The 125,789-nt window shown below is 28.7% G+C and overlaps 2 protein-coding genes across 3 annotated transcripts; one reads left to right on the top strand and one right to left on the bottom strand.

Annotated features, from left to right (window-relative positions):
• The first annotated feature begins 3,794 nt into the window (after positions 1 to 3,794).
• LOC107452138 (uncharacterized) lies at positions 3,795 to 114,121 on the top strand. 2 transcript variants are annotated; one of them, XM_087161462.1, is made up of 4 exons: positions 3,795 to 3,958; positions 37,090 to 37,210; positions 39,245 to 40,042; positions 113,081 to 114,121. In XM_087161462.1, the coding sequence occupies exons 1-4, from the start codon at positions 3,894 to 3,896 to the stop codon at positions 114,071 to 114,073; spliced, it is 1,977 nt and encodes a 658-aa protein (XP_087017588.1). In that variant the 5' UTR covers positions 3,795 to 3,893; the 3' UTR covers positions 114,074 to 114,121. The 2 variants fall into 2 exon arrangements, with proteins under 2 accessions (XP_087017588.1, XP_087017589.1); XM_087161463.1 differs by lacking the exon at positions 3,795 to 3,958 and adding an exon at positions 32,298 to 32,423.
• A 981-nt stretch (positions 114,122 to 115,102) lies between these two features.
• LOC107446346 (dnaJ protein homolog 1) lies at positions 115,103 to 121,374 on the bottom strand. Its single transcript, XM_087162225.1, has 3 exons — positions 120,754 to 121,374; positions 117,826 to 118,134; positions 115,103 to 115,566 (listed from the first exon to the last, which is right to left on the bottom strand). The coding sequence occupies exons 2-3, from the start codon at positions 118,115 to 118,117 to the stop codon at positions 115,103 to 115,105; spliced, it is 756 nt and encodes a 251-aa protein (XP_087018351.1). The 5' UTR covers positions 118,118 to 118,134; positions 120,754 to 121,374.
• Positions 121,375 to 125,789: the final 4,415 nt, after the last annotated feature.

Genomic DNA, 125,789 nt, shown 5'->3' on the forward strand with positions numbered 1-125,789 from the left:
TACTTTTGAACATGAATTCAAATAACTCCATACGTTTTGCTATCTTATTTTATATTATTGCAGTATTTGGAGCAGACAGTTGCTTGTGGCTGTGGATGATATAAGTAAAAGAAGCATACAAAAAGAAAAAAAAAGAAAAATCAGTTAATGCCCTCAATATTATATTTTTAAACTTCTCGCAAAAATGTAGTAAAAAAATAACTGTCGCAAACAAATTAATATTAAGTAAGAACGAAACAAAATTGATATAAAAATATGCTGAATCACTAGTGAGACTGGCGGGATGAAACACATCGAAACCAATTTGATTGAATAGTAAAACTAGATGGTGTTTCTAAAATCCGGAAATCAATCAGGCTTCAATATTTTTTTGTCACAAAATTTATCAGGGGCTAGTCGCTTGATTTCAATATGGGCTATGTTTTTTTTTTTTTGATTAAATATTAAACATTAACAAATACTTTTCTTTTAAAACCTTTCAATTTATAATAAAAATAATTATTCTATAATTGCAATTCTCAAACTAATTGCTAATTGATATAAAGCTTTAGTGTGTTCCATTGATATATTAAATGTCTTCTATCGGTGGAACCCCGGCATTAAAGTTTATTAAGGTAATTACGAACATTATTATCTGAACACAGACTATTTTTAAAATATTTAATTAGAGGAATGTAGATTTTTCATCGTTTTATTATTATCAATTTTAAATAAGGTTTTATATCCGACAGTTAAATTTGCAGTCCTTGTGTTATATCTAGTCTAGTTTTGAATTTTTTTTTGGTGCACATACATAAGCTGAAAATGAATAAGATAAACTGAATTATAGTTTACTTCTAAATGAACTGAAGATACTTGTTATAAACGTTAAAAATGGTAATTTGGAAAGTATTTTTCCAGAATGTCAAGTATCCAAATGACTTAATTTAATAAATTAAAAAAGAATTAAAAAATATCCGCAAGGCAGGTATGTATATTTGGGGCTGATGATTATGAAATCTAACACAAAACTGTGAGATCGTGGCTTCTATTCCAGCTGATGACAGTTTTTAATTATTATTTCTTAATACTGAAAAATGTTTTTCTTATTTTTTTTTTAAGTATGCATGTTAAAAACTGATAATTTAACAATTATTTAAAAAACTAGAAGGCTCCGCTCCCTGTTCATTTTGCTCACTAACCTTCGTGGTTGCTTCTGCATTCATTGCAGGTTAAGAGGAAAAACGGTATATTTCCATTTTTTTTCTACAAAAATTACGATTGAATTACCATTTACATTTTGAAGATGACTAAATTTAGGCAAATCAATAAAATTGGTACCAATGAATAAAATTGGAAAATTGGTACCTGCCGCAGAGTTATTACTCAATAAAGAAGGACTCAAGGGATAGAGCATTCTCTTCCGAATGAGGTGCACCGAGTTCGAATCCCAGCGATGGCTGGTCGATATGAATTCCACACCCGGCTTTTACCGACCACAGTGCTGACATGAAATATCCTCAGTGACAGGCGGATGATGGGTTGAAGTCCCTTTGCCGTCAGGAGGTTCTCGTGTTCATCCTCTCTATGTAACGCAAATGTGGGTTAGTTTCATCAAACGTTTTCTATGAATGCAAAAATTTCTTCTAATACTTGATCCTGGAGTTCTCTTGTATGATGGATTGGTTCAAAATTATAAGGCTACGGAGTTGAACATTAGTAGTCGTAAACTCGAAATTGGGTGGGCTGTTCAATGATTGTTATAAAATAAGCTAATAAATTGGCCACGATAGCTTTGTTGGTAGGGCTATGGACTCCTCTTCGTGAGAATGGGAGTTCGAATTCAGCCGGCCGAATAATACCCATGTATGAAATGGTGACTAGTGTTAAATCTGTCGGGGTCATAAACTGCTCCAAGTTCTCACAACAATTCATTACCTCTGGGGTCTGATCCAGGAGTTTCCTTGTCTTTTGGATTGGTTTTAAAATTTCAAGGCTACGTAGTTAAACATTGGCTGAAAATTGAGCGAGTTTTTCAACGGCGATTATATATAAAAAAAAATAATAATAATCAAACTGTATTTTCTTGTATTCTTTCTAACTCCTTGCATATTTTCTACACACTTTCATAATTTGATGTTTCTAAGTCTAACAGATTTTGAGCTGCAAAGCGAACAGAAAATTGATTTTGATGATGTGATAGAAGATTCGCCTCTCAAAAAGTGCGCAAAGTATTGTTACCTCAATTTTTCGATAAAAATAATGTATTTATAAGCTTTTATAATTAATTTATGTTTTTTACTCATAAAATAATTTTTACAAATTAGTCAAAATTAAATTTTTTTCACTAAATTTACTCAAAAAGGGCCCCCAGATAATGACTGGCCCAGGGTCCCTATAAACATAAAAACGGCTCTGTAAAGAACAGAAAAGAGAGGGGAAAAAATTCCCGCCCCATCTCGATATATGAACAAAAAAAGGAATTCAACTTAAAGGTGCTCTATCAACGCCTTCGATAACTTAAAGCCTCCACACGGTTTTTTGTAGGTAGTCTGATCAGACCACTATAAAGGCAAACCAAGTTTGAACTTCAGAAAGAACCATTTAATATGAAATCTATTAAAAATTAGAAAGTGGTAGCAAATATATGTCTAAAAATTTTTTTAATTTATGAATACAATTGGTTTGTTTTATTTACTTGTCAACCACTATAGATTCATTTCTAAAATATATATGATAAATTTCTCTCAAGTATTTTTAAAATAGAATTTGAGTTTATGCGCACAAGTGGTTGGCTTTTTAAGTACTCTGCGCAGACTTCCGTGTGGAGGCTCTATTTAGTGTTATAGTGCTTTCTTCTATGTAACGGCGCTTTCTACATTGTAATGGCGTTTTATAAATGGAGTTAATATAATTGAACTTTGAAATATAATGGTGCATAAAGAAATAATTCATGCTCGTAATTCATAATTTAATTACTATAATAACGAAATATAAACATTTATAGACTTAAAATAACGTTACACAAATCTCAACTTTTTCTAAAGGTGTAACTTTGGTTTAAATTTTACATCTATTTTAATGCAATAAATCTTCCTCGGATAATTCAGGGCAAAAAATATCATTAAACTTTTCATTGACAAGTATTACCAGGTCTTAATTATAATTTTATTCTATATAGGTATGTTTTTCTCATGTGCGACTTAAGGAGAACTTTCAGAAGACCTTAGAAGTTATCAAGGAAAACAACAGAGCCCAAAAATTCTGCAGTGTTCTCATAAACGCTAAAGAAGTCACTCAAGAATCTGACTGTATCTCTCTTCACCCTCCCGTAGAAATTACCCTGAACAAAGATGAGTTAAAAGCTCGTTCAATTATCTGTGAGCTAAAAGAAATCATTCATAAAGATAAGCCTGAATATATTCTAATTGATACGATCTTAAAAGCACTTAATAATAGTTCTAATGAAGCACGTCAGCAGCTTATTTCACTTCTTTTTAGTATTGATACGGTTAATTTCTTGAATCCCAAGAGCCAGAGTTCAAAAGAATACTTAAAATATTTTATAAGTGATGTTGAATGCTTTTTTAGAAATGCAAATGAGATAGATCCTAATAGGATTTTAGATACCCAAGGAGCTTTAAAAATGGTTGAAAATAGCTTATTTAATGATACACAACAAGATATGTCAAATGTTGTATATCCGTCTTCAATCTCTTATCTGTATTCAATAGTGCACAACGTAATATTTGACGAAGGTAATCACTCTGATGATCATAATAGAGAAATCGAAGTTTTAATGTCTGATGCCGTTTCACTAATTTCAACTAGGTTGTTACTACTGCACAGTGCCTCAAAATCTATTATAGAGAAATGTTTATTGGCACGAAGATCTTCACTAGCTATTGACAGAGATGATTCTAAATGCGAAGAGATTTATTTGCAGCAGTTTAGAGATTGTTACTATATTTTGGACGAGGTAAATATGAACTTTTTTGTAATATTTCTTTAAAAAGTGACAATGTTCTTGAACACTGATATTTCATGTACCGTTTACAGGGGTAGGGTTAGTCAAGCTTTACCTTCTGTGAAGCCCCTCGGTACATATTTCGCCTCTCTATACGGCATTTTTGTCTTGATAGTTCGTTCACCAGAAGTTGGCACTTGGTTTCGCCTTCATCACGTGGTACGCGAGGATACTATTTCGCTATTTTTGAGAGAAGGATGTGAACAATCCTGAAAAAAGTTTTTTTTTTTTTTTTTTTTTGTCGATTGTATGACAAAAATATTTATTTCGCAATCTTTATGTGCATTTTTTTAACATTAAATATTTCATAAATCTAATGATATTTCCCTCTTTTGAGTGAATAGTTTGTCCTTTTTAAAACATTTTGCTGGGCACACAGCCGTTTTTAAATTAAAAATATATTTAATTAGATAGAGTAACGAAAGGTATAATAGCAGATGATAAAGCAAAGTAAGTGACTTAATAAGAATTTACTGTTAGTGTTTGGCGTGCATTAACGGTTGTTTCAATTTAAAGCGCGGGTATGTTATGCGGGGGTTCCATTTTAAGCGCGGGTATTTCTGCGTCCGAGGAGATGATGGAGAAAGTGTCAACTCCTGGTGAACAAACTACACTTTATCTAACAATACTAATATAAAATTAATGATCGGTTTTTCCCCTAGACAAATCTTAAGACATTTGATTTGCGGACTTTAGTAAACCAAATAATTCACACAGAGTAGGTGGCCCTTAAGCCTGCCAGCGAAAACATAGTGCCACGTAATTATAATCAGTTTTGTAACTTAGTCCCAGATTGAAAAATAATTATTACAGCAATTTTTTCAATTAAGCTAACCAAGGCTGGGATAGCCTGGTCGGTAGGGCGCTTGGGCCATGTCCGGTCGTGGGTTCGACCCTCGCCGGCTGAAGACTCTCCGTGTTGTAAGTGGTGACTGATGCACGTTAAATCTGTCGAGTCTCAAAGTCCTCCATGTTCCCATAACAAATCAATACCTCTGGGCGTACTGATCCAGGAGTTTCCTTGTCTTCTGGGTTGGTTCAAAATTAAAAGGCCACGGAGTTGAACATCAGTAGTCGTAAACCCATGAAATTAGGTCGTCTGTTCAGCGACGGTTATAAAATAAAATAAAATTTAGCTAACCATTAGTTGTCAATAAGTAAAAGGTTTGGTTGATAAACTATTATCGAAAAATTACTATTCAACTAATCATTTATCTTGGGGATAATTTACAATTTAATTGAGTTTTAATCAATGAAAATTTTATCTTTAAACATTATTTTTTTAAAAGTAAAATATTGAATTTATAGGCCGAGACGAAACAATAACTTTGTATTATGTAAAGTACAATTACTATTGCATTACCCTTTTTTTTTCCATTTACAAAATTAATTCTATTGATATACAGTTATTTTAAAGATGGCTACGACAGCTGAAAAGTTTTCTCCGACAGTTTTGGTTCTTCCTTTTAAATAAAAAGAAATTAAATCTGTAAAGCACAGGTATTACTTTTTAGTACTTAAGTATTAAAGAGCATATTTTTTCTCCACTAGAATCTGTTATCAATTTTTAAACTTCCGTTAAAATAAAGCAAAGCGGAGTTCCATGTTATCGTTTATTCAAAACCAAGAAGCGGAAGCTACAGAAAATGAGATTGTTGCGCTGATTGGATAATAAATTGAAATATGAATGTGAACCTCTAATTGGATGAAAACAAACTGAAATAGGGAAAATAAGTTGAGTCAATGAACTGTTTGCTCTCTTAGCAACAAATGAATCTTAAGGCAAATGAATCTATTCTTTTGAACTGTATCCTATCTCTTAACATTAATATTGGCTTAAAGAGTTGATTTATGTGTCGATTTTTTATACTTTAACATTACAGTATTTAAATGATTCTTTGAGCTGGTTGTTCGGCTCATTTGAGCGATTTTATATCTTTTAACATTAAGAGAACTGTTTTGTGACACGAGTCGATTCTTTTCAGTATTTATCTTATCCTCTAACATTAATGGGTACTTACAGAGTGATGGGGGTTGAGAAGAGGGGCAAGTAACCTAAGTCATATTTAGAAAAAGAGGACTTTTGAAAGGAAAAAAAATTTTTTGAATATTCAATTCACATCTTAATGTTTTAAATTATAAATGTAAGTGTATAACCAGTAATTATGTTACACGGAAAATATATATTTTTAAAAAAATTTTTAAGGGGTGGGATGAGGCAATTTTTAAAATCTCTTTATGGAGGAGATCAGTTATATGTCATATCACTCCATATAATTGTTTTTCCGTACTGTAGTTTCTCATTTGAAAATTGAGTTCAAATTGACAAATGATGAAATATTAAAGTTTCATAGCTTCGTAAATTAGTGAAAAAAATTTATTTTAATAAAAAGAAATGTGTAGGTATATGTTTTTATCAATGCATTTTTGTTGTCTTCTTAAAGCGAAAATTTAATTGGGTAGTGGAGGTACGGAATTTCCCCACCAGCCTTGGAGAAATGGGTGCCCCGGGCTAATATGGATCGATTTAAAAGAATTGGTTGATCGGATTTTGAATCTATTTCTTTTTAATTAAGCTTATTTTGATTATTAAAAAGGTTTTTTTATCAAATTGGAAATGTAATTTAAATTATTTATTAATTTATTTCGCGTCATGCATTTTGAATTTTTTACATTATTATTCGTGAATTTACCGTTTAAGTTTTTACTAATATCTTTATTATTAATTATTGATAGTAATATTTTTAAAATAAAGATGTATTTTTAATATAAAGATCAATTTTATAACAAAAAAATATTTTTAATAAAATTGTATTTTTATACAAATATAATAACAATAAAAAGGTATTAAAACTAAAAAAATTATTAGTATTACCTAGGACAGGGATGGCGAACCAATGGCACGCGTGCCATTTATGGCACACGACACATTATTCTGGGCACGCCACTGATCACAAAGTTCACTACGAAGCATAATAACAATTAAATTAAAATTCACAAAAACAAGCAAAAAAAATTAAAAATTATTAACAAAAAAATTTATAATTAATGCCAAAAAAAATTAGTAACCATAAAAACAAGCTAACAATAAATAACCAGCATAAAGAGATTTGACAGTCCTGCTTAAACTAACATCTTACAACCTCCAATAAGTTATTTGTCATCTAATCTGCAACAACAGACTTCACACTGATGTTACTTTAAGTTGAATTACGCTTATAACCGAGACACTGCAAAATGTTTTTTTTTTTTCTATATAGTAAATAAAGAGTTTTGATATTATTTAGTATTATTATTTTCCCAATAATCACGAAGTCAAAATTATTTGACGGCACATCTATGACCTCATTAAACAATTTTTTGAAAAAAATGGTACGTTGGTGCATAAAGGTTCGCCACCCCTGACCTAGGACAATAGATTTCAAACGTTGGATTAAAAAGGTTTTTTTCTCAAATTGAAAAAGTAATTTAAATTATTTATTAATTTATTTTGTGTCATGCATTCTGAATTTTTTACGTTATTATTTGTGAATTTACCTACATTTGTGAATTTTTACTAATATCCAGAATATCCTTAGTATTAATTTATCGATATTATTTTTAATAAAATTGTGTCTTTATACAAATATAATAAAAATAAAAAGGCATTAAAACTATAAAAAATTATTAGTATTACCTAGGACAGCAGATTTCAAACGGTGTTCCGCAGAACCCTAGGGTTCCATAAAGAATTGCTGGAATTTCGCTAGTGAGTACTTCTTACAGCCACAGACGACTAACCACCTAACTGTAACACTCAGCTTCAGCACCCTAGAGTCCAAGGTCTAAGACAGAGGTTCCTAAATAGTGTTCCACGGAACCCTAATATTCCGTAAAGATTTACAGGAGTTCTGATAGTGAGTACTTTTTACAGCCACAGACGGCTGACCACCCAACTGTAACAATCAGCTTCTGCATCCTAGAGTCAAAGATCTAAGACAGAGGTTCCAAAATGGTGTTCCACGGATCCTTATGGTACCGCGGAAAAGCTACAGGGGTTCCGCGAGTTAGTACTTTTTTTATAGCTAATAATAAGTTTTGAAATCTCAGATTATATTTAGGTACAATCTATAATTTATTTAATCTTTCGGTTACTTTTAAAAATTATTTCTAATAAAATGCCATTAAAAATAAATGGCATTTTTAAAATTTATAAATAATATTTCACGCGCTTCCGATTAAAATAATTATGTACTTTAATAAAGTAATATGTTTCTTTAATAACCCTTTTCAACATTTATTACAGTTTTTCTAAATTTTCATTTCGAAATAATCCATAATTCAGCTTATTTGAACTTATTTATATTATTTATTTCAATGTATATATTTTTAACTTATGTACAGTCCGCAAAATATATATATATATATATATGTATATATATATATATATATATATATATATATATATATATATATATATATATATATATATATATATATATATATATATATATATATATATATATATATATATATATATATATATATATATATATATATATATATATATATATATATATATATATATATATATATATATATGTATATATATATATATATATATATATTATAACGAATCACCCTGCATAACTTTCGTTCTAATGATCGGATTTTCTCGAACTAAGTGTCAATCTTAATGGTTCTTGGGTGTGACCTCAAATATCCTAATTAATTAAGTTACGAAATCAGACGCAAAAACGTATTTTCTCTGAATAAACATATATTTTTTTTAATATATATTTGGATTCCTAATCTTCAAAATATAGGGGGTAGCTGCAATTTAGGAAATATGGTTCCCATAGTTTGGTCAGGAGAGCGATTATTGGACCCCTTAATGTTAATTTCGCTTTTTGCGTTTTCAGTCATATTTTAAAAAAACTGATGAAGCAATTAAAAAAAAATTGCACCCACTCATAAAGCTTATTTACCCAAAGATAATTTTATAAAAAAAATAATTTTTAATAATTTATTATTTTTTATTATTTAATTAAATTGAAGATGAAAAAATTTTGAATTATAAGGTATTGATTTTTTTTATACCATATTAATCTACATATTTTTCAATTGAAAAATTTCAACTGTTGTTTATTAGAAGATGAGAAAAATTAAAATTAATTATTTAAAAAAAAATTATTTGGCGACAATGAAGAAATAATAAAATGAGGCGATTAATATTGAAATATGATAATCTTACGCAGAACTTGACTTAGCGCGCGTAGCGTAAAATTTCACTCCTATTTTTTTCGCTAATAATCGTTTGCTAATTTTTTTATTTTTTCAAAACTATAAAATATGATGTTTCTTTTTTATTCATCTAAAAATCTATTTGCAATTTAGTAAAGAAATTTGAATAAAACATTTTATTGAATTAAAAACATTTTATTCAACGAATGTCTAGTTTTATAAAAACATGCTTCTGATAGAATATGATTATATACCAGATAGTGCTTATTTAATGTGATTATTTAAGTTTTTCTTCCTCAATAACTGATACAATTTCAATAATATACATACGTATGAATAGATTTGAAATAAAATATTTATCAATTTCTTGAATATATATTTTATAAATATTAATAAGTGAAGCCATAATAACCAGTGAAGGAACACTTAAGCTTAGCTTGCCTTTAAAAAAATCATAAAAATTTCAACATTTGTAATTTTAGTTAAATGATGGTGTCGACATATTTGTTATTAAATGCAAATTACGTGAATTTTTTTTCAGATAACTTACATAATATTGTTTTAAACTTTTGGTGGTTTAAATAATAAGCAGTAAGATAACCAAGTGAAAGAACAGTTCTTACCAGTAGACAGGGTTCGTGATTTTTTTGATTTTTTTTAAAAAAATCGAAAAAAATCAGATTTTTTTTATTTAAATCGGATTTTTTTGATTTAAATCAGATTTTTTTTATTTTTATTCGAATACACTGTAAGAACTTTAATTTATGATTAAAAAAACTTTATAAATGCTTAATCAAAATTAAATTAATATTAAAACTATATTATAACAAAATTTAGAACAATATGTTAACTTACTAAAATAATTTTTCATTATAATACATAGCTTTGAATGCATAGCAACCATTTTGAAACAAATGCATGAATTGAAATTTAAGAACTAGTTCAAATAGAAAATTTAAAGAATACTTTATGGGTCTGTCTAGGTTTTTCTGAGAGATAACTATTTTGTGAAAATGTAGACATAATTTTTGAAAAATAAAAATTTGGATTTATCGTTTCCTACCAGACACAAAAATAAAATTTTGAGGAAAAAGTTTTTTGTGGAATAGTTCTACGGTTTTTCCTAAAGTTAAATTTGTGTAGGTACCGGTAAGCGGTAGTAAATTTCACTTGGACAGACCCCTGTACTTTAACTATTAAAACAAAGTTTCAATTAGCAAACCATAATTTTAATTTAAAATTTCTTTTTTTTTCCGCTTGATTTTTAAAATGACAAAATAAATGTAACAGATTGTGTTTATAAATGTAGTCATTCATCAAAAAATAAATATTTAATCTATATATTTTTATATTACAATATTCACTCTTAATTCTATATCAAAATAGATAAGTTAAGCTAAAAATATTTTTTTTTAAAAGATCTATGTACTCATAGGAATTTTTTTCACAAAATTTCTTTATAGAAAATCAGATTTCAAAGATACTGTAAACATATTATCAGAAAAAATATCAGTTAATAACCCTACTGTTTCAAATAGACTTTGAAAGAGTTTGAAAGGGAAGAATGACACTATATCAGGAAAAAAATATCTGAATTTATTGGCCTTTTTTTTTCTTTCTATTTTTGGCAAATTAGGTATTTTCTTTTTAATATTCTTTAAAAAAAGCTTCAGAAATATACATTTTCCACCAATAAAATATAATGTAGATTTTAATTCCATGCTTTTTCTTTCAAAGGGTAGAATTTTAATTAACAATATTTACATTATTTTTTGAAAAAATTCATGTTTAGTAATTACTTTCTATAGCTATGCAAGTCTATATTAAGACAGCATTAAATGTTTACTTTAATCTGTGCTTTCAATCTCAAGCATCAGAAGATTTTTAAAAATGTAATTTTCAATGTGCTGGAATTTAACACACACCAAGAAAGAAAGTAATTTCGTTAACTAAAATTAATTAATGCAACAATTTATTTAAAATAAATTTTGAAACTAAGAAAAGAAAATAATAAAAGTATCAATAATTTAAAACACTGTTTTTTAACTTTTATAATCAATATATATAAACTGCTGTTTGTAGAAAATGCAACACCATGAAGGAATCATCAGAATCAAATGAAATTCGCAGCAAATGTCAATTATAGGATATTATGCAAATTAATAAAGTTTCAGAGCCATCGCGCGTGCGTGGCGCGCGCAGCGCCCTCTGAATTGATGCTGAAAGCGTATAAATAAAGTGCTGTAGCGGGACGTTGAAAATAGTCTATGATTATTTGTTAGTGGCAAACGTTTAGTGAGACCTGAGTATGCCTCCACGACGGAAGAATAAGAAATTCAAGCAACTTACGGAGTTTGAACGAGGGAGGATAATCGGCCTTCGAGAAGGAGGATTTTCCTATCGCGCAATAGCAGCTCGTATGCAGCGGAACAGTTCCACAGTGATGCGAGTTTGGAAGCAGTGGACCGACGAGCACCGAACAACTCGAAAAACAGGCACTGGACGACAGAAGGTGACGTCAGAGCGCGATGATCGACACCTGCTCCGCATGGCGGTGAATGATCGCACAGCTTCCTCCAGGCAGCTGGCAGCACATTGGTCTACTGCTACAGGTGTACAATTGTCGGCTTCGTCAATTCGTCGTCGTCTGCTGCGCCGTGGATTGCGTGCAAGGGTGCCATTATACAGGATTCCCCTCACGGCGGATCATCGACGGCTGCGTCGGCAGTGGGCTCTTGAGCACAGAGACTGGAGAGCTGATTGGCACCAAGTTGTCTTTTCAGATGAATCACGCTTCAATTTGTGGACCCATGATGGCCGTGTTCGTGTTAGACGTTATGCCGGTCAACGCTGCCTTCCTGAGTGTATTATTGAACGACATAGTGGTCGAACACCCGGAGTTATGGTCTGGGGTGTGATTTCGTATCATGGACGATCCAATTTGATACGAATTGAGGGTAATCTCAATAGCAACAGATACGTCCGTGAAGTGCTACAGCCCGAAGTCGTTCCTTTCCTTCAAGGCATCCCTGGAGCTATCTTTCAGCAGGATAATGCACGCCCACATGTTGCGCGGACTGTTAGAGACTTCTGTTCAGCACAACGCATGCAACTTCTTCCTTGGCCTGCTTATTCGCCGGATATGTCGCCTATTGAGCATGTGTGGGATATGGTTGGTCGGCGTCTCACTCGTGATCCGCGTCCTGCAGTTTCCAAAGACGAACTTTGGTTGCGCATACAAGCGATATGGAATTCTCTTCCTCAAGCAGATATTCAACATCTGTTTGACTCCATGCCACGTCGTATAGCAGCACTTATTGCAGCGCGTGGTGGCTGCACCAAATACTGATTTCGGACGCTTAATTTGTTTCTTTTGTTTTGAAAATTTCATCATTTATTTGTATCAGTACAAGTCGTTTCTGCATTAAATTTCATTTGATTCTGATGATTCTTTCATGGTGTTGCATTTTCTACAAACAGCAGTTTATATATAAAAAATTAGTTGATTTAAATCAATGATTATTTTAAGAAAATTATTTGATTTAAATCAACAAACCCTGCCAGTGGATAAACACTAAATTTTCCAGTGAATGAACACTTAATTTTGAGAATTTTTGAAGCTCTTTAGGAATTCATAGGCCATACATATGTCTGAAAACAAGTTTTTTCTTGGAATTGAACCACATTCAACCATAGTTAACGGGGCTGTGCTCTGTCCATTCTAGGATTTTCCTACCTGAAGGTGTGGTAGAGGGTCATAACAATAGATCTGATCCATCAATGTGTCAAAGTGGAAAATGTGTATTATGAATAGATCTTTGAAGTGGTGACACTTGAATTTTAACAAATGCCCATCGCCAAACATTTGAAGAATGAAACATCTCTTTAGCAACCCCTAAAGATTATACCACCACGGGTTGTCAATATAGTATTTTTAGCAATCAAGATGGATATATTTTTTCATAATTCAAAATTTGGAGAAAAAAAAATCCTGAAACATGAAAAGTAGTTCTATTATTTTCATGGGGAATTGAAGAACAAGACAGCTTGGTCTTATATCAGAAAAGAAAACGGGTGCTGAGCATAAAACAGCAATTTTTTGTTAATTACTTGATGGTTCATTACACTATCACTTCGTTGAAGAAAATTTTTAATTGCCGAAATAATTTTTACATTGCAGTTCTAAATTTTAAAAAAACACACACACGCATTAAGAAATATTTTTTATGTACGGATATTTTGACTGGTACTTGTTTTTATTCGGCATCGCCATTTTTTTCGCATGTTCTTAACTGCAACATTTTTGTAACTACAAATCATTGAAGACGACTGTTTTACAAGTTATTCATAAGAAGGCGGCTATCAGTTTCATCCATCTAGATTTGGCTTTATTTCGCTATTCTGGCGCACACGCTTAAAATTTTTATGCGGCAGTCGATCTTGAACTGATAGGAGGGAAGTTAATCGAAGACAGGTGGTGTGAGATAATTATGGGGTTAAAACCAGGTAGGAACTTCCGAGGATGGATAGAGCTGTACCCGAAAATCGCATTTCGTATTAACATTAACGAGATTTAAAAATAATCCATCGCGTTTCGTATTTACGGGATTTAAAATCGCATATCGCGATTCGTGTTCTGGCGTTTAAAATATCATCCGTTGGTACTTTTCTCGCAATTCATATGCACGCGTTTTAAAAACCATATATCGCGATTCATAATCATGCATTTTAAAAATCAAGTGTTGTGAGTAGTCCTTTCGCAATGAAAAAGCCACACGATTCGTATTCACGCGATTTGAAAAACAAGCATCGAGTTTTTTATTTACGCAATTTAAAAATCACACATGGCAATTCGCATTCAAGCAATTAAAAAATAACACATCGCTATTTGTATTTCCGCGATTTAAAAACACAGAAAGGAAGAACACCATATAGGACAAATTCCAAAACTGATTATGTTATTTGCTCTAAGTTTAATACTACCCACAACAACAGCTTCTGTTGAAAGACTATTTTCCAGAATGAATTTGGCCTGTTCAAAATTACAGAGTACTCTTTAAATACAATCATTGCATTTTCATTTAATGGCTCAAATATCATATGATCAAGTAGATAAAATTATCACAATATTCAAAAATTTTGCAAATTACAGTATAACCATTAAGAAATTTTTTAAACCATTTTCTACCTTGGAGCATTTTATATCATTTATGATTATATGCTGGGAAATGATTTGTATATCATTAAATTTTAACTGTATAAAAAATTTAATCAAGATAAGTTTCGTAAAATAATGTAAATTTTATTGATTGTTAATTGATTGTGTATTAATTGTAAATAGTAAGTGTCATGTTAAAAATATATTCGTCATAAAAAGTTGTAAACAAGTATCTTAGTAGTTTTTTATTATTATGGAATATAGTTCCTTAAAATTTAATGAGTTTTCTTTCTTTCTTTTTCTTCTCTCTCTCAGCCTCTTATTATTAATTTAAAATAAAAATGTCTGAAAGTTAAAGTACATTCCCTAAGAAATGCTAAATCTTAGTTTTGTTTTAGTTTTAATCATTTTTAACCCTATAAACTTTCTTTAAATCAAAGTATTTAACTTGAATTTATATTAATAACTGGAATATTTATTTATTTGAAATTTAATTCTATGAAAAAAAAATTTAACGTTAAAATTTATGTTTAAATGGACTTTTGTATTTTGTAATGTGATAAAAAAAATTTCAATTTTTCCATAGTTTTTTAATTATTTCAATTTATTTAAATTTTTTCTGATAAATTGATTCGGATTTTAGAATTCTGTTTTCCTTCTTAAGTAATCAGTTTTGCATTTTCTAATTTTAAACGTTTTAAAATATTGTATTTTCTGCAAAGAGATTACAAGGTTAACCGACAAAAAGAATTTAGCGTTATATAAACAATGATGTTTATATAACAATCACCACCAACAATTGCTTTAAATAAGTCGGTCTAAACAGTTTGGCATGCGGCCTTTCATTGGTCAATCTGCTGTGCATGTGGCCCTTCACTGAAAAATGTTGTGCACCACTACCCTGCGACGTTTATTATTTCTTCATTAATATACTGATTAATTATTTTAGAACTTTAATTTAGGTTTTCTTTAACGTAAAGTTCCTTTTAAATTATAGTCTAGTTTTTTTTTTAAAGAATTGTTCTCTACTAGTTAAGAATATAAAACCTTGTTAAGAAATTAAAAACATTCCGCTGTTAAAAATTATTTAATGCAAAACAGCTGCTTATTTACTAAGCATTCTGTTATTATTATATTATTATTTTTTTTTCGGAAAAAGAATAGAAATTATTGATTGTTTTCTTTCCTTTTTTTTTATTTTGTGACTTCAACATAGATTATCTAAAATAGTGTTGATGTTTTATAAGTCACTACATAGAGTATAAAGATACCGAACATAAAAAGCTGTCGAATACGTAGCCAAAATTTTTAAGCATCTTAAAATATCTCAGTACCTTAAATGTCCTAACATCTTAGTTGTGAAATTAAATTTTTAATTAAAAAACCACGTGTGATTCACTAATTATTTCATATCTTACTCTTTCTTTAAGTAGATTTTTTTCCGGATAATATATGATACTAAACTATTTTATTTAATTTTTTACTTTAACACGATTCCTAAGATATTATTATAGTATAATTTGTTATCAGGAAAATGCCTTATTTTGTTAAGTGGGAAATACTAAAAATTGAAATTTGTAAGAAGATTCCGAAACCGCGACAATTTTAGAATAATGTGATTTACTAAAAAAATGCAGTAAAAAATACGCAATTTCCGAACGTATTTTGATAAAAAAAAAAAAGTGGCAAGAGGGCTAACATACTTTCTACTGTGACGCCAATTGAAACTGTAAAAACCAATTTTTCCTGTACTTTGTCAAAAGAGGATAAGAATAATTTTGCACCAAGGGACCTACTCAATAATTTCGTTATTTCCAGAATGAAATCTGTTTGATCGAAACATATATTTGATCGAGTAAAAAATTAACTTTTATTACTGATCTAAGCTTATTCCATTTATTTAATGATAGCGGTATCATTGTTAAGGATATGCGATGGAAGCCCCGTTTACTATTTATACTATAAAAGCATTAAGTCATATAGCTTAAATAATTTATTTTAAGCAAATTATTTAATAATTTTAAGCAAACAAAGGTGTTAAAATAAACTCGATCGAAATACTCCGAAAGTATACCCTAAAATATATGTGGAATAAACTTTGGAATCGATATATAAAAAATACCTTTTCAAACAATTTCGAGTAGGTCGGAAACGCTAACTTGTTTGAAATAGTTGTCCTTGTAACTATTTAATTTCGATTCCTGGTGCTAGGGGACATTCCATTTTCACATTCGACTGTTGAAATTTCAGTTGTAAGAGGGATTTTTTTAAGTCCTTAAATTAAAATGTTAAGGCTTTCAAAAAAAATAAATTACTGCATTGATTTTTTTTTTTTTGAAAAATAGTGAATTATTATTTTTTTCAATCTAAGAACCTGTGCCTATAACTTTTGTAAAACTTATTTTAATATCGATGGAAATAATTTTATATGTTGTGTAACTAGATGGATAATCCCAAGAAACTGAGTCGAAAATATAAAAGCTTCCTTGATTTTAAAAATAATAGACGATAATAAAAATCGACATCTTTTGAGCATCCAATAATGAAAGTCACAAGTTATTCAAGCCTGACAAGTCTTGAGAATGGCGATTATATTTGAACGCTCTAAACATGTCGACTTTTACTTCCCTCTTCATGTTTCTTGAAACCAGTTGAGTTTTTATCATCAATTATAAATTATACTGTTTTACATTTGGGTCTTGATCATTAATTTGATAAGGATTTCACACTCGTTAAAGTGAACATATGCATTTTAATATTTTAACAGAATTCATGTGGTCTTTAAAAACATAAGAGCATCAATATTGTAAAATTTATATGTAACTTTAAAATTAAAATTTTGAGACCAGATATTTGAGTTAATGAAATTAAATATTTTATATTTTAAGTTTTTGTGCCCCCATTTCAGAATCTTATGTACCTTACCAGGGGTCTGTTTAGAAGAAATTTGGGTCCGTTAACGGACCCTTCACAAAATATTTTAACTTAAAAACGGACCCTTCACAAAATGATTTTTCTTTTAATCGGACCCTTCACAAATTTGTTTATCTTCATTATTATTTTGTTAATCGAATAAACCCTTTCCAGGGCAGAAAACAAGAAAGATTGATGTAAACGAATTAAGTTTTGTCTTCGGCAGACGATTCTTCCATTATTCGTCCGAAATGAATATTCTGCGTTCAGCGTATAGGCTAAATACCAAATTTTTGTATGTTGCATCTCTAGATTCGAAGCAGCAATTGCTTTTTATTTTTAAAACTTTAATTTTTTTAATTATAATTTTACAGTGTTGAGCATAATCTTGTATGTCTTTACAATTTAAAGACTCCTTAAAATTTTTTTTTTTTTTTTTTTTTTTTTTTTTTTTGCAATAACGGACCCTATTTGCACAAATTCATAAAAACGGACCCTGGTTGAAAGAATGTGAGTAATTTTCAAAAAACGGACCCTTCACAAAACGTCTGGACAGACCCCTGCTTACGAACTCTGTTTAAAAAGAGAGTATCGGATATATTAGAAAAAAATAATCATATTTGCATTATTTGGTGGTAAATGTAGCTTATCGTAATTGAAGAATATGCTGCGTGATAGACGTTTTATGGTGATTTTGCGAACGTAAGTTTTATAATGTGTCGAAACATGAAGATAAAATTTGCTAATCATCTTTATCCAAAGAAAACCATGTAACCTAAATATCTAGCTGAACGAAGCGATTTTTTAAACAATGAATTATATAATATGCAACAACATATTATTTCAATATCTTATTCTTGAACATAACATATTCCAATGTTTTTAAAATGCCAGTAAACATTCAGCAATTCTTTCAGTTATAGAAAAAAAGTAATATCGTAAATTATAGAAAATCTTGTGAATGTGTATTAGAATTACTATACAATCAACATTTTATTTTTCTAGCTCTTTTTTTTCTTCAAACTTTCTTGCCTAGAAGATTCGATTAAAGCTAAAAAAATATTATCCATAAAATTTTGTATACAGCTATAAAATGTTATGTTAATTTGTTTTTAGTATGAAATCCTCGAATAAATGTAGCAAAAACAACATAATCAAAATAATGTCAGATAAAAAGTTCATGTATTTAAATTCTAAAAACTTAGAAAATCATAAATAATTTACAAATCTATTCAAATTTTCTTTTCAAAGGAGATTAAAATAAAAAGAAATTTGCTTTTTGGACAGAAATCAGTTTAAAAATTGTCTATTGCCTAGAAACTTTGAGATATTTTCTATTAACTATTAATTAAATCTCTCCGAGCAATCACAGAACATTATTTCAATTTTTTTAGTCAGAGCTTGGATGTTTAACAACCTAGTAAAAGTAAGTATTCCTCTTTTGAATTAGTCAATGGGTTATCTTAAAATATTCATTTGCGCAGGCGACTTTTTTTGGCGGTTTTCTAGACTATCGCCAAATAAATAAACCTTTATTACAATCCAAATAACGACCCAATTTTTTTAAAAATTTTACTACCCCCTTAATTAAAGTGTCTAGATTCCAAATATGTAAAGAAAATATGTGTTTATTCAGAGAAAGTACGTTTTTGTGTCTGATTTCATAACTTAATTAATAGTTATCGCTAATTAGTTGGAATATTTGAGGTCACCCCCAAGAACCATTAAGATTGACACTTAGTTCGTGAAAATCCGATCATTGGAACAAAAGTTATTCAGAGTGATTCGTTTTTTTTTTTTCTTTCTCGACTGTACATAAGTTAAAAATAAATAAATTGAAATAAATAATATAAATAAGTTCAAATAAGCTGAATTATGGATTACTTCGAAATGAAAATTTAGAGAAACTGCAATAAACGTTGAAAATGGTTATTAAGGCGACAAGGGGCTTTCAATTTTTTTTTTTTTGAAATTATAAAGGGATTTGCTTGAAATTTTCAGGATACATTTATATTGCTAAAAACAACTTTTATACAAAATTTCAAAAAATTCTTCAAAATTTAAGAAATTAAAAAATTTAAATTTTTCAATTTTTTATGTTTTTTTTATATTACTCCTCGCGTCTGAAATTTTGTCAAAATGACAAAATTCTTTTAAAATATTACATATTAGGTAATATTGAAAAAATTGTTGGAAGTACTTTTTTTATTTTTTATTATAGAAACAAATAACATTAAAAAAACAGTAAAAAACCTACATTTTTAGGAAAAAATCATGATACCTCTATAAAATATCATGTATAAAAAAAATACTATTCACTTAATTCAAAAAACTTTTCCAACAAAATGTTTATAATATTCATAAATATATAGCATTAAATTCTCAGGTCAATAGAATGAAAAATCATTACGCTGGAACAGTTTGAAAATTGTAAATTTCTCAAAAAAGACATTTCGTGCAGTTTTGGTAAACTACACGTTAATATAAATACCTATAAATATTGTTCAATGAACTAGTTTAATAATTACATACTTTAAATTTTTTTTAAAAAATTAACAAAATATTCAACTAATTTTAAATTAATTTTAAACTAAACTAATTTTAACAGTTACCTGCAGACAAAAAAAGGTAAAAAAAGGGGCGTGGTCAAAAGTGAAATGGCCATAACTTCATCAATTTTGCTCTTATTCCAGAAAATTTTTTTTTTAAATGTTCAATTAAATGTCTAAATTTCAAAAATATAAAATATCGATTTTTTGAAAAATTTTTGCTTCTTTGAAAGTCCCTTGTCACCTTTTAAAGAAGCATATTTCTTTATAAAGAATATAATTAAAGTGAAACTTCTTAAGCGACTTCCAACAAGGTTGCGTTAAACGTTTAACGCTACCGTTTGTCATGGAAACTAGATTTCTCTTTACGCTCGTTGAGCGTACGAGGTAAGGGGCAATTCCAAGGAAGTGTCAACTTTTAAGTGAATTTTTTTTTTTTATGAATTGCATATTTTAATTTTAAAAATAGGTTCAAAAATAGCCAAAGTCTACATATTGCCGTTTCATTTTTGATAATTTTAAATTTTTTGAATCTGGCAGCATTCTAAAGTAATCACATGGCGGACAAGTGAATTGTGCACATTTGTGCTCAAATTGTTTTCTTGAAAAATACTTATAAAATAAAAGAAATGTATCTTTCTTTCGCAATATTTTGATAAAAACATGCATATAGTACAAAATTTAACATTTGAAACATTATCATTTTAAGTTTAATATATAAAATAAAAGTAATTTCTTTTACGTCATTGTGTCACATGTCTTAATAATGCATAAATTTCCTGAGAACGAAGATAAGATGCGACATTGGCAAGTTAGATATAAAACCTCTTCAGAGACAACCTAATTTTCAAACTATTCGCGATCGCAACGAACTATAGGGGGCGTTGTTGTATGAGACTAATACCTGCGATCAGTGTTGCCAGATTGGGCTACAAGTAGCGGATTGGGCTACTTTTAAAAGTCCCCGCTACTGAAAATTGAATTTTCGCTACTTGCTACTTTTTGGGCTACTTATTATTTTTCGAACGCTACAAATCTTAAATATTCGCTACTTTTTTTCCTTACTGAAATACATATATATATATTAATTTTTTCCCTTCCCATTATAAAATGATTCTGAAAGTTTGCAGCTTCTTTACCATTTTTAAAAAGGACATTTTTGTTGTTGTTACTGAAAACGTTCTCGCTTCAGTTTTGGATTCTTGATATGTTTTACTGATGGAGTCTATAATCTTTCCATGTTTATGTTTCAAATCGTAGACTCAAGAAATCGCAAAGATATATATGGAAAAATGCACGGAGAGTATGATGGAGAAAATGTTTTTTAACTCCAACTATTATTAATCGTTTATCTTCTGGAGAAAAAAAATCACGTTACTCGCTTTGAAACTCAGAAAAATTAAATCCAGAGTCATTCGCGATCGCAACACTCGAATACGCCATCTGGGGAGAGACCGGTTTCATGCCTTTAGCCCTTCTCCCTTCCCTCTCCTCCTCTTTTCAGTTGTATAGGAATGTACTACGATATTTTCCCTTTTCTTAATATTCTTCCTTTTTATTTAATAAGAATATTTTTTAAAATTTCCATAATACTTTTCTTTAGAACTATGTTTAATGTAGTTTTCAGTTCCATATAGTTTTTCAAGTTAAAAGATTTCAATCTATATGAAAATCAAGAGAGAAACTAACGTACTTCCTTCCTCTATGACTTTCCACACGCTAATGGGGAAAGCATGTGAAGTGTTGCCATAGGAAAAGAGTTCTGCTCTACGCCACCTGCAGCCCATTTCGATCGCCAATTTTACCTGATGAATGAAAATAGTTGTTGTGAATGACAATGAGTTTCCAAAAAATATCGTACTGTTAAATGCTTTTTAATGAATTCATTTCACTTTTGTAAATCACGATCTATTCACAGTTGCACGAAAAATAGGAAAATTTTTATATTTCTCTAGAGCAGGGATGGGCAAACTACGGCCCGCGGGCCAACTGTAGCCCGCCGGAAGGTTTTATCCGGCCCGCGGATATAATTTTAATTTGCCGATCAGTGGCAATATACATAAACAAACATCCATTTTCTTGTCAACTATTTAAAATTATTTCTGTTTTTCCTTTTTTAACAAAGTACTGATGACCTTTTTACTTTCTCTATTTTTGTTCTACAAAACATAAATTGATGGAAATAGTTAGCACAGACAGCTTCAATTGGTAAAATGTTGAAAGCAGAAGTTCTTCATAGAATAGTCTTAGATTGGCTCTAACTAGCGTTTGTCTTTCTCGAGGAATCTAATATAGGTAAATTGTACTTCACATTTGGCAGACTACGCATTTTAAGATCCAACGAGCGGACAATCTAACAATCATCTGAAGCAGTTGTTTCTAAATATGCCAAAGTTTTACAAATCATTAGCAAAAGCTAGTTTCCGAAATTTAATATTTCATGCCCAGAAAATCAGCTCTATGTTTGCTTAATCTTATATATGTGAACAAGAGTTTTCAACTTTGAACCTTAGAAAGAATCATTTCAGAAGTGGACTAACAGAAAAGCATTTAGCCATGTTCCGTAAAATAGGCACATCTCGCTTCGAACCTTAATATAAGGAACTTTTAAAAACGAAATCGCAATTTCATTCATCTCACTAAATATTTAAATTAAAACTTGTATATCGCTTTTTTTTTTAAATTTTAAAAGTTTTATTTGTCCCACCAAACATTTTTTTTCTCGATTTTTGGCCCTCGACCAAAAAAGTTTGTCCGTCCCTGCTCTAGAGCTTAGATTTGCCCGTTGTAAATGATGAAATTATTTTTTTTTAAAGGAAGCTATAATATGTATTGCTATGGTTACAGTTATTATTTTTCACCGCATTTTGCCAAATATGCAATAAATAAATGAAACAAATAAAAATTAAGTTTTGGATAGTTATCATATTAAAATAAAATTCGTATTACCAAACGCAAATGATAATCAGAATTGGCATCAAGGAGAACGACATGAAGAAATATTTCATAGAAGGCCAAGGCCCACCCAATGATGACGATGAAACGCAAAAGATGGATTTTGTTTTTAAAACAAAAATATATACTATGAAATTTCAAATAATAATTAACTATAACAATGAAATTATGAATAAAAATGACTAAGTTAATTGAAACATAATGCACTTAGGGGTCAGGAAAACTGAATAACGACAATTTTTTTAATTCGAAAATGTCAACATTTTAAACCTTTCGAAACATTTATAGTAACTGCAAAATAACTAGGAAATATAATTACTTTAAATGATAAACAAGGTAATGTATATGCTGCGTGTTATAAAAGAAGTTTAGAAAATTATTAAAGCTACTACAGTGAAACTATCGTAAAGTGAACAGAAGTGGAACTACAATTTGATGGTTTTATAAGATAAGTCATCTTATAAAAATGATAATAAATTGTTTTTACCAGTTTTGCACTTGATCATCAAAATCTTAGATAAGTGATTAACTTATAGAGATGGTCAACTTAACAGGTTTCACTGTGCAAGTAAAGTAAGCACAGCAACTAAGGCGAGCTGCGAGGAAAGAAAATATTTACGAGAATTTTGTGCAAATCTATGTTTTTATCATAGTTTTTTTTTGACTTTACAACAGATGTTACGGCTACTATAAATGAAAAAAAAAATTAGTTAAAAATATTTGTTGCTTCGTAGACGCTTTAAAATACTGTTTCATACGTGGTCCAAATCAAAATATTCATTTGTTCACTAAATTACTATCAAAACTATTCTCAATCGAGTTTGAAACAATTATTGATGCTGTTACAAAGAAAAGCAAAGTCATATTTCTCATCTGCGAGCTGAATGTTTGTACTTTCTACTATTTCGAACTTCAGAGCAGAAATGATTAAATAAATTATTTTGCTTATCAAAAAAAGATTTTTTGCCTTTTATTTTTAAATACACACAGATGTAGGCCCATGAAGTTGAACTTATCTGAATTTCTTGTTGGAGATTGGATCCTAGTTAGGTCTTATTTTTAATTTCCTCGAAACGCGAGATAATTTTTATTAAAAAAAAAATTAGCTAGTGAGAACATTTTTATGTGCGAGTAATTAAGGTTCTTGAGGTTGGGGAACGAAGCGAGCTGAGGTCGAAATCTCTTAGTATTCTTATGCAGCTCAAAGACCGCACCAACATTAAAATATCGAAGACAGTTCCGACTGATTTTTACATATAAAAAAGCTGGAAAAAAAACGAGCTAGCCAATGTTAGTGTTTTCTCGCAAACGGCGCTGTTTTACAGAAATATAGCCAAATAAATTAGCGCAGTAAATAAATATATATATATATATATATATATATATATATATATATATATATATATATATATATATATATATATATATATATATATATATATATATATATATATATATATATATATATATATATATATATATATATATTACTTACGGTTTTTGTCGATTAGATTTGCAGTTTTCTTTTTTGACAAACTTTTTGCCACCATGAACACAGGTATACTTCAATGAGTAATAGACTAGTTTTTCATTGGCGACGCAATGGACAATTGCAGTCAATTTTTTTTATGTTCTTAATGAATTCAGAATGATGGAAAAGTCCTGAAAAACATCTTTTTACCTCCCAAAAAATGCTACTTTTTTAATTAAGAGCAATTAAAAATCGTGTACTTTCGTTTTCAGTTTAAAAAGGAAGTCACGTGACTTTTAAGAAAGTGACGCCATTCGAGCCTGACTCGCGTTTGTTTACACTTTTTCTCCTTGGTGATTTAACGCTTGTTTACGTGCCTAGTTGAACGTCGTTTGTTTTTTTAAAAATATATTTTAAAATCGAAGTGTATTGCTTCTAAAATAGAAGGACACTTTGGGGGAAGATCTTTGATATCTTTTTTACCTAAACTAGAAGCATGAATAAATTTTTGGGATGAACCAACTGATGAAAGTTTAGATTTTTTCCAATAGCATTCTATTTCTGTTGGAGATGGTAGCGAACATTTTCGGTGAACCCAGAAAAGAAATGCTATCATGTGCTTGCATCCTCCTGCGCTGGCCGCACAGTTATCGCACACTAATGAGTTTATGACCCCAGAAGATTCATCACATGTCAAAGTTATTGCATATGCTTTGGTTTTTATTTTATGCTCAGGAGTCATTTTCCCTTTAACAATGCAGATATCACTTTCTCGCTTAACTTGCACATAGCCTATAGCATTATCCCCATATGTTTGTCTTGCTGATCTGAAGTTAAAATATATATATATATATATATATATGTGTGTGTGTGTGTGTGTGAAAAAGATGATTTAAAAACTGAAAAACAGAATCTTATTAGACTAAACAACCAATTGAGACAGACCTGGCCTCCCCAAGGCCATAGTGTCGATAAAGAAGAAGAAGTTTTTTATAGCTTTCCTATGTCCATGTAATATTAGTTTGTGTTAATCGCTATTTCATATCTTTCTTTTCCGTAAAAATTCCAAAAGTTTCTGCAAACCTTAAATTATGAAATAGTTATTTAATATAAAATTTAGTATACATAAATTTTTTCTTTTTTTTACAGAATAGGGATAAAAACTATAATATTTTTTTAAATCCTTCAATATGCACACTATCTGCATAACTAGACGCTTTAAAATATAATGTAATAAAAATCTTTTTGATTTTTAATACATCATTCATAAAATGTACCAGTATCTTTCAAAATGGTTCATGTTATTATTTACACCTTGGATTTAACACTTTAAAAAATATTATGAAGCAAAACTTATTTTTAAATTTAATAAAAAAATTCGATAAAAAAACATTAGCAGGTGTAGTTAAAGTAAAATATACTAAAATTGAAGATGTGTATTTATGTTTGACAGTAGAAAGGGTAAAAATATTCTATAACTAGCTTGCCTCTGACTATTTCTTTAATTTGTTTTATAAATTAGAATCTAATTTTCTTTAATTTTATTTTATTAAATATTAATTTTTGATAAAACAATAATTTTTAATAAAAATAATAGCTTATTTATTTTTATAAAATCGTTTATAAATTATTTTTAATAAAATTGACTTCAATTAATTTTTAACTAAATTAATTTTAATAAAATTGATTGTAATTATTACAAAGTTGTTTATAATTGGTCTTTAATAAAATAATAACTTTAATTCAAATTAATTTTTAATAAAATAATACATTTTATTAAAATTAATTTTTAATAAAATAATTTTAATAAAAGAGTAAGTATAACGTTTATAATAATAATTTTGTGAGTAAGTATAATTATTTGTTTTTGTGAGTAATAATAATTTAGTGTGTAAGAATAGCGTTTAGTTTTATACTTTTATGAAAGTGGAAAGATGTTTTTAGTATACTTAAATCCTTGCTATATTTTAACGTGTACCTATATGTGTTATAACAAATCGCCGTTCCATTTTCATACACAAAATTATTTACAGCCAGGGGCGCCGGTAGAATAAAATATAGGGGGGTGCAACCCTCTAACAAACTACCATCCCCACAAAAAAAAAGATTAAAACTATTCTGTATGATTGCAATTCTTGTTTGATTAATCAATTTTTTACATAAAATTTTATAACTAAATTGCTTTTCTATTTATTTTTAATTGCTTAAAGAAAATCCAGGGTAGTGCAAGTGCACCTCCTTGCCGACGCCCTTATTTACAGCTACAGTTTATAAATAAACAAATTTATACCTTTGAGCCTTTATGCCTTTGATTTCAGGCGAAATGAAATCTTGGTTCGTTCGAAAAAAATCCATAATCATCTCTTCAGTAACTTGCGGAAAATTGTCCGTTTGAGCTTTTTGAAACCCCTCTTCCATTTTGATTCTATATATGCAATAGATTTCAAAATATTTGCTGCTAAATACGCATTTAAATACACGCGGGAAAATTTGGAAAAAATAAGTTAAAGAAGAGCTAGTTAAAACCGCAAGAAAGAAAATACATAATAACAACGGGAAGGTCGTGAGGAGTAAGGCTCTAATGACGTCACACCAATCAGCGGTCGTTTTCGAGTGAGGGCGTTTTCGCTCAAATTAAAATATTAATAATTAAATAAATATTTATTTGTCAGAGTTAAAAATTATATTTTCGTAATCAGGAAATCAATCTTAAGAAGTAATGACTATAATTTGGAAAATTTAAGAGATGCTGCAATTGTCCATTGTTTCTTTTACTTTTTTCAAGTTTTACTCCATTACGTATCCAGTAATGAACCTTATTAATCTGACAATAGTTGTCTAGAGTTGTCTAGCCCAAAAATAAATCATATATATATATATATATATATATATATATATATATATATATATATATATATATATATATATATATATATATATATATATATATAATTTATATATATATATATATATAATTTATATATATATATATATATATATATATATATATATATATATATATATATATATATATATATATATATATATATATATATATATATATATATATATATATATATATATATATATATGATTTATTTTTGGGCTACAAAGGTTGCGTTCCAATATTCGCACCGGTGACACTGGTTACACGAAAGCGAACTAGTCACGTGATCTCAGTTCACACCGTAATTTAGGAACGATCGGTGCGGTTAGGTCAGTTCTGGTTGCCATTAGCAACCAGAAGCAGACGCTCTCCTCTTTCGGAATCTTTGAGAAAAATATATTAGTGATAACAAATTCATTTTTTGTTCTATTGTATTTATTTCTTGACCATTCTATTTTTGCATTACTTGTTAAAGAATATATATTTCTAGACTTGTAAAGCTGTTTCATATAATAAAGCAAAATATCATGATTAGTTTCAGTTTATCTTATTTATTTTTTAAGTTTAGTTGATAGAAAGTAAAACTTCTGTTTCTTATTGCATATTTTTCCTATTTAAATGTTTATTTTAAAATGCATCCATCATCTCAGTAAGTTTTACATTTGAATATTTAACAAAATTAAAGAGAAAAATAAAAATCTGCTTAGTACAATTTTCATTGTTTTTCTTTGAAATATTTTGGAAATCATATTTTCGAAAAATTAATCGTTATACACTATTCTTTTCCTCCTTGCCCAGAGTGAGTTTTGATTTTTTAAATTTAAAAAAAAAAAATATTTAGCTTGCTTTAAGCTTAATTTTTCATGTAAATAGCGTAATTAATTGATTTTAAATATATAATAAACTTACTTTCATAATGAATTTTCTCAAGAGAGAAACTTTATCTTAATATAATAAGATCTTTTAAAATGTAAATTTGATAGCATTTCAAATACATGAGATGGCATCTTTGAAATGTTTCTCATTGTAAGCTTAAATGTCAATGACAAACAGTCAAAATAAGTTTAAAATTTGATTGCCAGAATTCAGAAAAATTATCACAGCTTCTATTTTGATAGAGATGGTATGTGGTGCAATGCTTATGAGCAAATTGACTTCAACTGTGTAATGAATATATTTTCATAGTGAAATTTTTCACGAAAGCTAATTTGTTTACATGAAGAAATTTTAAAGTGAAACTTCCTCAGTTCCTCTAACAGAAATTAAAAATAACCATATGTTAGATAAGACTAAAAAGATCAAAATCCAGTTGTAAGATTTCTTTCTTAGCTGCAGTTTTTAAAAAAAAAAAAAAAAAAAAAAAGAAGTTAGGTAATTTTTATTAGTGAACATATTGTAAGATATTTTTATACTAGCCACCTTTGGCGAGAAGCTATGTCACCTTTCAAAATTATCTTGTACAATATTTAAACTTTAACGGTAATCAAGTCGAATGCAGAGCACATCAGTATTTAAATATTTTAATACTTCAAACCCACCTCCAATCCTAACAGCATAATTAGTTTTAAAAAATATATTAACCAAATTTTTTTCACTTTTTAGCTGTTGCCCCAGTTGAAAGTACTTTGATCACAATTTTAGCAAAATAGTTAACACAGAGGAAAAAATTAGATTACTGTATGGTAAAAAAAATCCCTCCTAATACTGGATAATAAAACCAAAATATATAGTATTTATATATTTCACTTCAATTTTCCCATTCACAAGATAAAGATTTTCTGAAAATTCTGGTTTTCAAAATTACCCACACACAAATTATAAAAAATACTTAACTGAAAAGCGGGTTTAAGTGAATAAATTAATTTTAGGCCATGCTCTAAGGTATCATGAAAAAATTATTAAACTTTACTGAACCTAATTACATATTATAAAACCATATTTTATTTATGGTGTTTATTTCTATAAAATTACAAGATGACTCTAAATAAATACTTAATGCATAACTAACTGTAAAGCTTAGTGCCAAATATTTTTATTAATTTACAAATATAACAGTGTGATCATCTTTGTCGGTGATTACATTGTCTCTGACAATCTTAAAATAAGATGGAAGTGTTTAAATTGTAAATGACACGTGATTTTAAAAAATGTAGTAAGAGCTAATCATTAAAGTAAGCTATGCAATTAATAAACAAATTAACAAAGGATAACTAAAAAAACAAACATATAAAAAAAAATTAACAAAGGATTACCAACAAATATTAAGCTAACAATTAGCAAAAAAACTAGTTCACAAGAAATCACAAAAAAATAACAGTTAATAACTATAGAAAACAAGCAAACAATTAATAACTAGCAAAAAAATAAAAATCTGTTACTAAATAATAAAAAATTGGTCGAAAGAAATAATTAATCCCTTAATGAATGTGATTTTGTAGCACATAATATTTTATTTCACATTCAAAATTATTATCACAAACTATTTAACACAGAGTAAAATAGGTAATTAAACAACTTTTAATCTAACTTTTTTCATTGTGAGCCGTCAAATTTCGAAATCGTTATAAGTGTGCCGCAACAAAAAAAAGGTTGAGAATCACTAGCCTGGTATGTGGAGGTGCTGTGGTAGCTTGGCGATGTAGGCACTGCAAGTTTTTATATAGTTAACATTTCGGTATGAAAAGCTACTTGTTGAATTCTTTTTTTCAAAATTTTTTTTTTATTTTACCAGTTATTTGAAATTCGTATTAGCAATAGAAAGAAAATAGTTGTCAAGTCACTTTTCTTGAATTCTACTGTGAAGCACTTATGCTGTTTAAAATTTACTTTGAAACACTAAACAGTGTTGCTAATATATAGAGAAATACCATGGTGCCACATGGGAGAAATATTTATAAATAGATAACATACTTACCTGAAATAAGTTTGTGTTAAAAAGAGAGAAAGATATTATTATAATTTTGCTACAAGTGGGAGCTTTAGTATTCCATCACAACTATACAATTATAGTATTTAATTAAAAAAAATGTTTTAACACAACAATATCATTTTATTGTAAAATATATATATAAAACTTAAATTATTTAAAAAAATTAAGAAACAAAAATGTTGCAACAAAACAAGAAATGAACTAGTAATGATAAAGTTTAAAGCGTTTTTTTTTTTTTGTTTACATTCAAAAATAAGAAATTCACTAATATTGTAATCTGCAGATATTGTTGTAATAAAAAATTTTCCATGTTGGACAGAAATATTTAAATTTGTAGTAATATAATTACACATAGTGACAGCAACCTTTGCCATCAAGTTTAAAATCGTTTCAGATAAACTTAACTATTGTTTGCAACTAGTGTAAAACAATGATGTATACAAAGATGTTTCACATAAAGTTAAATCTCCCTGTCATAACTATTAAGTTGTATTTGTCAGAAATGTTTTAAATCAAACTTTTAAACTAAGTTCAAATATTATCCCGAAAGTTTAAGATGACACAAGCTAGTCAATAATTCACTTATTTCAGTCTTTTTTTAAAAAAATTTTGCCAAAAGTTAGATTTAGTAGTATAATTCAAAAAAAAAAAGTATACAAAACAACAGTTATTAATAAGTGTTTCAGAAATTTTCAAGTTAGTGTTATAAAAAATAAATATTTATATTACGTATAGATCAATAATCACGTAATAAATAGCTTGAATTAAAAAATAATTATCATTAAGAAATAGAAATCTTGAAACAAAAAGCAATGAACTAATAAGAAATTTAAATAGAAGTCGATTTTTTTAAAATTTTAAACAGAATCAAAGCTTAAATTAAAAATTTACCAATAACATATAAAATCTTCATATTGTTCAAAATTATAATGTCATAATATAATACTAAAATGTTTATTATATTGTGATTTTCAGAATTTATTTTAGTTAACAATTATGAAAGAAATATAAATGTTAAAAACCTTTGGCATTAAAAGTCTAGTTCTAATAACACAGGCCAATGAACGACCTTTGTCGTTGGGCTCTATTTAAGATCCTTTTGCAAAAACTAAACTTTTATATAATATCATCTGTTATTAATCTAAGACATTGATTTGCATGTGTGCTGAAGGAGGTACAGATCAGGATAGATTTCCATATCATTACTACTATGTTGTGGTTATCAGAAATGATTCAATATTAAAAAAAGAAATAGAAATACATACAATACTAATTATAAGCATAATAGATTGAAGGCCTAGTTTAACAACTTAGGTCAGTCCCTTTAATGACACTCATATGATGTATAATACAGTAAAAACTAAAAGCAAAATTTGTTATTAAGCTAGGATAATATTCATCGTTCCAGGTCTGTTATGGAATATAGAAAGGATATAAGAAAAATTTATAACACAAAAGAAATGTATTTAACAATCAAATATTGATTGGATTTGTTTATTTTAAAAACAATATACATTGGATGAAAATGTTTATGAATGCATATGAAGCAATACATTTCTTACTGATTTTAAAGTTCTATCGTTATTACAAATTTAACATTGCTTTGGATAGTTGTTTGATTTACAAAACGATATGTTTATTGAAAATCACAAGTCAAAATTCTTTCGATGTGAATCTATCAAGTAAATCTAATCACCACACGTATCAAAATTCAGATGAATTCTTAGTCTTGAAAACAAAAACATACTAATATCAGAAATAAAACGTTTATGAATGATATCCATTGCTATAAACAACATCAAGACGATTCATCTACAGAATACATTTCCAATAATAATTATTATATTTCAACTTATTACAAGAAAATTTATTTTCAATGATAAAAAAGTTTTTATAACAAATTTATATTAAAATCCATTCAAAAATACAGCAAAATTATGACGATCTCAACAGCAGTACAATAAAGTTTGTAAACAAATAAGGGTAATGACGTCATGCGAACTGACCAAACCGACCAGAAACCTGGTGCACTTCGTGCGTAACTGGTGACACTGGTTTGAATATTGGAACGATCGGTGCAGTGCACTGGTGTAACTGGTTTTAATATTGGAACGGTCGGTGCGGCAAACCAGTGCAACCGGTTACACCGGTGCGAATATTGGAACGTGCCCAAAATGTTCGAATCCGCTACTTTTGGAGCTCCCATTCGCTACTTTTTAATCTTAATTTCTGGCAACACTGCGGAGGTATACATAGTTTGTTGCTTACAGGCGTAATCAAGGGTATCTTCTATTGCTATTCTAAGCTCTTCATTTTTGATTCAGTAAATAAAGTAAGTTAATTGTTTTAAATAATTTTTTTCTGTTTATAATATTGCATCAATGTATTTTTAAACGTTTACGACATTCTATAATTTTAATTATCTGTGATAAAGTAGTTAAAGATTTCCACGTTACTGAGTTAGGCTTAGTTACATATTTGTTTTCCTATTTTATCTTTGATATAATAAATGTCTGTTAATAAAAGAGTATTATTTTAAAGATTTGATAGTTTATTCTTTTGCATATATAAACAATAATCAATAAAAATTTCAGAATTGTTCTTCTAATTCTATTATGTGTGTAGAAAATATAAAAGGTAATTATATGGTATTAAAAGGTGTCAATTAAAAGGTTATTAATTTTAAATGGTGGTACATTGACATTATAATTACTTTTCTTTAAGATTATATAACCGTATGTAGACTCTTAAATTATGATGCTTATTAAGATGAATTTATTAAAATTTTTAGACGTATTGTGTTTATAATCCCAATTGTTTTTTTATGATTAAAAAAATTGACTACTGTGATTGAGCTTACGCAGTAATGTGGTAACTGTAGACTTGTATATCACATCGAATTAAATTTAACTAAGTTAATATAAAAGAGCACCGTATTAAATCTTTCAAATGTTATCTGTAAAAGAGCACCGTATTATATCTTTCAAATGTTATCTGTAAAAGAGCACCGTATTAAGTCTTTCAAATGTTATCTGATACATTCATTGTTTTATAATTGGTGTAGTTTTTACTAATTGATTTATTTAGCAACATATTTTTAACTGAATTTACTTATGCAAAATTCCAGTAAAGTTAAGATTATTTTATGATTATATATATTTCCCATCAATAATTGATGAAATACCAGAATGTATGTAAGTACTGTAAAATTTCTTAAGCAGAGGTTGTGCAAGCATTACCTTTAACTGTGGAGAGGTGTGCAGTTTAAGGATAATCTAAATCTATGATGCACGATGGCTCAGTGGGGCTTTAGTGAGGGAACTTGTTTATTATTTTGATATCAAGTCTTTCTTTCTATTGCCCCTTTTAAGCCGCATCTTTTGATTTCCACAAACAACTTTCTTGATGTGGAGTTTTTTCGGAATCTGATAATATAGGTGTATTAGTAAGTATAATGGTGAGTATTTTACCCTATATGTATATGGTTTTTGTTTACATCCTCATAAAAGGAGATATATATTGTATTATTAAGTTGTGTGTGGAATTCCATGTGGATTAGCATATACTGCATTATATATGTTTTTTTAGCAGCTAATAGAAATAGTTCATTTAACCTATGGATTTTGGATACCTAGATGTTTAACAATTTTGTATGGTGCGTATTAAGTGTTGCATTATCTTACTAAATATAAGAGCCAAAGTAGGACAGTTAGTGAGGTACTATTCATTGGTGCCCATTGTGTTTTAATTACCATGTCCAATCATGAGCAAAACATTTATGAATGCTAAAGGGGAGAGATCAGCTTATCCGGTTCACTAGCTTTGAAAATTAGGATATTACCAAAAGTGCCTCTCCTTTAGTGGCGGAATAATGACAGTTGGTAAAAATTGTGAAACTTGCATACAAAACGTGAAATAGATGAAATTTGAATGCCTGTATATAAAGATTTAAAAGAAAAATAATGACAATTTCAATGGAATACTTTTATTATTTAATCTTCTAATCATCAATCATTATGTTCGTGCTTATACGTACTGTGTAACTGTTATTGCAAGAGGGTGCATTTTTATTTACAAGAGTAGCATGCCTAATTTTTTTATTATTTACAGCTTGTACAAGGTTTTCACATGAATTCCCAAATGATAAGTATACTGTTCAGTTTTTACTAGTACACAGGCTTATATGCAGTTTTAGTTAGGTCAATTTGTTAGTTGAAGTTTGTTTTATGATTTTAATATTTTGTAGTGTGTTAAATGGTTTTTAAGATAAAATATGCTTCTCTTGGTGTTACTTATTTGATAAATATTTATTACTTCAGTAAGTATAAGGCATAATAACAGTATAGACTAAAGCACGATATGGCAAGATAACTTATATTTTAAGAAAGGATATACCTATTATTTTTTAAATTTTCTAATCATTCTGAAGTGACATCAAAAGTAACCACTTAAAAAAATTTTTTATTATTAATTATATTATTATATGATTGTTAGTTATTAAAAATTGGTAATCCATTGTATATTTTAGATAAACTTGTAAGAAAAATAAATCATTTTACTGTACTCAGAATGCTAAGGGTTATTAAGTGGCTGAATTTCCATGAAACATTATTTATTGGCAATAGTACTATTTGTACTTAACTGCTCAAAACCTCATAATTAACAAATAAATGTATAATTTCAGGAAAATATCATTATATGCTTGTCTATTTTTGTTTCTTCAATTCTAAGAATCTTTTTAATTCTTCTGTGTTACAAATACATATTTTAAGGTAAATTATGCTGTGCCTAATCAGGTGAGAAATAATAATTAAAGCAGTAAGATTGTCATAATCATATTGAAATTATATTATTTAATCATATTAATTGCAATATTTAATCATGTAAAATTAATTTACATATTATGACACACAACTATAATTTTACCTATTTGTATGAAGTAGGCTTTAAATGGGTGTTCTGAATAGGATCAAATTAATTTTATCCATGTTTTGTATCAATCTTTAATATTTACAAAGAATGAAATGCTAAGATAGTGAAATTGAATTACCAAATACTCTGTTTTTGTAATTGTATACAATGTCTTAATGAGAAAAATATGTACTATCACTTAAATAATAGATTTTGTTAATATATAGCTATTTATCTAACTATTCACATGAATTTGGAATGCATATATATACATACATACATATGTTTGAAAAATTCTTGGAAATAAAAAATTATCATGAGTTTGCATACTTTTAAAGATATATAATAGTATCTTTGGCTATAGCCATATGATTAATTATATAATAGTATATTAGTAGTATAAGTTAATTACTGTAGCTATCAGCACACTTATTTTTTCTTTTCACGAATATTATAAGACAATTTTAAAAAATCATGTATATTCTAAAAATTCATTAAAAACTTATCATTATTAAATGAAAATTTATTCCTCTTATCACCATCTGTTCGTTGAAATTTAGCGCCATCTGGCAATGATTTGATAAACTTTCCAACCAAAGCCGAAAATCTCGCAGCCAGTTGTAAAGGGATAGGTTTGCAATATTTGGCACTTTTTCGCTGTTTACAACTGGCTGAGGCGTCAGAAATTTCGCCCTGCGCATGCGCAGTTGCTCAGCCGGTTGTACCCACAGACACAAGTGAGCTCCCATTCGCTACTTTTTAATCATAAGTTCTGGCAACACTGACGTGAATACGCTGTTGGTTGTGAGCGGTGGATCCAGTGGCGATTTCAGAGCCCGCCAAAATGTAAAATACTTTAATAAATTTTTTTAAAAATTCTTCCTTAATAATTGCCTACGTAATTCAAAATTTTAATGAAGAATAATGTTTTTTTTCGAAATTTGATCTAACTAGTAATGGAAAACGCGATAATTAGTAATTAGTTGTTTTCCCTCCACGTGCACATATTTTGTCCACTCCAGGTATTATTAAATTATTTTTGCCTTATATATCTTTTGCATCATCATGCGTATCTTTATAATTTATCTACTGATTTTAGTTTGAAAATAGTAAATGATTTATGTAACGACTATTGTCAAATAAAGAAGTAGTGTCTAATCATTGTTCTCGGGGTATATTTTAATTGTAGCATTGATGATTTTATATCGATTGTTAAAATGATTTAGGATTACTAATTTCATTTTTCTTAACAGGCTCCGAATCTGGTTCTAAAATGATATTTTATTCAAATAAACTTTAGTAAATTAACTTTTAAAAGATAATTAATTGTTAATTGCATAATAATTTAATTTAGCAAAAATGTATTTTTCTCAAGAGCTTAAAATAAAATTTATTTTTACACAACGCAATTTAAATAAGATATAATAATTAACATAATTTAAGATTTAATAATGCATTTTAATGATACTGTTAGATTTAATAATGTTGAACAGCCGACTGAATTTTGTGTTTACGTGTGTTGTGATTACTAATGTTCAACTCCGTAGCCTTTGTAATTTTGAACCAATCCAGAAGACAAGGAAACTCCTGGATCAGTACCCCCAGAGGTTTAATTTGTTTTGGAAGCATGGAGGACTTTGTGATTCGACAGATTTAACGTACATCAGTCACCATTTACTACACGGGGAGTCTTCGGCCGACAGGATTCGAACACACGAACTCTTGGACATAGGTCCAGTGCCCTACCATCCAGGCTAACCCTGCCTTCCCTACACTTTTATAAACACGTTACTCTTGATTAATTGGAACGGATAAAAAATACTTTGTCTAAAATGCATTTAAAGATTATTAGTTAAATTGTTTCTGCACCAATTCATCAAGTGTAATTTGTCATAATGTAATTCAAAGTAGGCGTAAATTGTAGTTGCGGCAATTTTACTCATAAAAAAATCTTCTTTTTTTTTTTGAGATCATTCGGGATAATCTGGTTGATCGAGAGTTTACTTTACAAATGAATAAGGGATGGCTATAAAGTCTCGTAATTTCTACATAGTGTTTGCTTACTAATAAATCTTTTTTCTATTTAGAAAACTAGTGTATACTTGGTTTAGTGAAGAAGTTGTGTGGAAAATTTATCTGAAGTTATACACGATGTATCGTCAGGCCATTCTGCAAATTCTCCCTAAATGGCATTTTTGGAACAACAGAGTAAGTAGATTTCTACTGTTAGGTAATTAAGGATCTGTGTACTGGTAAACCTAGTAACGATAATGAATCTGCTCAAGATGAACCTAGCCTAAAGCACCAGAGCCGTTTTTAAGGATGGATAAAACTTTATAAGGATAAAACTTCTTTGAAAAAAACGCGCAAAAAAGCAGCAGAAATTTCAGAAAAAAGTTTCAATAAAGGAAATAAAAATATGACCACCGAAGCCAACGTCTTCAGGGGGTACCGACCTCGGTAGCCATAAGAACAAAACCATTTCTAATTGAGGCAGAAGCAAATGCTTAAATTAACTCCCTCAGTACCCTGATGGTTTTGTATAGAAGTCCAGGATAAACAATATACATTGAAATACGAATAACAAATTAAGAAAGGAAACTCAAACCATCAGAAAAATAAAAACTCACTTAGTCACAGGTCAAACATTAATTTCAAAAGCAAGCCGAAGAAAAGAAAACACTAAAAACTAAAAAAACAACGCCCTCTATTACAATGCGCCGATAGAGAATAAAATAAAATGCAAAAAGTCAGGAGAAAGAAATACGTAACAAATTAATAGAATGCTTAACTGGGGCTGCTCAGTTAAGACTAGAATTGTGCCCTGTTAAGAGAAAAAATTATATAAAAACCTAGAATACATCAATCATATTTTTAATTAAATTAACATTACAAAAATTAAAAGGAAAATCATTATTACTCAAATTATTTAAAATCCCCAGATCCCACTTTTTTATTCTTTTTTTTAAAGTTTTATTCAGAGTTGGGGCCCTCTGAAGCCTATAATATATAAATATATTCTTGTTGGATGCTTTTCAAAATCTAATCAAAGTGTTTACATATATTAAATAATTGTTATTCTTCACTTTTCTAACGAAAACCACTGATGAAAATATCCCTGATTTTTCCTCTCATGAAAATATCCCCACTTTCGTAGCTACCACCCGCAGAGTTGTCCGTAGCTACCCCCCTCATCACTTTACACTGTGAGAAAATGTGTTTAGCTTCTTTATATTGCCTTGGGCTCTTTTTTTCCTAAAACTTCAGAAATATCAGATATCTACAGAAACCCCCTTTTGTCTCATTTCTGGTCATAAATTTCTAGGAAAAAAACATTTCTAGGGCTGTAAGTAGGGTCTTGTTAGAATTTCTTTGAATCTTGAGATTTCCATTAGTGCCTCTAAATTAGCCTTCGTTCAATTCTAAATTTTCTTTCTTACAAAGTTGAGATATTTTTTCTAATTAATTATAAAAGCTTTTTTCCCCCTTTAATTACCCTAAATGTTTGAACTAGCCTAATTGTTTAATTTACTTAATTATTGTAGTTGATTTTATTTTGTTATTTTTCAAATTAATCGTAAGAGAATCTGTGAACTAGGAATTTCTATATAAAATTTTCGTAGGATATTAAGAAAACACAAATCTTTCACGTTGGAGGTAAGCAAATGTTTTTATTAAATCAATTTTGGTTTTGGTTAGGGAAAACATAAAAGTTTTTTATGTATGCATTGTGATTTTTTTTGTTTATCTATTTAAATGGCGGGCCTCTATTCAATTCCCTCTTTGACTGACCTGTCTGCCAAAACGCTCAAGTATTTTTAAAATAGAATTTGGGTTCATGCGCACAAGTGGTCGGCTTTTTAAGTACTCTGCGCAGACTTCTTGTAAGAAACCGTGTGGAGGCCCTATTCAGTGATATAGTGTTTTCTTCAATGTAACGGCGCTTTCTACATTGTAATGGCGTTTTATAAATGGAGTTAATACAATTGAACTTTGAAGTATAATGGCGCATAAAGAAATAATTCATGCTCGTAATTCATAATTTAATTTCTATAATAACGAAATATAAACATTTATAGACTTAAAATAATGTTACACAAATCTCAACTTTTTCTGAAGGTGTAACTTTGGTTTAAATTTTAATGCAATAAATCTTCCTCGGATAATTCAGGGCAAAAAATATAATTAAACTTTTCATTGACAAGTATTACTAGGTCTTAATTATAATTTTATTATATATAGGTATGTTTTTCTCATGTGCGACTTAAGGAGAACTTTCAGAAAACCTTAGAAGTTATCAAGGAAAACAACAGAGCCCAAAAATTCTGCGGTGTTCTCATAAACGCTAAAGAAGTCACTCAAGAATCTGACTGTATCTCTCTTCACCCTCTCGTAGAAATTACCCTGAACAAAGATGAGTTAAAAGCTCGTTCAATTATCTGTGAGCTAAAAGAAATCATTCATAAAGATAAGCCTGAATATATTCTAATTGATACGATCTTAAAAGCGCTTATAAATAGCTCTAATGAAACACGTCAGCAGCTTATTTCACTTCTCTTTAGTATTGATACGGTTAATTTCTTGAATCCCAAGAGCCAGAGTTCAAAAGAATACTTAAAATATTTCATAAGTGATGTTGAATGCTTTTTTAGAAATGCAGATGAGATAGATCCTAATAGGATTTTAGATACCCAAAGAGCTTTAAAAATGGTTGAAAATAGATTATTTAATGATACATACCAAGATATGTCAAATGTTGTATATCCGTCTTCAATCTCTTATTTGTATTCAATAGTGCACAGCGTAATATTTGACGAAGGTAATCACTCTGATGATCATAATAGAGAAATCGAAGCTTTAATGTCTGATGCTGTTTCACTAATTTCAACTAGGTTATTTCTACTACACAGTGCCTCAAAATCTATTATAGAGAAATGTTTATTGGCACGAAGATCTTCACTTGCTATTGACAGAGATGATTCTAAATGCGAAGAGATTTATTTGCAGCAGTTTAGAGATTGTTACTATATTTTGGACGAGGTAAATACGAACTTTTTTGTAATATTTCTTTAAAAAGTGACAATGTTCTTGAACACTGATATTTCATGTACCGTTTACAGGGGTAGGGTTAGTCAAGCTTTGCCTTCTGTGAAGCCCCTCGGTACATATTTCGCCTCTCTATACAGCATTTTTGTCTTGATAGTTCCAGGGGTCGCATTCACCCTAAAATTCATAAAATTCCTAAAACTATGTGCAATCCCTAAAATTCCTAAAAATCTGATAAATTTTGTTGGTGTCCTAAAAAATTAGAGTTATAGGCTAAATATAAATAGAAAAGCAATAATCTAAAATATAAGAATTTAACTGCATTAATTAAAACTGTTTTAATTTTGCCACATGGGAATTCTGATCCTTAGAGAGGTTTTTCGATAAATAAAGCAATGCTAAATGTGAGTCACCATGAGAATACTATTATGTCTCTTAGACTAATCAAAGATACCATTTGAAATTATGGAGGAGTGTTGAGATCACCACAACACTATTGAGGGCAGTAAAAGAATCTCACAAATCATATCAAGAATATGTTAGAAAAATGATCATGATTAATTTGTTTTTCTCTAACTTCTAATATAAATTGCTGATTTGAAATCTAATATTATCACACAATAGTTTTTCTTAATAAAGTAAGGTAAAGGGTAATAATAAAGTTTTGATTAAGAAGGTAAAAATCAAGTAAAAATCCAAGTTGGTGTTAATTTATTTTTTCTCTTGATTTATTCTCACTTTTGCCTGTTCCTGAATTATGCACTTAATTTCTGATAGGTAATATGTAAAGTTGAAATTTCATTTTTACACTTTAGAGATTTCATTCTTGACTTAATAAATTTCAGAGCTCTATTTTATGGCTTGCAATTATATATGATATGTGTGGATGAATTGTAATAATCTTCTGTTATGGAATAAACTACCGTGTGATCTGTTTTTAACCTAGCAAAATCATATATTACCCCTAAAATTTACCTAAAATGTTTTGAAAAAAGTTCCTAAAATTACCCTAAAATTTAAAAAAACTTTGCTGCTTCCCCTGAGTTCGTTCACCAGAAGTTGGCACTTGGTTTCGCCTTCATCACGTGGTACGCGAGGATACTATTTCGCTATTTTTGAGAGAAGGATGTGAACAATCCTGAAAGAAGTTTGTTTTTTTTGTCGATTGTATGACAAAAATATTTATTTCGCAATCTTTATGTACATTTTTTTAACATTAAATATTTCATAAATCTAATGATATTTCTCTCTTTTGAGTGAATAGTTTGTCCTTTTTAAAACATTTTGCTGGGCACACAGCCGTTTTTAAATTAAAAATATATTTAATTAGATAGAGTAACGAAAGGTATAATAGCAGATGATAAAGCGAAGTAAGTGACTTAATAAGAATTTACTGTTAGTGTTTGGCGTGCATTAACGGTTGTTTTAACTTAAAGCGCGGGTATGTTATGCGGGGGTTCCATTTTAAACGCGGGTATTTCATGCTCTGAAATGAACTCTTCGTCCGATTAGATGATGGAGCAAGTGTCAATTCCTGGTGAACAAACTACACTTTATCTAACAATACTAATATAAAATTAATGATCGGTTTCCCCCCTAGACAAATCTTAAGACATTTGATTTGCAGACTTTAGTAAACCAAATAATTCACACAGAGTAGGTGGCCCTTAAGCCTGCCAGCAAAAACATAGTGCCACGTAATTATAATCAGTTTTGCAACTTAGGCCCAGATTGAAAAATAATTATTACAGCAATTTTTTCAATTAAGCTAACCAAGGCTGGGATAGCCTGGTCGGTAGGGCGTTTGGGCCATGTCCAAGAGGTCGTGGGTTTCGACCCTCGCCGGCTGAAGACTCTCCGTGTTGTAAGTGGTGACTGATGCACGTTAAATCTGTTGAGTCTCAAAGTCCTCCATGTTCCCATAACAAATCAATACATCTGGGCGTACTGATCCAGGAGGGTTCAGTCTTCTGGATTGGTTCAAAATTTTAAAAGGCTACGGAGTTGAACATCAGTAGTCGTAAACCCATGAAATTGGGTCGTCTGGTCAGCGACGGCTATAAAATAAAATTAAGCTAAGCATTAGTTGTCAATAAGTAAAAGGTTTGGTTGATAAACTATTATAGAAAAATTACTATTAAATTAATCATTTATCTTGGGGATAATTAACAATTTAATTGAGTTAAGTGATGTAACGAATAGTGATGGAGCCGAATACCGAATATTTGGCCAAATTTTAGGCCGAATACTTTTTTTTAAAAAAATTCTCTTTTGATTGTAATTAAAGTAATTTTCAAATTTTAAATTAAAAATGAAATAAATATAAACAAAATTGCTTTTTTAATCTTTGTATATTTAAAAAATTTTTGAAAACTTGATTTATTTTTTGTAATAATTTAAATATCTTGATGCCAATAACAAGGCAATATGGCTTTTATAAATCTAAATAATTAATAAAAGCATATTTTAGTTATAGTTACAGAGATGCCAACTGCTCCGGACACGCCAAAATCATTAAAAAAGTGGTAAAGAACTACAAAGTAAATTTTGCAAATATTTGACTATTTTTGCTTGTTTTTTAAATGGTACAGCATAGACAGGAACGCGACTTTACACATTGTCGACACCTCCACTCGCCGCGGTTTTATTTGTCAACTGTTTCACCGCCTTATCTAGTAACCCTCACTCAGAGGCAACCGTACGCTCGCCTCAATACAGCACTCGCAAAAGTCATAAATGAATCTTCGCGCTCATGGATATTTTTAAAAGTTGCTTGTTGAATTAAGTTAAAATTTTATCCTCGTTTAAGACTAGAAAAATTCAAATAACGAGAACAAAATACTTCGTCCTTCTTTAAAGAAAGAGGAAGAAAAATTTACATACACAATTATTTCAGTTAATTACATACATATTTCGATTAAAAAAAATTTCAAATAAAAACTATTCTTGTAAATTAAATAAAAATCTGGAGTAATAAAATAGTCAATTATTCAGAATAATCAATTTCTTTTGAATATCTTAATAAACAAAGTTTAAAAAAATAATTCCCTATATAAATCATCACATTATTAAGTGTACATATTTTTAGAGATAAAAGTATTAAAAAAAATTTTACTCAGTTTGAAAAATAATTATTTTCATTTCCTTCATTTTTACCAGGTTTTATCAATTATTTCTATTTTGGAAAAAAGATGTATTCTTAAAAATGCTTACAATATCTTAAAAAAATTGCATATATTTTATATTGAACAACTTTTGATTGACAGTATTTTCTTCATAAGAGAGTCTTTAAAAAAATTTGAAAATATTTTCATTAAATTTGTTCAAATATTTTCTGTAAAATGCGTGCTATTAGGAAAACAAGGAGAAAAAATATTTTTACTGAAGCAGCGACATAAAGAAACAAATCTATGACATATTCACTACTATTTTCGTATAGTTAATTTATTTTTTATAACATCAAATCATATTTATTGAAACTTAAAGTTGTGGCTGCTTAACTTTTTTTAATGTTTCTTAAATTCGTCAGGGAAAATTCCGATATTTTCCATTTTTCTTGCTTCTATCGCTATTATTTGTATATATCTGAAATTACTCACCATCGTTTTAATTGTTTCCTAATTAATTTTATCATATATTTTGCTATATATATTTATCCTTTTATTCTATGCTTCATTAATTTCATAACATATCCATCTTGTAACTTTTTATTCATAATTTTATAACAACTTCAGCTTATTAGATTCTATAACTCAACAATTGGTCTATATATTTTATAATTTTTTTTATTCAATTTTTGGGCTCTAAATAAGATATGGAAAAAATACTATGAAAATTATTACATTTATTATCAATCTAAATGCGAAAACACATTTACTAACTTAAGGTAACGTAATTTAACACGATTCATCTATTTTAATAAGAAAGATTCAGAGAAAAGCAGGATCAGAAAAAGTGAGATGTGTATTTTAATTTAAATTCTGCTTCAAAAAAGAGACACGGAAAACTTTTCTGTTATTATTTAATCGTCTTCATTAGTCTTTAAAATTCCAAAAGAATTTTTCAGTTGCTGGAATCATATAAGTCTCATTTGTAACAACTTGTTTTTTAATTTTTTTTTACACAATAGCTTTTATTGTATGCAATTTGCTTTAAAAGTTCAAATATTTATTCTTGGATTGTCATGCAGTCTGTGTGTCTGAAAACTGAATGACCTATTTTATTTTATTTGTTCCTTGCAGAATGGTAATAATTTTTTCTTATTTGATAATAGAAATCTTACTTTTGCTGAGATAACTGATCGCAGGAGTTTTGTTTTATTATCATAACATCGATTAATTTTTTTGAGAAAAGTGTAAGTCCTCAGCCTTTCAACCCAATTGCTTTAAAACTACTTTCTTTATTTAAAGAAAATTATTAAATTTTAAAATTGTTAAGATTCTCTTATTTGACTCAATATCTTGTCTTTAATGAATCAGAAATAAATAAACAGATTGTCCTTATATTGTTATACAGTTACAGTGTTTTCATTTCAGAAAAAAAATGGGTGAGAATTTCTCACCCTTTCTCAAAAACAGGGTGAGATTTTAAAAAGTTAAGTGAGATTTCAAAAATTAAAAAAAAAAAAAAAACACTAAGAGACTTGAAAAAAAATTTTCTTTCATTATAATGCATTTTTAACATCTTCTAATTTTTAATGCATTGAATATTTTTGCTGCATCATCATATGGAAAATGTTCTACATCTACTTTTTCATCAGCTATTCTCATTAGGTTGCTCAAATGCGTATTTGTTTCGTTTTGATCGTTTCTACCCACATTTGTTTCATTTTCATTCGTCCGTTAAGGAGTAGAAGATATTGGCTTTACAAGGTATTTGTCCATCTTACATTAACGAGCAAAAAATTTGAACGTCTTACATGAAGAAACCTTACCTACGGTAAACACGTGGTTGCAGAGAAATGCGTTCTGAAAGAGGTTCCGTGGTTCGGAAGGATGGTGTTCTGTTGTTCTTAAAGGTTCTGAACAATACTGGTAAATAGGGAAGCTAGATAATGGGGCAGATGTTGAAAATAATAAAAGATCCAGGAAGAAGAGTGAAACGGATTTTATTCTAAATGGCGCAAATGAGAATTTTTTTTCAAAATGCGAGAAATTCGCGAATTTTAAAATTGGTTTATAGACTGCGCGAATTTCTCGCGGTAATCATTTTTTAATGCGAGAAAATAAAAAAAATATGCGAGATTCTCGCGTTCTCGCGCTGTAGTGAAAACACTGAGTTATGATATGAGAATGTCAAAGTTGATGCTTACTGTTTACATTATATTTTTATTTTACAAATCATAAAATGTTTTCTTTAATCAAAATTGTGTTCACCTCATAAATATACTTTAACTGCTACAAATTTTTCAGTCTTTGCTACCAAAGCTGTGGAGTTGGCTAATACGTATGAAAGAAATTTATCGTTTGGGACATAACATTTACAAAAAAGTGTCAAATCTAAGTACAATTGTTTGGACGCAAATATTGTTGGCACTGCAAATGGGAATCATTACATCAAATTTAATCATAGATATCAATGTCAGAAAAGTAAAAAAGAATAAATTCATGTATAAAGCTGACAGCAACAATCTCCTCATCATTACACGTATATAAAAAGAAAATGCTTAAAACTCATAAATTGTGTAGTTACTTAAATTAAAGGTTCTAAAAACTAAACAATAAGGTACAAAACCCTGCTGCATTATAGAATATTGTGTCCACATACTTGGTAAAGACACCATAAATTATTTGCAATAATTTTATAAAAATAATTAAAAAGCTATACCCTACTCATATATCCTGCACCCACAACAAAACTATCCTAAAAAGGAAATAAAAAAGTAAGAAATAAATATGTGTTTCAGGAAATCCGAATAAAAAGAGAATGATAATACACAAAATTTTTTAAAGCAGCTAAATTTATTCACACCTCATGTTCACTCATGCGTTTTTTAAATCGTATGTAAGATTGGCGAATTTCAAAATACGGTGCCAAAGAAGTGCCCGGGAGTCGACAATGTGTAAAGTCGCGACAGGGACAGTGATGACGTATTATATATAGTCAAACCCCGCCTCCTTCCAAACAATAGACAGGGTTAGTCCTACGTCATCAACGACGTCACTATAGTCCATTCCACCTTAAGTTGGCACTGGAGAGAAAGGTAAGAAATGTAATACTCCGCCTTCGAAAAGTAGTTCTTCGCTATTTTGGAATTAATTGCAGTTTAAATGCGCGTACAAATATAAATAAATGTTGCATAGTAAGAAAAGTATGTCTTGAAACATTCATTAGAAGTTTTTCATGTTTAAATGTATTTAACTTATAAATACCTTCTCAGTAAAGCGAATGTACAAAGAAGAAGGAGGTGTTTTAGTTTGGCGCTGAATTAGTTTTCAAGGACAAGGAATTGGCTCATTGGCTATGTTTCTACACTGGTCAGTCAGTTTTTCCATTCGCCTTGGCTTTGCTTAAGTGTACTTTCTCTTGTGCAGTTCTTATTTCGTTTTTTTTTTTTTTTTTTGTATTTGATTATTTAATTTTCTAACTATTAACCTCATCTGTACAATATGTAATGAAAATTTTTTTCCCCTCAGAATAAATGAAAAAAAAAACATCCCAATAGACAGGTGAATATTATTAAACTGATGACAGTTGAGCATATTTGCTGTGTAGCTAATTCAGCATGTGATTTTATTATTATTTTTTTACGACAAAAGAAGAAAAAAATTCGCTTTATTCGATCTCTGTAAAGATTCAAATTTTGCGTCTTTTGCGCCATGTTTAGTTCTGAAGTACAATTCGGTTTTTATAGGAACTTAAATAATGTAAAAATTTAAGATTTTTAGTTTGCTCAATTAAAGGGACTTTTAAATATTATCTGAAGTACAATTTCCATAATAGAAGTGTTAATTCGTTAGTTATAAACTAATAAAATGTATAGGAATTGAAATAATTTCAAAAAAGACACAAAATTTGAATCATTAATTTTTTTTAAACATCGAAAGGTTAATTTAAAACAATCAATATTTTAATAATTATTTTTGAAATACAAAGCCCAAAAAGCTGAGAAATCCTTTCTCTTATGTAGAAAATATTAAGATATTTCAGTATCTGACAAAATATTTCGAGACTAACTAATTCTACTGTACTTAAATAACAAATTATTACGGATTTTTCTCTTAAGCCTCCTTTCACCTCCAAAGGTCCTGAAAAGTAAAGGAAAGTTCTTATATTTCAAAATATGTATTTTCTTTTGAAGAAATGCGCCTACTCATCCAAGTAAAATTTCGCCTGATGAGAAATTGTGGATTGAATTCAATTCAGGGCTACCCCACAAAGAGTTTGCAGAAGGAACTGTCAACTGTTAAAATATTAAATGAATAACATGATAACCACCAGGATAGGTGGTTATCATGTTATTCAAAGAGTTCGTTTTGAGTCTAAGAGGGTGGGATATGGCAGCTGAAAACATGGGGGGGGGGGAACAAACAGTACGCGCCCCCCCATATGGATAATACTAATTATTTTTTTCAGGTAAGTTCTTTTGTCTCTTAGAAGTAAATATATTTCAGGAAAAAAAATTTTATAGTAAAAAAAAAAACACTTTTCTGAAATTTTTTTTAAAATTTTTTATTTATAAAAAAAAGAACAGTAAATATTAAAAAAACATAGGTATGATATTTTTCATGATCAATGATTTCCTGCCTATGTTGACCTTTTCTTCCCCAACAAAACACCAATGAGGGATAAATTAATGTACATTAATCTACAAAAAATAAGCATATAAAAATAAAATAACACAAAGTATTTATGCGCATCTATGCATTTCGTTTTTTTTACTTAGATTTCAGCAAAAAAGAATCTTTTTAAATAATTTTTTTTTTGTTTAAAATTAGTTTCGCTTAATTAAAAAATTATAATAAGAAAAAAAAACAGTAAGTATTATAAAACATAAGTATGATCTTTTACATGATCAATAATTTCCAGCCTATGCTGACTTTTCCTTCCCCAACAAATCACCAATGTGGGATAAATTAATGTACATTAATCTACACAAAATAAGAATATAAAAATAAATATTTAAAACAAAGTATTTTTGCGCATCTATGCATTTCTTTTTTTTTTTTTTTTTTTTTGCTTATATTTCAGCAAAAAGGAATATTTTTAAATATATATATTTTTTTCTGTTTAAAATTAGCTTCGTTTAGATAAAAAATCATAATAAGAAAATCTGCTTTTTAAATACTAATTAAGAAATCAGCTTACAACTAGTATCTTAAAATAATGATTATGAGATATGCTCTAAAAAATCGTGCTCTTTTCCGTATTCTGTACAAAATTTTAGTACGATTCTTGGTTTTAAAAAAAAAATCGGCGTTTTGCTTTCTTAAACGCCAATACTGGCCACTTTCTCTCCCTTTGTTGCTACCTCATCCCCGTACTGACTTAAAGAGTAACCCAGTTTCCATGTAATCCGGTCTACCTACCTTTCTCTCCAGTGCCAACTTAAGGTGGAATGTGTTAAATTATATCTAAAATTTATGTTTAAAATTAATATCAATAGATGGCGCTGTGCCAATTATTTACTTTCTCATATTTGTTATATTTTTATTCCCTCTTGTGCTGTCCATATGAAATAAACGTTGTGTTCGTTTCTCCTGAGTCATGTTTATTTGGGTATCCAAGTATCTTTAGAGTACAGATTTAATATGGTGCCGAAATCCCTGGAATAGGGGACTTTTTATGGAATTGAAAATTTTTGGAAGAATACTTGGATAAATTAATTTAGAACGATGGCTACGAAAGAAGTGATAGGGAACCAAAAAATGAAACGAACTGTGGTAAGACAGCTAACTACTAAATTGATATCGAAAATTGAAGCGAGTTTTGCAGATGAATCGCAGAATGCTGAAAAAACAGAACTTTTATTGGATTTAAGTGAGCAACTAAATGCAAAAATGATGGAATTAAAACAATTGGATGAAAAACTGGAATACACTGTTGCTGAACAGGAGTTCGAAAACGAAATAACCACCTGCCAAGAATATCAAGAAAAAATAGTGACATGGAAAGGTAGGATTCAGAGATTTTTAAATCGATGTTCTTCTAATTCTAAAATTAATATCGAAAGCGATAGAAAAACTGAATCGAAAATAATGAATGTTGTTGTTAAAACTGAATCGAAAATAATGAATCTACCTCGTCTGCAAATAGGAACATTTTACGGAGATTCTACCAAGTGGTTGGATTTTTATAATCAATTTGAAACAGCTATTCATAACAACAACGAATTACGAAAGACTGAAAAATTTGCATATTTGAAATCCTTGCTTGGAGGAAGCGCTCTCGCATCGATATCTGGATTTGCCATTAGTGATCAGAATTATGATTCCTCTATCGAGATTCTGAAAGAGCGTTTTGGAAGAACGGACATTGTGATAAGCTCTCATATGACGAAACTTCTTGCTATTGAACCTATTCGAACTGTTTCCAACTTAAAAGCACTAAGAAGGCTATATGATGAATGTGAAATACAAATAAGAAGCCTGTCATCATTGAATGTAACTGCAGGAAGTTATGGAAATTTACTATGCCCAATTATTCAGCAGAAACTTCCAGAAGAATTAAATTTTGAATTCAATCGATGTCGAAAATCAGAAAAAGAATTTGATATACAAGAACTTTTAAGTTTTTTGAAAAAGGAAATTAACTGTCGTGAAGCAGCAAGCTTAGTTAGTCACACGAAAAATAATTATAGCCAAGACTTATCCAGATTTGAGCAGAAGGGAAAATCTAACTTTTATCGGAATAAACCTGGAACTGCATCCGCCTTGTCAACAATAAATTATAGATGCATTTTTTGTGATTGTGAAAATCATTCAAAGTATAACTGTAAATGTTTTTGATATTGAAAAGAAGCTAGAATTCCTAAGAAGAAAAGGATGGTGTTTTTTATGTTTCGGAAGAAATCATATGAGCACTCAATGCAGAAACAAATTTTCGTGTAAAAAATGCAGAGGAAAACATCATGAATCAATTTGTTTAAAATCGGACTTGAATGACAAAGAAGAAGGGAAGGAGCCAAAACCATTAGAAGTAAGTCAAAATTCTTCATCTAAATTTGGATCTAATATAGTTTTACAAACTGTAAATGCTATAGCAGAAGGACCTCAAAATCATTGTTTTGTAAGATGTTTAATTGACGGAGGTTCTCAAATTTCGGTTATTACTAAAGAATTATCCAGAAAATTAAATGCAAATTCATACGTTTGGTGAAAATCACCCGAAAAAATATAAAAACAAAATTGTAGAATTAACTTTAAGAAATATTAATGACCCTGAGAAAAGTATCACTTTTGATTTCATCGAAGTTTCAGTGATTACATCAGCGAACATAAAAATGCCAAGTAATCAAATAAAAAATAAACTGAAGAGCCTTGGAATAACGTTATTAGAGCCTAAGTGGAGTGATTCTAGATTTATGGGTGAAAATGTTTCGATTTTGTTTGGCGCCGACATATTGTGGTCTATTAGTAATGAACGAATCAAAAGAATAAATTATTCTGCGGTTGCACTTGAAACTATATTTGGATGGTGTGTGCAAGGGAAATTTCCCTCCTCAGACTGTAATGAATTGACGAATGTTATGACTAATCTGACCCTGGAAGAAAATATGAGTATAAACGAGTCCTTGAAAATGTTTTGGGAAACCGAATCAATTGGAATAAAAAATATCTGCGAAGAAACAGAAAAAGCTTTGGAATTATTTTCTTCATCAATCACTCAGAAGGAGAAGAGATATGAAATTAAATTACCGTGGAAGGAAGAAAAAATAAAACTTAAAGATAACTATAAAAATGCAAAATTTCGTTTTTTCAAATTGTTGCAAACATTTAAAAAGAACTTAGAATTATTTGAAGAATATAAAGAAGTTATTCAAAGGCAATTAAAGGAAAAAATAATTGAAAAAATTGGTGATGATTCAAAATGCGGTGACATAATATACTATATTCCTCATCACGCAGTGATAAGGCCTGAACACGCAACTACAAAATTAAGGATTGTGTATGATGCTTCATCAAAAGAAAAAAAGGAACTTTCTCTCAATGACTGCCTTTTAGATGGACCGAACTTTTTACCGGATTTACTAAAAATTCTCCTGAACTTTAGAAAATATCGAATAATTATGACATCGGATATAGAAAAGGCTTTTCATCAAATTTCTATTTCTCCAGAGGACAGAGATGCCCTTCGTTTTCTTTGGCTTGATGATGAGTCGGATTTACAAAATCCTAAAATTGCAGTGTACCGATTTTGTAGACTAATTTTTGGAGCCAAGCCAAGTCCATTTTTGCTTGCTGCCTGTATTAAGCATCATCTGAAGAAATTTCAAGATATTTATCCTAAGACAGTTCAACTACTAGACAATTCCTTATATGTCGATGATTTCATCACTGGAGTAGACTCAGAAGACGAGGCTCGTCAAGTCTATCATGAAGCTAAAGCAATTATGAATGAAGCTTCTATGAATTTAACCAAATGGAACTCTAATTCGGAAGAATTAAAGAAAGAATTTCTCCCAGAACGTAAAACTTTAAAATTAAATATGCCTGAAGCTACATCAAAGGTGCTTGGACTGAAATACTCTTCAACAGATGATTGTTTTACATTCTCACCAGATGATGTTGTGCATACTCCTTCAGAAAAGAAACTGACCAAAAGAACTATTCTTCAGATTTCATCGAGACTGTTCGACCCCTTGGGCTACCTGTCGCCATTTTCCATTCAAGCAAAAATTATGTTTCAAAAACTCTGGCTAGATGGCATTGATTGGGATCAACCGGTGCCAGAAGAAATAAAAGTCAATTGGAACTGCTGGTACAACCAACTACAAGGATTATGTGAAGTCAATATACCACGTTGGTATTTTCGATCGAGAGAGACTCCACAGAGTTTAGAAATACATGTATTTTGTGATTCTTCGCAAACTGCATATGGAACTGTTATCTATTTGAGATTCACCGTTTCTAGAGAAATTCGAACAGCGTTTGTTATAGCCAAAGGAAAGGTAGCTCCTTTAAAGAAAATGACTTTGCCTCGGTTGGAGCTCATGGCTGCAGTTATTGGAGTGCGATTGTTGAAAGTTGTGCAGGAGCAATTTCCTGATGCAAAAGCTCGTCTATGGACTGACAGCTCAATTGTGCTCAACTGGATTAGAGGATCAGCATATCGTTGGAAAACTTTTGTGAAAAATCGTGTCAGTGAAATAAAAGAAAGTACATCTCCAAGAATGTGGTATCACTGTCCAGGCAGTGATAATCCGGCTGACAAGATAACCCGTGGTGTAAAAATCAAAGATTTAGTGTGTGACAGTGTGTGGGCCTATGGTCCTTCTTGGTTATCCGAATCAGAAGAAAACTGGCCTGATAAAAATTCTTCTGAAATCGCATTACTTTCTTCTTGCGATGAAGAAAGATGTGATATGACGCCACCTGTTGTTAAAAATTGTGAAATTCAACCTATTTTGTGCATTTCAAAGTTCAGTAAAATTCGAAAATCGAAAATTAGTGCGTGTGACATCCTACGTTTTCAGATTTATTAATATTCTGAAGACAAAACAAAAGTGCACAGGTCCGATTTCTGTACTGGAAACTGAAAAATCTTGGGAATACTGGATTAAAATGTCCCAAGCACAGAGTTTTTATTCAGAAATCCAAAATCTTAAACAAAATAAAAGAGTAGATAAAAATTGTAAATTAGCTACTGTTAATCTCATGCTAGATGATAAAGGTATTCTAAGAGTGAAAACTAGATTAATTAATTCATCTTTAGATGTGTATGAAAAATGTCCAATTGTTCTTTCTAATGATTATTTTGCAAAATTAATTGTTTATGACTGTCATGAAAAAGTATTACATAATGGTGTTAATGAAACTTTAATTCAGGTAAGAAGTAAGTTTTGGATTTTAAAAGGCAGACAGTTTGTTAAATCTATTTTGTATAATTGTAGAATTTGTAAAAAATTTACTGCTAAAGGGGGTAAAGAAATTATTTCACCTTTACCTATTGATAGAGTAGAGAAATCTCAACCATTTGAGATTACAGGTATTGATTTTGCAGGACCATTGTATTTAAAAGATAATACTAAAGTGTATATAAGTTTATTTACATGTGCTGTTACTCGTAATATTCATTTAGAATTAATATCTAATTTAAGCACTGAATGTTTTTTGCTATCATTAAGACGATTTTTTGCTCGGAGGGGTATTAGTAAAGTTATATACTCTGATAATGCTAAAACTTTTAAGTCTGCCGATAAAGAACTTAAATATCTGTATAAAATGTGTAAAAATGAAGAAGTGAGTAACTTCTTAGAGAAACATCAATTAGAATGGAAATTCATTGTAGAAGGTGCCCCATGGTGGGGAAGCTTTTGGGAAAGGCTTGTTCGATCTGTTAAAAATTGCTTAAAAAAAGTTTTGGGTAAAACTTCTCTTTGTTATGAAGAATTAATTACTGTATTAACTGAGGTAGAATCGGTTATTAACTCCAGACCATTAACTTATGTTTATAATGATTTACATGAGCCTGACCCCTTAACTCCTTCACATTTTACTGTTGGGTCACGTTTAACTACTTTACCTTCTCCAAATAATCTGAATTTAATGTCAAATAAAGTGGAATTAACTAAAAAGTGGAAATATAGATTACTATTGTTGGATCATTTTTGGAAAAGATTTTTTAAGGAATATTTATTAGAGTTAAGATCTGTTATGTTTTCCAAACAATCAAAAAATTTGAATACTTATAAAGTTGATGATGTTGTTCTCGTGGGAGAAGATAATGTTAAGCGCCATAATTGGAAATTAGGAAGGATTAAAAGTTTGTTTACAGGTAGAGATGGAAAAGTTAGATCATGTGAGATTCAATTGGAAAACAATGTTGTTAAAAGACCTATTGAAAGACTGTATAATCTAGAAGTGCAATGAATATTTAATGCATCCAATAAATGGATGCATGGTGGGGAGTGTTAAATTATATCTAAAATTTATGTTTAAAATTAATATCAATAGATGGCGCTGTGCCAATTATTTACTGTCTCATATTTGTTATATTTTTATTCCCTCTTGTGCTGTCCATATGAAATAAACGTTGTGTTCGTTTCTCCTGAGTCATGTTTATTTGGGTATCCAAGTATCTTTAGAGTACAGATTTAATAGAATGGACTATAGCTCTCCTCGTTCCAAACAAAGTTCTGAACGGAGCAAACAATATGGCGTTTCTCATGTAGTTAAAAGTGGGTGAACTAAATCTTTGAATATATTAATATAGAGTCGAATTTAACCGCTGACATGGCAAGAAAAAGAGTTGCATATATTAATATTACGTTAATCTCTTTTTATGATATTAATTGGAATAGCTTATTAATTGCAAATGATTATGAAAACTTTTTGTATATATGATTGAGAGAATTTGTATTTAATATTTACCATATAAATTGTATTTATAATCTGGAAATCTGAAATTTGTGAATTTTATTATTTAATTTATGTTTAATTTTTCTTAAAATATGTATATTATATTAAATCAATTATTTTTATAATATTGAGACAACTTATTAATTGTAAATAATTATGAGAATTTTAAAACAAATTAAAAAGTTATGTAAGAAGCATGAATAAAGTCAGATAAATTAGTGAAAATTATAAAGCATTTTAGATACACGTTTTTAAAATAGCTCAAATTAATTGGTAAATTTACTAAAATGATAGGAAGTAAAAAAAAAAAAAAAATTATATAAACAAACGAGTTGACAGGTCTTAAAACATATTTACAACCAAATTATGAAATAAATATGGATGACTTGAATGTTACGTTCACTGCAACAAATAGAATATTACTATGAAGGTAATTTAAAAAATTTTGATTTATACTGTCAAATGCAAATTTTATTCTATAAAAAGTGATAACAGTAACATTTGCCAAAATAAAAGCTGTATAACTAAATATGCATACATACATTAAAGAATTAAGTTTCTAAATTAAAAAATTTATTAAAAATTTGAATTATATTTATTTGAAATGCATGCGAAATTAATATTATTAAATAAGTAAAATTTAAACACCTATGTGAATACATAGATTAATAAATATGAATGTTAAATAAAAGTTTATGTAAAGAATTCTAAAAAAATTCATGTTGCACTTTCTTATTGAATAAAATAGGAATCTGAGATTTTAAGATAAATTCATATATAACACCTAAAAAAAATTGTTCCTCTCACATTTTAAAATGAAAATTAGAAATTTAAAATTCTAAAATAATTTAGCTATTCTATATATTAAAATTCTGGAAACTATACATAGTATTGACCCTTTTAACATAACACTACACTTTAACATAGCACTACACTAGTTACGTTAAGAAATAATCTAATATTAATTATTTAATAATAAGGTATCTTAATTTTTTCAAAAAATTAATGCATAAAACTACTGTTAAAAACTGATAAATACAAACAAGAAAAAATCTCAAGTCAAAATAAATCTGAGTTTAAACTAAAACTCTGTGCAGATTTAACTATATGTATACCCATACCCTCCAACTGCTACGGAATTTCCGTAGTTTCAGAAATCTTCTTTTCAGACGGTAGCAAAATTAATGTCTTAATATTTAAAAAAAATTAATTTTAGCGTAACTTGTCCACTATTACTTATAAAAGTGCAGGCCATATGGCTAGATTCTAAAGTTCTGATAAAAGTTTTATGAGAGATCCATTTGCTTTAAAAATTTCTACTTTGGTCTGCTACCACTAGAAAGAATTATTTTCAAAATCCTCATAAGTTGGAGGGTATGTGTATACCTATTAAATAAGTTAGTTACATAATTTATTCCTATTTAATAGTTAAAAACTAAAGCTTATGAGAATTAGCAGCAATAATCAGAAAATCTTAAGCAAACAAAGTTTACAAGAACTACAAATTTAATCATCAGGTATAATTTAATAAACAGACATTAGTATTGATAATTACAATCTAATTATAGATTAAAAATTCATTTCTGAACGTTTTAAAACAATGCATGCCTTTCCATAACTAAAGAAAAAAATTAGATGTAGGTTAAGAATATGTAACAAATTCTAAATAAAATAAGGCATTATTATAAACATGAAACAAGAGTTAAAAATAGTACTGACGCTTAAATTTTTATACATCAAAATTAAAGATAACCATTTTGAAACTTTTTTAAAGCTTTAATGCACTTAACTCGTAAAATCTACTGAATACCCCGTATAATGAAAACTACATAAATTTGGAATATGTCCCTTAGAAGCGCTATATAAATTTATTTATTTCGATAATTAACTAAAAATCTTGCCGTCTTAAATTCACATAGGAAATGCCATTGAAATGGTTCCTTCGAAAAAATGTTTGGAAGGAGGCGGGGTGAAATACGTCATCACTGTCCCTGTCTATTTTTCGAACGAACCATTTCAATGGCATTTCCTATGTGAATTTAAGACGGCAAGATTTTTAGTTTTTATTGAAATAAATAAATTTATGTAGCGCTTCTAAGGGACTTATTCCTAATTTAAGTAGTTTTCTTTATACGGAGTATCAGTAGATTTTACGAGATGCTATAAAAAAAAGTTTCAAAATGGTCAAGTTGTCTTTAATTTTGATGTATAAAAATCTAAGCGTCAATATTTTGAACTCTTGTTTCATGTTTGATGCTAATTCTCATAAGCTTTAGTTTTTAACTACTAAATAGGAATAAATTATGTAACTAACTTATTTAATTTTAAATCAGCACAGAGTTTTAGTTTAAACTCAGATTTATTTTGACTTGAGATTTTATCTTGTTTATATTTGTCAACATCATTAATTAGTTTTTAACTATAGTTTTATGCATTAATTATTTGAGAAAATTAAGTTACCTTATTATTAGATAATAAGGTGGTGGTAATAAGGATACAGTGTTGTGGTATGTTAAAAGGGTCAATATTATGTTTTCCAGAATTTTAATATATAGAATAGCTAAATTATTTTAGAATTTTAAATTTCTAATTTTCATTTTAAAATGTGAGAGGAACAATTTTTTTTAGGTGTTATATATGAATTTATCTTAAAATCTCAGATTCCTATTTTATTCGATAAGAAAGAGCAACATGAATTTTTTTAGAATTCTTTAAAACATACTTATCCCATACATAAACTTTTATTTAACATTCATATTTATTAATCTATGTATTCACATAGATGTTTAAATTTTACTTATTTAATAATATTAATTTCGCATGCATTTCAAATAAATATAATTCAAATTTTTTAATTTAGAAACTTAATTCTTTAATGTATGTATGCATATTTAGTTATACAGCTTTTATTTTGGCAAATGTTACTGTTATCACTTTTTATCAGGGTTCGTGATTTTTTTGATTTAAATCGGATTTTTTTGATTTAAATCAGATTTTTTTGATTTTTATTCAAACACACTATAAGATCTTTAATTTATGATTAAAAAAACTTTATAAATGTTTAATCAAAATTAAATTAATATTAAAACTATATTATAACAATATTTTAGAAGCTCTAACTTATTAAAATAATTTTTCATTATAATGCATAGCGACCATTTTAATACAAAGGCATGATTGAAATTAAAAGACAAGATAAAAAAGATAATTTCAAGAATACTACTTTAACTAGTAACACAAAGTTTCAATTAGCACACCATAATTTTAATTTTAAATTGTGATCTCTTTTTTTTTTTCTCTTGATTTATAAAATGGCAAAATAACTGCAACAGATTGTGTTTATAAATGTTGTCATTCATCAAAAAATAAATATTCAATCTATATATTTTTATGTTAAAATATTCATTTTTAATCCTATATCAAAATACATAAGTTAAGCTAAATAACATTTTTAAAAAATCTATGTACTCATTGGAAATTTTTTTCACAAAAGAAAATCTGATAATTTCAAAGATACCGTGAACATATTTTGAGAAAAAAAAATACCACTGAATAACCCTTCTGCTTCAAATAGACTTTGAAAGGGAAGAATGACACTATATCAGGAAAAAAATATCTGAACTCAGCTTTTTTTTTTTCTTTCTATTTTTGGCATATTAAGGTAATTTCTTTTTAATATCCTCAAGCTTTAGAAATATAGAAATTTCCATCAATAAACTACAATGTAGATTAGAATTCCATGCTTTTTTAATCAAAAGGTTAACATTTGCTTTTTTTCTTTTTGAAAAAAAATCATGTTTATTTACTTTCTATAGCTATGCAAGTCTATATTAAGACAGCATTAAATATTTACTTTAATCTGTACTTTCAATGTTAAGAATCAAAATATTTTTGAACATGTAATTTCAAATGTGTTTAACACACACCAAGAAAGAAAGTAATTTCGTTAACTAAAATTAATTAATGCAGCAATTTATTTAAAGTAAATTTTAAAACTAAGAAAAGAAAATAATAAAAGTATCAATAATTCAAAGCACTGTTTTTTAACTTTTAATATCAAAATAATATATATATAAAAATCAATTGATTTAAATCAATGATTTTTTTAAAAAAATCATTTAATTTTAATCATGATTTAAATCAACGAACCCTGCTTTTTATAGAATAAAATTTGCATTTGACAGTCTAAATCAAAAATTTTTCAATTACCTTCATAGTAATATTCTATTTGTTGCAGTGAACGTAACATTCAAGTCATCCATATTTATTTCATAATTTGGTTGTAAATATGTTTTAAGACCTGTCAACTCTTTTGTTTGTATAATTTTTTTTTTTTTTTTACTTCCTATCATTTTAATAAATTTACCAATTAATTTGAGCTATTTTAAAAACGTGTATCTAAAATGCTTTATAATTTTCACTAATTTATCTGACTTTATTCATGCTTCTTACATAACTTTTTAATTTGTTTTAAAATACTCATAATTATTTACAATTAATAAGTTGTCTCAATATTATAAAAAAAATTGATTTAATATAATATACATATTTTAGGAAAAATTAAACATAAATTAGAAATAACTTTTTCCAAATAATAAAATTCACAAATTTCCGATTTCCAGATTATAAATACAAATTCTCTCAATCATATATACAAAAAGTTTTCATAATCATTTGCAATTAATAAGCTATTCCAATTAATATCATAAAAAGAGATTAACGTAATATTAATATATGCAACACTTTTTCTTGCCCTGTCAGTGGTTAAATTCGACTCTATATTAATATGTTCAAAGATTTAGTTGACCCACTTTTAACTACATGAGAAACGCCATATTGTTTGCTCCGTTCAAAACTTTGTTTGGAACGAGGAGAGCTAGTGACGTCGTTGATGACGTAGGACTAACCCTGTCTATTACATTACTACTAAAAAGTGGTGAATTGTATAAGCTTACGAATTATTTAGAAATAGTGGTGGATGAAAATTTACTAAATTGAATTTATTGAACCAAGAATCACAATTGATAAACTACCAGTTTAAAATATATATTTGCTGTCCGGAGCAAGTTGGCATCTCTGTAGTTATACTTGTAATTTATATGCTACTTTATTTAAGATAAGAACTCATTACTTACTACTGTTAAATGTATTCTTAAATTTCTTTTTTGTCAGAAAAATTATTAAAACTCAGAAAATTAAGAACTTTTTAAAAAAATTCGCTTTTGAAATTTTAATTTTGTAATTAAATAATTTTCAAATTTTAAATTAAAAATGAAATAAATATTAACAAATTTTCTTTTTTAAACTTTATATTTTAAAAAAAATTTAACAACTTGATGTATTTTTTGTAGTATTTTAATTATCTTGATGCCAACAATAAGGCTTTCACAAATCTAAATAATTAATAATAGCAGCATAATTAATAATAACATATATACTTCATTATTCGGCCGAATAACTTCAGTATTCGACTAGGCCGAATGTTCGGCAAAAGGGCCGAATACCGAATAGTGGCCGAATATTCGTTACATCCCATATTGAGTTTTAATCAATGAAAATTATATCTTTAAACATAATTTTTTTAAAAGTAAAATATTGAATTAATAGGCAGAGACGAAACAATAACTTTGTATTATGGAAAGTACAATTACTATTGCATTATCCTTTTTTTTTCCATTTCCAAAATTAATTCTATTGATATACAGTTATTTTAAAGATGGCTACGACAGCTGAAAAGTTTTCTTCGGTAGTTTTGGTTCTTCCTTTTAAATAAAAAGAAATTAAATCAGTAAAGCGCAGGTATTACTATAACCAGTAATTATGTTACACGGAAAATAAATATTTTTAAAAAAATTTTTAAGGGTAAAGGTTTTAAAATCTCTTTATGGAGATCATTTATATGTCATATCACACCATATAATTGTTTTTCCGTACTGTAGTTTGTCATTTGAAAATAGAGTTCAAATTGACAAATGATGAAATATTAAAGTTTCATAGCTTCATAAATTAGTGAAGAAATTTAGTTTTAATAAATTGAAATGTGTAGGTGTATGTTTTTATCAATGCATTTTTGTTGTCTTAAAGCGAAAATTTAATTGGGTAGTGGAGGTACGGAATTTCCCCACCAGCCTTGGAGAAATGGGTGCCCCGGGCTAATATGGATCGATTTAAAAGAATTTGTTGATCGGATTTTGAATCTATTTCTTTTTAATTAAGCTTATTTTGATTATTAAAAAGGTTTTTTTTATCAAATTGGAAATGTAATTTAAATTATTTATTAATTTATTTCGGGTCAGGCATTTTGAATTTTTTACGTTCTTATTCGTGAATTTACCGTTTAAGTTTTTACTAATATCTTTATTATTAATTATTGATAGTAATATTTTTAATATAAAGATCAATTTTATAACAAAAAAAATATTTTTAATAAAATTGTATTTTTATACAAATATAATAACAATAAAAAGGCATTAAAACTAAAAAAAATTATTAGTATTACCCAGGGTGTAAATGATTTTAATCAAATGATTAAAATCATGATTTAAATCAAATGATTTTTTTAAAAAAATCACTGATTTTAATCAAATAGTTTGATGCAATACAGTTGTTATGTACTGCAAAAGGAACAACTGCAGGGATAGAGAGGATGTTTTCCAATTTTGGACTTGTACATACTAAACTACGGAATCAATTGGGTGTAGAAAAGGCAGCTAAATTAGTCCTTATGTTTAAATCTTTAAATAAAACTAATTAAATGATTGTTTAAATAATTTGATATTGTAGATGTAGAATTAATAATTATCACATATTGTTTGATAAACAATTTCTTTCTTGATTTGTAGTTTGAAATCACTTTGTTATTGTTTATTTCTTATTTCACCTTTTGCTTTTAAATTATTAAAAAAATATTTTGTTGATAATGGTTAGTAATGTTCATTTCCAATGTAAACCATAAGTAACAATAGTAATACAATACAACTTTAAATCTATGGTACACAAAATTGATTATATTCCATAGAATTGAAATTATAAAAAAAATCATGATTAAAATCCGATTAAAATCAAAAAAATCCGATTTTTTTGATTTTTTAAAAAAAATCATGATTTTTATACACCCTGGTATTATCTAGGACCAGGGTTGGCAGGTTTTTGACATGTGACAGTTTTTGACAGTTTAAACCAGGGTTTAAACCGTCACGTCAAAAAACTCACTGTCAAAAATGTCGAAAATGTCAAAAACCTATATTCATATGTGAAATTTAATTAATACATAAAATTTATATATTTTTTAAAGGATAGTGTTTCTAGATATGTTCTAGAAAAAATAAATTTAAAATTTTGAAGAAACACTTATATTTTGAATAGTAACCAAAATCTTGTAATTTTGAAAACTCACATCTTTTGTAATATTATGTATTCATTTTCATGTGTTATTGAAAATCTGCAGTGATATTATTAAGAAATTTATTTATAACCAAATTTAGTGTATAGTATAGATTATACTAAAAATTAGACATTTTTAAAGATAAACATTAGCAGTTTTGTACATTAGACATCTTCTTTTAAAGAAAAATCTTTTTAATATTCTTTTAAATCTTCTTAATAATCTTTTTAACATAAGACAATACAAATTTAAGTGCTTTCTGTTAAATACACAGAGTAGTTAGTGTCGATTTACAGTATATTCAGCCTATTCATTTACTATGCTGAAAATTTAGTTTATCCAAATACTTGTGAATTTCATTTTGCTGAATACGATATAGTTTTGTTGAATATCTAAATATTCAGCTGTTGAACAATTACTTCTTGCTTTCAAGATATGCATTATTTGTATTCTTAATACAAGTGGCGAAAAAAAAATTAAGAGATAAAAATTGTTTTAAAATGATAAGTGTAATAATTATAAATAAATATAACAAACAATATGAATTATATTTATCATTATTCATAAATATAACTACTTTTAAATTCAAATTAACATATTGGATAATAAAGATATTCGGTATAACATTAAAAAAAAAAATTTATACACTTGTATCTTGTATCAAGTTTGTATTTATACAACATAACTTGTAAGTTCCTTATAAATATTAGTTATATGCTCCTTATATGTCAAAAATGCATAGTAATAAACTTTTAATTTTCTTAAGTATCAAAGAAAAAAAAAATTTTAAATATAAATATTTAAACAATTTTTGTGCAAAATTTTTCTGCACATGCATTTGAATATAAATTTCTGAGATTTTAAATCTGTTATTTTACCTTAATTTTAATTAAAAAATATTTTAAAACTTGCTGATTACCTATAGTATAATTAAATTTCAATATAATGCATGGCAACTGTTGGTAGTTTTGAAGTTTATATATTTTCTTGGCAAACTTCAGTTTTTGACATTTTTGACAGGTTTTTGACGGTTTAAACCAGTATTATACCCTTGTCATGTCAAAAACCACTTTTTGACGTCAAAAGCCCAACCCTGTCTAGGACAATAGATTTCAAACGTTGGGTTAAAAAGGTTTTTTTTTTTTTTTTTTTTTCAAATTGAAAAAGTAATTTAAATTATTTATTAATTTATTTTGTGTCATGCATTTTGAATTTTTTACGTTATTATTTGTGAATTTACCTCATCATCATATCTGGCTAGACAGCCCAGGGTCGGCCAGTACCTTCCTTTGAATTCGAATCCACTTCTCTCTACTTTTGACACTTCTCTATTTGTGAATTTACCTACATTTGTGAATTTTTTCTAATATCCAGAATATCCTTAGTATTAATTTATCGATATTATTTTTAATAAAATTGTGTCTTTATACAAATATAATAAAAATAAAAAGGCATTAAAACTATAAAAAATTATTAGTATTACCTAGGAATGTAGATTTCAAACGGTGTTCCGCGGAACCCTAGGGTTCCATAAAGAATTGCAAGAATTCCGCTAGTGAGTACTTCTTACAGCCACAGACGACTAACCACCTAACTGTAACACTCAGCTTCAGCACCCTAGAGTCCAAGGTCTAAGACAGAGGTTCCCAAATAGTGTTCCACGGAACCCTAATATTCCGTAAAGATTTACAGGAGTTCTAATAGTGAGTACATTTTACAGCCACAGACGGCTGACCACCCAACTGTAATTAGCTTCTGCATCCTAGAGTCCCCAGCTACAGGGGTTCCGCGAGTTAGTACTTTTTTTATAGCTAATGATGAGTTTTGAAACCTCAGATTATATTGAGATACAATCTATAATTTATTTAATCTTTCGGTTACTTTTAAAAATTATTTCTAATATAGTAAATTTCACTTGGACAGACCCCTGTACTTTAACTATTAAAACAAAGTTTCAATTAGCAAACCATAATTTTAATTTAAAATTTCTTTTTTTTTCCCGCTTGATTTTTAAAATGACAAAATAAATGTAACAGATTGTGTTTATAAATGTAGTCATTCATCAAAAAATAAATATTTAATCTCTATATTTTTATATTAAAATATTCACTTTTAATTCTATATCAAAATAGATAAGTTAAGCTAAAAATATTTTTTTAAAAAAAATCTATGTGCTCATAGGAATTTTTTTTCACAAAATTTCTTTGTAGAAAATCAAATTTCAAAGATACTATAAACATATTATGAGAAAAAATACCAGTTAATAACCCTACTGTTTCAAATAGACTTTGAAAGAGTTTGAAAGGGAAGAATGACACTATATCAGGAAAAAAATATCTGAATTTATTGACCTTTTTTTTTCTTTCTATTTTTGGCAAATTAGGTATTTTCTTTTTAATATGCTTTAAAAAAAGTTTCATAAATATACATTTTCCACCAATAAAATATAATGTAGATTTTAATTCCATGCTTTTTCTTTCAACGGGTAGAATTTTAATTTACAATATTTACATTATTTTTTGAAAAAATTCATGTTTAGTAATTACTTTCTATAGCTATGCAAGTCTATATTAAGACAGCATTAAATGTTTACTTTAATCTGTGCTTTCAATCTCAAGCATCGAAAGATTTTTGAAAATGTAATTTTCAATGTGCTGGAATTTAACACACACCAAGAAAGAAAGTAATTTCGTTAACTAAAATTAATTAATGCAAAAATTTATTTAAACTAAATTTTGAAACTAAGAAAAGAAAATAATAAAAGTATCAATAATTTACACTGTTTTTTAACTTTTATAATCAATAGATAAAAAAAAATTAGTTGATTTAAATCAATGATTTTTTTTAAAAAATAATTTGATTTAAATCAACCAACCCTGTCAGTGGATAAACACTAAATTTTTCAGTGAATGAACACTTAATTTTGAGAATTTTTGAAGCTCTTAAGGAATTCATAGGCCATACATATGTCTGAAAACAAGTTTTTTCTTGGAATTTAACCACATTCAACCATAGTTAACGTGGAAAATGTTAATTTTTTTTTCAGTCATGGAATGGAAAGTAAAATATGGTTGAATGCAGAATTAAAAAAAAAAAAATTTCATTTTTTTCTCAGAGTTTAATAGTCCGTTCTAAATCATGAATATTTATTATTGTGTAATCAGATGATGTTTTTATTATTATTATAATTAGATCACTTTTTTGTTTACTCTTTTCCCCATATTTTTTAAGCTATTTTTTAATCTTAAGTATTTTTTTTCTCGTCACATTTTTTGCTTTAACTTTTTTTTCAGCTCTTCAAATTTCTTTAAATTTTCGTTCTTTTTCTGAAGTTAATGCAAAAAAGTAATTTATTTCTTTTGATTTAACCTTCCTCTTTTTTCCAAATTTTTGACTAATGTAAATGCATCTTCGAAATTTCTTTTAATTTTCCAGTACCATTTCTAGAATTCCTCACTGGATAATAAATGAGAAAAAGATGTTTCGAAGTTTGAGTAAAATCCATCTATCCTTGACTTATATCTACTCCTAGTGGGTCTTCAGCAGTACTTACCATTTACTTATGGTGGCAATTGTTTTTGCAACTAACAATGCCTCAGGAGGGTTTATCTCAAAATCAGTTTTCAAGATACTTTCAATATCACTATTAGTTGTATCAGCTTCAGTGCCAAAATTTGATTAACCAAATGTTCTTTTTGCAATAAATTCTTCCATATTGAGAAAAATCACAGGATATTGGATAATTGGGAGGTTAATCTTTTCTGTCAACGTTCCTTTAAAAATTTGCAATATAACTTGTGAGATTTCCTTCTCAAGCTTCTGAAGGAATAGTGCACGTTACTCTCGGAGCATGTGTTTTGTTGATAAGTTGCCATGCATTTGTTACAGTCAACGTTTTCTACATCGAATAGAAAAATATCACATTTCATAAAAGCATTTTAACTTCATCAGTTGATGCCTCATATCTTATTTAAAAATGGATGTTAAACTTTCTAGACATATTGTTTTACAATTCTTTGGTTTTCCAGATCTAACGGAAGATTTCCATGAATTATGTGGAAAGCTAAACCAGAGAATTTATTTTGGTGAACAAAACTTGCTCAGTTTCAAATTGATATGAGATTTATACCTATCTAGAAGAAGCAAAATATGGAATTTGATTGCATTTTTAATTATCCCTGGGTAGAAACATTTGCAATACATTTGTAAAATGTTGCTGTGCGGTCATCGTTTCATTTCATGAATAGCTTTTTCCAATGAAATATGTAGCAGGGACTGACTCTGTAATATCTCAACAAATTCTTCTGTAAGGAAAAACTACCAATGGAGGCACTTTTTCTTTCCTAGGTACTTTAGAATATAAATCCTTATAATTTTTAAGGCCGAAGATTTTTCCCGTTTAAGGGCAGTAATCAACTCTTGTTTTATTCGCATTGTAAATGCAATCACTTTATAAAAGGATGCCAGGGCTACGGTGGATGTCGCCTTAAAAAACTGCACCCATTTTTCACCTAGATAATTGTCTTTAAATGGATTTTTCCTACCAGTTCCCATTAGGACATTAAAGACGGCAATAAGATAATAATTTAGCTAATTATTGGCACAAAATCCTGCAGAGAAATTTTCCATTCAAGATTTTATTATTATATTTAGTTGTTATATTTAGTTAATAAACATAGTTTATTAAAGTGTCTAAATTAATCACTACATTTATAAAGATAAATAATTAATTATTATTATAATTCTTTAAATAAATTTAGCAATTAAATTTGCATATTTAAATGAAATTGTTATAGGAACTATTCATACAACATTTAACTGAATTTTAGGAGTCCTCTATGTCGCTGAACTACTAATTATCCATGTAAAATCATATTTCACACATACTATTCATTTACTGGGAAATCTATTCTCAGTGAAGGGACATGCCTGTTCCTTCACTTGTTAGAAGTTTTTTTTTTTTTTTTAACATAATTTTGATTTATAATATGACAAAAGGTACAAGAAAATAAAAAATTTTCTTTTATTTTCATTAACTTGAAAAAATTCCAGTAAAGGAACACTTGTTTATTCATTGGCTTTTCATCGTTCGGTAATCCAGTTAATAAACACCCCCTAATCTCAGTACTTGCTTATGTTATGATGCTTAAAATAAATAAAACGTAACCTCAATGACCATATTTTGAATTCTTTTTTTCACAATGAAAAAAAAAAAGCATTATTATTTGCAATTAATTGTAGTATAAACGGATAACAACAAACACTGACCTTATAATTTTGTCAAAGAAACAAGGCGTTGAACAGATACTAACAAATTCAAAACTTTTTCCAGAGAAGACTCAAAGACCAGGTAACTAAATGCATTGTTAGATGACTTCCTATTGTTATGTAGTAAGCTACTGTTACCAATCAATCTAAATTAAAACGTTTAAAATCTTATTTCTAAGAAATATCTATGAAATGCTCCTTCATTTGTTGGTTTACCTTATATCATCCTAATCTTAAAAGAAATTTCCGGAAGTGTATCGCAGAACTATTTTACCAACTATTTAATTAAATTTTAAAATTTTAAAAATCTTATTCTTTACCATTTTACGTTTATTATTTCTTCATTAATATACTAATAAATTTTTTTAGAACTTTAATTTAGATTTTCTTTAATTTAGGTTTCCTTTTTAAATTATAGTCAATTTTTTTTAAAAAGAATTATTATCTGCTAGCTAAGAATAAAACCTTGTTAAGAAATAAAAAACATTCATCTGTTTAAAATTATTTAATGCAAAACAGCTGATTATTTACTTAGCATACTATTTTTTTTGAAAAAAGAATATAAATTATTGATTGTCTTTTTTTTTTGTTTCTTGTAACTTCAACTTAGATTATCTAAAATAGTGTTGATGTTTTATAAGTCACTACAAAGAGGATAAAGATACCGAACATAAAAAGCTGTGGAATACGTAGCCAATTTTTTTTAGTGTCTTAAAATATCTCAGTATCTTAAATGTCGTCCTACTATCTTAGTTGTGAAATTAAATTTTTAATTATCTGACCACGTGTGATTCACGAATTATTTCATGAATCACACTATTCGCATCACATTATTATTTTATTCATAATAATCAATCAAAAATATTCTATGCCTTTAATGTGTTTAATGTAAAACAATTTAAAGTTTTGAATTAATAATAAACTTAATTTATAATTAAACCGTTATATAAAATTGTATCAGTTATTGAAAAACAAAATAAAAAAAATAAAAAATAATCACATTAAATAAGCACAATCTGGTGTATTCTATCAGAAGCGCGCTTTTTTAAAACTAGACATTTGTTGAATAAAGTGTTTTTTATTCAAAACTCTTTACTAAATCGGAAATAAATTATTAAATGACTAAAAAATAAACATCGTATTTTATAGTGTGAAAGAAATAAAAATAAAAAGATTAGCAAACGATTATTAGCGAAAAAAATATGAATGAAATTTTACGCTAAGCGCGCGAAGTCAAGTTCCTCCCAAGTTTATCACATTTTAATATTAATCGCCCCAATCAGTTATTTCTTTATTGTCGCCAAATTATTTTTTTAAAAATAATCATTTCTAATTTTTCTCAGCTTCTAATAAATAAAAACAGTTGAAACTTAAGATTTTTCAATTGAAAAATATGTAGATTAATATGGTATAAAAAAAATTCATACCTTATAATTCAATATTTTTTCATCCTCACTTTAATTAAATAATAAAAAATAATAAATAATTATTAAAAATTATTTTTTGCATGAAATTAGCTTTGGGTAAATGAGTTTTTGAGTGGGTGCAATTTTTTTTAAAATTGCTTCATTAGTTTTGAAAATATGACTGAAAACGCAAAAAGCGAGATTAACATTAAGGGGTACGAACTTTGAATCGCTCTCCTGACCAAACTATGGGGACCACATTTACCAGATTGCGGCTACCCCCTATATTTTGAAGATAAGAAATCCAAATATGTAAAAAAAAAATATATGTTTATTCAGAGAAAGTACGTTTTTGTGTCTGATTTCGTAACTTAATTAATAGTTAGCACTAATTAATTAGCATATTTGAGGTCACCCCCAGAAACCATTAAGATTGACACTTAGTTCGTGAAAATCCGATCATTAGAACGAAAGTTATTCAGGGTGATTCGTTTTTTTTTTTTGCGGACTGTACACCATTAATTTTTCCACTCACGTAACTTTTTTATATCAACTTTCATAGACTGTAATTGGTCTAATATTGTTGTTGCTATTGCTTTTCCGGTTAAGTCATGCACCGGAATGAATTGCAAAAACAGTTCGGTGATGTTAAAATTTTCTTTATCGACATATTGAACGCATAGCGGTAATTTCTCTATACCTGCAATATCAGTTGTTTCATCTGCAAGAATGGAAAAGCAAGTTGCATCATTAATCTTGCTGACTAGTTTTTGAAGGATTAAAATATTGCAAACCTCAATAGCTTCGTTCTGAAATCGAGGGCTGATATACTGAGCATTTTTTCTGCTTGACTCTAAAATGTTCTTAAGAGTCGAATCGTTCTTACTCCGAAAACGAAGCAATGTCCGAAAATTTCCGTCGTTCTCTTCACCTGGTTGTTCAGCAATTATTCCCGAATCCTTATGTCCTCTTAGAGCGAGACCTTGATTTCCACAAAATAGGATGGTTTCAATGATTGGAGTAATGTTTTTTCTATTTTCTAATTTTCTTCTGCTTGCTGCACTGTCAACTTGTTCATCCACAGGTTTCATCTTTCCAAATAAAATATCGTTTAATGTCCCAGCAGTTTCGATCGATTTTTTGTGATAAAGACATTTCTCGTGTTCAGAAAATCGCTCTACAGCATTTTTCCAGTTGTCAAATTTTACATTGCACAGTTGGCCTAAAGGTTGCACCACTTGGTGCGAAAAGTACACAAAATTTGCAAAAAGCACCACCCTTAACCTCTGAATATGCAAGCCATTTCCAGCGATAAAGCCATTTGTACTGAAATTTCAATTTTCTTTTTCCTTTTTCAGGAAAAACAATTGCTGGATTGGGTTCCCAAACATTTTTAAGTATATCCAGTTTTTTATCCTCGCATGTATTATGTTCTGAAAAAAGTCCAATGGTGGGAAGTAAAGCGAAAGGGAAGAAAGCGGCCCTTTGAGGGCCGCTTTCACATTCATCAGATTCTGTTACGCTAGAAACGTTTTCTTCAACGGAAGTATCACATTTCTGTTCAACAGAAAAACTTACATTGGTACTAGATGCTGTCACCTCACTAATTTCAGGTCGTGATTTTTTCTCAAAGTAATTAAAAATTGTTAAATTCTTGCGTTTAGACATCCTAAAGATATATACATATATATTGGCACAGAAATATCCACTAAGCTACGATCTCAAAGTTTCGATGAATAACTTCAACGAGCATAGAGTCTCCGAAACAAAACAGATTTAGAAACAAACTCCGAAGGACAAGCGGCAGAGATAACTCTTAGTCTGACTAAAATCGAAAATAAATGTAACCCCCTTTCATATAATTTTTTTTAATCGCATCTACAAAATTCTCGAATTGTCTCAAAGACGACAGAACGTCTAGGATTCCAGACCTCGCGAATGCCTGCCAGTCTCGAAAACTATCGCGACAGGCAGGTCAGAAAGGAGCCAGTGATCGGGGCTCGCCCGTAACAGTATCACGTGAATTTGGTTTCAAAAATACAGCCCTATTATAGTAAATGTTTTATCAGTCTTCTGAGAAATACCGTGAGAAAAAAAAAGTAGGCATAAGGCAAATAAAAATATATAGTCTGAAAAAATAATAACCCGCATAATTTCTACTAAAATTTTTATTTTTGTCTGTATTATTTTGTAAATTCACTTTGTCTGAGCTCAAGGGGGGGGGGGTTAAACCCTTAAACTCCCCCTTGCGTAAGCCCCTGAATGTTATAATGTGTAGTTTATTGCAACAGTTTAGTAACTTGAAAGAAAAAGTGATAATCACAATAATATTTTTTCATTTAATAATTATCTTTATTTTAAGAATATATTAAAAAAAAAACAATGAGCATCAAATATATTGAAAAACTAAGAGCCTGTTTAGTTATGAAGGCTAAGCATTCTTATAATGTATTTTCATAAAGATGCAAAAAGTCATCTTCTGGAATATTTCAATGATTTATATTTTTCTTTTTCCATAAAAACAACTTAATTTACACAATTATAAACGACCTTTATAATTGCGCAGAAATTTTTTTTTATTTTGCTTGAAAATCTCTAGGTACTTCTCAGATTGCGATTACCCCCTAAATTTTGGGATTCAGAAATCCAAATCCGTCGAAGGAATGGCATGTATAAACAGAAACTTCAGAGGAAGTACGTTTTAGTATCTGATTTCGTAACCTAAAATATCATACCTGCACCTATTAATTATCATATTTTAAGTCACCACTTGAACCATTGAGATAAGAAGAAAGTGAAGATCTGATCATTAGATCAAAAGTAATCAGGATGGTCCGTTTATTTTTTTTGCGCACTGAATGTCTAAAAATTTATAATTCAAATTTGTTTAATATTTTGCTTTATTTTTAATTTATTCCATTGTGATGCGAAGAGAATTTTTCATTATTTGTTTTTTTTTAATTAAATATGCTAGAATGTATTCTGATCTATTTCTTTACTTTTTACCTTTTTTTTACTGTTAGCAAAAGAATTATTTCTAGATATTCTTAAAACTAATCGTCAACTTTCCCTAATTTATTTCTCAATAAAGAATGTATTATTGTCGCTATTAAGTCTTGTTTTGTATGTAATTGTGTGTATATTTTTCTTATTATCTGTTATATAATGATTGTAAAACGTAATTATATTAAGAGCATCGGTTTTTTTATTTTATCAGGGCTGATTGTGCTCCGGAAAAAATCCGGATTTCCGGAATTTTCTCTAACAGTGATCCGGAAGTTTCCGGAGTTCGAAGATCCAGACGTTTCAAAAAATCATTGATCACAGAAGTTTCCGGAAATCAAATTTTCAAAGGTGGAACTTAAAAACACAGTTTATTTAATTTGTATGTAAGAGAGAGCCAGAGAGATATTTTATAAGCTTATATTCATGATTAATATTCATTTTTTATTTGTAAATAGTTGTTATAATCATAAACTCAAGAAAGAAAGACATATTAGTAAATTTTAATTACTTCTCCAGGTCATCATAGGTTAGTGTAAAATTTTAAATATATTTTAAGTAAACTAAGAAATATTGAGAAAAAGGAAAAAAACCTTGTTTAAATTTTTTTCTAAAGAAATTTTCCGGAATTTTGACTTGGGCTCACAATCACCCCTGTTTTATTGAACTGTAAATAAACTAATCAAAATATATCGTTTGGTTGTAGCTATTTTATTCGTAATTATCATAACAAATCGTAATTATTTACACCGTACTCTTTAATGAATTTATTATATCGCGATGATTTTATTGTTTTGATGTTAGCAAAGCGTGATTATTTAAAAAAAAAATCAATTTCCTTCAGTTTTAATTTTGAAAATGTTGGGTAATCATCTGGTTATGTTATAGTTCTTCTGTAACTCAGAGCTACATTTGTTGTGTGTACGTAATTTTGTTACCAAATTATAAAATATAATTGTACTTAATTAAACAACTTAGAATTTTTATTGACAATTGAAAAAACGCAATAGAATCTTCTATAAATATGATAAAAAAGGTATTTTAATTTCTTACCGATGAGTATTTTGAATACACGTGAATGCATAACAATTAAAAAGAGATAATTTTATTGCTATATTTAATATTTATTTATTTATCAATTAGTTTTTTTTTTTTTAAATTCACTTCAATCTTTTTGTGATATTGTCAAAAGAGTTAAATACTTCAAACAATGCTTTTATTTTGTATTGGATAAAAAAAAAAGAATATTAATATTTAAGGAAGGGCGCCAGTAAGAGATTTGCCATAGGAGCTTCTTTCCATAGATAAGCCTCTGCAGCAGATCACAAGGATGTTGAAGAAGCATTACTGAAGTGATTCACCAATCGAAGAAGCCGCAATCTTCCAGTATCTGGACAAATGTCGATGAATTTGCTAAGCGATTTTATGAGACTACTTTTATGTGCTCGAATTGCAGGTTGGACAGCAGGGTTGGCAGGTTTTTGACATGTGACAGTTTTTGACAGTTTAAACCATGGTTTAATCCGTCACGTCAAAAACCTCACTGTCGAAAATGTCAAAAACCTATATTCATATGTGAAATTTAATTAATGCATAAAATTTATATATTTTTTTATAAAGGATAGTGTTTCTAAATATGTTCTAGAAAAAATAAATTAAAAATTTTGAAGAAACACTTATATTTTGAATAGTAACCAAAATCTTGTACTTTTGAAAGCTCGCATCTTTTGTAATATTATGTATTCATTTTCATGTGTTATTGAAAATCTGCAGTGATATTATTAAGAAACTTATTTATAACCAAATTTAGTGTATAGTATAGATTATACTAAAAATTAGACATTTTTAAAGATAAACATTAGCAGTTTTGTACATTAGACATCTTTTAAAGAAAAATCTTTTTAATATTCTTTTAAATCTTCTTAATAATCTTTTTAACATAAGACATTACAAATTTAAGTGCTTTCTGTTAAATACACAGAGTAGTTAGTGTCGATTTACAGTATATTCAGCCTATTCATTTACTATGCTGAAAATTTAGTTTATCCAAATACTTGTGAATTTCATTTTGCTGAATACTATATAGTTTTGTTGAATATCTAAATATTCAGCTGTTGAATAATTACTTCTTGCTTTCAAGATATGCATTATTTGTATTCTTAATACAAGTGGAGAAAAAAAAAATTAAAGAGGTAAAAATTGTTTTTAAATGATAATTGTAATAATTATAAATAAATATAATAAACAATATGAATTATATTTATCATTTTTCACAAATATAACTACTTTTAAATTCAAATTAACATACTGGATAATAAAGATATTCGGTATAACATTAAACATTTTTTTATATGTTCCTTATATGTCAAAAATGCATATTTAATAAACTTTTAATCTTCTTAAGTATCAAAAAAAAATTTTTTTTCAAAATATAAATATTTAAAAAAATTTTGTGCAAAATTTTTCTGCACATGCATTTGAATATAAATTTTTGAGATTTTAAATCTGTTATTTTACCTTAATTTTAATTAAAAAAATATTTTAAAACCTGCTGATTACCTATTGTATAATTAAATTTCAATATAATGCATGGCAACTGTTGGTAGTTTTGAAGTTTATATATTTTCTTGGCAAACTTCAGTTTTTGACATTTTTGACGGTTTAAACCAGTATTATACCCTTGTCATGTCAAAAACCACTTTTTGACGTCAAAAACCCAACCCTGTTGGACAGGTTTAAAAAGCTGAATAACAGAAATTCATAAAAAATTATCTGCGAGTCGGGAAGTGTTTCCATAACTGATGTTGAGGATTGCTCATCAGTTAAAGATTACTAATTTTTTTTTTGTACGCAAGACGAAAATTAATTAAAAATAGCACATTTTATGCTAATGCATAATATTTTTCAGTCATTTATTTGAATAATGTGCAATAAAAGGGGGAGTTTGGGAACCAATAGTTAAATTGCCTGCGTAACGGATATAGTGAACTCCCGGTTATAGTGAACAGAAATTTCGGTCCCTTGAAAGTTCACTATAGCGGGGTTTGACTGTACAAATAAATTGGAAAATAAATAAAATACTTATTGTTGGAATTTGAATTGAAATGTGCAACCAGACATTAATGCTTTAGTCCAAAGTTGGTAAATAGTTCATAGCTCAGTAATTTCCATAAGCAAATCGTTTATTCATTTTTGAACTTAAATTCCAGCATGCTGATAGGAAAATGATCCAACACAAATTGAAAAGTAATGGTACTGAACACACTCAAAATATTTAGAAAATAGAAATAAAATACTTGAATTTCCTAACACACAATTGTGACAAATTAAATAACCAATTAAGATCTCTGCACAAAGGTTACTTTAAAGGAAAAATATCCAAACTAAAATTTAAAAAAAAAAAAATTAATAATTATGTCCAAAGAGAAAGATATAAATATAGAAAAAGAAATAAAAAGTAATTTGCAACATAACCAAACTCGCACTTCAGATTAAAAATAAGGAAAATAGCTAGATCAGTCAAAAATTAAAAACTGATTTACCTTAATACCATATTAAATTTGAAAGCTTGTTTTGGATTTCAATTAATCTGAGAAGACTGATCACCTTTTCAGATTATAAAAGCAATTTGTCTTTACATATTTCCTGAAATCCGGGTTAATAATTGCAATAAAAATACCAAGAAAGGAAATAAAAGTATACAAAAATAGAGAAAGTGGAAAGTAAAGAAAAATGAAAGAAAGAAACGAAACAGAAAGGAAAAAATGTTGCAGAAGGCAAATTTTGGACATAAGGAAGGGAAAAAAAATTCCGGATATTTTGCTATTGAAGTGATAAATATAAAAGGTAAATAATAGATAAAGTGAAATAAAGACTTCAGAATAACAACCACTGTGTCATTTTTTTTTTCAAACAAAGTAAACAATACTCAAGTCTTTTCCTGTAAGACTGTTTTTGGTATTTTGTGTCTTACATTTTAACTTACACATTTAAAAAAATGTTTATTATTTTTTGTCATGATTGAAGAGTTAACTTAAATTGTGTTATTATGAAGAATACTTCTTATAGTGAAAAAACTGTAATGTGATCTTTAAACAAAATACTTTTAAAACTGTTTTAAGTAAAAAAAAACTTGAAAATGAAAATTTTAAATTTGCTGATAATGCTACTACAGATTTTTGATTGTGTTAAAATTTTTACAATTAAAACATATGTAAATGTTTTATAATTCATATTACTTTATATATTGTTAAAATTACTAATTTTATTGTTTTCATTTTAATTATACCATAGGGAAGATTTTGCAAATGGATAATTTTTAAAATTTTTGGATTGTAATTTAGCACTTTTGGCGAGGGGGGATGTAACATAAAAAGCTTCATTTAATCTTTTTACGTTATCCTAATTAATTATTCTAATCGAAATACTTTCTCACACTTTTAAAAGCCACATCATGTTCTTGAATCTATTTTTGGCTCAAGTATGCATTTAATTAAGAGCAGGACATTCTTCCCTTTGCTCTGTGTGGGAAACGTTCGATCTATTTCATAAACCAATAACAACTACTAAGATTTCCCTAAATTAAGACATTTTACTGTGCAAGATTTTCCCTAGCATGTAACCAAGGAGCACAACTTTTCGTGTTCACCTTTTACACTTTCTCATGACTGCACTATCTAATAATTAATAAATAAATTTTGTACCCTCCTTCCCGACTTAAGACCTGTTTTAATCCTTCCACTCGGCAACGACGTTGTATATATATATATATATAAAAATATATATATATGTATATATATATATATATATATATATATATATATATATATATATATATAAAAAAAAGAGGAAATCCAAGAATATATATATTCTTGCAGGGGGCGGAGCCCTCCAGTGTAAATATATATATATATCAATTAAGCATCTACAAAAAAAATTTGTAGTTACCCCCATAGACAGAGCTAACAATAATTATGCAATCTTCTGTAAAAAATTCTATGTCGAACATTTAACTTCGTAACTTAAATAATATTGTCATTAAAAATTTTTAGCTTTATATAAGAGGTTAAAAATTAAAATTAGCAATATACACTTTCCTTACTTAATTATCAGTGGGTCTAATACTTGCCTAATTAAACTTGGCACCTTTTTCTCTAACTACTTAAATAAAATTATTAACAATATTATTAAAGAAGGTTTTTCTTGGATTATCACTAATAATCAACCGATTTTGGAATTTATTAAACACAATAAAATTAACTCTATGGCCACTTTTGATTTCCAAGACCTGTGAAGGCTCAGGTTTTGCATCCAAGGAAATATTTATTCAAATACAAAAATAATCGTGTATGTAGCTCTTTTTTGTTTCATTTTTTTGTATTTTGTGAATATAATGTAGCGTGTGCGTATCAGAAATTTTCTCGAAGAAATTCTCAGATTTAACTTCTTGAAACCTTTAATTTTGGACAAAAATATCTATTCTCTGGTGGTTGCAGCAGACAAACCTCAATTTTGTCATTGAACATTTTGTGTGCTACTGTAAGACTGTAAGTTTTAATACCGACCTTATTAAAGTTTTATATCTTAACAATTAGATATTTGTTGCACATTGTTTAATACATGGATGCACATTAAAGTTATTGTAGCCCGAATTTTTTAATATGCAATTAATTATTTTTAAAAATCTACTTCTTATTTTAATTTGTAATTCAATACTTTTGTTTTGTACAGCTTGGTAAAAATCTGTCAGTAATATTTAATGTTCCTTCAAACATAAAAGAGTCCTACATAAAATTTTGATAAAGTTTCGATCCGCCATTTGATTTGTGTTTTTAATTGTGGCCCCTGGCCTCATGTAAGTTGGAAATCCCTGGTCTATACGATAAAAGAAATTATTTTTATTTTAATATAAATAAAGTAACTACTTGAAATTATAATGTTTTTAAAAACTGTATGTTATTGTTAATATATTTATTAAAAAACTTCTTCGTTAATTTATATAATTTTTACCATGTGCAAATCCATTTCGGGCAAATACGTGGCTAAAATTATGTGCATAAGGAGCAATTCATATTTCCTTCTCTCTCTCTCCTTTCTGTTTTTTTTTCTTAAATGAAAGTTAATTTCTAAAATTATTAATTAAAATTATTTTTATTACGGTATTGCTTAGTATCATGAGTTTTCACACTAAAATTTTACTTTCACAGTGTCAATGATTCGTATTATAATTTTCCCTCTAGCAAATGCTCTTTATTTCTCAACAACACACGTTGTTGCTCAGCATTTATTTCATTTTATATAGTATTGCTGGATTTAAACATGAATATTATATTTTAACATTTCTTAAATTTTTATTGGCTGATGAATGCCTATTTGCTTTATATATTCTTGCCTAACTTTATATTTCAGTTCTTTATTTTAGTATTATTTTCTTCTTTTACTTTGTTTTTTGTCTGCATTATTCGCAATTATTGAATCAGAATTATTATTCTCTAAAATAAGTAGTTATAGCAATTAGGCAGACTTGCAATTAAAAGTCGTTACTTGATATGTATTCAAATAATCATCGCTAAAACTACATTTTAAATAAATCAATTTTTAATTTATGTCACCGTTTAATTTATTTTAATCCATTAACACATACAATAAGTTTAATAACATACAACGTATACAGATTAATTTAATCATGAGACGATTGGGGAGTATGTTGGTGATATTAGCGAGTTGTATTAAAATTTTTAGAAAAAAATATAATACCAATTTTTAGTATTTTATTACAAAATGGGTTTTATCTTTAAAAATAACCGCCTACCTTTTGTTGAGAAACTTTTTTTTTTAATATCTTCCAGGAAATTTCGATGGATATTTAAAAATGACGGGAAAATGTTTACTTTAAAGAAAATAAATGTTCACTAAACAACTTTTAACTACTATAAAATGCCCATAATTACCATTGTATTATTTACTAAGCCAATTTAACCCTTAATTAACCTTTTGATATTACATTCTTTTTTTCCATAAGTGATAAAATAAGAGTTTTGCTCTTGTTTTTAGCCCTTATTTTGTTACCATATGTAAACATAATAAATATATTGCAATTGTACATTTCTTGTGACTCAAGTTATATTGTTTGTAATTCACATATACATGTAAACTATTTATATTTGCTTTATTTTGTATTTTTGTTATTTATATTTTTTATTTTCTCCTTTTTATGTTTTTATCTTGATTATACAGAAGTAAAAGATCAGTATCGTATCAGATAGATCAGATCCTTATAAATAAAGGTTTTATGCTTTTAATTAGAGCCCCCTTTTTTTTTAAATTGCATGCTTTGTCCACAAAAATGGAATTTTTTTATAATATTACTGTCATTTTCTCTATTTTTGATTTAATATTTATTTTTGTGTGTGCGAAATTCAGACATATGTCTACAAACTTATCTGCATTATAAATAAGTTTACGTAATATTATGTAAATAAGAAATATCTGAAAAAAGTAGTTCGAGAACATTTTTTTCACTAAATTTCGACCCCCAAAATGACACACTAGTGGCCATTTTTTGTTTGAAATATAGTGTCTCTTAGCTTTTATATGTATCTGTATGAAAAGGTGTGTGTTCATACATGCATAATTAAAATGAAAGTAGAGAATTCAAGATGTGATCAGAACGAAATTTTAAAACTATAGACATAGTAGAATAAAAAAATACAAAAAGACACAAAAAAGGGGAAAAAATAATTAAAAAAAATAAAAAAGGAGTTAGTTCGCTGATTGGCAAACTGCACTCTAACAGATGTTCAATCTGAATTCCATCTTTCTAAAGCTGAAGTAATGTGGAAACTTGTGGTGAAAATTCACTTTAAAAGAAGAGAGTAAATAAAAAAATTCAAAATAAAAAATAATATTTTTAAAAACCACGTTTTTGTAGTGGAGAATAATAATTAAAAAAAAATTTGAAAAACGAAAAACGTGGGGCGCATGAAATACATAACAGTAATGTTATATTAATGTGTGTATGTGTGCTCTTGAGAATATGTGTATGGTATATTTGTAATTGTAGTCGTATGTGGATGTGGAATATGTTTGTGTATGTGCATATGCATGTGGATGTATATGTGGCTGTGCATGTGTATGAGTAAGAAAATGTGTATATGTATGTGTATATATACAGTTATGTATTTCATGCACCCCACGTTTTTCGTTTTTCAATTTTTTTTTAATTATTATTCTCCACTACAAAAACGTGGTTTTTAAAAATATTATTTTTTATTTTGAATTTTTTTACTTTAAAATATAATTTTTGAATGAGGAAAAACTGAATCCTACCACGTGATTTTTCAGCCAATAAAAATAATCCGACAGTAAAAATCTTTTCACCTGACATGTAATACTAATTTGAAATAATGGAATCGACAACAGAAGACAATCTCGAAAATAACTTTTTTCTTAAATTTTATTTTACTTTGTATGTCTTTTTTCTCTTCATTTTCATGCATTGTCATCCAATTCTGAACTATGTGCCAAATTTGAAGTTTGTAGCTAGTCGGGAAGTTAGTTTAAAATCGATTTCAAAATTCCACCCGGACAGACATACACGAAGGCAAGTTTATATAAACGTGGTAATAAAAATAAATAATACCCAAATACAAAAATAAATAAAACTCAAACAGAAAATTTAATAATTGAAATAGAGATTAAAATGCTTGAAACAGAAAAAAATAAAAAATTATTGAAACACTTTTCAAAAATTATTAAACTTTTTCCTTTGCTTTAACACACCCATATTCTCATGTACGTATGTGTCTTAAACTATTAAAAATGAAAGGAGAAAAATTCTCAGACAAATACAAAGCATAAACTTCAGCAAAATTACAAAGCAATCCAAATAAATTATAAAATTTATCGAGAAATTATTATCCTTACTGAAAAAGATACATGAAAACAAAAATTTTCTTTGATACAATCTAAAAAGCGTTAGATTTTTCTTTTATCATTTTTTATAATTAATTATTATTTTTTATATTTATGACTTTTTATTATATTAGTATAAGTTTTAATCATTTTATTAATTCGGTATTATGACTTGATAAATTGCCTACTTTTTTAGAAATTATATTTTTCTCAGAATTTTTATAATTATATTTCTTTATATATTTACAGCTCAATATGCTTAGCAGTTCCAGTGCCGATTATTAAAACTAAGTTAATTTAATTAATTATATTAATTCCACACACATAAATAAAAATTTATATTCTTGGTGTTCTAAATTAAAACGAATTTATTGTAAGATATAAGTTAATCCCCATTATCTTGTAAACACCTATTAATTATTTACATTTTTAGTTAATCCAAATAAATAGTTAGAATGTTTATTCTGGATATTTCACAATGAAACTACGAATAGGTTTAAAAATAAAAGACCGGGAACCCAGAATCACTTTTCGAAACTAATGCTTACATTGTTCAGCTTTCCTTAGGGAAGGCTGGGATAGTTTAACTGACGCTCTATTATGTGTCACTGTACCAATGGACAATTACAGTCAAATTTTCTTTTAATTTTAATGAATTCAGAATCCCTCAAAACTCCCAGAAAACATTTTATTACTTTTCTAAGAAGACTATTTATTTAGTTACTTTCAATCAAAAAACGCTTACTTTCGTTTTCTCCTGAAACGGGGAGTCACGTGATTATGCACGAACTGACGTCACACGTGTCCATCTGCCGTTCACTTACAATAGCTGTGCTGTGAAAACCAATACGTTCTTGCTTTCGTTTGAATTTTCCAATTAAATTCAACTATTTTAGATGGTCTAAAGCTATCTGTATAAAAAATTGCACCTTAATATCGCTTAATAAAAATTTGGATTTGATATAACGTATTTTTATAATGTTAAATTTCAATGGTACCCACTAAAACATTGTTAATACTTCACGAAATTTTCTAGCACGGAATATTTAAGATTTTTTAGTTCAATAAAAAAAGTGCATGGTATTGCTTATAAATGATGCGTTATAAATACAAAATAACTTCGTTTTTTCATTTTTTAACTATAATCTTAATTTTAATGTATACTTCAAGTTCATTTGGAACATTTATTTTCATCTTAAGTGAAAGAAATGTTGGATCAATTTCTTATGTAGAATAAATAGTTTTAGATTTTAAAATGTAGGACAGCTTAAGTTATTGATAATTTTTATCTATTTATTCTAGCGTGAATTCAAAGCATGTAATTGTCTTCATAGCAGTAGCCTCTTAAAAAACTTATATATATATATATATATATATATATATATATATATATATATATATATATATATATATTCCTGCAAATTTCATTAACTTTACTTTAATTGCCTTAATCTATGTTATAAGAAAGAGTATTAGAAATCAAGCATATGCATTTATTTAGTTCTTTATTGCAGAAATAGGAATAAAATTTTATAAATGCATATAAAAATAATTTTTTGCCATAGCAAAGTTCCTATTTACTCAAAGAATAAAAATATTGAGAAAAAATATCAACATTACTGTTTATTTTTTAATTATTTACTAAATAATAAAGAATGTGCATTAGAATTTCTTTCCATTTTGTATTAGTTAATTTTTTATTTTTGTTCTCTAGCTTTAGTGAAACAAAAACTTCCAGCTTAATGATATTCGCTGAAATTTTGTGGATAAATGAGTTAATTAGATATGGATAAGTGAGAAATAAAGTGAAATTTTAAGTATAACTAGATTATGGTGATGATGATGGTCAGATATATTTCAATGGACTAGATTCTTGAAAGTGTTGATACGGTTTCGGCTATACCGTATGCATAACCTGAGAGGCTATACCGTATGCATAACCTGAGAGGCTATACCGTATGCATAACCTGAGATTTTTTAAAAACTATTTTAATAAATTTTTTTTAATTAAAAATGTATAATGTATTAATTTTACCATTTTAGAATTCTTCATTTCAAGCACTGACAAATAGCTTGCAGAAATAAGGAGAGAGATTAACTTTATAAATAACCATACTTTATTAATACTATATTGCAGAAAAAGAAATTAAAATTTATCAATTTAAAAATAAAAATAATTTCGAAATGTAACGGAATTTCTTATTTAAGCTAGGAATAATGACAGGGTTGGCAGGTTTTTGACATGTGACAGTTTAAACCGTCACGTCAAAAACCTATATTCATATGTGAAATTTAATTAATACATAAAATTTATATATTTTTTATAAAGGATAGTGCTTCTAAATGTTCTAGAAAAAATAAATTTAAAATTTTGAAGAAACACTTATATTTTGAATAGTAACCAAAATCTTGTACTTTTGGAAACTTACATCTTTTGTAATATTACGTATTCATTTTCATGTGTTATTGAAAATTTGCAGTGATATTATTAAGAAATTTATTTATAACCAAATTTAGTGTATAGTATAGATTATACTAAAAATTAGACAGTTTTAAAGATAAACATTAGCAGTTTTGTACATTAGACATCTTCTTTTAAAGAAAAATCTTTTTAATATTCTTTTAAATCTTCTTAATAATCTTTTTAACATAAGACAATACAAATTTAAGTGCTTTCTGTTAAATACACAGAGTAGTTAGTGTCGATTTACAGTATATTCAGCCTATTCATTTACTATGCTGAAAATTTAGTTTATCCAAATACTTGTGAATTTCATTTTGCTGAATACGATATAGTTTTGTTGAATATCTAAATATTCAGCTGTTGAATAATTACTTCTTGCTTTCAAGATATGCATTATTTGTATTCTTAATACAAGTGGAGAGAAAAAAATTAAGAGAGAAAAATTGTTTTAAAATGACAAGTGTAATAATTATAAATAAATATAATAAACAATATGAATTATATTTATCATCTATACATCTATACATAATAATAAATGCGGCTGTGTGTGTGTCTGTCTGTCTGTAATCACAATATATCGCCCCAGAAGCTTCGCCCAGGCACGAAACTCGGCACATAATTGTGTTTTGACATAATGAAGAAGTACTTTTTTTCTTTTTCAAAAATTTTGATTAGTTATTTAGTTATCAGTCATTTTGTAAGTCTATGCTTTTCGTCTTCAAAGAGCCATATTCAAAAAACTATTAAAAATGCATATACTTTTCCCCACTCTTATAAATGTATGCTAATGCGAACCTCACAATTGAAATATTAATTTTCGACAACTTAAACCAATAATATACGAAGGAATTAATAATTTAATTGTAAAGTTCGCATTAGTTTACATTTATTAAAGTGGAGAAAAGTTTAACTTCTGTATTAAAAATGTGGCAACATATTCGATACGTAAATAGAACGCTTCGCTTTGATATATTTGTCGCTGCTCATAATTGTTATAATAAGTTTTTCTTCTTCTTTCCACGCTCTATTTTTTTTTTCTTAAGCGAAGACGATAATTTTTATAGCGATATTGTAGTACTTTGTACAACTAAAAATTCTTTTCACAACACTTTAAAAATATTTACTTTATTTTCTTTATATATACAGAGAACAGTCGGCAAAGAATTCGATTAGGTTGAAAAACATTTCGCTAAAAAGGAACGAATTCCAAAAGAAAAAATAAACAACTTAAAGAATAAAAATGCTGATGCCAGCCAATTTTTTGAAAGTTAACTTAGAAATAACAAACCAAACGATGTTAAATAACAAACCAAACGATGTTAACAAAATGACGTAGAAAGCGCAACTAGATCAAAATTATACAAGCACAACTAGATCAAATTATAATACCTGAGTGCTTGACGTAACAGATATAGAAATAGAATTTGATACTATAAAAAATTATATAGAAATAGAAATTGATACCATAAAAAATTTATTCGTTTTCGTGTTCTTTTCATGTATTTAGCATTTTAGTTTTTTTTTCTTAAGCGTTGTAGCTATATAATTTCAAACATCCTCAAGAGCTATAACACATCTGCAGCAGAACTGGATATGAAGACAAAATTGCTGGACAGGAACACTTTAATTGTCCACTAATCTTCAGATTTCCGGCTATGTTTTAAAAAACTTTATTTGTGAAAACCTTTAGCTTGGCGAACAGCTGGGCGCCTTTGGCGGCTAGTTATTCATAAATATAACTACTTTTAAATTCAAATTAACATACTGGATAATAAAGATATTCGGTAAAATATTAAAAAAAAAATTTATACACTTGTATCAAGTTTGTATTTATACAACATAACTTGTAAGTTCCTTATAAATATTAGTTATATGTTCCTTATATGTCAAAAATGCATAGTAATAAACTTTTAATTTTCTTAAGTATCAAAAAAAAAAAAAAAAATTTTTTTTAAATATAAATATTTCAACAATTTTTGTGCAATATTTTGTGCACATGCATTTGAATATAAATTTCTGAGATTTTAAATCTGTTTATCCGTTTCTTGGCAAACTTCAGTTTTTGACATTTTTGACGGTTTAAACCAGTATTATACCCTTGTCATGTCAAAAACCACTTTTTGACGTCAAAAACCCAACCCTGAATAATGAATATAAGCGTTAATGTGTATTTAAATACTTAATACATAGTGAAACAAGAAAAAAAGATGACATAAACTGCATTAGTAAATATTTACGTAAAAAGAAAATCCTTCAACTCTATTAATAAATTAAGGAAGCAACATTAAATTACATTATTTGAATTTTTGATCATTAACACATAGATTGTAACGATGATGGACTGATATTTTTCAATAGACTAGATTTATGAAAATACTGATTTGTTTTAATGCAATAACGAATTATAAAATCATCCATCCTATATCAAAATGTATAAAATTTCTATCCAATCTGCGACTTATTTTAATTAAGTAATTAGGTTGTAATGAAGCATTATTTTAATTTAAAAGTAAGTGGAATAAAATAGTATTTTCTATGAACTTTACCACCACTGATTTCAGGCGAAAAGAAATGTTGATTCGCTGTAAAGAGCTACATAATCATTTCTTCAGATATTTTAATGATAAATAACAACGTTTGAAGTTTTAAAATCTTTCTTTCATTTTGAACACATTCTCAGAACCGTAAATTTAATTCATAAAATTTTTACTGATAATTTACAAAGGATGTTCATACGATATACGTGATATCAAAACTAAAAGAGCATTGAAATAGCCTTAGCGTTTCCCTTCGGCACATTTGACGTCATAACCAATCAGGGATCGTTTTTGATTGCATCACTTACGGAGGCCTTTTGGGGCAATTTAAATGTATTTTAAATGCAGTAATAGATGTCGTTTTCCTACCAATTTCCGTCATGACGTTAAAGGTAGCAATAGGATAATAATTTAGCTAATTATTGGCACAAAAGCCAGCGAAGACATTTTCTATTTAAGCTTTTATTATTATATTTAGTTAGTTTTCGATCAGTAAACATAGTTTATTAAAGTGTTTAAGGTTTGGTGTTGAGGCCTGTTTACACGGTCCAAGTTCTCGAATCCGAGAAATTGGACGGATTTCTCTGTCCACGTAATTGGATGATTTGTTGAAAGAAAAACTTGTGCATGCGCATTGTTCATATTCAACATTATGAAATAGTACTTACATAAGTTTAAAATTATTACATAAATTTATATAAAATCATAGTAACACAAGTAAATCGCAACAGAACAAAATGACATAATTTGCTGCCCGCTTGTTGACGTCACAAAACCTAAGACGCTGATTGGTTAAAGGAGAAAAAACTTGGATGGAAAGTAAAACATGCTCTACTATCTTCTAAGAAGTTGGACCAAGTTCTTGGATGCTTGTTTACATGATGCAAGCCCAAAGCAAAACAAGTTTCCATCAATATCAATCAATCTACGCGCACCCCCAGGGCTACGGGAACAGTTTAGCAGGGGTACTAGTTCTTATGTGAAATATCTTGCAACAAACGGAAATTTCAAAATATTTTATTTAAAAACAAAGCTAGCCATTATAATTTACGACTACATAATTTTCTATTGGCTATTTTTTGCAGAGTTAACAGTTAATAATTAGTGGTGTAAACAGCCAGTTGTGATGTTTAACTTCAATTTTTTTTATAGTTAAAAATACATTCATTTTTTAATTTTTCCTGCACAGCATTACGAAAAATTTAGAAAGGGTACACAAAAGTCATAAGTTTGGGAAACACTGATGTAACTAATCACTACTTTTATCAAGATAAATAATAAATAAATTATTATTATTATAATTCTTTAAATAAATTTAGCAATTAAATTTGCACTTTGAAAAAGTTGTCATAGGAACTATTCATACTACATTTAACTGAATTTTAGGTGTCCTCTATATCGCAGAACTACTGATTATCCATGTAAAATCATTTTTCACACATACTGTTCATTCACTGGGAAATCTATTCCCTGTGAAGGAACATGTCTGTGCTCATTCACTGGTTAGAAATTGTTTTTTGTATTTTTAACAAAACGTATGATTAAAGGAACAAGATAATTAAAATTTTTGTTAATTTTCATTAACTTGAAAAAAATCCCAGTAAAGGAACGCTTGTTTATTCATTGGTTTTTCATCGTTTGGTAATCCAGTTAATAAACAACCCCTAATCTCAGTACGTGCTTATGTTATGATGCTTAAAATAAATTTAAAAAAACTTGAATAATCAAATTTTGAATTCTCTTTTTCACTATGAGAAAAAAAGCATTATAATATGCAATTAATTGTACTTTAAACGGATAACTACAAACACTGACTTCTTAATTTTGTCAAAGAAACAATAAGGCGTTGAACAGATACTAAAAAATTAAAAGAAATTTTAAACGAATACTCTAAGACCAAGTAATTCAATGACTTCCTATTGTTAGGTAGTAGGCTACTGTTACCAATCACTCTAAATTAAAACGTTTAAAATCTTATTTTTTAGAAAAAACTATGAAATGTTCCTTCACTGGTTGGCTTACCGCACATCGTCTTAATCTTAAAAGAAATTTTTTAATCACCTGTCCGGAAGTGTTTCGCATAACTATTTTACGGACTATTTAATTCAATTTTAACATTTTTAAAAATCTTATTCTTTACTCTACGATAGGGGTGCTCAACCTGCGGCCCTCCAACCCTCGATGTGCGGTCCGCGGCCGCAAAATGAAGAAAAAAAAATCGGTAATTTAAATTCACACTTTTAAGTTTTTGACGGACCCAATCTCAATCAATGTAGTTTTTCGATGGTTAACGCTACGGATTTCAGCATAGTTTTAAAAATCCCAATATTTTTAATACATCATTATTACGATTTACGAATTTTATTTACTACTTTTGACTCTTTTCATATGTGCCAATGACTTTTCGGTAGTTATTGCTACTCATTTTCAAGTAGTTTCTGAAATAGCGATTTTTGAAAGTTATGAAACGCTTTATTTGTGCAAACTTCATGGAAAATCTAAATGACTTTAGATCCTTTCTTCAACAGTTATTGCTGCACATTTCCGCCCGGTTTTTAAAACTTCGATATTTTAGCACGATATTATTATGAATCGCGAGTAAAGAATCGCTCATTTAGCTAACCATTTTTTGACATGGCTTATTTGTAACGATTTTATCGCAAATCAAATTATTTTTCAATCGTTATTTTAGAAATTATTGCTACACATTTCTACAAGGTTTTGAAAGTACCGATATTTTTTATACGCTATTGCGACATTTTAATTTCAAATCCCGCATTTAAATTACATAAAATTTTGATGAACTTTGTTTACTCCAATTTCATCTGAAATATAAAAGTATTTTAGTTATTGTTTTAGTAGTTATTACGTTTTCCCCGTGATTTAAAAAGATTATGATATTTTTAATACTACGGTTTGACAGCAAGCGAGTTTTGAATCGCGCATTAAAATAATTATTTTTTACGTGCTCTGTTTGTGCCGATTTTATCATTTGCGTTGTACCGATTTTAACACTCATTTTTTAAGAGGTTTTTCGAACGTGTTTTTTCTTCTTTCCCGTTATTGCTGCATTTTTATTTGGAATATACCTGATATTTTCGCACAATATTACAACTCGTGAAAATCGATTCAGTTTTAATTTTTTTTCGTAACTTAAAAAGTAATTACGTATCTTAGCCAAACAGGGCTGATTGTGCTCCGGGAAAAATCCGGATTTTTCGCTAACAGTGATCCGGTAGTTTCCGGAGATTGAAGGTCCAGACGTTTAAAAAAATCATTGATCACAGAAGTTTCCGGAAACCAAATTTTCAAATGTGGAACTTAAAAACGCAGTTTATTTTACTTGTTTGTAAGGGAGAGCCAGAGAGATACTTTATAAGCTTATAATCATGATTAATATTCATTTTTTATCCGTAAATAGTTGTTATAATCATAAACTCAAGAAAAAAAGACATATTTGTAAATTTTAATTACTTCTCCAGGTCATCATAGGTATGTGTAAATGGTATAGGTGTGTTTAAAATTGTAAATATATTTTAAGTAAGCTAAGAAATATTGAGAAAAAGGAAAAATAAACTTGTTTAAATATTTTTCAATTTAAACTTTTTTTTTAACTCAAGAAATTTTCCGGAATTTTGGCTTGGACTCACAAATCAACACCTTCCCAGGAAAAAAAAAAAAAAACGAGATGTGTTTATAATAAACGCGGTCCGCTTTGCAAAAAAAAAATAATAATTCAAAACACGGCATAATTCTTTAGTCCCATTAACACGTTCAAGTTTAACAACACGCATCGAACCTATTCTTTTTGTTGTCACATGTAATTTAAAAGTCATACATGGTAATTTGTATTTACGCTATCTGAAAATTGGGGCTGTGCTCTGTCCATCCTAGGATGAAGGTGGGGTAGAGGGTCATAACAAGAAGAGATATGATCCATCAAAGGGGAAAATGTGTATTATGAATAGATCTTTGAAGTGGTGACACTTGAATTTTAACAAATGCCCATCGCCAAACATTTGACGAATGAAACATCTCTTTAGCAACCCCTAAGGATTATACCACCACGTGTTGTCAATATAGTATTTTTAACAATCAAGATGGATATATTTTTTCATAATTTAAAATTTGGAGAAAAAAAATCCTGAAACATGAAAAGTAGTTCTATTATTTTCATGGGGAATTGAAGAACAAGACAGCTTGGTCTTATATCAGAAAAGAAAACGGGTGTTGAGCATAAAACAGCAATTTTTTGTTAATTACTTGATGGTTCATTACACTATCACTTCGTTGAAGAAAATTTTTAATTGCCGAAATAATTTTTACATTGCAGTTCTAAATTTTAAAAAAACGCACACACACATTAAGAAGTATTTTTTATGTACGGATATTTTGACTGGTACTTGTTTTTATTCAGCATCGCCATTTTTTTCGCATGTTCTTAGCTGCAACATTTTTGTAACTACAAATCATTGAAGACGACTATTTTACAAGTCATTCATAAGAAGGCGGCTATCAGTTTCATCCATCTAGATTTGGCTTTATTTCGCTATTCTGGCGCACACGCTTAAAATTTTTATGCGGCAGTCGATCTTGAACTGATAGGAGGGAAGTTAATCGAAGGCAGGTGGTGTGAGATAATTATGGGGTTAAACCCAGGTAGGAACTTCCGAGGATGGATAGAGCTGTACCCGAAAATTGCGCATCGCATTTCGTATTAACATTAACGAGATTTAAAAATAATCCATCGCGTTTCGTATTTACGGGATTTAAAATCACATATCGCGATTCGTGTTCTGGCGTTTAAAATATCATCCGTTGCTACTTTTCTCGCAATTTTATATGCACGCGTTTTAAAAACCATATATCGCGATTCATAATCATGCATTTTAAAAATCAAGTGTTGTGAGTAGTCCTTTCGTAATTAAAAAGCCACACGATTCGTATTTACGCGATTTGAAAAACAAGCATCGAGTTTTTTATTTACGCAATTTAAAAATCACACATGGCAATTCGTATTCAAGCAATTAAAAAATAACACATCGCTATTTGTATTTCAGCGATTTAAAAACCAAGAAAGGAAGAACACCACCTAGGACAAATTCCAAAACTGATTATGTTATTTGCTCTAAGTTTAATACTACCCACAACAACAGCTTCTGTTGAAAGACTATTTTCCAGAATGAATTTGACCTGTTCAAAATTACAGAGTAGTCTTTAAATACAATCATTGCATTTTCATTTAATGGCTCAAAAAATATCATATGATCAAGTAGATAAAATTATCACAATATTCAAAAATTTTGCAAATTACAGTATAACCATTAAGAAATTTTTTTAACCATTTTCTACCTTGGAGCATTTTATATCATTTATGATTATATGCTGGGAAATGATTTGTATATCATTAAATTTTAACTGTATAAAAAATTTAATCAAGATAAGTTTCGTAGAATAATGTAAATTTTATTGATTGTTAATTGATTGTGTATTAATTGTAAATAGTAAGTGTCATGTTTAAAATATATTCGTCATAAAAAGTTGTAAACAAGTATCTTAGTAGTTTTTTATTATTATGGAATATAGTTCCTTAAAATTTAATGTGTTTTCTTTCTTTCTTTTTCTTCTCTGTCTCAGCCTCTTATTATTAATTTAAAATAAAAATGTCTGAAAGTTAAAGTACATTCCCTAATAAATTCTAAATCTTAGTTTTGTTTTAGTTTTAACCCTATAAACTTTCTTTAAATCAAAGTATTTAACTTGAATTTATATTAATAACTAGAATATTTATTTATTTGAAATTTAATTCTATGAAGAAAAAAAATTAACGTTAAAATTTATGTTTAAATGGACTTTTGTATTTTGTAATGTGATAAAGAAAATTTCAATTTTTCCATAGTTTTTTAATTATTTCAATTTATCTAAATTTTTTCTGATAAATTGATTCTGATTTTCGAATTCTGTTTTCCTTCTTAAGTAATCAGTCTTGCATTTTCTAATTTTAAACGTTTTAAAGTATTGTATTTTCTGCAAAGAGATTACAAGGTTAACCGACAAAAAGAATTTAGTGTTATATAAACAATGATATTTATATAACAATCACCACTGTAAAGTCTAAAAATATTAAAAAGATAATTGGTTGACAAAAGCATAAATTAAATAAATAAATACATAAAGAGATAAATTTAAAAAAATAAAAAACAGACGATAAAATTAGAACACAAAAAGTAAGTTGTTGATTATTTTTAGGATTAGTTTTATTGTGGAATTTGAGTTTCCGTATATCCCGTTACGGGGTTTTCTAGTTGTTTATGATCTTGTCACTATCCCGTTACGGGTACTGTATATTTGTTACTGTTTGTGTTGTTTGTTAATAAAAGTTTTTTATAATAAAAAAAACTGAACAGTTCTTGATATAGCTTATGATACGTTACAGCTATATTTAATTGGTGGCAGCGTCGGGATTGACTTACCATTTGATTTAAAGGAATTGTGCTTCAAATATTATTCCTTATGGCTTTCTTGGGACGAGCAAAGAAGTGTGATTTGGTAGAATTATGTAAGGAATTGGGTGAAACTATTATTGAAAATGTTACAGTATGTGAGTTGATAAATCTAATAAAAAAATCTGAAAATTACGAAGTGAATCTAGTTAAAGAAATATTAGAAGCAATTAAAGAAAATCGTATCGAAAAAGAAGAAAGAAAACGCCAAGAAGAAGAGGAAGAAAAACTACGCCAAGAACGGCAAAAACAAGAAGAACGCCAATTTGAACTCGAGAAATTAAGACTTAGTGCCCAATTAAGTGGCCCTTCAAGTCAAAATATTGGTACTACTCTGCGGAATAAGTTGGATATTCATAAGTTAATGCAGAATTTTGATCCTAAGGAAGATGAAATCAGTCTTTATTTGGTAATTTTTGAGCGTCAAGCAAAACGAGCAGAAATACCAAAAGAAGAGAGGGTTACTCATTTATTATCTTTTCTTTCACCGGACATAACAAAATGAATAGCAAGAGAATCTGAAAAACAAACGTACAACTATGATCACGTTAAGGAAATTTTAATGAAGTCCAGAAAAATTTAGGATGAAATTTATTCAGCACCAAAAGAAGTTCGATAATAGTTGGAAAGATTTCGTTTTTGAATTAATGAACTATTTAAACAAATGGGTTCAAGGATTGGAAGTAAAAGATTTTGAAACCTTGCTGGATCTAATGGTTACTGATCAAACTAAACGAAGAGTTCCCAATGAAGTGCGTGATCATTTTATAGACACTTGGTCAAAAATAACTTCATCTACAAAGCTGGCAGAAATAAACTGCTGTTTGTAGAAAATGCAACACCATGAAGGAATCATCAGAATCAAATGAAATTCGCAGCAAATGTCAATTATAGGATATTATGCAAATTAATAAAGTTTCAGAGCCATCGCGCGTGCGTGGCGCGCGCAGCGCCCTCTGAATTGATGCTGAAAGCGTATAAATAAAGTGCTGTAGCGGGACGTTGAAAATAGTCTATGATTATTTGTTAGTGGCAAACGTTTAGTGAGACCTGAGTATGCCTCCACGACGGAAGAATAAGAAATTCAAGCAACTTACGGAGTTTGAACGAGGGAGGATAATCGGCCTTCGAGAAGGAGGATTTTCCTATCGCGCAATAGCAGCTCGTATGCAGCGGAACAGTTCCACAGTGATGCGAGTTTGGAAGCAGTGGACCGACGAGCACCGAACAACTCGAAAAACAGGCACTGGACGACAGAAGGTGACGTCAGAGCGCGATGATCGACACCTGCTCCGCATGGCGGTGAATGATCGCACAGCTTCCTCCAGGCAGCTGGCAGCACATTGGTCTACTGCTACAGGTGTACAATTGTCGGCTTCGTCAATTCGTCGTCGTCTGCTGCGCCGTGGATTGCGTGCAAGGGTGCCATTATACAGGATTCCCCTCACGGCGGATCATCGACGGCTGCGTCGGCAGTGGGCTCTTGAGCACAGAGACTGGCGAGCTGATTGGCACCAAGTTGTCTTTTCAGATGAATCACGCTTCAATTTGTGGACCCATGATGGCCGTGTTCGTGTTAGACGTTATGCCGGTCAACGCTGCCTTCCTGAGTGTATTATTGAACGACATAGTGGTCGAACACCCGGAGTTATGGTCTGGGGTGCGATTTCGTATCATGGACGATCCAATTTGATACGAATTGAGGGTAATCTCAATAGCAACAGATACGTCCGTGAAGTGCTACAGCCCGAAGTCGTTCCTTTCCTTCAAGGCATCCCTGGAGCTATCTTTCAGCAGGATAATGCACGCCCACATGTTGCGCGGACTGTTAGAGACTTCTGTTCAGCACAACGCATGCAACTTCTTCCTTGGCCTGCTTATTCGCCGGATATGTCGCCTATTGAGCACGTGTGGGATATGGTTGGTCGGCGTCTCACTCGTGATCCGCGTCCTGCAGTTTCCAAAGACGAACTTTGGTTGCGCATACAAGCGATATGGAATTCTCTTCCTCAAGCAGATATTCAACATCTGTTTGACTCCATGCCACGTCGTATAGCAGCACTTATTGCAGCGCGTGGTGGCTGCACCAAATACTGATTTCGGACGCTTAATTTGTTTCTTTTGTTTTGAAAATTTCATCATTTATTTGTATCAGTACAAGTCGTTTCTGCATTAAATTTCATTTGATTCTGATGATTCTTTCATGGTGTTGCATTTTCTACAAACAGCAGTTTACTTGACGAGTACGAGAATGTACGTGGAAGTCGCAAACGAATTGACTTGCAGGTAAATTCTGAAAATCGGAGATTCAATTGGCGAGAAGAAAATGCCACACGGAAAAATTCACAGGGAGCTACTTCAAAGAATAGCCGAAATGAAGAAAATAAAAGAAAATATGAGTACAAGCAAGAAAATTATGATCAATTTGATAGACGTACGCCTTTAAAATGTTACGAATGTGGATCTACTAATCACTTACGACCTCAGTGCCCGAAGCTTAAGTGCCAAAAGCCACCCGCTCAAGTTAATCGAATCGGAGTAGGACACGAAGAAGACAAATTACTAACTCCGTACACTCTTATGGCGAAAGTAAATGGAGTTAGGATGCCAGTTCTTCGAGATTCAGGTGCAACTATTGATATCATATGCAGAAAATATGTGACTCCAGATATGTTTACTGGCGAAACTGTGTGGGTACAACAACCATTAGATGAAGGCCCAACTTGTTTACCATTAGCAAAAGTTTCGTTATCTGGTCAGTTTGGAAACATTGTAACCAAAGCGGCTGTGGTTAGAAGTGAGTTGGATAAAGGTCGATATCTCCTTGGGAATAGAACAGCGGCTAGATTGCCAAATCTGCAAATGACGCCAATGCAAATTTCAGAGTTGAACGCAGTTAGTACCAGATCGCAAGCTCGTTTAAAAGCAGAAAATGAAGAATATGAGCAACAAAATTCGAACGATACCGAAAACTCTTCTGAACAAGATAATAAAAATCAAGAAATTATTTTAGATGAAAAAGATGACGAGCCAGTTTTAGAAACGGATGCCGTCAGTTCAGAAATGGAAGAGATATTACCAATTCTAAATGCCAACTCTGATGAACCTTCTTTAATACAGGTAGATCACGATGAATTCGTTAAAGCTCAACAGGAAAGTGCCGAGTTAAAATCAGTTTTTAAAACTGTGGAAGAAGTTATTCAGAATCAAAACAGTAAACATCGCTATCTGGTTGAAAGAAAACTTCTTTTTAAATGCCAAGAAGGACGATTAGGAGAAGAAAAAAAACTTTTAGTTATACCTGAGAAATTTAGAAGCCGAATTTTAAAGTTATGTCATGAAAGTACTTCCGGACACCTTGGCGTAACCAAATCCAAAGATAGATTGGCGCGATATTATTTTTGGCCAAAATGCTATAAAGAAATGGAAGACTTCGTACGAACCTGCGATAGTTGTCAAAAAGCGGGGAAACCAAATGATAAAAAAAAGGCTCCTTTAAAAATTGTACCGGTCATACAGGAAATATTCTCAAAACTAAACGTTGATGCAGTTGGTCCTCTTCCCACCACGCCAAGTGGAAAAAGATACTTGATTACAGCCATTTGTATGTCGTCAAAATATCCAGAAGCAATCCCAGTGAATGATATAGGATCTGTGTCGGTGACTGATGCCCTACTTAATATTTTTTGTAGAACTGGTTTCCCACGAGAAGTCCAATGCGATCAAGGAACTTCTTTTATGAGCATGCTAACAACTGAGTTTTTTGATCGATTTGGCATAAAGGTTCGGCATAGTTCCGTTCATCACCCACAGTCGAATCCCGTAGAAAGATTTCATAGAACTATCAAGCGGATCTTACGGGTACTTTGTTTGGAGTCTAGTTCTGACTGGGAGAAGTTTTTACCATTTGCCCTTTTGGCTTTGAGAACTATAACACATGAAAGTACAGGATTTTCGCCAGCAGAGTTAGTACACGGAAAAAATTTGCGTACTCCTGAAACTTTGTTGTATGAACAGTGGACCAAAAGAGAAATAGACGAATCTCCTGCGACGGAATACGTTTTTCACCTAATAAACCGTTTAAAAAGATGCCAAGAAATTGCAGTTAACAAGATGGAAGATGCAGCGTTAAAAAGGAAATCGTATTACGATAAAAATAGTATTAGGAGAGAGTTTAGTGCCGGAGATTTGGTTCTTGTTTTGGCTACATCTAGAGCTAATAAATTGTCTGCTCAATGGATTGGCCCGGGGAAGATAGAAAGCAAAATGTCTGAAACTAATTATTTAGTGAATATTCCAGGAAAAAGAGAGAGTTCACAGATTTATCACGTAAATATGCTTAAACCATATTATAAACGGCCTGCAATAATTAATTTTCTATCCTGTGCAGAAAACGATTCTTCATCTTTAGAACAAGATATTGACTTTCCACAAGTGTATATTTCACCAGATGAATTTGATGTATCTGAAATGATTAAAGACAGTCACCTAGATAATCGCCTTAACGGACGTGAAATCAACCAATTGAGGAATATTTTAAGAAGATATTCGAAAAGTTTTTCAAATAACCCAGGAAAAACTAACTTAATTGAGCATGACATTCAACCAGGGCCGGATTTACGTATAAGCTAAATAAGCTGTAGCTTGGGGCCCCGAGATGGCAAGGGCCCCCAGATCCAACTTTTTCCTTCTTTTATTAAAGTTTTATTCAAAGCTGGAGCCCTCTGAAAACTAAAATACATTTTTTTTTCTTTTTTACATTGGCGAACGCTTTTCAAAATCTAATAGAAGTGTTTACAAATATAAAATAATTGTTACTCTTCACTTTTCTAACCAAAAGAGCAATAAAAAGGCCTTTTTCCTGATGAAAATATCCTGTAGCTTTCATAGCTAACAGGGATGGGAGTAGTCCATGGATCATGGATCCTAAAAAGCGGTACTCTAAACTCCATGGAGTGGTCAAATAGCCGCCTCAATTTTACACTGTGGGAAATGTTTTCAGCTTCTTTAAATTGCTTTGGGCTCTTTTGTCCTTCTCCACAAAAACATCCTTTTGTCTGATTTCTGGGCAAAAAATTTCTAGGACTGTGGGAGAATCTTGTTTAGGGTCACTCTGTTTCGAGATTTCCGTTGTGTGTCATTGTCGTTAAAGAGTTTCTCGTTTAATTTTAACTTTTCTTTTTTGCAAAATATATTTTTTCCAATTTATTATAAAAGCTTTTTTTCCTTTTAATTATCCTAAATGTTTTAACTGGCTTAATTGTTTAATTTACTTAATTATTGTAATTGATTTTAATTTGTTATTTTCCAAATTAATCGTACATAAATCCGTGAACTCCTTTCTTTCTTTATTTAAATGGTGGGCCCCTATTCAATTCCCTCTTTGACAGGCCTATCTGCCAAAATCCTTGATTTGGTCTATTTTGGATGAAATTGGGATAACAGATGTGATTTTACTTTAATTTTACTTACTGCTAATAGACAGAAGCAACATGTGATATTGCTTGATAGAGCATTGAAATCAAGTGATCATCAGCTAAACAAATGTTTAAATATATGTGTAAAAAATATTTTTCAAACCTCCTGTCTGACCAAATTTTCCATGTATCTCCGAAATATAAATTATGTTTAATTTGTTAAATATGATATTTCGTACACAAAATTCATTTATTTAGTTAGCTTATGATTTTATTGTTTATTGATCATACTTGTTTCTATTTTTAACTCCCTGATTTTTGTTGTTATTATGTGTTTAAAGTTAATAAGGCATCTAAGTTTTTTAATTTATAAGGATTTCAAATTTTTAAAGCAAAGTCGAAATAACTTCTTAAAATTGAAAATTGAAACTATTTATAAAATTTTGACAGATTTGTTTTTATTTTAAATCTGTGCATTTAATTTAATAAAAAAAAAACAAATAAAAAATAAGTTTAAAAAATATAAATAAATGACTAGATAAAATATAAAACTGTGTTGTCAATGAAAAGGAACATATCTTTTAAACATTTTGAGTATTAATAAATTATTTAAAAATAAACAATTTTAAAAGGTAGAAAAGTTTTTTTATTTGTTTAAAAGGTAAATTTTGTCCCATCATTTGATCAAGAGACTATTTAATATCTGTTTATAAGAATCAGTCAGTCGCGTGTGGGTGTGTGGATGATGTAATCAAAAGAGGCATACAAATAAAGCCAATTTAACTTCAGTTAATGCCCTCGCTATTATATTTTTAAACTCCTTGCAAAAATGCAGTAAAAAAGTTATACAAATTAATTGTCGCAAACAAATTAATATTAAGTAAGAACGAATCAAAAATTATATCGAAATATGCTGAATCACTAATGAGACAGGCGGGATGAAAGACATCGAAACCAATTTGATTAAATAGTAAAACTAGAAAGTGTTTCAAAAATCAGGACATGTATCAGGCTTCAATTTTTTTTTACTGCTACAAAATTTATCAGAGACAATTCGTTAGATTTCAATACGGGTTATGTTTTTTCTTTAATTAAATATTAAACATTAACTAATATTTGTCTTTCAAAGCTTTTCATTCTGTAATAACGAATGTCAAGTATCCAAATGACTTCATTTATTAAATTTAAAAAAAATAAATAAAAATAATAATAATAATAAAATATCCGCAAGGCAGGTGTGTATATTTGTGGCTGATGATTATGAAATCTAACACAAAACTGTGAGATCCCGGGCTCTATTCCAGCTGATGACAGTTTTTAATTATTATTTCTTAATACTGAAAAATGTATTTCGTATTTTTTTTTAAAGTATGCATGTTAAAAACTAATAATTTAACAAGTATTTAAAAAACTAGAAAGCTACACCCCCTGTTCATTTTGCACACTAACCCTCATGGTTGCTTCTGATTAATCATTGCAGATTAAGAGGAAAAACGGTTTATTTCCATCTTTTTATTCTACAAAAATTACGATTGAATTTCTATTTACATTTTGAAGATGACTAAAATTTGGCAAATCAATAAAATTGGTACCTCCTGCAGAGTTATTACCCAGTGAAGATGGACTCAAGGGTACTGAGTTCGAATCCCAGTGTTGACTGGTCGATACGAATTCTACACCCGGCTTACACCAGCCACTGTACCGAAGTAAAATATCATCAGTGATAGACGGATCATAGGTTAGAGTCCCCTTGTTGTCAGACTGACAGTGGAAAGCTTTTGTGGAAAGCCATCAAAACGTCCCCCTCCAAGACAAAAATTTCTTCCAATACCTGATCCTGGAGTTCCCTTGTGTTCTGAATTGAGTTTAAGATTAGAAGTGCAATAAGTTGAACATTAGTAGTCGTAAACTCAAAATTGGGTTGGCTGTTCAATGACTATTATAAAATAAACTAATAATTTGACCGGGATAGCCTGTTTGGTAGGGCGTTGAACTCATATTCGTGAGAATGGGATTTCGAATCCTGCCGGCCGAAGAATACCCATGTATAAAATGGTGATTGGTGCATGTTAAATCTGCCGTGGTCACAAAGTCCTCTAAGTTCTCACAACAAATCAATACCTCTGGGTACTGATCCAATTCTCTTGTCTTCTGGATTGAGTTCAAAATTATAAGATTATTATTCAATATTATACGGAGTTAAACATTTGTAGTCGTAAACTCAAAATTAAGTCGGTTGTTCAACAGCGGTTATAAAAAAAAAAAATGAAACTAATAATCAAATTGTATTTTCTTATGTTCTTTCTAACTCCTTGCTTATTTTTGACACACCTTCATAATTTCATGTTTCTAAGTCATAGAGCAGCAAGGGGAAATGCAACGTTAAAAAAAAAAAAAAAAAAAAAATCATTTAAAATTCCAAATAACATATATTCAGAATTTCAAGAAAAAAAAAACTCTGTTAAACATATAATGGTTCTTCTAACATGCCACATCTTTACTCTGTTCTTAAAATGTGCTTATGATGTTCTTAAAATGAGTTTCTGTTTTTTTTCTCGTTCAAAAAATATGTGCAATAATAGAAAGGCTCTACATTATAGTCCCATCACAACCAATATATTTAATAATCAAGCAATATTATCAAATTTTTAATAATATGTTAATATTCAGCAATAAAAAATACTACAGTTTACTTTAGGTATATAGAAATAGAATTGAACTTAAAAGGGCCCCATCATTTTCAGTAGCTTAGGGCCCCGCCAAGCTTAAATCCGGCCCTGCATTCAACTTAGTACAAATAAGCCAATTATTTCCAAGCCTTACCGAACTTCACCCAGACAAACCGAAATTTTAAAAACTGAAGTACAGAAAATGTTGGACTTAAAAATTATTGATTTAGGTGAGAGTGATTATACTTCTCCTATGATCCTAGTAGAAGCACCAAATAAGGATCCAAGGCCCTGCATTGATTACCGTCGTCTCAACGAAATAACGGTAACACAATATTTCCCACTTCCGAACATAGAAGACCGAGTTGAAGAGGTAGCCAAGGCAAAATTTATCAGTCTTTTAGATTTCGCCAAGGGATATTGGCAAATTAAGCTTAGTCCAAACGCTCAAAGATTAGCTACTTTTGTTACCAGTTTCGGAACTTATAGGCCGTTACGACTTCCATTTGGGTTGAAGAATGCCCCTTATTTTTTTAGCAAATTAATGGCACGACTACTAAAGGGTTTAGAAGAATTTGCAGTGCCATACCTTGATGATATAGCAATTTTCTCAGATACCTGGGATCTTCATTTAGAACATCTTAATTGTGTATTGCAGCGTATCAAAGAAGCAGAACTTACAATGAAACCTTCAAAATGCCGTTTTGCGCAAGATCATGTTCTTTATCTAGGACATATTGTAGGACAAGGCTATAGAAAACCCTCTGATATAAAAACACGAGCAGTTGCCGAATTTCCTGTACCTAAGACCAAAACTGAGATCAGAGCATTTTTGGGACTAGCGGGCTATTACAGTCGATATATACCAATGTTCTCTGTTCTGGTTGCACCATTAAGAAACTTTAAAAGGCAAAACAAAAAAGGGAGAAATTACCTGGACGATTGAATGCGAAGAAGCCTTTGAGAAACTAAAAGAAAAATTAACGAACCAACCTATACTCTTCTCTCCCAACTATGAAAAGGAATTTATCTTACAAACAGATGCTTCGGAAATTGGTATGGGTGTGGTATTAACACAACTAGATAATGAAGGTCATGAACACCCCATATTATATCTGAGTAAAAAGTTTAATGAGTCCGAAAAAAAATATTGTACTACGGAGAAAGAATGCGCCAGTATAATTTTTGCCATCAAAAAATTACGACACTATTTAGATGGGCAAAAGTTTACTATTCAGACTGATCATCACCCGCTAACCTGGCTTAAAACAAATGCTAGTTCAAATGCCAGACTTATGCGTTGGGCTTTAGCATTACAACCGTTTAATTTTAAAATTGTGCATAGAGCTGGTACTAAGAACAAGAATGCAGATTGTCTCAGTAGAGTATCTTTAAGTTCTTGAATTGAATTAGACAAAAGTTAATTGATGGGGAGGAATATGTAAATAATGTTTGTTTTTCTTATTGATATTGATACAGATTAGTCTTATTTCCTTATTCATATGTATGATTTATTTATTTTAAAAAACTAACTCGTAAAGAAAGTAGTTGCTATTAAAGTTTGAATTAAAGCTCTAATTAAAGTGAAAATAGTATAAAATAAAAATGTATTAAAGTTTTTGAAATTAAACCAGTTAAGTTTAATTTAAGAAAGTGTTTAAAAATGATTATATTGAAAATGAAACATAGGAGTTAAGCGAATTTGTTTGTAGAGAAAAGTGCTAGTGTTCTTAAATATGTTATTTTTTTATGCATATAAATATTAACAAGATTGAGTAGAATCTAATTATGTGAAGCTTAAAAATGTTAAGTATATTGGTTGATAAAAAAAAAAAAAATAGTCATACCAAGATAAAAAAAAATAAGCACTTTGAAAAAAAATCTGGTTAGCTTCAGTTTTTAGATATTGTTGTATATATGTAAATAGTTATGTTAATGTGTATTTATTTTGTGTGAAGTTAAATTATAATATTTATTTACATTCTAATTTTATTTCGAATATTTTACTTTGATATCAAAATTGAGTTACAAGTGAATTGTTTATTAATGTTTACTGCAAGAGTCTAAAAATAATTTAGAAATTTTAAGTTTTAAAGTTAATTATTGTACATCACTTCTAATGTAAAAATTGTATCTTGCATTTAATTTGACAATTAGAAAATTTAAATTTAAAAGTGAATTGTTTTGTTTATAACATAATGCATTGGTTTCAACCTAAAGTTTTAGAGGACACAAAAAAGTTCATAATAAACTTTTCCCTTGTTTTCTATGGAAAAGTTCTTCCAAGGGGAGAGGAGTTGTAAAGTCTAAAAATATTAAAAAGATAATTGGATGACAAAAGCATAAATTAAATAAATAAATACATAAAGAGATAAATTTAAAAAAATAAAAAACAGACGATAAAATTAGAACACAAAAAGAAAGTTGTTGATTATTTTTAAGATTAGTTTTATTGTGGAATTTGAGTTTCCGTATATCTCGTTACGGGGTTTTCTAGTTGTTTATGATCTTGTCACTATCCCGTTACGGGTACTGTATATTTGTTACTGTTTGTGTTGTTTGTTAATAAAAGTTTTTTATAATAAAAAAAACTGAACAAGATCTTGATATAGCTTATGATACGTTACACCACCAACAATTGCTTTCAATAAGTCGGTCTAAACAGTTTGACATGCGGCCCTTCATTGGTCAATCTACTGTGCATGTGGCCCTTCACTGAAAAATGTTGTGCACCACTTCCCTACGACGTTTATTATTTCTTCATTAATATACTGATTAATTATTTTAGTACTTTAATTTAGGTTTTCTTTAACGTAAAGTTCCTTTTTAAATTATAGTCTAGTTTTTTTTTTAAAGAATTGTTGTCTACTAGCTAAGAATAAAACCTTGTTAAGAAATTAAAAACATTCTGCTGTTAAAAATTATTTAATGCAAAACAGCTGCTTATTTACTAAGCATTCTGTTATTATTATTTTTTTTTCGGAAAAAGAATATAAATTATTGATTGTTTTCTTTCCTTTTTTTTTATTTTGTGACTTCAACATAGATTATCTAAAATAGTGTTGATGTTTTATAAGTCACTACATAGAGTATAAAGATAACGAACATAAAAAGCTGTCGAATACGTAGCCAAAATTTTTTAGCATCTTAAAATATCTCAGTACCTTAAATGTCCTAACATCTTAGTTGTGAAATTAAATTTTTAATTAAAAAACCACGTGTGATTCAAAATTATTTCATATCTTACTCTTTCTTTAAGTAGATTTTTTTCCGGATAATATATGATATTAAACTATTTTGTTTAATTTTTTACTTTAACACGATTCCTAAGATATTATTATAGTATAATTTGTTATCGGGAAAATGCCTTATTTTGTTAAGTGGGAAATACTAAAAATTGAAATTTGTAAGAAGATTCCGAAACCGCGACAATTTTAGAATAATATGATTTATTAAAAAAATGCAGTAAAAAATACGCAATTTCCGAACGTATTTTGATTTTTTAAAAAAAGTGGCAAGAGGGCTAACATACTTTCTACTGTGACACCAATTGAAACAGCTATGCGAAGATAGCCCCCGAAAATGAGGAAATTCAAAAATTCAAACTGCATTCGTTTGACCATTTTTTGACCACAAATGACCACCTTTTAAATTTTTTTGACCACCCTTATTTTGGACATAATCTTGAAAATTAAATTCGGGGCTAACTTCGCATTTTCACGCCAAATGAATAAAAATCAAATTTTTATATTGTATTCGTTTGACCACTTTTTGACCACAAATGACCACCCATTAATTTTTTTTGACCACCCTTATTTTGGACATAATCCTAAAAATTAAATTAGGGGCTAACTTCGCATTTTCACGCCAAATGAATAAAAATCAAATTTTTATATTGTATTCGTTTGACCACAAATGACCACCCTTTAATTTTTTTTGACCACCCTTATTTTGGACATAATCCTAAAAATTAAATTAGGGGGCTAACTTCGCATTTTTTCGAAAAATAAATAAAATTCCAATTTTTATATTGCATTCGTTTGACCACTTTTTGACCACAAATGACCACCCTTTAATTTTTTTTGACCACCCTTATTTTGGACATAATCTTAAAAATTAAATTCGGGGGCTAACTTCGCATTTTCACGCCATATGAATAAAAATCAAATTTTTATATTGTATTCGTTTGACCACAAATGACCACTCTTTAATTTTTTTTGACCACCCTTATTTTGGACATAATCTTAAAAATTAAATTCGGGGGCTAACTTCGCATTTTCACGCCATATGAATAAAAATCAAATTTTTATATTGTATTCGTTTGACCACTTTTTGACCGCAAATGACCACCCCTTAATTTTTTTGACCACCCTTATTTTGGACATAATCCCAAAAATTAAATTCGGGGGCTAACTTCGCATTTTTACGAAAAATAATTAAAAATCTAATTTTTATACTGTATTTGTTTCCCCACAAATGACCACCTTTTAGTTCTGGTTGACCACCCTTATTTATGCCGTAATCCTAAAAATAAGACTTGGGAGAAGCATGAATTTAGCCCCCGAAAATAAGAAAAATTACTTTCTTAACAACATTCGTTTGGCCACAAATGAACCATTTGAAAATGAGAAAAATTAAAAAATTTCAAGTGCATTCGTTTGACCAATTTTGATTACAAATAACAACCTTTTATTCTTTTTCTTACTATTCTTATTTTAGCCGTAATTATAAAAATAAAGTTTTAGGGTGGAGTTAAGTTGGACCCTGAAAATAGTTAAAATAAAAAGTTTCAACAGCATTTGTTTGACCATTTTTTGACCCCAAGTTACCACTTTTTAGTTTTTTTTACCACTCTTTTTTCAGCCGTAATCATAAAAAAATATATAGTTGTTAATGAAGTTATACTAAAGCGCAGCATAAAATTATCCTTCTAAAATGAGAAAATTGTAACTGAATTCGAATGTTTAATTCAAAGGACATAAGGACCCCGAATTTAATTTTCAGGATTATGTCCAAAATAAGGGTGGTCAAAAAAATTTAAAGGGTGGTCATTTGTGGTCAAAAAATGGTCAAACGAATACAATACAGAAATTGGATTTTTATATATTTTTCGAAAAAATGCGAAGTTAGCCCCCGAATTTAATTTTCAGGATTATGTCCAAAATAAGGGTGGTCAAAAAAAATTAAAGGGTGGTCATTTGTGGTCAAAAAGTGGTCAAACGAATACAATATAAAAATTGGATTTTTATATATTTTTCGAAAAAATGCGAAGTTAGCCCCCGAATTTAATTTTCAGGATTATGTCCAAAATAAGGGTGGTCAAAAAAATTTAAAGGGTGGTCATTTGTGGTCAAAAAATGGTCAAACGAATACAATACAGAAATTGGATTTTTATATATTTTTCGAAAAAATGCGAAGTTAGCCTCCGAATTTAGTTTTTGGGATTGTGTCCAAAATAAGGGTGGTAAAAAAAAATTAAAGGGTGGTCATTTGTGGTCAAACGAATACAATATAAAAATTTGATTTTTATTCATTTGGCGTGAAAATGCGAAGTTAGCCCCCGAATTTAATTTTCAGGATTATGTCCAAAATAAGGGTGGTCAAAAAAATTTAAAGGGTGGTCATTTGTGGTCAAAAAATGGTCAAACGAATGCAGTTTGAATTTTTGATTTTCCTCATTTTCGGGGGCTATCTTCGCATAGCTAATTGAAACTGTGAAAACCAATTTTTCCTATACTTCGTCAAAAGAGGATAAGAATAATTTTGCACCAAGGGACCTACTCAATAATTTCGTTATTTCCAGAATGAAATCGTTTGATCGAAGCATATAATTGATCGAGTAAAAAATTAACTTTTATTACTGAACTAAGCTTATTCCATTTATTTAATGATAGCGGTATCATTGTTAAGGATATGCGATGGAAGCCCCGTTTACTATTTATACTATAAAAGCATTAAATCATATAGCTAGAATAATTTATTTTAAGCAAATTATTTAATAATTTTAAGCAAATAAAGGTGTTAAAATAAACTCGATCGAAATACTCCGAAAGTATACCCTAAAATATATGTGGACTAAACTTTGGAATCGATATATAAAAAATACCTTTTCAAACAATTTCGAGTAGGTCGGAAACGCTAACTTGTTTGAAATAGTTGTCCTTGTAACTATTTAATTTCGATTCCTGGTGCTAGGGGACATTCTATTTTCACATTCGACTGTTGAAATTTCAGTTGTAAGACGGATTTTTTTTATGTCCTTAAATTAAAATGTTAAGGCTTTCAAAAAAAATAAATTACTGCATTGATTTTTTTGCAAAGTAGTGAATTATTATTTTTTTCAATCTAAGAATCTGTGACTATAACTTTTGTAAAACTTATTTTAATATCGATGGAAATAATTTTATATGTTGTGTAACTAGATGGATAATCCCAAGAAACTGAGTCGAAAATATAAAAGCTTCCTTGATTTTAAAAATAATAGATGATAATAAAAATCGACATCTTTTGAGCATCCAATAATGAAAGTCACAAGTTATTCAAGCCTGACAAGTCTTGAGAATGGCGATTATATTAGAACGCTCTAAACATGTCGACTTTTACGTCCCTCTTCATGTTTCTTGAAACCAGTTGAGTTTTTATCATCAATTATAAATTATACTGTTTTACATTTGGGTCTTAATCATTAATTTGATAAGGATTTCACACTCGTTAAAGTGAACATATGCATTTTAATATTTTAACAGAATTCATGTGGTCTTTAAAAACATAAGAGCATCAATATCGTAAAATTTATATTTAATTTTGAAATTAAAATTTTGAGACCAGATATTTGAGTTAATGAAATTAAATATTTTATATTTTAAGTTTTTGTGCCCCCATTTCAGAATCTTATGTACCTTACCAGGGGTCTGTTTAGAAGAAATTTGGATCCGTTAACGGACCCTTCACAAAATATTTTAACTTAAAAACGGACCCTTCACAAAATGATTTTTCTTTTAATCGGACCCTTCACAAATTTGCTTATCTTCATTATTATTTTGTTAATCGAATAAACCCTTTCCAGGGCAGAAAACAAGAAAGATTGATGTAAACGAATTAAGTTTTGTCTTCGGCAGACGATTCTTCCATTATTCGTCCGAAATGAATATTCTGCGTTCAGCGTATAGGCTAAATACCAAATTTTTGTATGTTGCATCTCTAGATTAGAAGCAGCAATTGCTTTTTATTTTTAAAACTTTAATTTTTTTAACTATAATTTTACAGTGTTGAGCATAATCTTGTATCTCTTTACAATTTAAAGACTCCTTGAAAAAGTTTTTTTTTTTTTTTTCTGCAATAACGGACCCTGGTTGAAAGAATGTGAGTAATTTTTTCACAATTTCCCGAAAAACGGACCCTTCACGAAATGTCTGGACAGACCCCTGCTTACGAACTCTGTTTAAAAAGAGAGTATCGGATATATTAGAAAAAAATAATCATATTTGCATTATTTGGTGGTAAATGTAGCTTATCGTAATTGAAGAATATGCTGCGTGATAGACGTTTTATGGTGATTTTGCGAACGTAAGTTTTATGATGTGTCGAAACATGAAGATGTAATTTGCTAATCATCTTTATCCAAAGAAAACCATGTAACCTAAATATCTAGCTGAACGAAGCGATTTTTTAAACAATAAATTATACAATATGCAACAACATATTATTTCAATATCTTATTCTTAAACATAACATATTCCAATGTTTTTAAAATGCCAGTAAACATTCAGCAATTCTTTCAGTTATAGAAAAAAAGTAATATCGTAAATTATAGAAAATCTTGTGAATGTGTATTAGAATTACTATACAATCAACATTTTATTTTTCCAGCTCTTTTTTTTCTTCAAACTTTCTTGCCTAGAAGATTCGATTAAAGCTAAAAAATATTATCCATAAAATTTTGTATACAGCTATAAAAAGTTATGTTAATTTGTTTTTAGTATGAAATCCTCGAATAAATATAGCAAAAACAACATAATCAAAATAATGTCAGATAAGAAGTTCATGTATTTAAATTCTAAAAACTTAGAAAATCATAAATAATTTATAAATCTATTCAAATTTTCGTTTCAAAGGAGATTAAAATAAAAAGAAATTTGCTTTTTGGACAGAAATCAGTTTAAAAATTGTCTATTGCCTAGAAACTTTGAGATATTTTCTATTAACTATTAATTAAATCTCTCCGAGCAATCACAGAACATTATTTCAATTTTTTTAGTCAGAGCTTGGATGTTTAACAACCTAGTAAAAGTAAGTATTCCTCTTTTGAATTAGTCAATGGGTTATCTTAAAATATTCATTTGCGCAGGCGACTTTTTTTGGCGGTTTTCTAGACTATCGCCAAATATATAAACCTTTATTACAATCCAAATTACGACCCAATTTTTTTTAAAATTTTACTACCCCCTTAATTAAAGTGTCTAGATTCCAAATATGTAAAGAAAATATGTGTTTATTCAGAGAAAGTACGTTTTTGTGTCTGATTTCATAACTTAATTAATAGTTATCACTAATTAATTAGAATATTTGAGGTCACCCCCAAGAACCATTAAGATTGACACTTAGTTCGTGAAAATCCGATCATTGGAACAAAAGTTATTCAGAGTGATTCGTTTTTTTTTTTTTCTTTCTCGGACTGTACATAAGTTAAAAATAAATAAATTGAAATAAATAATATAAATAAGTTCAAATAAGCTGAATTATGGATTACTTCGAAATGAAAATTTAGAGAAACTGCAATAAACGTTGAAAATGGTTATTAAAGAAGCATATTTCTTTATAAAGAATATAATTAAAGTGAAACTTCTTAAGCGACTTCCAACAAGGTTGCGTTAAACGTTTAACGCTACCGTTGTCATGGAAACTAGATTTCTCTTTACGCTCGTTGAGCGTACGAGGTAAGGGGCAATTCCACGGAAGTGTCAACTTTTAAGTGAATTTTTTTTTTTTTTTTTTTTTTTTTTTATGAATTGCATATTTTAATTTTAAAAATATGTTCAAAAATAGCCAAAGTCTACATATTGCCGTTTCATTTTTGAAAATTTTAAATTTTTTGAATCTGGCAGCATTCTAAAGTAATCACATGGCTGACAAGTGAATTGTGCACATTTGTGCTCAAATTGTTTTCTTGAAAAATACTTATAAAATAAAAGAAATGTATCTTTCTTTTGCAATATTTTGATAAAAACATGCATATAGTACAAAATTTAACATTTAAAACATTATCATTTTAAGTTTAATATATAAAATAAAAGTAATTTCTTTTACGTCATTGTGTCACATGTCTTAATAATGCATAAATTTCCTGAGAACGAAGATAAGATGCGACATTGGCAAGTTAGATATAAAACCTCTTCAGAGACAACCTAATTTTCAAACTATTGAAATTTTTACTAATTCTTACATAAATATTAATCCTATTTATCTGTTACACTCTGTTAATCATTTACATATTAATAAAACGTATTTTAAATGAAGACTTTCTTCTACTAAACTTTTTGTCATTCCGTCACAGCAAATAGATGTTAATAACTGCTAGTCAACCTGAGGTTAATTTTCCAAATTCACATTTTACATTGCTTACACATTATACTAAAAGTATAAAATAGTTCAGAAAAATAATAGCTGCAAAATTCGCAGAAACTACCAGTTCTAAGCGGCATGCCAAAAGCTTGGTTGCCAAAATGTCATTCCGTCACGCAAATAAAAAGTTCGTAAAATTAAAAGTAAAAAAGATAGAAAATCCTGTTTTTTTAGTTATGAAGCGCATTATGCCAATAACAATGATATGCATGAGGGGAAAAAAATGTTTATTTGAAATTAGATACATAGAAACTTCAATTAATTGTTATTTTGCAAGTCAAAATGTCATTCCGTCACATATGGAATTGCCCTAAGAGAAAAACATAGTAGGTAATATTGGCGTTAAAGAAAACAAAGCGATATTTTTTTAAAATTCGCCAAGAACACCTTACTGAAATTTAGAACATTTAGAAATAAGCTGATTTCTTATTATAATTTCTTTTAAAAATATATTTTATTAATAATATTTTTAACTAAGCAAAAAAATTTTTTTAATGAAACAAAGTATTGTATTTAAAAAGTTAATAAGTATATATTTTTTATTAAATACAATTAAAAAAATACTTTGCACATAGATACTCTGCTTTAGATACTTATTTTTCCATGTTTTTTTTTTTAATTTATTTTTGCAGGTTATTATTTTATAAGTGAAACTTCTAATGCGACATCCAACAAGGTTGTGTTAAACGTTTAACGCTACCATGGAGGGGGTATGAAAGCACTGTTGCGTTAAACGTTCAACGCTCCTGGGGAGGGGGAATAGCAGAGACAGAGCGAGAATGAATGCGTGGCACTCGAACGCATGCGCGTAGAAAATGATAATTTAAAGATGCGATCAATTGTGAATTGTAAGCAATGTTAATAAAGTCTGTCTTAAAGAAACAAAATGATTTCACTAAAAACAATTTCTACCCCTTCCTATTTTCATTTCCACATTACGAAGTTTCACTTCTTCTGCACGGAGGGACTCCACGCACTATTTTTTTTTATTTTATTCGGAAACGCGAGATGAGAATTACTAATGCTTGTCGTTTTCATAATTTATTCATTACATTGTTGTTAGAAATATTATATTTTATTTTAAAAGATGCCATTTATTTTTAATGGTATTTTATTAGAAATAATTTCTTAAAGTAACCGAAAGATTAAATAAATTATAGATTGTATCTAAATATAATCTGAGGTTTCAATACTCATCATTAGCAAAAAAAAGTACTAACTCGTGGATCCACTGTAGCTTTTCCGAGGTACCATAAGGTTCCGTGGAACATCATTTTGGAACCTCTGTCTTAGACATTGGACTTTAGGGTGCTGAAGCTGAGTGTTACAGTTAGGTGGTTAGTCGTCTGTGGCTGTAAGAAGTACTCACTAGCAAAATTCCTGCAATTCTTTATAGAACCCTAGGGTTCCGTGGAACACCGTTTGAAATCTGCTGCTCTAGGTAATACTAATAATTTTTATAGTTTTAATGCCTTTCTATTTTTATTATATTTGTAAAAAGACACAATTTTATTAAAAATATTATCGATAATTAATAATAAGGATATTCTGGATATTAGTAAAAACTTAAACGGTAAATTCCCAAATGATAACGTCAAAAATTCAGAATGCATGACACAAAATAAATTAATAAATAATTTAAATTACGTTTTCAATTTGAGAAAAAAACATCTTTAAACCTGGAGTCAAGTAATTTCTTTTATGGAGTCAAGTAATTTTATGGAGTTAAGTAATTTCTTAAATTCTGATATATTTTATTAGAAGTATCTTTATTAATATTTAGGATCTTACAGCATTATCATTATGAATAATAATTCTTTTTATGTGAGGGCAAACATCAGCTATTTGAAAGCTTCTCTCTAGTTAAATTACAAATTTAGTATTCCAAAAAATTTTGCTGAAAGGCAGTTTCAGGGAAAAAATTTTAATTCTGTAATTGCACGTTCGTAAATGTTTCTTTTATTTCACAAAAGAACTTAAAATAATTTTTCATTCAAAAAACAGTGTTATAAAAATAGAGTTATGCAAAAATACACATTAATTGAAACTTTATTAAAAATAGCTTTAACTATAATACCCATCGTAAAATTCATTCATTTGTCAATAATATCCTATTTAATTACTATATTTTCAAAAAAAAAAAAAAAACACTTTTGTTCTTAAATGAGAATTAAAATTCATCCATAATTTTTAAATCTTGAGAAAATAGTAAAACACAAAAACTAAACTGGCTTTATACTTGCGAAGCATTTTTATACTATTTATTATATTTCTCTCTTTTGACAATTTGCTCCTTTTGGGATAAGCTGTGAAAACAACAGTTTTTAGTACATTTAAAATATATTGGACTGGCTGGAATTACGAAAGGCATAATATTGGATAATAAAACTAAGTAAATGGCAGAAGAAAAAAAAATTCAATGACTGTGTTTGTCGCGCATATAAAGTTGTCTGATATTCAAGTTATGAAATTTCACTTATATAGTTTGTCTATAGAAAGAACTCCCTACTCCATGAAGTCTAAGGCAGTCTGCTGCTATGGAAACAAGAAATAGTGCATTTTAAAGAGGGGAGCATCTTTCTTCCTTGATTCTCTTTCTCTTGCCAGCCCGACTCAAAAACTGTCTTAAATAATGACCCAACTTATGCATGAAATAGTTGAACTATAGTCACCGCCACCATTCCAGACGAATGTCTGGAGAGTTTTTGACAAATACAAACTATACATTGTCCGCTGGACATGCGCAATATCAAGCTCCATCTACATCTGGAAAATCCTCATATATTTGAGGGTGAATGGGTAAAGGCATTGATGATTGATTATATTTAAAACTAAACACCCCCTACATTACCTGAACACCAACTTCTTATCTTCAATACATAAAAATTTGAAACATTCTAATGCTTATAAGGTGTCAAAGCCTTTGTAAGTATTCGCGATAGCAACGCTCGATTGCGCCATCTGGAGAGAATACCGGTTCCATGCTTTTTACTCTTCTCTTTTCCCTCTCCTCCTCTTTTCAATTACGTAGGAATGTGTATACTACGATTTTTTTTTTCTTTTTCTTATTATTTTTCGTATTTAATCATTAAAAGTATTATTTTTTTAATTTCTATTTCTCTTTCTTTTAAAATCACGACATTTTTGATAGCCATCAAATCTTGAGAAACTAATTTTTGACATGCTAAAATTGCGACAAAATTATTTATTTCCTCGAAATAAGTTTTAACTTAAATATTTTTCACAAAATTTCAAAACACCACTCCAACGAAGAAAATCTGTAATTTAGACAGTCGTTATTTTTATACTAATTTTTGTTTCTTTTCAGGTGCCTTTTTATTATATGTCAAGAAAAGAGAGACTCCTGCAGCACTTGAAAGACACCAAGAGTAGTAACAATGCCTGGGAGTTTTGTGAATTGCTTGACTCTATGAATAAACTTAAATCGGATACTGATACGAATAAAAAATCTTTAAATAGTGATTTAATTATGAATCGTCTTAAAGACATAATTCATACTGAAAAACCTGAATATAACATAAATAAATTTATCTTGATGTCCCTAGGGAATAGAACTCATCACTTAAAAGAAACTGAGTTTATATCTCGATTTCTTTTGGATATTGATAATTTTGACTGTGGAAAACAGAATTCAGAAGAATATTTAATGCATTTCATACAAGAATTCGAACGTCTTATTAATTTGTATGTTTCTAGTCTTAGATATTATGGTAATAATATGCGTTACAGAAAAGACTTCAATGCTTTGAAAGAAATTTCTACTACTTTAATGGGTATTACAACGAGCTGTACAAGAGACCTTCTAAGAGCATTACTCCATAAATACCAATATCATTTCTTGGACGAAGAGAAGAAAAAAATTGGATTTTTGATGGTAGAGGCTATTACACCTATTGAAAAATTTGTATATAGAAGCGGTAGTATTGAAACGTACAGTAAGATAAAAAGTTTTTTGTTGTTACAAAGATCCTCCCTTCAGTATTTCAGAGATTTTTTTGATTCATTTCCTGTTGATGAAACTCTATTTAAACGTTTTGATATGAACAGGATAGATTTGTGCATCGAGGAATTAGATAGGAATATTGATATTATGTGTGAAGATGCTGAAATTTGGGCTTCTCTGGATGATGATGAGGAGGATGAGGAGTTTTATATCGAAGATTACGAAGAGCATGATGACCTCAAAGAGGATGGCGCATCTACAATGCCTGAATCGCATGTGTGGTGGGCTAAGTGTTCTCAAACCCTAAATAGTTTAAGGATTAATCAATTTCTTAATCAACTTTGTTATTTCTCTTGAGCTGTAATATGACATTCTAATAAAAAGAAATTTCTGTATGTAACAATACTCTGGATATTGAACTTTTTTGTTGTTGTTATGAATATAGGGCTGCCATTGGCTACTAAATCGACTATTTTAAAGCAATACCAATTAGCGCGACTATTTTAGTGGAAATATGAGTAAAAACAAATAATTTACAATGAGTTGCGCAAACTCGGTGCCTTTTTTTTTTAGCCAATTAGCGACTAAAATGAAGAATAGCTTCATGAGTTTCTCCCTTTCCCCACTATTTTTTTTTTTTTTTTGCAGCGCTTTCGTTTCATCCAAACTTTATTCTTCCTCGGTCAAAAACAAGACAGACATGTTTTACGAATCAGACTAATGGAATTGAATTGCTCCTCCTGCTTCAGGAAGCTAATGTAATATCTCTGTGGATTACGTTTTGTTCCCCTCTTTTAATTTAAACGAAGAGGCAAAATTAAAACAAATTGTCTTTAAATACACAAGATGTGTAGTTAGTTTTTTTAGAGCGATTTAGAATAGAAAAAAAAGGCACATGGTGATATATATATGGGTGATTCTTACGAAATATGACAATTCACTGTCCCTTGCTCCAAGATCTAATACTATAATACTAAAAGAACTTTTTTTTAAAATTATTAATAAATAGCATTGCTGTTACCATTTTAAAATGACTTTGCACTAGCATTGACTGTTTTGTATAGTTAAACAATTTAATTGAACTTCAAAATTTCATGTTTTTGTTACGTCCCAAACAATGTCTCCAATAATAACTAGCTTCAAAACTTCCCATAAATTTTTCAATATCTAATTTTTTTTTATCTCAACCGGTGTAAACATTTCTAGAATATACGCAGAGGGTATTATTTACAAAAACTTCGTTTAAGATAATTTTTTCTGTCAATAATTTATTTGCCCAAGAAAATCTGTCATTTTCCTGGCTACTTTTATTTAGTGATTTATTACCAAAATAGCTAGCGCAGCATGTCCTCGTTTGGATTTTGTGCCACTAAACCCTACATTCAATCAATCAAACCAAAATAGCCTATGCGTTAAATTTATTTCATTATTTATTTTTCTAAGTAATATTTTCTTTTTAAATCGCTCGTATAAATAATACATTTTATAATCTTTGATAATAAATATGATATCAGCAGGAATGGTATCAGGATTTCTGTCACCTTCTTCTTTAAATGTTATCTTAGTTCCGGCTTTCCAATCAGGTTTGACATTAATGGTCAAAACCTTATTTTCTCTTCTAGTTACTCCATGATTAACAAAATTTCTCTCTATTCTCATTTTCTTTGTGCAGCCTATCAAAACATCTTCTAATGACACTAAGAGGTCGTGATAAATAGGCGGGTTCTTTACAGGAGGTTCTTTTCTTTTAGGTTTTGCTCGTGGGCATCTAGTTGATTGAGCTCGTTGAAAATGCCTGTAGTTAGGTTTCTCAAACATATTTCCATTGGCTCCAAAAAACAAATTAAAACCTGAAATATGAACACAATTTAAAAATAATGTAAAAATACACTTAAATAATATAAAAATAAAAGAGAGCATTAAGGTTATTCTAATATTATGCAAGTCTGGCAATTTTACACCTTGTCAGCAGAATCAAGCAAATCACAAACTTTCCTTAGTACGCTTAGGTAAGAACCTTCTCTAAAACACCTTCTCTTTTTGCTTTAATTTTGACATTCATTAATAATTTGTGTCTTCTATTTGTGGTCAAAATGCTCGGTCTTTGACTTGTTTCTAACTGTTCCTTACCTCAATTGAGAAATTTCTGAGTCTGATTTTTTTCAAATTTTTTTTCTTTAAATTAAAAAAATTGAAAATATGCAATGCAGATTTTAGTCAGGGTAGTAAGTGACCAGAGTTTTTTCTAAAATAATAATAATAATAATAAAAAACTACTGGACTCTACTTTTCAAGATTTATTTGGGTTTTTTTTTAAAATTATTTACAGTCTTAGAGTAAGTCTTGCTGTATTAATAAATACCATTAATATAATTGTGTTAATTTAGCTCTATATTTTTATATATATACATATAAAGCATTTTCAATAACAAGACTCGTGGGTCTGATAATTTAAAATATATTTTTATAAAAAGTTTTCTCATTTTTTTGAATGGTTCACTATCAGTTTTCAATAAATTACCGGTTGTTAAATGAAGCGCTATTTGAAAATTTTAACCACAGTAAGTGAATCTCTAGTAAGTACAAAAAAAAATTTACACTAATAATAGAACAAATAATAATTGAAGAACTGTAACAAAAATGATTATCTTGCACATTGTAGAAAAACTCCCAAAATTCACTTTTGATATTTACGTCCAACAACAAAATACATATTTAATTGAACTGTGCCAGTAGGATTTAATAAATTAAATTATTTTTTCTGCTTAAAGCAAGATTCTAAGCCTTATTTGTATAGTCTATTTTGATTTAGAAAATAATGAATATTTTTATTGTAAATTAATTATTTCTTAGTCCGGCACCACTCCTTTTCTTTCATTATATTTTTCATCTATTATGTCGATTTTTCTTAATAAAATAAAGTGAAAAACGAACAGAAACTATCTAAATAATCTTTAAGGTTAATTTAGAATAATGCAGTTTACCTCAGTAACCTAATAAAATCCACTTAATTATGCTGTACTTAATTATGTATGTATATATATTAGGATTTAAAATTGATCAATGAAGTTTGTTTATATATCTTCTATTTTCTTTCCTTCTTCTCTTTTTTTTCTTTCAGGTAAGCAAAGCAATTTGAATTTTTTGAGAAATATTTAACTTCATTTAGAAACGTTTAAATTAATTATTTTGTTTAGAAGAACTTGAAAAGGGTATGTATTTGGAGCAAAACTATTTTAGAACATTTTGTAGCAATTTATTTTTTAAATTTTTTGTTTTCTTTTTTTGAGGAAAGCAACTTAGGTACATATTCAGAAAAATGTTTTTGAGTTTAAGCACATGCTTATACTTTGGTTAGCAAAAATGTTTGCTAATTTATTTGCCATATGCATTCAAATGTAAAATACCAAACCTTACTAAAACAGACAAAGGCATAGTTATGGCTAACAACACTGGGGACAAGATCAGCTTTTGCACGCCCTGATATACACGCACAAACACATATATATAAATATATAATAATTCGATTAATGAAATGTAATAAGCTATTAATCAAAGAATGAAACTGATTTTTCAGAAAGAGGCAAAATAAGATTTAAAATAATGAGTCAAAATGGAAAAGTGCTCAAAGCAGCAAAAACCAAATTTGTTTTAAATTTAACAATTTAGAAAGCTAGACACACAAATCAAGCAAAAAAAAAATTCTAAAGATAAGTACGTTAGCAAAAACAGCACTTCTTCAGGGGACACACTGTCTGCTAACACACAGGAGCTTTTCTGTCCTCAGTGGTAATACCAAAAACTGACTGTGCCCTGAGGCCCCATAATGGATAAACTAAATATAAAAAAAAGCAATTAAAAATTCAAAAATTGAAATGAAAATGCAATGAAAAATTAATGAAACACTAACACAAGTCAATTGTACACGGAGAAAAAAGTAATAGTGAAATTCCCACATGTAATAAGCAAAGTTACTAATCGTATTAGAAAAAAAGTAAAAATAAGCAATATTGTAAGCAACAAAGTATAATTGCTCAAAACAATACATGAAAAACAAACAACTGGAAATACAAATATATCAAGTGATGCATGAAATAAATTACACTTACTGGGATTAAAATCAGCTCTGAATTGAAGAAACTCTGAGTAGGTGAAATGATCAAAATTTTGCTTGTTTTGAAAAGGTGCTGGACTATCGCCATACTTATCATACTTTTCTCGTTTCGTTTTGTCACCCAAAACTTCATAAGCTTCAGAAATGTCTTTAAACTTAGATTCAGCTTCAGGAGACTTGTTTTTGTCAGGATGGTACTTTAAGGCCAGCTTTCGATATGCCTTTTTAATGTCATCATCAGTGGCCTTTTCTGACACACCTAATACATCATAGAATTTTTTTCCCATCACAAAAGTAACTTCACCTAAAAAGCATTATAATTTTATATATAAATAATTATAATTTTATATACATTATATAATATAAATAAAATGCAAAATACTGCATTTTTACAAACATTATAAAGAAAGAGAAATCAAATGAATCTTGAAAGGAAATATACTTACATTAAATAAATTTTAATTATGTATTTGATAAATACTGGTCATGTTTACATCATTTTTTAGATTAGTTATTAGCTATAAAAGCAATAGTAGAGATTTTTAATATTTTTATATAAAAACGAAATAGTAAAACCTGAAGAAAAGTTTTTAAAATGACTTTCTTTTGATTACCTATGCATTTTATCAATAAATGAAATCAAAGATTGACAACTTGTCAAATATTTTTAATTCCTGCTTTAACTTACTAAACTATTATATTCTTTTCTCTATGTATCTATAATATTTTGTAATTTTTATAAACAATTTTTACAAATAAAAATTAGTAACTCCTTAAAATTTAGATTAAAGTTGGATTATATTAATTGAATTTTATTTCAAATGATTCGAAGTTTATGAGCATAAAAAATAAAATAGTTCATTAATCGTAAAAGAAATAATTGATAGGTGTGAATAACTCTTCCTCAAGATATGTTTTAAATTGTTCATTAAAATTATTTTATTACATAATTATTATAAAATGATTTTATTACATAAGAAGGAGAACTAAAAACGCTTAAGAAAAATGTTATTTATACATCAAACAGAAACAAAATGTCTTATGAATGAGACATACTCTACAAATAGGCTGGTTTCAGGTAAGACAAGAAAATTTTTTTTATCAGAAATATCTAATTTTGTTCTAATTGTAATAAAATATGAAAGGCACTAGACCAGAACAACATAGAAGTCATACTCAATATCAAAAAGGCACTAAAATTATAAGTTTTTATTTAAGTGAGAGAATGATAGCATAGTGTGTAAGAATAATTTTAATGAATACATTAAATTATCTATCATAAATATATACACTTAGATTATATACATTAATGTATAGATATTTTATAAAGAACAAATATATCTTTCGTAACTAGTCTTTAAAACCATTAGAATCAACTGCAAAAGAATGCGTCATTTTCTGACTACGAAGAAATGAGAAAATATTGTTGGCTTTAAATTTATACTCATAAATAAAATTAAAATAACAGTAAATGCCAAGGATCTGAATTACTATTAGTGAAGGAGTAATAAGAATTCTACGTTTCAAACTTATTAGCTAAATAAAAAACCCATTTGAAGACCAAAAAATTAACTTAATACATAGAAACAAAGCTACAAGTGTTAATTTTAAAAGATAAAAATTTAACAAGAAGAGTATAGCAGGGTTGATTGTGCTCCGGAAAAAATCCGGTTTTCCGGATTTTTCACTAACCGTGATCCGGAAGTTTCCAGAGATCGAAGGTTCAGATGTTTCAAAAAATCATTGATCACAAAAGTTTTCGGAAATCAAATTTTCAAAGGTGGAACTTATAAACACAGTTTATTTTATTTGTTTGTTAGGAAAAGCCAGAGATACTTTATAATACATATCCAAGATTCATATTCAAGATTAATATTCACTTTTTATCAATAAATAGTTATTATAATCATAAACTCAGGAAACACATATTTGTAAATTTCAATTACTTCTCCAGGTCATCATAGGTATGCGTAAAATTTTAAGTAAACTAAGAAATATTGAGAAAAAGAAAAAAACCTTAATTTTTTTCCTAATTTTTCGATTTAAACTTTTTTTTTCTTTTTTACTCAAGAAATTTTCCGGAATTTTGACTTGGGCTCACAATCACCCCTGGTAAGGTACTTCAGTGAGAAATAATGATTTTTGTATTCATAGGTGGTAAGAGTTGGGAGTGTGAGAATGAACTTTCATAGGAGTTTTTTGCATTTAAAAATGTTTATTTCAAATAATACTTCAAACTTATCAGATAATATAATAAAAACATCTTTTAATTATATATAAAACACATAAGTTATTCATTTTTCTAAAGAAAAAACTAAAATATCCTTCATTTCAGCCAATAAGCAGAGCCTGACTAAGGCAGGAGCATACAGGGCAGTTGCCCCGGGCCCCACATTAGAGGGGGCCCCCAATTCGAATAAAAAGTTGATTTCTGGTTTCCTTCTGTAATGAACTTTTTTTTAAACATAATAAAATCCCTCAGTTTTATGTTAGCATTGTATGAACACAAAAAATCTATATTACGTAAATCCATGGCATTCTAAGGTGGAATTCAGCTAAACTTTAGCAATTACAATGGACACGCTTGGCCAATCCTAAGCCTGTATTTTTACATATCACAAAATGCGATATGTTTACAAAATACAGGCTTCTGATTAGCCTAATTAAGCCACCATAATTGCGAAAAGTTAGCTAAATTTCACCATAATGTCAGCAAGGATATGGGTTTTTCGCAGCTGGGTGACAAAATTAACAATCAGAAAATTACATTCGGCTTGATGGACATAGAATTGTCAGAAAATTAATAAAATGGACAGGACAATATTTTGGGGGGGGGATGACCATTGGGGGGGGGTTATAGCTATTTCAGGTTCTAGTTAATTTTCATGCTATATATGTATAATGAGGTGAAAAATTTAAATACCTCCATAAAATTTAGTTCTTCATTACTGAAGCAGAGGCGGCTCCAATTAGGCTAAGTCCGGCCCTGCCAATAAGCAGAGAATTAGCAGAATTTTATAACATATATTGCAACTGGGGCCCGTGACTGATTTATCATAAGGCCCCAGCCTAAGGCCTCCACATTTCTGGCGGGATTCAAATAATTTCATTTCATATAATTCTATTTCAAAAAAATTTTCTTGACTTTTTTCTAAATAATTGTGTATAAGAATTATGAGTTAACAAAAATTACAATAAATATAAGCTGTAATTCGCTAATATATCGTAATTTACTCATATAATTTTTAAGACACTTTATAAATAAACAACGAGTGCATTTTGCTTAAAGGTAATGACCAGGGCCCCCGCAATTCTAGCCTGCCTGGGGCTACTAATTTCAAAATTCTAAATCATCATTAATACATCAAATAATTTTTAAAGCAATGGATTAGTTTTAAATAACTTAAACTTCATTGGGAGTTAAAGGCAATGTATATATATTATTTGCAGTTTATGAATCAATGAAAAATTTCAATCACAATATGTAAACAAAAGAAAGTTCAGAAAATTTTCACCAACTTGAAGGATTTTAAAGAAAAAGAGTAATCACATCCGACATTTTGTTCAAAACTCTTTAATTTTAAATTCCTAAAAATAATCAATATTGGTAGGTAAGATTAAAAATCGATGTTAAAATAAATTCGCGATCGCAATGCTCGAGTACGCCGTCTAGCGGGAGCCTGTAAATATCAGACATTAATTTATCACGTTTTCATTTAGTTCCATCGAAATCATTGACAGAATCAGACGCCATTTTTTAGCAGCAAATAAGAAACAAAATTTCCCTAAGGAAAAGGCCGAAGAACTTGAGAAAAATCTCCAGAATATTAGTAAATCTTTCAGGAACAGAACACGCCAAACATTTGAAGAAAAATTCCTCAATAATTTTTAATTTCTATTATCAACAAACTTGCAACTGATGACTTCCGATTTCGGATACTGTTACAGATGTGTGTATTAAGGTAAAATGCATTTCCCCTGTCTTCAATTCATTACGAATTAAAGTGAAGTCAACATTGCTTTCGTCATTCCAGTGAATAAATATGAATTCAGAACATACAGAATTGTAATAGTTATAGCATATTCATCTTCGTTATAGAATAGTATATATTTCTGTATCCATATAATTCGGAAAACAACAATAAAAAATCATCCAAATTACCATTGAAATAGTGCCATTTGTGCTGATTATTAATAAATTTTAATCGTTTTCTTGGCAACTATTTTTAAGTCTTGAAAGATTAATTTCAACTAGAATTCAGCCATTCTGTTTTTAAGCTACATATTCAAATTCATATCGAGATCTTACAATTATGAAATTTTGCTGTGTGGTATGTTATCTGAAAGTAATGAAGTGATAATCATTGTATATAATATTTGAAAATAAAATTTTCAAGCGAAGAACATTTTATTTGGAATTCTCCGTATTTATAAAGAAGGTGAGTGTTATGATTTTAAAATAAAAAATTTGCTTGTAAATAATTTTTTTTCTTATTTGATGATAGTTTTCTGCAGAATAGTATTTTACGTCTGATTAAGAACTATAAGAATAAAAAAAAAAAGAAAACAATATGACAGTTTTTTTTTATTTCAGTATGAGGAATTTTTAAAATCGTTTTTTTATCCTATGAATTTTTTGTTTTTCGTTTTTTAGATAAAAATTGTTGTCAAAATACTGTTTTTGTAAAATTAAATGGTATAACATTATGTGTTTATGCATACTTCTTGCATATTCGAATGTTTGAAGCAATATGATTCAGAAAAGTATGGAATAAAAATTCGGTACTTTTGTATTAGCGGCATCCGCAGCTACAGATTTGGCAGTTCTTAAGTGCCGCCAAAGGACACCCTAAAATTTTTGCAACAAATCATAAAATGAAGCACTTTATTTAAAATCAAGGTAGTCAATCGGATTTTGGTAGGAAAGGGGCCGATATAGAGTTTAACATAGCTTCAAAACAATCTCTAATTCTGACGCCATATTAACTCAAATAATTAAGATTCCAAATGAAATAACATTTCCAAAACGTTCGTTTATCAAGATAAAGTTTCATGTCATGGGAATAGGTACATTTTCGTTTTTTTGGTAAAATATTTCGCTCCTGAAAAAATAAAATTGCATCTTGTTTTGTTTTTGGCAAATTCCAAAGACGAATTTTCGTAGCATTAAAAAAATGACAACAAAAAAGGTTTTTTTTTTTTTTGTTTTGTAAGCATTTGTTATTTTACGTTTTCTAGTTTCTAAATAATGATTTTTATTGAAACTTAAAAGTTTTTGATAAAAATTGTTGTCAAAAAACTTTTTCTACAAAATTGAATTTTATAAAATTATGAGTGTAACGTTTAAATAAGCCTTTCATGTTATATCATTAAATTTAGTAAAACTATTTCTTAGGCATTAGGTTTTAACTCTTATAATTATATACATATTTTCTTCTGTTTATTTATAAATATTTTTCCGACGTGTTTTGGATGTTGCTTCTCTAAAAAAAAAAGAGATACCATTTTGTTTTCGTTTGCATAAGAAAGAATATCAAACATTTTCTTTTTTAAATTTAATAAGCCACAATAAAGAAGGAACGTTGCAATGCTACATTAACCCCTTGGGGACGGGTGATTCATAAAAGCATTCGTACAAAATCAGAATCAAGTTGTAATTAAATAAAAAACGGTAATTTAAATGTAGTCGTTGCTAATTTGACTGCCTTACTTTGCTTTTACTTTAATTATTGTTAGTTTAATCATATATGTAATCAATGATAATTCAAAGTATAACTAAATAGTTTTATTTTGAACAAAGTAATGGTGGATTAAATAAATCAAACAATTATAACTCCGCCCACAAATAAACTGCTAAAGAAATACTTTGATTACCAGTTTTATCTTTTTACCCTGATTGATACGGTTTTATGCTGTCACGTATTTGTGACAGTCGGCGCGAAAGGGTTAAAGGCGTCTCTAGAGTAACTGAATGATTGTTCATATAAAAATCGCAGTTATTGGTCTCATACAACTAAATTCTTTCGATGTGAATCTATCAAGTAAATCTAATCACCACACGTATCAAAATTCAGAGGAATTCTTAGTCTTGAAAACAAAAACATACTAATATCAGAAATAAAACGCTTATGAATGATATCCATTGTTATAAACAGCATCAAGACAATTCATCTACAGAATACATTTCCAATAATAATTATTATATTTCAACTTAATACAAGAAAATTTATTTTAAATGATAAAACAAGTTTTTATAATAAATTTATAATAAAATCCATTCAAAAATACAGCAAAATTATGACGATCTCAACAGCAGGGACGATGTCAACAAATGGATGGTGTTTTCGACACTAGGGAGCGCTGCTAGCTGTGGGCCTGCTTATACTTCCGAGTTGCTGTACACCGAGTTGCTGTATACTTCCGACCAGAAACCTGGTGCACTTCGTGCGTAACTGGTGACACTGGTGTGAATATTGGAACGATCGGTGCAGTGCACTGGTGTAACCAGTTATAATATTGGAACGGTCAGTGCGGCAAACCAGTGTAACCGGTGACACTGGGTCGAATATTGGAACGTGCCCCATGTCTACAACTGTTAGTGCCGTAGATATAAGGAACCCGTAAGAGGAAGTGAAGGTCCTATCTTCTCGATGGCAACGAAAAACCGGTTTTCAGGGTTACCTTATTTTTGTGGTTTATCTTATTATTGGCGTTTTAAAAAAATTTACTACCTTTTTTTTTTCGTTGAGTGTTTAGTTGTACTAGCTCTGATTTCGAATGTAACAATATAATAAAATATAAAAAATGGACAATAAATTATATTTTTACTTTTAGAGTTAATAAAACTTTTAACTCGATTTAGAAATATGTATTAACTCAGTTAATTACTTATTAATAATTAATTTGATAATTTAATTTTACAATGCTAAACTACTAACAGAGCCTTTAGTAGAGTGTACTTTAATGCAGAGCTGCCATCTAGTGATGGAATTAGTAAATCCCTACAGCAATGAAATGAAAATAGAAAGGAGTGTACAAAAAAAAAATTTAATTTTGGGAGGGATGAATTTTTTTTTTATTTCCTTGAAAAATAAGTCGTTTAAGAATTTTTTACATTTTAAAAGAAGAATTTACTGACATTGTCAAAAAGTGTAGAAACAATTGCTATTATATTCGGACCAGAAAATCATTCCAAAATAGAAAAGAGTATTGAAGAAAATGAAACTTTTACAATTTAAATAATGTTTTTTCTTCCTTTCATAAAACTTGAAAAAAAAATAATTTTTTTAAAATAGTTTAATTTATATAAAAAAATTCCTTGATGTTATGTTGACATTTTGCTTTACACTTACCTTTAAAAGTATTTAATTACGAATTGAATTGTAGTTTATGTTGATTTAGTTGATTTTACTGTGCTTGAACACTATTTCGAGAACACAAAGCTTGACATCAGGGCCCGATTAAACTTCGAAAATAGGGGAAGCATAATAGGATTTTGGGGCCCCCCTAACTTGAGCAAAAGAAACTTTTGATATTTTTCGCCCATAAACAATACATTTTAAAGAGGGAAGAACCATGTGAAAACTATTAGAACCTTAGAAAGGAATACAGAGATCCTATGCAATCATGTTGGACCCTTCTTTACGTGCTTTATAAAGCACGTAAAGTAGGGTCCAACATGTATAGTAGCCAACTATATATAGTAACAAAAACATGAGGGAGTAGCTAGCACATATGTTGACAAAATTTAAATATTTCACTAAATTAAATTATAAAATTACTTGTTGTTATACGAAAGGTTCTTTGCAAGATGAGTCTCTTTTTTTATGCCAATTTTTTTACAAAACAACACAAAGCATCCCATTTATTAAGCATCCCATTTTTTTTCTTTTCGAGAGTTTTTGTTGGAGTCATTTTTTTCTTATTTCTTTTATTATTAATATTTTTTTGGCTACAAAA

Source organism: Parasteatoda tepidariorum, chromosome 4 (genome assembly GCF_982258835.1).
Source record: "Parasteatoda tepidariorum strain Cologne lab strain chromosome 4, Ptep-v5.0, whole genome shotgun sequence".
Taxonomy (NCBI): Eukaryota; Metazoa; Arthropoda; class Arachnida; order Araneae; family Theridiidae; genus Parasteatoda; species Parasteatoda tepidariorum.

Coding starts and splice junctions, on each gene's coding strand:
- LOC107452138 (XM_087161462.1), top strand. CDS start 3,894: ATGATTCTAAATGCGAAGAGATTTATTTGCAGCAGTTTAGAGATTGTT. Junction 3,959..37,089: donor GTTACTATATTTTGGACGAG/GTAAATATGAAC, acceptor TTTTCTATTTAG/AAAACTAGTGTATACTTGGT. Junction 37,211..39,244: donor GGCATTTTTGGAACAACAGA/GTAAGTAGATTT, acceptor TATTATATATAG/GTATGTTTTTCTCATGTGCG.
- LOC107446346 (XM_087162225.1), bottom strand. CDS start 118,117: ATGGGAAAAAAATTCTATGATGTATTAGGTGTGTCAGAAAAGGCCACT. Junction 115,567..117,825: donor CAGAGCTGATTTTAATCCCA/GTAAGTGTAATT, acceptor TTCATATTTCAG/GTTTTAATTTGTTTTTTGGA.